The 112,715-nt window shown below is 45.9% G+C and overlaps 1 protein-coding gene across 1 annotated transcript; it reads right to left on the bottom strand.

Moving 5' to 3' along the window:
* Positions 1-18,576: 18,576 nt before the first annotated feature.
* Positions 18,577-111,827, bottom strand: LOC308611654 (forkhead-associated domain-containing protein 1-like). Its single transcript, XM_081260357.1, has 10 exons — positions 111,404-111,827; positions 91,933-92,139; positions 75,540-75,810; positions 66,248-66,357; positions 62,924-63,160; positions 35,483-35,635; positions 34,465-34,629; positions 20,041-20,058; positions 19,396-19,616; positions 18,577-18,858 (listed from the first exon to the last, which is right to left on the bottom strand). Exons 1-10 carry the CDS (start codon positions 111,494-111,496, stop codon positions 18,660-18,662), a joined length of 1,674 nt encoding a protein of 557 aa, XP_081116483.1. The 5' UTR covers positions 111,497-111,827; the 3' UTR covers positions 18,577-18,659.
* Between the last annotated feature and the right edge of the window lie 888 nt (positions 111,828-112,715).

The following is a 112,715-nucleotide window of genomic DNA, read 5'->3' as shown; positions in this document are numbered from 1 at the left end:
CAGAATCAAATACTCAGTGTTACTAACCCACCACTTACTAGCTCTGTGACTCTGAGTGAGTTACTTATTCTCTCTCTATGCCAATGTTTCCTCAACTGTAAAATGGGGCTAATGATACTCTGTATCCCAAAGAGTTTTGTGAGGATTAAATGTGAAGCATCTAGAATGGTGATTGCTAATCTAAACACCCATTTGTCCTACTGTGATTGTGACTGTTATTAATCTTGGGCTTCTGAACTTTGACTCAAGAAACTCCAACTTCTACAGAGCTTCTTAAAGTGTGGAAGAGTCAGTCATCAAGGAAATGGGCATTAGAAGATACTTTCTTTTTAAGTCACCGCATTCCTTCATATATTTATTTTGAAAAAAAAATGATTTCCAAAGACAAAATATCAAGATTATAGCTTGACTGTACGGTCAAGACTCTGTACGTATCTTTTGCTGGCATTTTATTATGAAAACGTCAAACACACAGAAAAGTTGAAAGAAGTGGATGGTGAACTTCTATAGAACCACCACCCAGATTCTACAATCAACATTTTGCTATATTTGCTTTATCACATATCTACCCATCTATACATTTTATATTTTAATGCATTTCAAAGTAAATCCTATACATGTTTTTAAATTTTATTTATTTATTTTTGGCTGTGTTGGGTCTTCGTTTCTGTGTGAGGGCTTTCTCTAGTTGTGGCAAGCGGGGGCCACTCTTCATCACGGTGCACGGGCCTCTCACTATCGCGGCCTCTCATGTTGTGGAGCACAGGCTCCAGATGCGCAGGCTCAGTAGTTGTGGCTCACGGGCCTAGTTGCTCCGCGGCACATGGGATCTTCCCAGACCAGGGCTCGAACCCATGTCCCCTGTATTAGAAGGCAGATTCTCAACCACTGCGTCACCAGGGAAGCCCTATACATGTTTTTTATTTTTATTTATTTATTATTTTTATTTTTATTTTTTTTTGCGGTACGCGGGCCTCTCACTGTTGTGGCCTCTCCCGTTGCGGAGCACAGGCTCCGGATGCACAGGCTCAGAGGCCATGGCTCACGGGCCCAGCCGCTCCGCGGCATGTGGGATCCTCCCAGACCGGGGCACGAACCTGTGTCCCCTGCATCGGCAGGCAGACTCTCAACCACTGTGCCACCAGGGAAGCCCATATATACATGTGTTTTAAAACATAAAAATTTCAGTGACTTCAGCTGGTTCCAAGATGTTGATGATAATTCACATGATATTTGAATTCTGATCCATCTCAGTGCCATGTCAAAGATAGTCTCTTTTCTTTTTTTTCCTTTTTTTTTTTTTTGGCTCTGTTGGGTCTTCGTTGCTGCATGTGGGCTTTCTCTAGTTGCGGCGAGAGGAGGCTACTCTTCCTCACAGTGCGCAGGCTTCTCATTGTGGTGGCTTCTCCTGTTGTGGAGCATGGGCTCTAGGTGTGCAGGCTTCAGTAGTTGGAGCACGTGGGCTCAGTAGTTGCGGCACACGGGCCCTAGTTGTGGCTCGCGGGCTCCAGAGTGCAGGCTCAGTAGTTGTGGTGCACTGGCTTAGTTGCTCCGAGGCATGTGGGATCTTCCTGGACCAGGGCTCGAACCCGTGTCCCCTGCATTGGCAGGCGGATTCTTAACCGCTGAGCCACCAGGAAGTCCCCAAAGTCTCTTTTCAACTGAAAGGTCACTGAAGTGTGAAGTTGTTAGACTGTGGATAAAAACAAAAATCATCTAGGTCTGACCGTAGAGGGTCTCCGGTCTGGCTCTGCTTTCCATCAACATCTCCATCATCATTCCATCACTGAATCCCTACTAAGTGCCAGGCACTGGGCTATCCTTTTACACACATGGCCTCTTTTCATCCTCAGAACCACCTTGCGAGGCAGGTGTCAGTATTGTCCCGCTTTACAAATGAGGAAACTGAGACTCAGAGAAGTTAAGGTCACACAATAGTAAGTGTGTGACAACTCTGAGCCTTTGCATGTAACCAGTGTACAAACCTCCATTGCTGCTGGTGGGGCAGAGTAGGGGTGGGGGAATTGCACTGTCTGCTGACACTTGGGACATGTAGTAAAAGAAAGTCCTTGAAACCAGCATTCTATCCTCTGAAAGGAAGACAAGACCCTACCTGGGGGTAAGAGAACTAAAAATAAGCAGGATAGTTTATATTTGTAAACTTTGAGGCCTGTGGATGTCCCACAAATATTGATGCTTTCAGATAATGAGAAATACATTTGATTAAGTTCGCTGTCATGTATACAGGGGAAAAGACATTTCCTCTTCCCAAAGAACCATGCTCTGCTGCCTTCAGTTATTAATCTTCAATTGCAGAGGACCATGTTAGCACGCAACACATTCAAGTCTAATTAAGCTAAAATGGAAACTTCCAAGAAATGTCTCTTCTGCAGGAAAACCACAGGAAACGCCACTAATCTAAAACTTAAACTTGGATCATGTGCATATTTGTTTTTTAGCTCTCACCCCAGACGTCCCCAAGGCTGGGGTCTTCTCTCTGCTCAGACATCCCCCCTCGGGGCAACCACCTGACTGACCACTCTGGCTAAAGGCACCCTCAGTCATGTTATTCCCCTGCTAGTTTTCCCCTGCTGTGTTTCCTTCCTTGTACTTATCATTCTCTGACATGTTCTTGTTCCTTTCTTTAGTTATGCTTGCTGTTGGTTTCTCTTTCACTAAGATATATGTTCCTGGAAAACCAGGACTGTGTTCAGTTTGTTCAGAAGCGATTCTTCATGGGTATTTTGTGTTTGTACCCATCTTCAGAGCAAAGGCATTGAAAGATTTTGTCCTGCACTCACTTTCCGAGGATGCTTGTATGGCAAACAGCCTGGGAGGATAGAGGTAATGTTTCTAATAAAGATAACGGCTCCTTCTGGGGCAAAAGTTGGGCAGGTTTGCTAGCAGCCCCTTTCAAAGATTGCAGTTTCCTGAGTTTGGAGTTCCTTACCTGGGACACAGACCCACTGTGCGCACAGCATCCACACTGGCTGCTCTGCACCACCCCGAGGGACTTTCAGGGCAACAGGAACCAATGTGCATATGCAGCTCTGCTGCCTGTTATGTCAGCTGTGCTGTGAGTAATCAAGTTCTTTGTTTCTGGCCCAGGAGTCTCTTGTCTTCTGCCAGGAACTATAAGCTGGGCAGGCTAACTTACTAACTTTCAAACAGGGTCAAATGTCAGACCCTTTGCAGTTCCTGCCAGTTCTGTGCATTACCCCTTCTCCAGGGCAGGGGGCGGTGGGGGGGCAGAACCTGACACATAGTAGGTGCTTGGGAAACACTTGCTGAGTGAATGAAAATACAAAGGACACCTCAAAGCAAGTCAGTACAGCCAGCTGGCTAGGAAGCTTTGATAGTAACTACCTTTCATTTTTCCTGTCAGTATCTAGCTTAGATGACTCCTTGGAAAACCTAAATTCTATCTCTTTAGCTTTTGGATTGGACAATATTTCTCCACCTTCATTTTGCCCTGTGCATCACTTCCTTGCGTGAAAACACTGTCAAAGTAATTTGAATGTGTGGAGCTCTGTGAATTCGTTCTTACTCAGTGCCATGGAGCACCAGCCACAGGAAAGAGCAAAAGGGCTTCAGTCATCTGCGTTCCCCCGACCACTTTGGATGGCTCAGAATTGGGCTATAGGAGCAAACTTTCTTTTGAGGTTTACAGTGGCCTCAAAGTTCCTTAAAGAAGGGGAGTTCAGGTAAGGGGCGGGTGTGTGTGTGTGTGTGTCTCTGACCATTGGGTGGGTGTTGTCCATAAATCAGGGGAAACAGGGGTTCCTCTCTTAATCCCAGCTATACCCACAGGACATCCAAGAGCTGGTGCCCAGGAGAGGCTTAAAGCTCCCGTGCCGCCTCCCTTGGGGGGCGAGGTAGGGGCTGCACTTAGGAAGGAATGGCTGGTGTTGGGGCACCTTTTCTGGGGTGCTCCTGGCGACCCGAGCCTGGATCAGAGAGTTCGGACTCGGCTGGCGCCGGGTCCCCTGCCTACCCCAACGCCCTTGACCTCGCAGGGCTGGCCTCCTCCGGCCCAGGTTTCCGCCCGCCGCCTCCTCGCGCGCCGCTCTCACCTGGCCAGAGGAAGAAGCCCACGCCTCGTCCTCCGCCGAGAGCCCTGACCTCCGCTCTGCTGCCCTCCCGCGGAGTCTCCAGGCGACAGCCCGCAGCCCGCGCGCCCGCCCGGCCTTTTTACAAACGTCGCCACGGCAACGCCATTCTGACGGCCGAGCTGGGGAGGGGCGTGGCGTGCGCGGCGCCCAAGGATGAGGGGGAGGTGCGCTGGGAGCACCCGGCCAATTACAGCCCGCTGCAGCGCTGCGAGCCCTCCCCGACCTGCCCGCTAGAGGATGGAGAAACAGGCTCAGTGTTCACAGAAGTAGCTCCAAGTCTTACAGCGGGGAAGGAGCAGACTCAAGAATCCTTCCTACTGACCTTAGCTCTAGGTTCGGTGCGTTGAGGAGGGGGTGGTCAGGCGTGGGAGGGTAATGGAGCTGAACCACGAGAAGCTTGGAGGTTAGTACCCCCCGTCCCACCCGAAACTCTAGTTCTCTCTGTTGTGGAGGAGAAAACAGAGTAAGCTGGGGGGGACCATCACTTCTGGGGGTGGGGGTGGAGATGGGAGATGGATGGGGTGGAAGGAACACTTCTGAAAGAATGGAAGATTCTCCCACGTGCTAGGAAAAGGGTATTTACAAGCCCACAGCCTTACTGTTCCTGTCCTTCCCTGTCAAAACTCGTGTTTATTCATTCATGTGTTCTTTACTTCTACAAACATCACCTGAGTCCCTACAAGGTCAGACGGTGGCCCCAGTGTTGACCTGGATCAGATCCTTAAGAAACCCCCCCGCACTCCCCATGGGCACGGGGCTGGGGGGATGGAGCGTGTGGAGAAGACATGCAAATGCCAACTATCTCCCCTCACCCCATGTCACCTTTTTCAAATCAGCCCCTTCTGTCTGGGAGCAGAACAGCCCCGCTGACTACCTACAGAATGCCTCATTTCCCTGGCAGGCAATGACGGACAAGGTGCCCCAAGACAAACTCAAAATATTCATCTGAGAAAGATGAAAGATGGAAGACTCCACTCTAGCCAATTAGAAGATGATATAAGAGAGAAAAATCATGGAAATAGATATGGGATGGAATATATGGTAAAGATGCTCCCACATGCTTAGAGGCTCTTAGAAATGCACATTCCCTGGCACAGACCTCAGAGATTCTGATTAGGCAACTCTGGAGCATGGTCCAGGAATGAATTTGTTGCATTCTTTCAAATTCCTTGTGCATTTGTTAAAAGCTTGGCAAAACCTCAGGACTTTTTCAACCCTGCAGTTGAATCGCAGAGCCCTCCCAGCACTTGTCCCTAGAAATCTCTTCCAGGCCCTCAGTCAGCCTGGAAGGTTGTGCCTGGGTTAGTTCCCTTCGACCAGAAAGACCTTAGGAATGTATGAGGAGTGACCACAGAGGCCGGGGCCCTGAGTGGTAACTTCAGAGGAACAGAGAGGGTCAGGCTCAACTCTCCAGGCACATTTCTGCCTCAGGGCCTTTGCAGTTACTGTTTCTTCTCCCTACCAGGCACTTCCCCCAGGGATCTCCTTCAGCTCCTTCAGATTTTTACTCAAATATCACCCTATTTAAAAGGGTCTTGGAATTCCCTGGCGGTCCAGTGTTTAGGAATCAGTGCTTTCACTGCCCGGCTCGATCCCTGGTCGATCCTGCAAGCCCCATGATGCCACCCAAAAAAACAAAATAAAACAAAAAACACCCCCCCAAAAACATGAATAACAAAACAAACACCTCACTCTATTGCTCTTCCCTTCATCTTACCACTCCTCTAACATGCTATTTATTTAGTTTCCTTCTCTTATTTGTTGTCAGTCTCCCCACTCCCAACTCCCCCCTGCCCCCAACTTAAGCTCCATGAGGGCAGGGATTTTTTTCTCTTTTGTTCACTGCTGTATGACCAGTACCTAGAACAGTGCCTGAATGAACGAATAAGTGAATGAACAGGGGCAGCCCTTGCCACCCGCCCACAGCCTTGCCTCCTACTCTTGAGCTGCTGAGCTGAACTGTCCTTACCCCAGGACCTAGGCTTCTGTAGCCTTGGCCCTCGCCAGCCCCACCCCTATCTCCATGCTTGTCTTCAATGTCATCAACATGAGCACAGAACGCAACCCTGCTCATTGCCAGCCAGACCCTACGGAGCCCATGCAGGCCAGCCTGGAGTCAGAGCCGCCCTTGGCCCCCTGATAGGCTTGGGAGAGCATATGTTGCCATTAGTCCATCTCTGGATGAGGAAATACTAAACGGAGAACAAAGCTGACATTCAGGCTCACTGGAGCAGAAATTGCCAAATCTTGATTGGATCCTGCCGCTCCCCACAGGATGCCACAGTCATCTCAAAGGGTGTGTGAAAGTCTTAAAACCCAGTTCCATGTCATCCACTTAAATTTCAAAAACAGAAACTAAAATACCCCAATAACTCATGGCTTTATCATAGCATGTCCTGGGCTGAGTGAGAGTTGTACTTTGCGATGATGGGGTGTTCAAAATACTGCACCTGGGGAATTCCCTGGCGGTCCACTGGTTCGGACTTGGTGCTTTCACTGCCATGGCCCGGGTTCAATCCCTGGTGGGGAAATTAAGATCCCGCAAGCCACAAGGCATGGCCAAAAAAAAAAAGAGATTTCTAGTTTATATGGGCTCCTTGGTGATGCCTGTAATCAATCAATCTTCTTGAGCTCTGGGTGGCTACCAAGGCTGTACTGTATCTCCATCAACATCAGGATGCTGGTGTCTGAAAGGCCTGGGTCCAGGTCCCAGCTTTGTCATTCCCAGCTGTCCTCCTAATACTGGAGCGAGTGATGTTAACTCCGGGCTTGCCACCCGCAGGGCTCTGTCCCAGTCCTTCCTGTGGATCATCTCATTTAATCCTCACCATAACCTGGGGCAGTAGGTGTGTGTGAAACACCTGGACCTCGGAGCTCTGCAGAGAAGCGCCCAAAAGTGTCGTGACGGGTGTTATTTCTATCACGTCACTCCCACTGGAACAGGAAAATAGGGCTCAAGAGCCATGGAGGTGTGTGACCAAGGTGACACAGCCAGAACAGGATTTGAATCTAGATGACTGTGATGGGAAGGTATTTTCCCCGGGGACCACAGGTGACAGATGTCACAGCCACGAGACACCCATGCTCACCACCTGCTTTCCCTCAGCCCTGAACAATCTGGGCTTCCGGCTGTCCTGAGGTTTGGGCAGTGCCTGCAGCAAGAGGGGGAGGGAGCTGAGGCCAGGAGGGGGTAGCTGGGGCTTGCCAGGGACCTCTCCTGCCACCCACTGGGCTTCTTTCCTGCAGGACCTCTGCCCCATAAAATCTCATTGGGCCGCAGTTACCTTCCCTGGGCTGTCCTTGACCGGGAGAGCCCATCCACTGTGCCCCCTCCCCAGATCTGCTTGTTGTCCCCTGCATTCCAACAGGAAATGAATGCTGGCCTCCCGCCTGGAAGAGGTAGGGAGCTTGCCCAGCCTTTAAGGGGTAAGAGAGAGCCAGGGAAAGAGCTGGAACAGAAGAAAGGGGGAGTAAAAGAGAGAGAGAGCGCTCGAAGATCAGGAAGTAGCTAAGCTGTTGAGTAGGTGTCAGATGGGAGAGCAAAGGGCCACTGGAGGCTCCACAGTCCATTACTAACCTGACGCTATGGGCTAAGGAAATGCAGGTTTTTATACACACACACACACACACACACACACACAGGTTCACAAAAATAAATTCAAACCACAAAATCACAGCTGGTCACTGAGGCCTTCTGCGGCCGTGCTCACCCCTTTCCCCTGTCAGAAAATGAGAAGTCACCCAGGTGTTTTCTCAGATACAGACAAGGCTGGTTGGGACATTCATCTCTTGCAAATCATAGATCTGCCAGGGGGCCTCCCTGGTGGCGCAGTGGTTGGGAGTCTGCCTGCCAATGCAGGGAACGTGGGTTCGAGCCCTTGTCTGGGAGGATCCCACATGCCGCGGAGCAACTACGCCCGTGAGCCACAACTACTGAGCCTGCGCGTCTGGAGCTTGTGCTCTGCAACAAGAGAGGCCGCGATAGTGAGAGGCCTGTGCACCGCGATGAAGAATGACCCCCACTTGCCACACCTGGAGAAAGCCCTCGCACAGAAACGAAGACCCAACACAGCCAAAAATTAATTAATTAATTAATTTAAAAAATTAAAACAAAACCAAAAAACCACTGTCTCTAAAAAAAACAAACAAAAAAACAGAAAAAAAGCTTTGCCAGGGAGGTCAGTCTGTATGTTCTGTTTGAAAGCTGCAGATGAAGGCTGCTGATCCCACCTCTGATCGGCCTGGTTTCATTTGTTTGTTTGTTTTATTCTGTCTGTACCTCACTTCTCTCACCTGTAAAATGGAGGTAATAGCAACATTGACTGTAAAGACCACATGGGTTAATATGTGTGAAGTAGTAAACTGTGCCCGGTACCACAGACTCCTTCTGTGAATGTCCGCGTTGCTGTCTGTCTGTTTGCTTGTTTTTGTTGTTTTCTTGATGATGTGGGAGGACAGCACCATCTCAACCCGATCACAGCCATCCTGGGGAGAGCTTTGATTTGCATCGTCTCAGTCCCAACCCAGACAAAGTTGACCTCTGAACACTCGCATATCATCTTGCTTGTTGCCCAGGGACATTTCTGGGTGTGGGTGTCAGAGGCAGGCTGAGCTCCCCTGATTGCTGCTAGAGGGATTCTGAGAATCCAGCTGGTCTCTGTGGCGTGGCACGTGCAAGAGAACTCCATATATTCAACTTGCAGGCATCCAGGCAAATCAACCTCCACTACTTTTTTTGGGGGGATTAACAATGAACCACTATGAATGAGGTTAACCAAACTAGCTAATATTTACTGAGGCTTGTTAGGTACCAGCCGCTATGCCATGCACTGTTTTATTTAATTCTTGGCCCAACCCATTTCACAGAAGCGGGCTCAGAAAAGTCAAGTAACTTGCCCAGTTACAAATCTTGTAAGTGATAGGTCCAAGATTCGAACCCTAGCTGTTGGACTCCAGCATATTTTCTTTTTTGTAAAGTTTTGTTTTCAAAACATAATATACATCTCGAAAAGAGCACAACTGATAAGCGTACACTTGACGAATTTTCACAAAGTGTATGCACCCACCCTAACCAGAACCCAGAACAAGAAGCAGAACATCACCACCCACCCCCTCCCCTCCGAGAAGACTCCCTGTGCTCATTCTTGTTACCCCCTCCCGCTTGTCTGACTTCCAATCATAGATTAATTCTGCTTGGTTTTGAGCTTCATGGAAATGGAATCTTACAGATTCCATTTGCTGCCTGGTTTCTTTCACTCAAGTATGTGAGGTTCGACCACGTTGTCTGATGTAGCTGTGGTTCATTCATTCTCACTGCTACATTGCATTACACTCTGTTATCTATTCCTGCAGAACAAATTATGGCAAACTTAACGGATCCAAAAAACACACACTTATGTCACAATTTCTGTGGGTCACGAATCTGGGCTCTGCTTAGCTGGGTTCTCTGCTCAGGGTCTCTCCCAGGCTGCAATGAGGGAGGTGGCCAGGGCTGGGGTCTCATCTGAGGCTCAGCTGGGGAAGGATCCTCTTTCCAGTTCATGTGGTGGTTGGCAGGATACAGTTCCCTGAGGGTTGTTAGTTAGTCTGAGGACCTCACCGCCTTGCTGGCTGTTAGCCAGAGATCCTGCACTGTTTCTTGCCATGTGGGCCTCTCCATAAGGTGGCTTGCTTCATCAAAGCCAGTGAGAGTCCATAGAGAGGGTCTCCAGGCAAGATGGAAGTTACAATCTTCTGTAACATAATCACAGAAATGACATGCCCATCACCTTTGCAGCATCTACTGATTAGAAATAAGGTACAGTCCTGCCTACTCTCAAGGGGAGGGGACACAGAGGTGTGAACACCAGGGATAATTGGGGGCCGTTGTGTATGCCTTTTGGTCTGCACATGTGCACATATCTCTTGGGTATATATCTAGGAGTAGAATTTCTGGGTCACACATACGTCCGGCTTTATGAGATTCTGCCAAACATTTTTCCAAAGTGCAGGTACCCTCTACACTCCCTCAGCAGGCTATGAGCTTCCCAGTTAGAGCACATGCTTTCAATACACTCCTCCCCTCTCTCTTTACAGAAGGGGTGTTTGAGCTGGGGCTCTTTGGGACGACAGGTCCTAATTCTGGCCCCATGTCAGAATCACTGAATTCCCGGGCCGCTTCGCCAGACATTCTGATCATTTGAGGGCTCAAATACAAACTGGAAGGTCCACTCCATGAGGCGAGGATCCCTGTATCCTTGGTGTCTGGAGCAGTACCCGGCAGCAGTACCTGGCAGGTACCAGGTAGCTGGCACTCAATAAATGTTTTTTTGATTAAGTGAATGAGTTTAGGAAATATTGTTCAAGAGATGGGCCCCAGGGAGGGTATAAGCTGCTTAAACGGGAAGGAAACTTTGTTGTGTCTGAGGCTGTGTGCATTTTTCTGGGAAGAGGGCTCAGAGCCTCAACCAGGTATGTCCCCAACAAAGGTTAAAGGCCGCTATGATTGGCTACTGTCCGACTTAGGTATTTTATCACATGAAGAAAGAACTGGTCCCAGGGTTGGAGGCATGGGAATTGTGGACAAAGGTCCCATGGTCCTTAGAAGTAAAAAGCGAGACAGTGCTTGCCTGGGGTGGCTCATAAACTGACACCTTGCTTGTTTTGACCTTTGACCCATGGTAGTTCTTTTGGTACATCTAGCCACTGCCTGGCCTCCTGGGACCCTCCCTGTGTCTGTCTGTTGAACAGAAAATTCCAGAAGGCCTCGGTGCCCTGAGTTTCCGTCAGGGGCAAGCCAACATGAGCGTTAGCTTTTGAAAAACCCCTTTCAATGAATAGAAAGCCTCCCAGTTTATCTGGTTTGAGATGACCTCATCCTTTGTCACCTTCTCTCTTGTTTTCTGGAGGTTGCTCAGCGTCTTCCTGTTGTCTGCATTCTTTTCTCATGTGAACAGTGCACCTATTTTGGGCATTTTGTTGTTGTTGTTTTGGGTCATTCCTGTCACACATTTTTTATATTCCTTTCCAGTCAGATCAACCTCATGCCTCTCTAGACATTTCTTCTCAGGTTTCCTCTGAATCATTTCGTTTGGTCTAAATATGTCCAGTGTTTCCTCCTTCCTCACTGCACTCCACATAGACCCTCTCTTTTCTGCGGAACAACTGTTCTTTTCTTTCGAATCCCTGACCCAAATCCTCATCTTTCACCATGTTTTCTGACTTCTAAGAACTGATTGTTTTTTGAAAATTAAGCCTCAAATATCATCCCTTCTAATCTGCGTCTGAATTTGGATCACGGTCAAGAAGCAGGGGAGACAGGAACGTGGCTGCGTAATTAGGATCCTCAGCAGAAGGGCTGAGTGTTCATCGGGGGGATCAGAGGGGCCTGGGGATGGAGCAAGAGGTATCTTCTTCTGCCTCGGGTAGGGCTTAGGGTGGGGTTGTCAGGAAAGCGCTAAGAAAAAAGGAACCATTTGACTTGAGTTTTAAGGGAACAGTAGGATTTCCGGAGGCAGAGCAGGGAGAGAAGAGGATTGTCCAAGGAAGGAGCAGTGGGAATGGAGGCTAGAAGATGAGTCATCAGAGAAGTTAGGGAAAAGAGTACAGAAGGAGAGGGGTGGCCAGGTGCTGAGACCGCAGACTGAAGGTCCATGGTCAGCCCTCAGATATGTTTGTCTGGTTTTCCCAGTGTGTTAAGACTTTTAATTAGTTGCTGAAGGGAGAGGCCTCTTTCTGTGGAGTGACAGAGAAACCTATTCAAATTGTCTTCAGCATGAATGCAAATTCACTGGTTACCAAAAATGAAAAGTCTAGAGGGAACCTCTGGGTTCAGGCTCAGATGATTTCATGAGGCCTTGGCCTCTCTCCAGCTCTCAGGGATTCTTTGAACCATGTGGATCCAACCTTAGACAGAATCTCTCTATAATGGTCACAAAAAGGCGGCCGAAGCTCCAGCCCTTACATCTTCTCAGCTTTGAATTCCATAGGGAAGGATAAGAGTCTTTTTCCTAAGCTTCCCTCGATGGCCTCACTGTTTCTCATTTTCTCTGGGTGGGTCACAAGCCCATTCCTGAGCCAATTATTGTGGCCCAGGAGACTGCTCTGATTGGCTGAGCTTGAGCCACATGCCCAGCCCTGCAGCCAGAGGTGGAATCAACACCATCTCTGAGAAACTGGACTGAGACTAGGAGAAAGGTGTTGTCCCCAAAGGGGGATCATAACCCCATAATATTTTAGAAGAGAGGTCAATTGCTATTAGGTGACAAAAACCAGATGTCTACCACAGTAGCCAACATGTACAGCTCATTGACATCTGGATTTATGCCTTTTTTTGGGAAAATGGGAATATCTGGCAATACCTGGACTCTCTTCTTGTATATAGATCAACAATCTGCTGGGGCTGAGAAGAGGCTCCCTCTTTAGATACAGCCTATGTTCTGCCTGCCCAATGCACTGCTCATATTTCCTCTCTGGCTCCTGGAAGCACTTGAATTTTTATTGCCAGCATAATTTGATTCTGTAAAGAAATCTGTTTTTCCCACCAGAATGGAAGAGCCAAATGTACAGGGGTCAAATAGCTCTCCTGTGCTCCCACAAACTCCTGAGGACAAATGCCTGGCCATTTTTGATAGTCTCATTCCTTGCTCATTTTAAAAGCCTTCTTTAAAAAAAATATTGAATACATAGTGATTTTAGAATCTGTTATCTGATAATTCCAACATCTGAAGTCTTTGGGTGGGAGTGGCAGAGGGGTGGTGTCTCAATGTCTTGTTTGTTGTGTCTGCTTACTCTGGCTCATACTGACTTATTGCTTGGATGTTTAGTAATTTGACTGTGATCTCATTCTTGATTGAACTTAATCTGTGGGAATCCTGAGGGGTCTGATTCCTGGCTGCTTTGCTCTCGGAAGTCTTTTTTGTTTGTTTCAGCTGGATGCCAGGGATGCTAATAACCTCTGAACACTGACATTTATTTCCTCAACTTGGGAGTTTTCCCACTGAATACATGGAGTATAAACTTGAGCCCCAGACCCACGTGGTTACAAACCTTCAGGGTGATCATCATCATCATCAGTATTGTGGCCATTATTAGTTTTCCCCTCCAGAGCCACATTGAAAACTACAGGTTTTCATAGGCTCCCCTTTCTGAAAGTCCAGAAAAAAAAAGTTTTTAAGCCCTCCTCTTGCCAGGGTGTGGAGCATCTTTGAGGGTGCCAGCTTAATACAGGCATCTTAGACTTGGTGAGCTCATTTTTCAAGGCCCAAGGCTTAATCTCCCTTTTCCTGCACTTACTAAAGGCAAATGGCTTCCTCATTTGCTTATGCTTTGGCTGTAGCTCACTCTGTTTGTGTGTGTGTCTGTATGTTCCTTTGAGATTGCCTACATAAAAATTGTTTTTTATTCTGGGATTTTGGAAACACACACAAAACTAGAAAAGCCTGCGATTAACTCCATGTATTCATCATCCAGCTTCAACATTTTCCCAGTGTTCTCTCATTCTTTTTTCTTCCTTTTTGAGTTTTTTTCTAGGTTAATTTAAAGCAAGTTGTGTCATTTCACCCATAAAGACATCCTAACTGAAAGGACTTTTTGTTCCTTTACATTATCCCCGCCTTGACATGATCACAGCTAAAAATACTTATAATCATTCCTGAATATCATCTAATATTCAGTCCATGCTCACATTTCCTTGATTCTCTCAGAGATATCTTTTTTACTGTTGGTTTGTTAGAATCAGGATCCAGACAATGTCCACACATTACACTTGGTTGTTATGTCTCTGAAATGTCTTTAATTCTGTAACAGCAACACCCGCCCCTGACCTTTTTTTATCCCCCAGCCACTGATTTGTTGGAGAAACTGGGTCTTTTGTCCTGGAGAACATTCACATCCTGGATTTGGCTGATCACTTCTTCTTGGTTTCAGTTAACTTGTTCCTCTTTTCCCCATGTTTCCTGTAAACAAATAGTTAGATCTAGAGGTCTGAGGAGATCAAAGTCTTTTTGTTGTCCAGACGCCTTCATAGGCGGTACTGTGTGATCCATCCTGCATCACACAGTGAGCACATAATGTCTGGTCATCCTGTTTTTAACGATATTGAGATTGAATGGTAGGTCCAGTGCTAACAGACTGAGCCATCCATTACAAAGTTCCCAACGGCTTTTTTTCCCCCAATAATTCACATTTTTAATTTTTAATTATGGTAAAATATACATAACATTTACCATCTTAACCATTTAAAAATATACAGTTCGGGCTTCCCTGGTGGCGCAGTGTTTGAGAGTCCGCCTGCCGATGCAGGGGATGCGGGTTCGTGCCCCGGTCCAGGAAGATGCCACATGCCGCGGAGCAGCTTGGCCCGTGAGCCATGGCCGCTGAGCCTGCGCGTCCGGAGCATGTGCTCCGCAACGGGAGAGGCCACAACAGTGAGAGGCCTGCGTACCGCAAAAACAAACAAACAAACAAACAAAACACACAAGTGGCACGGAAGAAGCCAGAATCTTAAGAATACCTGGGCCCAAGGAAATCTTGGAAGATAGTGAGTTAAAGAGAATAGTGAGGATAATGACGATGGTAGGAGAGCATGTATGCTTTGTGGTCCTATGTACTAAGGGTTTTGTATACAAGCTCCCATTGGGAAGGCTACGAGCTAGGTGCCATTTTTATTCTCATCTTAAAGAAGAGGGATCTGAGCTAATTAAGCAGAGGGAAGGTTAGGGGCTTTTCCTGGCTGAGACCACAAGACAAAGCGGTGGTCACGCCCCATAGCCAGGACTTGATTGGCTGGAGATTTGATTGGCAGGAGAGCTGAGCGGCTTCTCCTGCCAGAAGCAGCTGGTGCCCTTTAGCCTTTCTTACACTTCAAGCCCTAAGAAAGGGCTTGCGTGCTTCCCAAGTGGCAACTTCTGTGCACTTAAAAATTCCCTCTCGAAAATCCCAGCCTTAGCCCATTCACAAAAGGTATCTGGGTCCTTTCTTGGCCGTGGCCTAGTCGTATTCACCAAAGAGAAGAGCACGTCCCATAAGAGCTGGCGGCTTTGGGAGGACCGGGGAAGGCGTCAGCTGGCAGGAAGCTCCCTGAAAGAAATAGAGGAATCCCCACCCATCCATGAGCTGCCTATTCTTCACCCTTAGAAACGGGGCTTGTGATGTGCCAGGCACTGCAGGCATTTTGCCATTTAACCCTCCCGCTGCCCCACGCAGTAGGCCCCTTGCTAACAGTTTTGGTTGCTTTTGTTGAGGAACCTGGGATACAGAGGTCAAGCCACTTACTCAGGGTCATTCGGGGCAGTGGTGGGGCTTGACCCCTATTTGTTTGACTCCAAATCTGGCCTCTGAACTCTGAGAGACACTGCCGGCTTCTCGAGTGATGTGGGAAGTGGATTCGAGTGAGCACGGCCTGGGCAGCGGTTCCCGTCCCTCTGCCACATGGACAGAGCCACAGGCCCAGTTCGCTGTGAAGGCCCAGCATCTTATACCAAGTCTCATTTTCACAGCCAGAGATATTAGTGTGGAAATAGGACTTTTGATTCTTGAAAGGTCTGCTTGGTGAAGAGATGGTCAAACATTAAAACTACAAACTCCATTTTTTTGGGGGGGGCAATTCTGAAGCTTAAGATGTGTAATTTCATCTCAGTGCTTCAACCGTGCCACCTCTGTGAACGGGTGAAGAGTTTCAAAGTTTTATACAGGAGGCTAAAAAACTAAGGCTCCTTGTGAAAATACTAAGTGTAAAACTTAGGAAAGAGGAATTCTACTTTCTGTTCTTTTCTGCTTAAAGACAACGAAGATATACTACCTGGAAGGAACGGATGCCAAGACAGATGTATACAAGTGCCCTTTAGGATCCAGCAAAACTTTCAAATGGATTATTGTTTTCTTCCCGACAAACAGGGATTTCTGACAACATATTAACAACAAGCCTGAAATGCAAACCTGAGTCTTGGAGTGAAACCCCCAGGAGCAATGGTGCGAGGTATCCAAGGGGGCCACCCTAGTAAGGGAGACACAGAAGGAGGGGGTGTGGAAAAGTGAACATGGGTGGGGGAGGACAGCAGGTGGGGAGGGAATCCTGTTTCTGCCACTTAGTAGCCAGGGAAGGGTACCCTCTGTCAAGTCAGCTTTCCCCTCTCTCTAAGGGGCTGACACTTGCCAGCATCCCTTGCGGGTTGATGGGAGAGATGAAGCATGTGCGGTGTGGAGCAGGTGCCTGTCCCTTGGTAAGTCTTTCCCCCAGTTGTGAATTCCACGAATTTGAAAGCTACTAGTTGTAGCTCTTCTGGGGACCCTGACACAGGTTCAGCTTGGCCATTTCAGACCCTTCTCAGCTGAGGGATGTCCAGCGCCAAACAGGCTGGCATGTCCCTTGCGTTGTGTGTGAATGAGGCAGCCCAGGAATAATGCATGTGAAACCTCATTATGTAAATCCTCAGGTTTTCAGTACATGACAATGGCTTTTTTGGGGGCCCTTCTCTGTCCCATTCTGTGGTCTGGTGTCTCTGCTTTGGGACCTAGTCTGCCAAGCCCTGGGGGCGAGGGTGGGCACCCTGGGGAGGGGTGAGCTCTCCAGAGGGCACATCAAAGGGAAAGTCACAACTCTGTCACTGGCCCAGCTCTCCCTGGCATTGCTTGGTGTGAAAGGAAACTATCCTCTGCCTGAGGCAACCCCATGTCACACACAGATTAAGGCCTGTGATGTTTAATTCAGAGCAGTGAGCACTGGAAACACCACATCCAGGCTCCCTCAGAGCAGGACAGCCACTTTTCATTTCTGGGGCTCTAAGCCAGAGAGCCTGCTGTCTGGAAACCTATTGCCTGGAAGGTTTGCAGGATGGAGGGCAGGCTTCTGCAAGGAACTATCTGACCATCACCTCCTGGGTGAGGAGAAGGGCACCCTTCTATGACCTTGGCCTCCTTAGAGCTCATGCAGGCAACAAACACACAAATACAAATACACACACATGCCAACACACAGCTCATACTCACATGTACACACATACACACAAGCATGCATATACAAATACACAACCACAAGTCAGAAAGACTGGAGTACTATTCTGGCTACTCAGTAGAGCAAACCCAAATCTTTATTCTCAGAGAGCTTATTCCTCGGTGAATCCCTGGCACCTGGCAGAGCAATGAAAATCAGAATCGCCGCCTTTAAAAACACTCGGGCTGTTCACTCAACTGATTGTGGTCATCATTGCAGGAGGCAGGGAAGTCAGATCATGATGCTGGACACCCTTAAGCTCAGTACAGTGCTGTGTGTCAATTATGTCTCAATAAAACTGGTAGAAGAAATAGTTATCTGGATAGAAAGAACAAAATAAAATACACGAATTATCAAAAGTTAAAAAAATACAGACGAGCTAGACTATGAGTCTCAGAAAGCACTGTTCACAACAGCCAGGACATGGAAGCAGCCTAAATGTCGATGGAGGAGTGGATAAAGAAGATGTGGTACAAATATACAGTGGAATACTACTCAGCCGTAAAAAAGAATGAAGTAATGCCATTTGCAGCAACATGGATGGACCTAGAGACTATCATACTATGTGAAGTAAGTCAGACAAAGACAAGTATCATATGATATCACTTATATGTGGAATCTAAAAAAAATGATACAAATGTGCTTATTTATAAAACAGAAACAGACTCAAAGACTTTGAAAACAAACTTATGGTTACCAAAGTGGAAATGTGGTGGGGAGGGATAAATTAAGAGTTTGGGATTAACATATACACACTATTATATATAAAATATATAATCAACAAGGGCCTACTGTATAGCACAGGGAACTCTACTCAATATTCTGTAATAACTTATATGGGAAAAGAATCTGAAAAAGAATAGATATATGTGTATGTATAACTGAATCACTTTGCTGTACTCCTGAAACTAACACAACACTGTAAATCAACTATACTCCAATATAAAATAAAAATTAACTTAAAAAAAAAGAAAGTTTAAAAAAATAGAGGCAAGCTAGACTATGAGTCTCAGAGAGGCTAAGCTGACACATATATATAGATCTAAAAAAAAAAATGTTCTGATGAACCTAGGGGCATGCCAGGAATAAAGACACAGATGTAGAGAATGGACTTGAGGACATGGGGAGGGGGAAGGGTAAGCTGGGACGAAGTGAGAGAGTGGCATGGACATATATACACTACCAAAGGTAAAACAGATAGCTAGTGGGAAGCAGCCGCATGGCACAGGGAGATCAGCTCCGTGCTTTGCGACCATCTAGAGGGGTGGGAATAGGAGGGTGGGAGGGAGACACAAGAGGGAGGGATGTCAGGATATACGTATGCATATAGCTGATTCACTTTGTTATACAGCAGAAACGAACACCACACTGTAAAGCAATTATACTACAATAAAGATGTTAAAAAAAAAGCTGCCTGAAGCCACACAGTAAATGGCAGAACAAGAGTCTAAACCTAAGTCTGCCTAACGCTAAAGCTATTCTGCCACCTTCCTTTGCAATGAGCGAATGCATTCTGTGCTGCCTGGATCCCACTGGGACCTCAGTTGGCTGTTTCTAAAGGGAGCTGAGGGGCAGCCTCAGAGGCTCTGCTCCGAGCAGGGACCTCTCACCTTCTGCTGCCTGATCGCCCTGGTGACCCTCTTCTCCTGGTGCAGCTGCTCTTCCATGTGCGCCAGGGCCTCCTTCAGCAGCGCCTTTTCTTCGGCCTCTTTGGAGATGTCGTCCTTCAGCTTTGCCACCTGTGACTGGTACATCTGAACCGACACTTTGCTCTGCCTGAGCACACGGGAGAGACAAAGTCTCTTTTCTCCTCAGCTTTCTCACTCACCACCAATGCTCCTGACCTGGGAGATCCTCAGAACACTTCCATATATGCCTGGCTTCGCGGTTTCCTTACAAGTGGGGGGAAGGCTGAAGATGTGGGGACTAGAGGGCAGAATAAATAGCCCATTGGCTGTGGACGTGCAGCATGAAGGGGGCACAGGTTATGCTACCAGCCCCTCCCAATTTCCCAGAGAGGGTGGGGGAACGGATACCACTGAAAATAGGATGGAATTACGAAAAGCACACACATGGTGAAACATCCGACACATTTATAAAAGGTGCACCTTATTCCTTAACAGTAGGGTACTTTAACTGCTGCTTTCTTGCCCAGAGACTTGGGTCCATCAGGCCCTGAGTCACCATCCCGCCTGCCCCCCTCCACACCCAGGCCTCTGTCCTCTTGTCCTGGTCCCTACGGGTCTGCAGCTGCACCGAGGTTTAGCCTGGAGAATGGAGGCCTGGGCCTTTGGCCGGAGACATGGGCCACACATGAGCTGTTCAATGTCCTTCTCGTATCGTCGCAAAAGCTCTTCTTTTCTCTGCAGCTGGTTCTTGAGTAGGGTGATCTTATCAAACACCAGGTAGAGGTCTCTTTGTCGAAGCTGGTAGACTCTCTCCCTCTCTTTTGGGGAGAGGTGTTTCATGGACACGTTACCTGACATACCTTTGATGTTCATCAAAGTCCCGAGGGTTTTGCTCATGTCCATGTACTACGAGAAAGCATTTCGCAGGTAAGAGGCCTGGCCCAAGACCGCTGGAGGCCACTTTGAGGAGGCAAACGTCTAATTCTGTTTCATTCATTTTCTGCAGTTGCAGAGAAGAAACAGATGCTTTGCAAATGAGTGCATTTGGGGCTTTTAGTACGACTTTCATTTTCCCCCGCATCCATTTACACTATGCCTTTTTGAGAATTGGGGGGAAGTGGGGAGGGGGAATGACAACAGACATAAACATTCATTCTTACTACCCAGTCTTCCAAGGAATTGGGCTCTGCAATTTCTAGCCCATGCTGGGATAGGAGATGGGTCTCGTGGAGCTACTGTAACAACTAAACATGTATGTGGAGTTGATGTTTAAACTATCTGCAGGGCACGCACGTTTGGACAGGAGGGGACTGATGCTGGGTATACCTACCAGCTTTTCACTAAGATCTAAAGCGTCAGCCACATCCATTTTCCTTAACTTCTCAGAGACAATGATGGACCCTGGGCTGGAAAGGCCATTTTGAGGCTGAAATAAAAAAAAGAAGAAAAACTCTCTTGGCATTCCGTTATGATTTTCTACATCCAGAAGAATAACCCAAAGAATAATGGAAGAACTGGAACCATACCAAAGAATAATTTGAGAGAGTTAATTTTTTTAACATCTTTATTGGAGTATAATTGCTTTACAATGGTGTGTTAATGTCTGCTGTATCAAAAAGTGAATCAGCTATACATATCCATATATCCCCATATCCCCTGCCTCTTGCATCTCCCTCCCACCCTCCCTATCCCACCCCTCTAGGTAGACACACAGCACCAACCTGCTCTCCCTGTGCGATGCAGCTGCTTCCCACTAGCTATCTATTTTACCTTTGGTAGCGTGTGTGTGTATATATGTCCATGCCAAGAGAGTTGGTTTTAAATCCATTCTGACTCTGTGAACTGCTTTCTTTATGACTGTGTTCCTACCCCTTCAGAGCACAACTGCCTTTGAAATGATGCATCACTTGTGCCATTCTTTGGCCACCGTCTCGTCTGTCTTCCCTTTAGGCCAGTGGTTCTCAACCGTGGCTGACTCTGGCCACCCTACCCCCTCCAGGACATTTAGCAATGCCTGGACACATTTGTGGGTGTCATAATTGCTGCTGGCGTCTAGTGGGTAGAGGACAAGGATGCTGCTAAACACCCCACGATGCATAGGGCAGTCTCCCAAACAAAGAGTTACCTGGCTCAAAAAATCAGTACCGCTGATGTTGAGAAGACAAGCTCCAGAAAAATGGGGACCATTCGGCTTTTGCTCACTATCTCCCTCCTTGTGCCCAGCATGGCACCTGGCAATGAGTGGTGCATAGTGGGCATGTTTGTTGAATGAACGAATGAAGGTTAAGTGGAAAATAGCCTCCCTCCTTTTTATTAAAGGAATCTCATTTCTGTGCAGCAGAAACCATACCCTCACAAAATTTGGCCCAACCTTCTCCTAGCTCTGGAACCTGGTGGGTGGGCATCCCTTCAGACCCTTTCCAGAGACAATGCAGATAGTGTTTGCAGCTGCATCTCCCTAAGACCCCAACCAGCCAGCTGGCTGCTGGAAGCCCAAATGACTGCATGGAATGGCCACCAGTCTGAATAGGTTACCCGATCTGAACGACTACAAATAACCATAATAAGCCTCCTTAAAAAATAAATTGGCTTTTAATGCTTGCCATGAGCCTCTCTTAGCCCTAGCATTTGTTGGTACTACCCTGAAAACCTCTGAGATTAAAAACAAAACAACTAAAAAACTATAATGGCCCCCAAAGTGACTGTGATAGATAAGAGTGGACATATTTGTCTATGTATCTATGGAGATGAGAATAAAAGAGGGTATCTGAAGATGACAATAAACCGGGCAGATCTGCTGCAAAAAGAACCTGAGATGCTGTTCAGTGTCTTCAGCTACCCTGAGCTGCATCCTCTGTACCTCTCCAGACGCCCCCTCTTTTCCTGAGGGGAGGGTCACTAAGGAAGAGCCTGGGCTACAGGATCCAAGCACACAGTCCCCACCCGGTCTCTGCAGGCTCGCAGACAGACCACCAGGGACACACCCCTGGTGTGTCTTCAATCATTATTCTGTGACCTTGGGTGAGGTACTTGACCTCCTGAAGCCTTAATTTTTCTTATCTGTTAAATGGGGACAATAATAGTAACTATGACACAAGGCTGCTACGATGGTTAAATGACATAAGGCATGGAGCCCGCTGAGCTCAACGCCTGGCACACAGTAAGCAGTTCACAGATGTCAGCTATTCTTTCTCCTCCTCTTTCATTTAATTACTCCAACCTTGGAGGATTGAGAGTTAGGAGGTTTCCTGCTCTGTGGTGTCAGTGGTGGGATGAGGGCTTGTTGCCAAGGAGAAGGTCTTGGAAGCAGGACCATCAGGACGTGAGATACAGCTGAGCTCCCCACCTGGAGATGGTCCCTCTACTCCCAACCTCAGAGAAGGAAGGTTCGATTTTATCAGGAAGACCAACAAGTTTCTGAAGACTCACATCTCTAGACGTGTGAGCAAATGTCTAGAAAAATTGTAGGAGAAAATGCTGGTACAGAGAGGATGGCTTTATTATGTTTTCCAAAAGCTGGTTTAGACTAGCTGCCGCAGCAAGCCACGCTGGCCTGAGCTGTCCATTGTCATGTGTCAGTCAAACACCCGATCAAACATCCATTTAGGATACAGGGCACTTTCAACCTAACAATCAAAGTACTTCTGAAAATCCTGGAAAACACAAACTATGCTCCCTAAGAAAGGAAGGTTTTCTTGGATAATACTCTTTAAATACTGTTTGACAATAATAACTATCATCTATTAAAGTGCTCGCTATGAGCTAGGCACTGGGATAAGCACTTTACATAATGATCTCCTTTAATTTTTCCATCATCATTTTACAGCTGGGAAATTGAAGTCCCAGAAAGGTTAGGAGCCTGCCCAAGGTCACAGAGCTTGCAGAGCTGGGATTAGGACACAGGTCTCTGATTCTAGAACTTGTGTCTTCTTAATCATCATGGCTCCCTTCTGCTGCCCTTTATGTGTTCATGTTTTTCAGTTTATAGCAAAAAGCAAATGTTAGGCAAGCTCATGACATACTGTTGTACATTAGCTTGTTGGATATTTTCTGCAGAATACAACATGTGATGTGAAAAGGAGGGCCCAGAGATTGACCTGGCCAGCATCAGTGCAATGCTATATCATGCTGTACATGATGGGAAGCCGCCTTTCTATTCAAACATTGGATCGCTGGTACGGCCAGGCACCGATCAGTCCATACAGGTGCCAGTCCATCAGGGAGGACCTGGCCTCGAACCAATGATGTATACAGTGGTGCCAGGGCACACGGCTCGTGTCTGTCCTCATGCCCACCCTCCCCACGTGTCAGTCAATGCAGAGACAAAGTTTCTTTGGTTACCGTTCCGATCTCTACTTTTGAAAAAGTTGGCAAGTCAGGTTTTACATCCAATATTTTCCGAACATTTTTTTCCATCCCGAGGGTCTTTAAGTCTAGAAATGATCCATCCATGTGGTCCTTGTGATCTATAAAAGAAATAATTTACACTCAAAAGAAAGGCTCAGGAAGAAGTTACTGCATGTAAAAGTCACAGCTGCTATTTACTGGACCCTTACCACAGGCCAGTACTAATTAGCTCACCATCCTCCCTTGGCAGGTGAGGCATCGAGGCCCAGAGAGGTGAAATGACTTGTCCAAGGCCACACAGCTCATATGAGGCTGCAGCCTCCCAGGGCGGGGGCACTGAGGGGGAAACTTCGGCCACAGGTGTGAGGATGGACTTGAACCCAGGCTTCTGTGTCCTAGCCCAGGGCTCCACCCAGCAGCAAGCTTGGTTTCTTGAAAGCCCTATTCCCTCTAAACAGGGTATTTATCCTGGGAAGTTCCCCAAGGTTGGTCCTTGCACACCATCCGTCTATGAAAGAGTCCCAGGGGAGGCGCCATCATTCACCTGGTGTGATCACTGCTTGGCTGAGGCCCCACTGGGCGTGGGCACGCGTGGGTGTGCAGAGTTGGAGGGGATGGCGTGTCTGAATGGAAGAGGTGGTTGGGTGAATGATGCCTCCCCCCCAAAGATGTCTGGGTCCTAATCCTTAGAGCCTATGAACATTACCTGACAGGGCAGAAGGACCTTTGCAGATGTGATGAAGGTAAGGATCTTGAGATGCGGGCTTATCCTGGATTAGCTGGGGGGACCCAACATAGGCGCATGGGTTCTTACAAGAAGCAGACACAGGGAGTCTGACTACAGACAGACAGAGACGGTGTTGTGACAGAAGCAGAGAGTTGAAGGTGCTCCTCTGCCGTGAGCCAAGGAAAGCGGGGAATTTTTATTTCCTCGCCTTTTCCAGTCTAGAGACTAGAAAAGGCAAGGAAACGGATTCTTTCCTAGAGCCTCCAGAAGGAACCAGCCCCTTGCCTTTACCTTAGCGAAACTGATTTTGGACCTTTGGCCTCCAGAACTGTAAAAGAATAAATATGAGTTGTGTTAAGCCCCTAAGTTTGTGGTAATTTGTTAGAACAGCCATAGGAAACTAATATGGGGGGTGAAGGCAGGAGGTAGGATGAGAGGTGGGGAAATGCAGTGCATGTTCTGGAAGAGCTTAATTGGGTTAGAGCAGATGATGGGGGAGGGGAGGAGTAGAGGGAAGAGTTGGGATGGAAAGCTGAGCTCAGTTTGTGGCCAGCCTAGAACCGTAGCCTAAAGAGTATAAACTTGATTTAAACATCACTGAAATGTCACGAGTGTGACCTGTATGCCCGGCCTTCTGCCAAGCAATCAACGCATCACCCCACTGTACTGTCCCGCCATCGCCTCCTTTTACACACGAGGCGGTCGGGCTCTGAGACCTGTGGCTGCTGGACGCCACACAGCTGGCAAATGGCTGAGCCAGGGCTTGGGATCACAGTGGTGTGACTCCAGGGTCTGTGTCACTGCTATTTCAGCTTCTGATGGAGCAGTGAGCTGGCTTAATGAAGGGTGATTTTTTTTTTCAGAAAAATAACCGGGATGTATTAGAGACGAAGGAGCCAGCAGCATTTCTCAACTGCAGCATCTCGACGTGTTGGGCTGGACAGTCCTCGTTGTGGGAGCCGTCCTGGGCACCGTAGGACGTTTAGCAGCATCCCTGGCCTCCACCTACTGGCTGCCAGGAGCATCACCCACCCAAGCTGTGATTATGAAAGATGAGAGGGTTTCAAGAAAGCAAACCAAGAGGGTTGGGTAGGCCAGGGAGAACATGGCGGGGGGAGCAAGCTGGGGCTTCAGTGCAGGGGGGCCATGTCAGTTGCCAAAGAGGCAAAGACAATGTGGGAAGTTGGTGGTGAGCACACAGGGTATAATGCATTTCAAGGTCTTAGTGGGACAGGAGTACAAGCAGCAGAAAAGGAGCTAAAGAAGCAGTGGTCCCAGTGAAGATGCACCAGCTTGAAGCGCATGTTTGATGACGAAGGAGAAAGATGGAGTGGGAGGCTTTAGACGCTGAAGAAGGAGGTTGTGATTCAGGAGCTTGTGCACAAGGTGGTCTGGGAGGGAGAGAGAAGGGGAGACTCAGGGAGGGAAGAGCTGCATTTGGAAAGAGAACGTAGTGAGGGAAGATGGAGGGAAAGGAGGAAAGGTGGGTGCGGAGAGAGACAGGAGGGGAGCTGAACCGGCTCGTGCCTGGGCCCTTGACCTGTGACAATGCCACTTGCTGAGAATTTCCAGCTTGGAAGAGTGAGAATAATAGTATTATAATAATAGCTATTAAGTATTAACCACTTGCCGTGTGCCAGGCACCATGCCAGAAGTTTAACACGTGATATTTTCTGATCATTACAAACAGCCCAGCAAGGAAATGTGTTTGCATTTATAGGTGAGACACAGACGCCCAGCAAGGTTAAGCTATGGAGCTGGTAAGCAGTAGGATCAGAATTCAGACCTAGGTCTGTCATTCTCTTTTCAGAGAGACTAGAGGCTGGAGAGTGAAGGGCTGGGCTGGCTGATGTGAAGGGTGCGTGAGGAGAGGGGCGCTGGGCGGATCCCGAGATGGCAGAGATGGGTGATGCAGACTTGGGCTGTTGGAAAGAGGGATTTTCTTCTCTGGGAGAAGAAGCAATTCTTGATTATAGTTCTGGTTACAAAAGTTACACATGCCTGTTACACAAATCCAAACAGGGCAGAAACCCATAAAGTGGAAAGTGTCCCCCCGCTGTATCTTCAGTGGCCGGCACACAGTAGGGCTGCAATAAATAGTTGTTGAACGACTGAGGGAAAGTCAAGGCTCACGCAGTCTCATCATGCTGGGATAATACTCTCAACACTTTTATGTCTTTTCCTCCAGATTTCTCCTGTGGTTGGATATTGGCATTTGAAAAAAAAAAAAGAAAAAAAAGGGGAGAACACTGTGCATATTGTATTACAACTTTCTTTTTTTTCACATAAAAATACTGCGTATCTTGGATATCTGAGAAAGAGCGATTTTCTATGTATGCAGGGAATCCTTTTATTTGCAACAAAGTCTTGCAGAAATAGATACAATCAACTGAGCTTGCAAAGATCAATGTAAAAAGTCCTTTCTTTCCCTTATCAAAAGAAGCTGAGAAACCAGGCAGGAGGAGAGGGGAGCTGACTTTTAAGGTCCTCCTTAGATGTTTCCTGTCTTCCAGTGGGACCACACAGTAATCCTTCACCAATCAGATTTTTTTTTTTAGCTCGCAGCTTTTTTATTTTTTAATTGAGATATAGTCAATGTAAAATATTGTATGTTTCAGGTGTACAACATAGTGATTCACAATTTTTAGAGGTTATATTCCATTTATAGTTATTATAAAATATTGGCTATGGGCTTCCCTGGTGGCGCAGTGGTTGAGAGTCTGCCTGCTAATGCAGGGGACACGGGTTCGGCCCCTGGTCTGGGAGGATCCCAAATGCCGCGGAGCGACTAGGACCGTGAGTCGCAACTACTGAGCCTGCGCGTGTGGAGCCTGTGTTCCGCAACGAGAGAGGCCGCGACAGTGAGAGGCCAGCGCACCACAATGAGGAGTGGTCCCCGCTTGCCACAACTAGAGAAAGCCCTCGCACAGAAACGAAAACCCAAGACAGCCAAAAAAATAAATAAATAAACAAATGTGGGGTTTAAAAAAAAAAGAAAAAAAATTAGGAAAAAGTGAAATTAAAAAAAATATATTGGCTATATTCCCTGTGCTGTAAAATATATCATTGTAGCTTATTTATTTTATACATAGTAGTTTGTACCTCTTTTTTTGAAATTGGAGTATAGCTGCTTTACGATGTTGTGTTAGTTTCAACTGTACAGCAACGTGAATCAGCTCTATGTATTCATATATCCCCTCTTTTTGGAATTTCCTTCCCATTCTGGTCACAAAAGGATGGAACGCTTCATGAATTTCCGTGTCATCCTTGCACAGGGGCCATGTTAATCTTCTCTGTATTGTTCCAATTTTAGTATATGTGCTGCTGAAGTAAGCACGGTAGTTTGTTCCTCTTATTTCCCTACCTCTTACTTGTCCCTCCCCCTTTCCCGCTCCCCACTGGTAACCACTAGTTTGTTTTCTATATCTGTGAGTCTATTTCTTTTTTTCTTATATTCACTAGTTTTATTTTTTAGATTCCACATAAAAGTCATATCATACAGTATTTGTCTTTCTCTGTCTGACTTATTTCACTAAGCATAGTACCCTCCAAGTCCATCCATGTTGCTGCAAATGGCAAAATTGCATTCTTTTTTATGGCTGTGTAGTATTCCACTGCAGATATAGGTATAGATATAGATATAGATATAGATATAGATATAGATATATCACATCTATTTTTGGGGGGTGGCCACACCATGCAGCTTGTGGGATCTTAGTTCCCCAACCAGGGACTGAACCTGGGCCGTAGCAGTGAAAGCGTCAACTCCTATCCACTGGACCGCCAGGGAATTCCCTACTGCATCTTCTTTATCCACTCATCTGTTGATGGGCACTTAGGTTGCTTTCATGTCTTGGCTATCGTATATAATGCTGCTATGAACATTGGGGTGCATGTGTCTTTTTGAATTAGTGGTTTTCATTTTAGGGGAATAAATACCCAGGAGTGGAATTGCTGGATCATGTGGTAGTTCAATTTTTAGTGTTTTGAGAAACCTTCAAACTGTTTTCCGTAGTGGCCACACCAATTTACATTTCCACCAACAGTGTACAAGGGTTCCCTTTTCTCCATATCCTCGCCAACAGTTGTTATTTGTGTTCTTTTTGGTGACGGCCATTCTGACAGGTGTTAGGTGATATCTTAACCAATCAGATCTTTAGTAGTGACCCCAATCTCCTGGGCTGCTCATGACATGATCCAACAATAGTTACTCAACCTGGATTTCCCTGAGGGATTTATTCCAGGATTTTACAGACCTAGCTCGTTACGTGCGTTTTATCCCTTAGGACAATATTTTAAAAGGCAGGTAGTATGGTGGTTCAGAGCAGGGGCTTTGAGGTCACAGGGACCTGGATGGAGTCCCAGCTTTACCACTCGGCAGCTAGGAAATGCAGCCCATTGTCAAGAGCTGAGGAAGAAGGCCTGGGAAGAGAACTGAGTGCTCACGGCTAAGAAAATCTGACTAGCTGTCAAATAGAGATGCGGCAGGGGTCACAGGTAAAGGCACCTCGGCGTGAGTAAAGCAATCTGCCCTGCCTGTGCGCATACCCATCTGCTTGCCATCCACATTTAGTTCACATTCAATCAACAAGTATTCAAGGCTGATGCGGATGGCAGCTACCATTTACTAAGGCTTATGTGTGACCCCATGATTTGGGTACCAAGTCGTTTAATCCTCACAACTACCTGGTGAGATCTTAACCCCATTTTATAACCAAGTAAACAGAGGCACACAGAAGTCGAGACTTGCTCACACAATGAGTAAGCGCACACTTGAGAGTCACACCTTAGCAGCTGGTCTCCAAAGCCTGAACTCAGAATTATTTGCTGTAATGCAAATGGGGCTTTGCTGGGGCGAGGCCCGCGGTGCGCATCAGACACCCTTCACTCCAGGGAATGAAACTCTCAGGTTTGTCTCTGTTCAAGTTAACGACAGAACCTGTCCTCTAGGAACTGGGCATGTACCTGGTACCCCTCTGGATCTTCGGAGGGCATGTGGGGTCACAGAAAAAGCACAAGTGCTAGGGTCACAACGACCTCAGTTTGAGTCCTGACCCTACCATGTACCCGCTGTGTGACTTTGAGCAAGTTCCTTAATGTTATTGATACTCAGTTTCCTTACTTGCAAAATAAAGACGACAATAGTACCTGGCTCATTGGGCTGTTGGAAGATGAAAGTACACAGTACATGTAAAACAACTAACACAGTGACAAGTACCGAGGAGGAATTAAACAAACCATGGTTCCTACCCTCCTCTTAGGAACTGTGAACACACAAGGCTCTTAGGACTGCTTGTGTATGGTGATGAGTGACTGGGGGATCCCCTGCTGGCCTCAGTAATGGGAAGTACCTTGAATCACTTATCATGGTGGTCTAACACATAAAAAGTTTTTGAGCCAGCTTCTTTTTTTTTTTTTTTTTTTTTTTTTTTTTTAGCGGTACGTGGGCCTCTCACTGTTGTGGCCTCTCCTGTTGTGGAGCACAGGCTCCGGACGCGCAGGCTCAGCAGCCATGGCTCACGGGCCCAGCCGCTCCGCGGCATGTGGGATCTTCCCAGACCGGGGCACGAACCCGTGTCCCCTGCATCAGCAGGCGGACTCTCAACCACTGCGCCACCAGGGAAGCCCCTGATGGCTTAATTTTGCAACCCATGTTTCTTTACGGTAATGTAAGACTAGATTTAGAGACAGAGGCTTCAGTGACTCCTAAAGCCTGGGGAGGGGACAGTGCACACATTGCTTGGCCCCGCTATTACTAGGATAGAGATCATGACCTTTCCTTGTTTTAGTTCTGATTTTGAAGAACAGCTAGAACTGTGGGCCACATCTCTCTTGGTTTCACGCAGACTCAGACTCTGCCATGATTACAACAACAGTAATACAGTGGGTGGGGAGGGTCTGGGTTGCCGGGAGAAATGCAACGCCCCTCTTCTCTATGCTCTCTGTGAGGGGCAGGCACTTACAGAAAAGTTAATCTTGATTTTGCCTCTCTTTTTTTTCTTAAACCCCACATTTGTTTATTCATTTATTTTTTTGGCTGTCTTGGGTCTTCGTTTCTGTGAGAGGGCTTCATCTAGTTGCAGCAAGCAGGGGCCACTCTTCATCGCGGTGCGCGGGCCTCTCACTATCGCAGCGTCTCTTGTTGTGGAGCACAGGCTCCAGACGCGCAGGCTCAGTAGTTGTGGCTCACGGGCCTAGCTGCTCCGCGGCATGTGGGATCCTCCCAGACCAGGGCTCGAACCCGTGTCCCCTGCATTAGCAGGCAGACTCCCAACCACTGTGCCACCAGGGAAGCCTTGCCTTTCTTTTTAAACACATTTAAAAGAAATTCGCACCACCTTCTGGATTACCTTAGACATATCCTGGCTGGGGTTGTTTAATCACCGGAGTTGAAAATCACTCCTCTATTCTCATTCATTATTGCAAGAATGTCAAGTTTGTGCAGCCTCCCTGGAGAGCGCTTTGGCAAGAAGGATCAACGATAAATGTTGGAGTTTCCCAGGTGTGGCCCTGGGCTCTCCCTTCTCATTCAATACTTTCTTCCTAGTGATACCATTCACACGTATGGCTTTAATCACCATCCATCCATCCACCCGTCCATACATCCCATCTGACTAAGCACCCGCTATGTGGCACATGTTCTTCTGGGTTCCGGGGCCACATCACTGATATGGTTGGATATCCAGGGTGACAGCTGCGTCCTTGGCACCTCACTTTGGATGTCTACAGGCACCTCACACTCATCTTCCCTCTCAAACCCGGTCCTCCTGTGGCATTCCTTACTCTGGATTTTAGTGAAGGAACCACATCTGTACTTTTAACACAAGCCAGAAACCTGGAGATCTGTAGCCCCCTTTCTCTCCATCACTTCCCTTCTAGCCATATCTAACTCCATCACTGAGGCCTGTTGATTCATCTCTTAAATGCCCCTGGAATCTTCTCTCTTGCTCCGTCCCCTCCATTGCCACAGTGAGGGCCACCATCGTGTCTTGTGACAGCCTCCTAACTGCTCTCCCGGGGTTCTGTGCTGGCCACCTTCCTGTACATTTTCCACTCGTGGCCAAGATGACTGTCTCCAAATGCAAGCCTGTTCCATCAGTTTCTTCCTTAAAACCTTTCGTGGGCTTCTCTCTGCTCTCAGGTTAAAGCAGAGCTTCTTACCAGGGCTCTGCAAGCCCCCGGCCACACCATGATACAGCCCCTGTGGACCTCCTTCACCAGTCCCTGCCCTCCGCCTCCATTTCTTTAAGCCCCTTGAGTTCTCCATGCTTCCTTCGATCCCACCACGCTGCTCCCTCCACCCAGAATGCCCTCCCCTCCCCTCTTTGGCAAATAACTCCTATGCACCCTGCAGTTGCCCTGCCGTCCCTGACCAGGTCAGAGCCCTGCACTTCTTCAAAGCAACTGTCATGATTAAAGTTTTACATGTGAGTGATTTTTCAGTTAAGGCCCCACCCTATTCCTCCCTGAGACCCTAAGATCTACAAGCGCAGGGAGAGTGCCTGTTAGTTCCCCAATATTTTATAATGAAAGATTTCAAATGTACAGCGAACAGGGAGGAATTTTACAGCCAACATCCATATACCCCATAACCTGGATTCTACCTGTTTCTGACCCCATTATATTTCCATCCTGCACTGTGCCTGGTATCTAGGAGGCCTGCGATAAATCTTTGTTGAATGAAAGTGGTTCATATCCTTCCACATCTAGGATGATAAAGATAAGATGAACACGTATGTGTGAATAATATTTATGTCAGCCTCATCTATTAAGTGTGAAAAACTGGAAGCAACTTAAATGCCCATGATAGAGGACTGGCTAAATAAATTACGGTACATCCTTCAGAATGGGGTTCCTTGCCATCAGTGACAGCGATGATGTAGATCTGTGTGTATTGACATTGAAGGATGCTCCAGATGTACTGTTAGGAATGAAACTAAAGGAAATTGGGTATAATATGACATTATTCTTTTGTAAAGTTAAAAAATCAATACACGTGGATAGGTAGCGCCTATTTTATGCCAGGTACTATTCTAAGTACTTTACATATATCAATGCATTTTAATCCTCACAAAAATCCTACGGGGTGAGTATTCCCTATTATCCCCATTTTACAGGTAAAGAAACAGGCACAGAGAGGGGAAGTAACTTGCCTAGAATCACACAGCTCTTTCCATGGGAAAATGCCCTGGAAGTTCCACACAAAATATGATAGTAGTGACGATACCAAACGCTAGTGAGGATGTGAAGCAACAGGAACTCTCATTCATTGTTGGCGGGAACGCAAAACAGCCACTTTGGAAAAGAGTTTTGTGGTTTTCTTAAAAACTAAACGTACTCTACGGACTTCCCTGGTGGCGTAGTGGTTAAGAATCCGCCTGCCAATGCAAGGGACACAGGTTCAAGCCCTGGTCTGGGAAGATCCCGCATGCCGCAGAGCAACTAAGCCTGTGTGCCACAACTACTGAGCCTGTGCTCTAGAGCCTGTGAGCCACAACTACTGAGCCCGCGTGCCACAACTACTGAAGCCTGCACACCTAGAGACCATGCAACGCAACAAGAGAAGCCACTGCAATGAGAAGCCCGTGCACCACAAGGAAGAGTAGCCCCCGCTTGCGGCAACTAGAGAAAGCCCGTGCGCAGCAATGAAGACCAAACGCACCCAAAAATAAATAAAATAAAATAAATTAAAATTTAAAAAAACACCTAAATGTACTCTAAGCACACGATTCAGCAACCGCGCCCTTGGTATTTACTCAAAGGAGTTGAAAACATGTCCACACAAAACTCTGCACGTGGACGTTTATGGCAGCTTTATTCATAACTGCCAAAACTTGGAAGCCACCAGGATGTCCTTCAGTAGGTGAATGGATAATGGAATATTATTGTGCACTTAAAAAGAAAAAAAGAGCTATCAAGCCATGAAAAGACTTGGAGGAAACGAAAATGCATATTACTAAATAAAAGAAACTAATCTGAAAAGTTGTATGATTCCAACTACATGATATCCTGGAAAAGGCAAAAACTATGGCGACGGTAAAAAGATCTGTGGTTGCCAGGGGCTGCGTGGGGGCTGGGAGGGAGCACAGAGGATTTTCAGGGCAGTGAAACTATTCTTTTTTTTGGGGGGGGGATAGGTTCTTTTATTTGAAATAAAAATGTCCAGTTTTGAAAAGAAAAGAAGGTTTCTAAAAAACATAAGTCCTCAAACCACAGGTTTCCACAGGTTGACGAGTTGAATTCCTGAACACTGCAGAGGGATTACTGGAGATGTTGATTACTTAAGGCGCTAATAGGAAGGCACTGAAGAACAGCAGGGCCAGGCTTCAATCAGACAAATGTGTGCTGCCCTGGAGGAATTGCATAGGCTGGCTTTGAAGTTGGCTTCTCCTTTGCTTCTTTTTATTTTGTTAAACTTGTAGCTTTACTTTCCTCAATTTCTAGAATATCAGTTTCTAGATATTTGGGTTTATGGGTTATCATCATTTTGCTTTATTACCACGTCCCTGATCTGTAACTTCACCCACCCCACTTCCCCTCTATGGACTCCACAGGTGGCTTTTAATGAATTCTCTGTCCTTTCTGTTACTATGTAGTTACAGAGTGACCTGAGAAGTGAAACTCATAAATCGAGTTGACCTAATACCAGGGCTTTGTGCACAGAATCCACCAATCTGCTCAGAGATGGCCTGATCTGAACCACATCCCCCACCATGCTCCCTGGCTTCTGCTTAGGGCAGTAGATTTGGGATCAAAGGCACCTTCAGGACTGGACCATCTTCCCGGTGGAGCATCGTGATTTATAGGGCCTCTGGGTCCTCCCCGGGGTGGGCCTCATTATTGGTGGACCTGCTGGTCTCAGGACTTAATGCAGCTCAGGTTGTTGATGTCTCATCGGAGAAAGAATTCAATGAGAGACAAAGTGATAGGTAAGACGTGGACTTATTTAGAGAGAAACACACTCCACAGACAGAGCGTGGGCCATCTCAGAAGGCGAGAAAGGCCAGGGCAGTGAAACGATTCTGTATGATATTATAATGGTGGATACATGTCATCACACATTTGTCCAAGCCCAAACCCATAGGATGTACAACACCAAGAGTGACCCCTACACAGCACTGTAAATCAACTACACTCCAATAAAATTAAAATGAAAAAGAGTGAACCCTAATATAAACCATGGACTTTGGGTGATTAGGATGTGTCAATGTAGGTTCATCAGTCCTGACAACTGTACCTCTCTGGTGCTGATGCTGATACATGGGGGAGGCTGTGTATGAGTGGGGACAGGGGGTACCTGGGAAATCTCTGTATCATCCTCTCAATTTTGCCATGAACATAAAACTGCTCTGAAAAACGTCTCTGCTCTCTCTATGTATATATAGGGTTACTTCTGAGAGAGAAGATTGAGCATAATTTCGATTTTTCCTGTTGACTCTGTCACGTCTCCTTTTTCTCCAGTAATCACGTCGCACTTGTGTACTTGTTTCCAGGAACACTGCTTCTCAAGTGGTGAAGCAAAGTGAAGTCTGGAGAAGGGAACACTTGGCCACATACCTAAGAAGCCTCCCTCAACAGATGTCCCATCGTGATCAGATTCAACGCAATAGTTCAGTCATGTAACTATGTGAGAAAAGAGTTTCAATCACCTTTGTCGGAGCTGCAGAACTGGATCCCCACCTCGTGGAGGAGATGCTCCGTTTCCTCCAGCCAGGACAGTGACAGGCGCAAGATGTCCAGCGCCACCTTCTGGAGCCCTGAGACAGGTGGGCTGACCTGCAGGTGCTGCAGGAGGTCGACCTCCTTCTTCAGGTCATTGCTACAGCAAGACATTGTCATGCATGCCTGGAAAGAGATGAGGTCGTGAGGAGCCCGGGCACCATCGCCAGAAATACCACCTGACGCTTGTGACCCGCACAGAGCAGTGTTCTTGACGGGCCCGTGAAGCAGGCAGAGCCGTATGTTGGCCGCCCTGTGACGGCCCAGTTCTACTTCCCTTTTTGGAGGGGCGGAAGGAAGGAGGCAGCTTTTATTTCACGTGCACTCTAATTGGGACTCTGGATGGTCAAAGAGACCCTTTGTTTAGGTATAGGCAATTCCAAAGCCAAATTGCCAAGGACGATTTGGCTGAAAGGGGAAGCAAATTTGGTTACAGAATTCCTGCTGAGATCAACACACAAGCTGGTCATAAAGTGCGGTTTCCTGATTTGAAAGAGTGCTGACAAGCCAACATTTGCCCAGACTCCCCAGATAGCAGCTGCATATTTCCAGAGAAAGCAGAAGCAGCTGCCTGATGTGATAAGCTGGATCCCTGCGTGGGGGCCATGAAGTGGGGGCTCTGCCGGACCCTCTGGTCCAATAAGGGTAAGAGCAGCCTTCCACTGCTGGGACAGAAAAGAAAACTGCAAATAAAGAGCAGAATGTTTCTTTGATTTCTCTGGAAATAACACGGGGCTGTTTTTTTTTCCCCCGGGGTCTGGGGCCTCCCAAAGGCAGTACTTGGAGTGTGTCGGGCAGCTTCTCCTTGGCCACACCAAGTTCACCTGGGAGGCATTTCTGGAGGTCCTTTGTTTTCTGATCTCAAACAGATTTCTCCAACAAGAGAAAAGGTGGACTAAAAGCAGAGCTGGACAATTTCCTGAACAAGGAGCACAAAAATGAGACACAGGGGACATTTGAGGAATGGAGAAGGGGGCACCTGGCAACTGTCTAAGGATGTCTTCAGCTTCTTGATGTTCTGGGTGATTTCCTCCTCTTTGCAGCTGCTGAGCTGGGTCTCCTTCTGCAGGGTCTGCTTTTTCTGCCAAACGTTGATATTGTCCTCTGTGACCCTGCTGCTCTTCTCTAGTAACTGGTGAGAAAAAGAAAAAGAAAAGATTTAAAATGCAGGGTGGGGCTTCCCTGGTGGCGCGGTGGTTGGGAGTCTGCCTGCCGATGCAGGGGATGCGGGTTCAAGCCCTGGTCAGGGAAGATCCCACATGCCGCGGAGCAACTGGGCCTGTGAGCCACAACTACTGAGCCTGCGCGTCTGGAGCCTGTGCTCCGCAACAAGAGAGGCCGCGATAGTGAGAGGCCCGCGCACCGCGATGAAGGGTGGCCCCTGCTCGCCGCAACTGGAGAAAGCCCTCGCACAGAAACGAAGACCCAACCCAGCAAAAATAAATAAATTAATTAATTAAAATGCAGGGTGGCTCTGGGGGGAGAAGACCTGGAGGGCTTCAGCTTAAGCTCGGAGGAGGGAGGTCCTGGCGTGTTTTGGGGATGGCTCTGGAGGGTGGATATTGGCTCTGTCACCGGGGCATGTTTCCCTGGATCAGAGATGGTTTTTTAAGAGCCAAAGGCCTGTCATGTGGCCACGAGTGTGTTCTAGATTCTTCTGCATTCTGGGAGGGATTCATCACGCTGAGCCTGATGCTGTGGGCTCCTAAAAAGGAGGTCGTCCGAGAGAAGCCCGTGGTGTGATCTTGTGACCCGCGCGCTGACACCCAGGATTGGAGAGGATAAACGGAAGGATAATAAGGCATCGTTACAGCCAGAGGCCCACCCTCACTGCCATCTGCCACTTCAGGAGGAACGAGCGAGCGAGGACGCACCGTCCATGCTGAGGCCGCCCCTTTCCTCGCGGGTCTAACGGAGGTTCACCGTGTGGGTCTGCCGACCAGACACAGTCCTGGGTGGTTTAATTTGATTTTCACAGAAACACTACAAGGGAGTTTAACTGGCTTTTACTTTAAAAGCCAGGAATTCCCAGAAAATCAAAACAAATCTTTATGGAGTAGCAACAGTGTGAAAATTATGTGCCACCAACAAAAAACAGGAACATATGCTCCCAGTGTCTGGAGCCCCGGGTCCCTGAAGGAGAAAGTGGGGAAGAGAGACGAGCCTGCTGATTGGAGACAGGTTTGTCCTGGAACGGTTTCACGCGTCCGCAAGTGGCCTTGAGGACCTGACCTCTGAAAAGCTCCAGCTGCAGCACAAAGAAAGGGAAGGGGATGAGGTGAGTGGCGCAGCTGCAGCTTCAAGGCTAGGGGAGGCACCTCCATCGCTGGGTCTGGGAGAAATCGGTAAGAAGGCTCTGCACGCCTTTAGTGGTCATTATGGGTAATTAACACCTTCACCTCTCACCGGAAGGGGCAGTGCCCACACAAGAGAGGGGGACAGCAGGTTTTAATGACTTTTCAGGTGTGCCCGCTTAACCTAGCCGACGCACACGGTCAGCACACACACGTCTCGGGCTCTCGGAAGAGCCACTTGCTGCCAATTACCCAGTGGGAAGTCCAGGGCCAGGAGCGCTCTTCCGTAATTGCTACGTTGGCACCAGGCTGTGAGATAAACATTGAGGCTGCCAGCCCGGGTAACTTGTGTCATCAGCAAGGGCTCCTGGGGAGAGAAGGTGGAGCTGCCTGCTGCCGTTTTGTGCCTTAGACCTTGTGTCCTGAAGACGACGTCTCCTGTATTCCTCTCCAGGTCCCCGGAGCCTGGTGCAGTGCCTGGCACACAGCAGGCACTCAATAAACGTTCATCGAATGCTTAGAACAGAAACACCTGTCAAGTCAGATGTTCAAAGTCCTCTCCTTCAGTTCAGCCAGTTTTTATTGAGTGCCTCCCTGATGCTGGTGTCTTCATATTATGGATGATGAAACAATGCAGTTAAATTAAATCAGGGCTTCTAGAATGACGAGTTCAAGATGCCCCAGGCTCATGAGACTTGAACGGCAAAGAAGCCCACGTTTCTCTGGAAATTTACCAACGTGATGGCCCTTGGCCTGGGTTTTTGGCTCACTGGCAAAATGTGGTCATGAAAGGCTCTAAAACAGAGCCCTGAAGGACCACAAGGGCCACACAATCAATGAGAACGTGAACAGGTCCTAAGACACAGGAGTCTGCTGCACACCAGGGAGCTCTGGGAAGCCAAGTAGAGGAATTGTGACTCTCCTAAGGACACCTCTGCAGTCATCCTGCCAGAAGCCAGCCGGGTGATTGGAGGGACTCTGGGTCGTCTGCTGGTTTCATGGCCAAGGGAGGGTCCTAGCTCGCCCGAGGAAGAGGTTATGTAGAGAGGGCCCTGTGGGCAATGGCCCGCGTTATCACCAGAGGCGCCCTACAGGACTGCTTGGTGGGGGGTGGGGGTGGGGAGGGACAGGTCCTGCTGGACGATGGGCTGAGTCCTGTGGTCACTGGCCTGGGGAAGGGCAGGACTTTAGGCCGGGAGTGGGCTGTGGAGACAATGGGGTGAAGCAGGAAGGCCCAGGCAGCGCAGAGAAGCCTCGTTCGTCCTTTCTCTCTCGAGTCTAGACCTGGAGGAATCTCAGTGTCTTTGAGGGTCTTCCTGGATGACCCCTGACCAGAGCCATGACCAGGCGCTCGGCAAGTGGCGCAGATCATGCCCTCAAGGCGGGTGTGCGCCGTGAGTGCAGAGTGCCAGCAAGGTGAGGGGTAGCCCAGGTGCACGGAGGGAAGCCCAGGCTGGTGGGCTCTCTGCCTTGCTAAGGGGTCGGCACCCTGCAGGAGAAAGGACACCGGGGGTGATGGTGTGGAAGTTGGTTGAAGAGGCTTTCAAACCTGCCTGAGGGTCAGCATCGTCATTTAACTTGTGGTTGCCTCTGAAGTTCAGTGCGTGGGACAAATTCCGGTCACACTGATGGTTCAGGCTTGGATGCTACCAAACGCAAGGGCTTTGGGAGCTGAGCTGGGTGGGACGGAGGGCTCCTTTAAGGATCGTGGTTCTTAACATTTTTTGGTGGTTTACAGATCCTTCTGAGCATCCAATGAGTGACGAGGTTGACTCACTCTCCCAGAAAAAGAAAAGCACAAACACATACACGCAAAACGTTCTTGGTCCCCCTGGAGCCGTGGCTGCCAGGAGAGGATGCCTTGTGGAGGGGGTCCAAGATGGGCTGCCCTCGGTGGGCTGTGTTCTGGAGGGCCAGTGCCCCATCTTGGGTTCTCGTTTGCTCTCCCTTAGCCTTTGGTGAAGGCTCGTTTGCATGTTCTGGCCCTCATGTCTGTGCCACGTGTCAGAGGAAGGGCCACTGGGCCATCTTGGGTCAGAGTCCTGGGAAATGGCCCACTCCCCACCCTGCCCACCTCCACCTGGCATAAGCTGTGGTATTCTGGGCTTTACTTTATTAAGAAAAGTGACAGGACTTCCCTGGCGCTCCAGTGGTTAAGACTCCACGCAGCCACTGCAGGGGGCACGGGTTCCATGCCTGGTCGCGGAACTAAAATCCTGCAAGCCACGCGGTTCGGCCAAACAAAACAAACAAACAAACAAACAAACAAACAAACAAACAGAAATGTGGCATTTCCCTGGGGACACTGACTGTAGCATCTGTTTGGGGTCCCAGAGGAAGAAAGATCGCTGTAAATGTCAGGACAAAAAATGTGAAGGAGAAAGTGCTAGAAACACCACCGGGGTCAAGAGCTCAAACCCTTCCCAAGAGGGAACCGCACAGCTGGTTCACTGGCGTGGGCCATGAGCTGGGACTGGCTGCTTGGTCAGGGTCTCAGGCAACAGCAAACACTGGAGTGGGCAGCTTCCCAGAAGGAAAAGCCTCTTTAGTGAAATCCACGGGGACGCGGAAGCCGCACAAAGCCCTGCCCCTGAGATAAGCGGGTGAACTAAGCCAGGCCGTCTTCCTCCTCATTCATCCCTGCCGGCCGCTTGGGTGCGGGATTCCGTGGAGAGCACGGGCCCGTGAAGGGGCTCTGCAGCACACCTACCTGACCTACTGCCCTTTCCAAATTGGCTTTAATGAGGTTTTCTCTGTTCCTCATTTCTTGCAGCTGAAGCAATTTCCTTCTGGAATCCTGCCGAAGCTTCTCTTCCACCTGAAAGGATGATGAAAGCGTGGGCTTGCTGCTAATGTGATCATCATGCCCTCTGGGGAAACTCTTCTGGGGGGGCTGCTAATGGCAGTGGGGGAGTCCCTGAGGGGTAGGGACAGCTGCAGCCCAGCAGCAGGGGTCACAGGCATGCACAGGGTGGAGGCGAACTCACAGGGAGTTGCCCCCTATGGGAAAGGGCCGAGCTCTGCACCCGGGGCTCAACTATGTTCTACCGCACACTCCCATCCCAGCTTGGTCCCAAACAAGCCGTACGACACTCGGAAAGTTATTTCACTGCTCCGTGACTCAGTGTCCTCATCTGTCAAATGGGGATGATGATACTAGTATCACTGCATAGAGTTATTGTGGGGATTCAATGTTTGGAATAGTGCTTAAGGGCTCTGTGAGTGTGTTAAGTACTGTTGTAACCTAGGAAAGGTGGACAGGAATGTCCGCCATACAGTCTCGTTCTAATAACTCGTGATGGGTACTTGGAAATGTTATGATTGGGTTTATTATCATAACTGTTTGTCGTTACCACTTTGAGCACACTCACTGGTGGTAACCTCTCTGGAGGCTTGCTAAAGCAATGTCTATTAAGAACTGCAGCCTGCCAAGGAAGGTATTTAAAGTGGAGAAGCTTGCCTAGTTTTCCCCCCTTGCTTGGGTAACAGTCAACGCACGGTAAGCTTGGGCGTGCTCCACGCTACCCTTGGCTGGCCAGTGTAGGCCTCGCAGCTGCTCAATTCTTGGATGCACCTGCTGAGCCCTGGGCCCTGGCACTAACAGGAAATGAGGCAAACTCTCATAAATAAATGGAAAGTTTTTGTGCTGAAACAAATTCACAGGCTGTGTTTTCAGGGATCTGAAGAGGGGGATCACAGGGATGTAATAAAAGACCCAGAAAAGCCCTTAAGAGCTTTCTTCTGAGTAGTGTGGTCCAGTGGAAGAGCCTCTACCCAGCTCCGTTACCTTGGAAAAGTCATCTAAGCTCTCTGGGCCTTAGTTTTCTCCCAGGTCTAAACATGCTCTGACTTCTATGTCAGCAGCCTTTTTCATGTGCTGCAAAAGCCAAGTCCAGCCTTGGACTCTGCCCTTATCTGTGTTCTGCATGAACAGCCCCCGTTTCCGTCCCCAAGCCTCAGAGTCACCTTCAGCGTCCGCCCTGCTCCCTCCCTCACACTCGGTGGTCTCACGCCTGTCCTCCAGTCCCTCGAACATGCAAGCTGGACTGTGACAACTGGCCTCCTCGCCTCGAGTTTAGATTCTTCCAGTGCAATCTTAACGGTACTCTGAGAGTTACCCAGCTGTAAGGCAGCTCTGTCCAACAGAACTTTCTGCAATGGTACAGGTACTCTGAGCGAGGCTGTGTTGTCTAATACGGCAGCCACCAGCCACATCTGGGGATCGAGCACTCGAAATGGGGCTGGTGTGACGGAGGAACTGAACTAAAAATTTTAGTTAATTTTCATTAATTTCAGTATAAACAGTAGCATGTGGCTGTTTGCTACGCCAGCGTCACTGAAGTCAGACGAACCTGGAGTCAGACAAAACCGACTGTGCCATTGGGCTAGTTACTTTACTAGTAACTAGTAGCCTTGACTTTCTCATCTGTAAAATGGAGAGGATGATTTCTAGATCACAGCGCTGTTGTGAAGATGAAGAGATGAAATGTTCAAGGGAACGCCTAGTACGTGAGAAATTGTAACGATCATTTTCACCCTGATTACTGTCCACAAATGTCATTGCATCAGTCACTTGTTCAGAAGCCTTAGGAGCTCCCCACTGCCTGTGTGGTACAGAGCCCAAGCGCCTGAACTAAGGCAAAACACCAAGCTAGGGATTCAAGAAGCCCCTACGAACTCTGAACGAGGTAAATAAAACTGAATCCACCCCTAGATAAACCATAATAAAACTGCTGGAAATCAAGGGAAAAGACAATCTTAAAAGCAACTGGAGAAAAAGACAGATTATGCAAAGGTACAACAGTTAGGCTTACAGATGACTTCTAAATAGAAATAATAGGAGCCACAAGACAATAGTGACATATCTAAAGCTGTATCTAATGTGCTGAAAGAAAAGAATTGCCATTGTAGAATTCAATACGCAGTCAAATGTGTTTTAAGAATGGACGTTAAATATACATCTCCAGACAGACAAACAGGCACATTTGAGAATTTGTCATCAGCAGAGCCACCATGAGGGAAAACATTAAAGGGTATTCTTCAGACACAAGAAAAATGAACCCAGGTGGGTGATCAGAGATGCAGAAAAGACAAGCAACAGTAAGGGTAATGTGTGGATATAATACTGACTATAGCAAAACACTACTAATGTCTTGTGGGGTATTAACTATCAAGAGGAGTTTAGAAAATGACAGCAATGGCTTATAAATCTGGAGGGGGTAAGTGAAGTTAAGGTGTTTGAAACTCATTGCACTGTCAAGGAGAAGGGCATAATTATCAACTACTATTGCCTCTTGGTAAGTTAAGAATGCAGGGCTTCCCTGGTGGCGCAGTGGTTGAGAGTCCGCCTGCCGATGCAGGGGACATGGGTTCGTGTTCCGGTCCGGGAGGATCCCACATGCCGCGGAACGGCTGGGCCCGTTGGCCATGGCCACTGAGCCTGTGCGTCCGGAGCCTGTGCTCCACAACGGGAGAGGCCACAACAGTGAGAGGCCCACGTACCGCAAAAAAAAAAAAAAAAAAAAAAAGAATGCATATTGTAGTCTTCAGGATGACTACTAAGAGAATAGTAGAAGAGTGAAAAACTTAATTAATGTGTGATTTTGGTGAGTCAAGGATGAATGCTATTGTCTTACTATTACTAAAAGAATAGTAAAAAAGTGAAATATTTCCAAGCTAATAGAGGGCGAAAGTGGAATAAGAGAAAACCATCCACTCAGAAGGAGGCAAGAAAGGAGAGAAAAAGGAACATAGCACAGATGGTACAACTGGTATTGAGCAAGAAGGTAGATTTAAACCCCAGTACACGAGTAATTACATAATATAAATGGACTAAAAGTCAAAGATTGTCAAACTGGATTTTGTAAAAATGATACGCTATTTGAAGGCATATGTCTAAACCTTAAGACAAAAATTGACAGAGAACATATGAAAAAGATATGGTATGAAAACTCTAACCAACAGAAAGCCAGTGAGGAAGCTAAATGACAAAGGAGACGTTAAGGGAGAAACACTAGTAGAGATGAAAAGGGACATTTCATGATGATATAAAGTTTTGCTATACAGGAAGTATTAGGATTCTAAATTTATATGCACCTAGTAACACAGCCTCAAAATATATAAAGCAAACATCGTTCATATTAAAAGAAGAAACACACAAATGACAAACATGTTGAGATTTTTAAAAACATTCTCAATGATGGAACAAAAAGACAAAAAAAATCAATATGAGAATTTAAGTTGGAACATCATCATTGGCAACCTTGGTTTAATGGATCAATTCTTTCTTAGATAATTTCACAATTAAGATTTGAAGGCAGTCTAGGGTAGTGGTTACACATAGGAGCTTTGGAGTCAGGCAGACCTGGATTCAAGTTCTGCCACAACTACTTTATGCAAGTGAACTTGGATAACTTCCTTCACCTCTGTGAGCCTCAGTTTTCCCGACTGTAAAGTGGGGTGAATACCAGTATAGACCGCATGGGGTCATTGTGAGGATGAACAGAGATGATGCAGGTGGAGTGCTTGCCCCAGAGTGGTTTCCAGGCCGACCCGTCCCTGCCATACCTTGCTCTTTTCCTGCAGCGTCATAGAGATCAGGCTCTGCTCGGTACTGCTCCTTTTCAGCTCCACCCTGAGCTTCCTCATTTCTTTTTCCATGTCATGGATTTGCTGAAAGAGTTCCAACAACAGGGAAGTCAACTTCACAACTCATTTCATCCGGTTCATTAAGGCAGAAACCTAGTCTGGGATTCGCTTCATTCCTTCCCTTGGGGGACAATTCCACATCTTTGAGGCAAAGTGGACTTTCTTTCAACGGATGCAATGAAAGGGCTGGGTGAGGGAAAATTTGAGTTTCTTTTGAAGATCAGCATGGATCCTGGATTAAACAGTATAAGATACCTATCCACTCATTAGAATCTCTTTCCTTGGGGCACATTTTTGAGTTCAATCTAAATAAGGGCTGTTTGGAAGACACAATGGGCACAGTTTGGAAGCAAAGAACAATGACATTTTTCTTTTTTCTCATTTGAGGCAGAGAAGTGTGCTCCTGACAGAGAGAAGAATACACGTCTCCTCCCCCCGTCCCAGGCACCGTCCTTCCCAACGGATGGAAAACGTATGCCTGATGATGTGCACGAGGGTTCGGGCCGGTACAGGGGGTGAACATTTACATTAAGTGGTCATCTTTTCATTGTATTCATTTTTATGTTCACCTTCCATACAAGGCCAGTGATACATTTGCTTTTTATTTTGTTTTTATGAATTGTTTTAAAATTGAATGTATTTAAGCAAAAATACTTCAAGAAGAGTTGTGTTAATAACAGTGTTCAGGGCCGTGATAAAACTTGTGACAATGGATCATGAAAGTCTGGGCATCACAAGTCCAGGGGTAGGGACCACGGTGAATTTCTAGCAGCATACGGTGGCCACCTCTCGTCCCTTTCCCCAGGGGAATCCTGATGAGGGGCCTTGAGCCAACTGCCCAGAAAATCTGGGGAGCGTGTGTTTTCCATGGTCTTTTCACCCATCTCTTTGAGGCTAGCAAATCAAAGAATTAGGAGACTACATTAACAGACAAACACCCAGAAAGCCCCAGAGCTTGTGCTAGCTAATGGGCCAAGGAACCCCTCCAAAACACTCAAGGTCACAATCCAGGCTTTCAGTGGACACCTAGGGGTCAGGAGGTTCAACGCACGGTTTTGCAGAGTTTTAACTCTTTCTCTTGGGCTTCCCACTTTTCCTTCTGGGCATCTTCCTTCTGTAACTCTTCTTTCAGCACTGAGCACTGTGGAGAAAAAGGACAAGGCCACGGGGGCTTGGCTGGGGGTCCCAAGTACCTGTGTTCACGCCCAGGAGTGTTTCCTGCTGTATAACCCAATCACACCTCTGAATTCTGAGAGGTAAGACCATTTGTGTGATGGGAGCACGGGATCCTGCAGTCGTTCCCAGTTCACCCCTCTCATGAGTTCTGAGGAATAGAGCATCCAAATTCCTCTTCAAAGTTAGCAAACTTCACTGCAGGGGAAATCCAGCTTTGCAGAGTCTGGGTACTTAGGGTGCAGGAATTGGGATGTTTTCACGCTGTGACCGGTGAGGGTGGAGGGGCCCGAGCCAGTGAGCTCGGGTCCATCTTACGGCTTTTGTGCAGGTTGAGTCTCAAAGACACAACTGCCCCGACTGGTGTGGAGGGGTAAACGGAGCTGTCTTGCCTGAAGGCGGCTCGGCAACAGGCATTAAGGGCATAAGAATGGATGTGCCTTCTTTTGACCCAGCAATTCCCACTTTAGGAATGTACCTTAAGGACAATGACTGGAGAAATAAGTAAATCTGTAGTTTCAAGGATGCTCTTCACAGAATTGTCCGTAACAGTGGAAGAAAAAAAAAAAAAGAGGAAACAACCCAAGTGTTGTTTAGAACAGCAGACCACTTTATAACACTGGGTACATCCAGGAGAAAGTATGTAGCTTTTAAGACGAATGATAAGAGCGTTGATTTATTAGCATGGGAAAATAGTAAGTATTTAAAATTTTTAAAAATGTGCATAGTATAAATTCACTATAAAATGATTGATTGATTGATTTCTAGGCAATATATAGAAATAAGACTGGAAGAACATACATGAAAATATTAACACTGATTTCTCAAGGTTGCATTTCCTCTCCTCTCTTTTTATTTTTTCTTCTCAATGTCATCTACTTATTTTTCTAAAATTAACACACATGATGTATGTCATTAAAAAAAAAGGCATATCAAATGTTCACAAGAGCAGAACCCTTGGTGGTGACGAGCCATTCTTCTATTGGCCAGCACAGTCTAGAGGAAAAGGGACCTCATTCCGAGGTCAACGAGGAAGGGGAAACGGGGACATAAATCATCCAAATGCATTTCAGGAGGTAGACGAGCCAAGCAGGTGCTGTCTTTGCAGATTCCTTCTACTTAGCACCACCTCTGCATCCCCTTCCCGTCCCCAACACACACACACACACACACACACACACACACACACACACACACACACCCCACATTAAACAGCTATAGCACATGCCTGGGAAGACACTCTGCTTGGGAGAAACGAATGCAGAGGGCTTGGCCAGGCAGCCAACCCAGGGCAGAGGCAGAAGAGCACAACGAAAACCAGCCTCCCACTTCTCAGAAAACGATTTTGTCATCCCCATTTCACAGATGGGGAAATGGAGGCCAAATAAGTTACAGTGAAAGAAAGCTCTGGGATTGGACCCTGGTCTGTCTGATCCCAAAGCTCGTGCAGTGCCTTTCACCAGCTACAAACTGGGTATGGTACTACGTACCAGGTGTTACTTATTGTGCCTTTTCCTTGGAACCTCAAGATCTGTGCTCACCCCACCCCCATGCAGACCTAGCTATCGGGTAGCCTCTGGGAATCTCTGAGTTGCCACCTGAGATGAAAGCTTTGAGGTTTTATCTTGATTCACAGAAACAGGCACATCATACAAATACTGAGAAATCTTATCCTATAGAGGCAGGATTCTAAAGTTAGCATTGAAGGCAAGAGTTGCAAATAGTCAGTTACATGTAAAAAACTCTTTGCTTGCCTACCACGTTCGTCTTCCATAGAGACATTCTACACACTAAAGTCTAAGGAAGAAATGAGAGTCTGCGTGTTTGCATCTGGATCTTCAGATATTCTGCTTTGAAGACAATTATGAGAACCAGTGGTGCTGGGACCATGATGCAGCCGTGTGGTCATCCTTGCTCACAGAGAGATCGTATTCTGTTTAATGTTAAACTTTGTACTGGCAGTATATGCTCATAGGTGTGTTTGTTGCTGGGATTAAACAAACTCATTTATAATAGGGGTTAGAAAATGTTTGCTGGATTTGAAAATATATATTGCTTATTCTGAGCCACATACACACTGTCCTTTGAAAGGCTTCAGAGAAGTTGGCCACCTGCCCAGCAGCTACCCTCCCTGTGTCCTTGGGCACTGGCCTCATCTCACCACCGTGTGTCATGTGACTCCACTGTGTCTGCTTTTCGCAGCTACAATTTGCTGATGACCCGACACTCACTCTGGAGCTGAGGGCTTCGAGCTGGTGATCCTTTTCTTTGTTCTCACTTTTCAGTTGATTCACCTCCTGTTGTAGTTGTTGAACTTGACCATCCTTTACTAACACGTCTCTTTGCAAAGATGACACCATCTCTGTAAAAGAACCAAACCAAACCAAAACAAAAGACTCATGGAGGTCAAAGAGGCAGGAAGGATTATTGGCAACACCATGGCTGTCAGCCAACGTTTGGACAAGACCTTCCAAGTCTGGCCCACCACCGGTGCCCTCCTAGAACTGGGGAGGCTTTTTCCAAGGGTCCCAGAGCAGGAATGGGAATGAGAGCAAAGTCCACGGAACAGGGTTTGAGGCTTCAGTGAGAATGAGGGGCAGTCAGCACCAGCGAGAGGAGAAGCCTTTGGGGGCCCCTTGTGGGCACAGGCCAGGCAAACCTGGGAGGAGAGGCCACACCATGGGCCTTGGGAACAAAGGCCCAGCACAGGGAAGGTCCAGGAATTCTTCTCCAGAGGCCAGGAGACGGGCGTGTGGCAGAGGGCACTGCTGGACACTATTGATGGGGTGGTTGGTTTCACAGTCCTCTGAGTTTGGACCCCTCTCTACCACTTATTAGCTTGGTGGTCTTGGACAAGTTATTTCACCTCCCACTGTCTGTCCCACACAGAGTTATTGTAAGGGTCAAATGATGCGGTATGTCCCAAGAACTCAAAGTGGCTAAATTATGTTTGTTACAGGGTGCCTATTATTTTTCTCGGCAGCCAGCTTTCAAAATGGCCCCAATGATCCCTACCACCTAGAATTCATGCCCTGTGTAGCCCCTCCCACCCTGAATAGGGCTGCCATGGGTAACCAATATGATACTGTGGAAATGATGGAATGTTTCCTCCTAGGCTGGGTCATAAAATACACTGTGGCCTCCTCTTTGCTCTCTCTCGAATCACTCACTCCGGGGGAAGCCAACTGCTGTGTCATGAGGACACTCAAGCAGCCCTAGAGAGAAGCATGTGTGCTGAGGGACTAAGGCCTCCAGCCAATAGCCACATGAGCAGCCATTCTGAAGGGGGATCCTCCGGCTCCCCCCGAGGCTTTAGATGACATGACTGATGCCCCAGCCGACATCTTGACTGCAACTCATGAGAACTAAGTCACCCCCCGCTCAAATTCCTGAACTACAGAAACTGGGGCAGATAATAAATATTGGTTGGGGTTTTATCCATTACATTTTGGGGTAACTTGTTATGCAGCAATAGATAACTACTCCATTACTGTAGCACCATTTTTTTAAACATCTTTATTGGAGTATAATTGCTTTACAATGGTGTGTTAGTTTCTGCTTTATAACCAAGTGAATCAGTTATGCATATACATATATCCCCATATCTCTTCCCTCTTGCATTGTAGTATCATTTTGAATAAAAGTGGGAAGAAGGGTGCATAAATGCAGTGGTATTGGGTTATCTCCTACAGTTGTTTTCTTGAAAGAACATCAGGCCTAGTTTTAGTGGTAGGTATCAATCAAGAATGTCTATGAAATAAAGCACAAAATGCTCCAGAATTTCATTTTAAAAATGAGCTTTGCCTCCAGGACACAGTTCAGTTACTTGGAAATCCCTCTGGGGCTTGCCACACTTTGAGTGGGTCCAGCCCATCTCAAGCGTTATCCCAACCCAGGTCTGTCCGACTCCCTGATCGGAGAAGGTGGGATCTGAGACAGGCTTGATGCTTGGATGAGGTTTCACTGGCCGACATACGGGAGGAAGGTGAGGACCAGCGAGTTCATCCTTCCATTCCTGGTGCCCAGAACAGCACCTAGCCTGGGGGAGGTGCTCAGAAAATATCTGAGGACATCCCAAGTGAGGGAGGAGCATAAGCAGAGACCTGGGGGTAGCAGGGGGTGGGGCTGGGTGTGATTAAGTTGCAGAGTGAGGCAGAAGAAAAGCACAGATTCATACAGAGATGGGGATTCACGTGCGACTCAATGCTATGCCTGCCTTCTACAGCTGTGGGCATGTTTCCTGCTACGCGCTGGCTGCTTTCAGAGTGATGTGCCCCTCCGAGGCTCACTGCCTCCTCCCTGTCACCTGCTTCTCTCCCTGCCCTCGTCTGTGAGTGGTCCCTCCTCTTCAGGTCTCTAGACATGTCAGTTTCTGCTTAAAAAACTCCACTGGATTCCCAACACCCTTGGAATAAAAACCCAGACCCCCCGACCCTGCCCAGCCTCACAATCCCCTGTTCACTCCACGCAGCCTCGCTTGCCCTTGGCTTGTCCTTGCCCACCTGAAACAGGTCCTCTCTAAAAGAAGGACATAGCCGTGGAGGATGCAGCATAAACTGGTTAGAATCGGCTAGGTCCAAGGGGGTGTATGATTCGACTTCCAGGGGAACTGGAGCCTCATTACAGGCTTATTGTAATACATGAGCAAAATGACACACGCACCAGCACCAGGACTGTTCCGAGGCTGACCATAAAGGTCAAAAAGTGGGTGGTGGGGCTTCCCTGGTGGCGCGGTGGTTGAGAGTCTGCCTGCCGATCCAGGGGACATGGTTTCGTGCCCTGGTCCGGGAAGATCCCACATGCTGCGGAACAGCTGGGCCTGTGAGCAATGGCCGCTGAGCCTGCGTGTCCAGAGCCTGTGCTCCGCAACGGGAGAGGCCACAACAGCGAGAGGCCCGCGTCCAGAAAAAGAAAAAAAAAAAAGGGGGTGGTGGCCCAATTCCTGGAAATCCCCGCCCCTTCCCCAAAATATTAGAGTTGTCACAATCCTCCCACTCATTAGCCTATAAAACTACCCAGCCCATAAAAACTAACTGCCCCATATTTGGGGGCCTCTAGCCTTCTGAGATGGCCCACACTCTGTCTGTGGAGTGTGTTTCTCTCTAAAGAAATCCACTTCTTACTTTGTCTCTCACTGAATTCTTTCTGCATGAGACATAAAGAACCTGAGCTTTATTAAGTCCCGAGACCAGATGCGTGATCTCGATTAAAAGATAGTGGGTTCTGACTGGGTTCGAGTCCCAGCCCACGGGTTCAAGTCCCACCTGAGTTCCATGGTTGCACACCCACTAAGCTGGTCCCCCTTGGCCTCCCCCCTTGAAGCGCTGGCCACCACGACACACAGTTTATTTTCTCCACAGCACCACTGCTCTCTGAAGTGGGCTTGTTTATTCATCCGTTTACTTTTATTGTCTGTCACCCCCTCCCGAATCTGTGAGTACAGGAATCTGACTGTCTTGCTTGGCTCTCCCTCCCTGGAGCCTGGAACGGGGCCTGACACCTAGTAGGAGCTCAAGAAACATGTGGAAGCAATGAAGGAATCCAGGGAATCAAAGCTCAGTCACAGCTGTGCGTTGGCTGCCCCTCTCCCAACCCAAGCCCTTTATCAGGGAACCACCTCTGATCAAATTAGAAAATGGTTTCCCTTGGGCCCAAGTGCACTCGGCTGAAATGGGTGAGACCATGGGTGCCTTAAAGGAGTGACCCCATTTTGTCCACGCTCTAGTTTGCACTCAGGCTGCTTTGTGGAACCACCCAAGCCACAAGGCGACCTGTGTTCTCCTTGGTGGGGCCAGTGCTCAGGAGACCTTGTAGCCAAGAGATACCATTCTCTCAAATATTTACCTGGCCCTGCCCTCGGAACTGGGCGGCAAGAAACCTCCACTGAGGGAGAACTCTAATGCACCGACAGGGGTGATCCCTGAGGCTGCACCCAGGTCAAGGGCACAGGTGTGCTGGTTGACTGGTGATGTCTGCAGGGGGAGGGCAGAAGCTCTGGGGCCTGAAGGCAGAAGCGCCTCACCTGACGTGATGGCGGCGTCCCTCCTTAAGTTCTCAACCTCGTGCTTCAGGGAGGTGATTTCTAATTTTCTCTCAGACAGGGTCTGGCACAGCACCTGGTTGTAGCCTTGCTGTAGGGCACTGATCTGTGGAAGGAGGCAACACACAGTCAGAGGGGGCCAGCCAGGCCTGCAGGACACGCCGGTACTTCTCCAACGTTGGGCAAAGAGTCGGGTTGACATTGGATTGGGGTGTTGGGGAAACCAAGGTTTTCAGTTGTAACTAGTGGAAGGGGCAGGAGGGGCCTGTTCCTTCAGTGACCACCATGTCATCGGTCCTCGAGACACGAACCTTATCTTTGTGGCCACTCAGGGGCTCCGGTGCTGCTGTCTTCCTATGACCTGTGGGTTTTCAGCCATAAATAGACCAGCTGTTGGTTCCAGATCATCCAGCACTGACTGGATGCACAGCAAAGTTCAAGAGCCAGGAGCAGGTTATGAAATGAATTCCCTCTAATGAGAATAGAGGGTAGTTTATACCTCACAGAACACTCCAGAGTTTACAGAGCCCGTTCACACATGCTACACTGATACTCGTCACAGCGTTGCTGAAGGCTGACGTTCCCATTAATGTGCCCATTTTGCAAGGGAGCCAGGTTGAGACTCAGAGAGGCGAGGCCCCCTGCTCGGGATCATGTGGCTGGTCAGACGTGGTGTCTGATTCAAACCCAGTCTTTAGTTGCCTGGTTCCTCCTTCCCAGGTGGCTCTAGGAATGAGCGTGAGAAGTTGGAGGCTGTAAAGCATGGCATGGACTCGGGAGCCGGACTGTGGCCTTCAAGTCCTGCCTCTGCCAGTTAACGGGCTTTGTGAACACAAGGAGGACACCATATTCTGTTTCCTTTTGTTCAGTCTGTACGCGGGGTGATGGTAGTCCCAACCTGATAGGATTGTGAGAAGTATTTTAATAAGTTAACATGTGTACAAGTGCTCAGATCATGCCTGGCACACGGCACAGGGGGATGAGCTGTGACGGTCCTCTCCTCTGACTACCCACGGGGTGTTTTTTTTGTTTTGTTTCGGGGTTTTTTTGTGTTTTTTTTTTTTTGCGGTACGCGGGCCTCTCACAGTTGTGGCCTCTCCCATTGTGGAGCACAGGCTCCGGTCGCGCAGGCTCAGCGGCCATGGCTCACGGGCAGAGCCGCTCCGCGGCATGTGGGATCTTTCCGGACCGGGGCATGAACCTGTGTCCCCTGCATCGGCATGCGGACTCTCAACCACTGCGCCACCAGGGAAGCCCTCACAGGGTGTTTTAGCTTCAGCTTCCCTCGTCCGTCTCTGGGGAAGGTAGTTGGTAATCTTTATGTGTGCATTTGTAAGCCTTGCCAGGCTCACTTAAACGCCAGTGTGGTTGTTATTAAGAGGAAATACAGGGGCTTCCCTGGTGGTGCAGTGGTTGAGAGTCCGCCTTCCGATGTAGGTGACGCGGGTTCGTGCCCCAGTCCGGGAAGATCCCACATGCCGCGGAGCGGCTGTGTCTGTGGGCCATGGCCGCTGAGCCTGTGCGTCTGGAGCCTGTGCTCTGCACTGGGAGAGGCCACAACAGTGAGAGGCATGTGTACCACAAAAAAAAAAAGAAAAAAAAGAGGAAATACAGGAATCGTGGGTGGGAGGACCACAGGTCGGCTCTATCTATGGCTGCTGTGAGCACCCTCTAAGTCCATGGCTCAGAGCCCCCTCAAGGGCGGGCCCCCCTCCAGGGGTCTAGGTCTACATGTGGGGTGTGGAAGGCTCTCCATCAAAGGCAACGTTGGTAAGGGCCCGAAAGTAGCTGCCAGGCCTCGGCCTCCACAGAGCAGGTACCCGAGAGGCCAGGAAAGAGAGCTGGGCCTGGAACCCCCTCCCTCTCGGTCTGATGTGGCCAGACTGCTTGTTCTGAGTGGCCAGGACTTCCCCACCTCAAGGTGCACTGTGGGCCTTTGCCCTGTGATTTTTCAGATGTCAGGCCTCAGTACTAACACAGGGACACGTTTATTGGGGCATAAATGCCACACAATCCGTAGACAGGACAAGAGCTAGCTTGTTTTGTTTTAGTTTTTTTTTTTTTTTTTTTGCTGTACGCGGGCCTCTCACTGTTGTGGCCTCTCCCGTTGCAGAGCACAGGCTCCGGACGTGCAGGCTCAGTGGTCATGGCCCACGGGCCCAGCCGCTCCATGGCATGGGGGATCTTCCTGGACTGGGGCACGAACCTGCGTCCCCTGCATTGGCAGGTGGACTCTCAACCACTGCTCCACAGGGAAGCCCCACTAGCTTGTTTTGATAGATCAAAATGGAAGTGACAAGGAGAAGGGTGCAATTTCTTTTCTTTTCTTTAAAATAAATTTATTTATTTTATTTATTTATTTTTGGCTGTGTTGGGTCTTTGTTGCGGTGCACAGGTTTATTGCAGCGCCTTATCTTGTTGCAGAGCATGGGCTCTAGGCGCACGGACTTCAGTAGTTGTGGCACGAGGGCTCAATAGTTGTGGCACACGGGCTTAGATGTTCCGCGGCATGTGGGATCTTCCCAGACCAGGGCTCGAGCCCGTGTCCCCTGCACTGGCAGGCGGATTCCTAACCACTGTGCCACCAGGGAAGTTATGGGTGCAATTTCATTGTTCTCCTAAGGTAAGTTTGCCAGATTTAGGGGAGGAAAAATGGATGTTCACTTAAATTAGGATTTCAGATAATGAATAATATTTCAGTGCAAATGTGTCCCATGCAATATTTGGGACACACACTAAAACGAAATTCTAAAATTCAAATTTAACTGGGTGTCCTTACTTTATCTGGCAACCCCACCCGAAGAGAGTTCCTAAACTTCAGTCATTCATATACCACTTTCACCATTTTTCCCATGTCTCTTGGCTAGTCCCACTATAATTTCTTAGCATTTTTCGTAGAAGCAGCTCCCTTTTTAAACTTAAAAACGTGCATTAAATTAAATATAACTGTTATAAGAGTAAATAGAGACTCACTATCTTAAATAAAAATAATCCCTCCAAAAGAAGAAATACAGGAATTTCCCTGTTTACCATCAGACCAGGTTGCAGGCATCACACTAAAAAAAAAAAAAAAAAAAAAAAGATTGGGGGGAGGTGGTGGGCATGCCCAGGTAATGGAGTTCGGGCGTGCTGATATGGCCACCAGATGGCGATCACAGCCTTTGGTCTTGGTTTGTGTCCTTGGAAATCTTGTCATTATTACTCTGGTAGAATTAACAGAAGTGTCAAGGTCTCACAAGTTTTCTGACTTGTTTCATGCACCATCATGGTTCAGAGTCTAGGACATTTGGGGCAGTTACACTTACCTTTTCCCTGGGGCACCTGAGACATTATTGGGGGGGGTTTATGATAGAAGTTGCAGGGACACAGGCCACTCTGACCCCCACTCTCCCCAAGGCTATACTTTTGCATGTTTGTGCTTTGGAAACTTTGAGTGAAACAATTCTTTCACATCTTACTTTTCTCTGTTGGGGGGAACTACAACTTTTCCATAAAAGGTCCTTGGAACACTGAAAGTGTTTGTAAGCTCTTCTCAGCTTAATGCTTTTATTTGCATGATACCAGAGATAGAACACACAGAGACAAACTTCCAGAAGGGAAAACATACGTTCCCCTCTAAGACTCCAGTGGTTTTGACAGATTTAAAATATTTCAATCTGAGTGTCAGAGTTTTAGGATTTCGGATTGCTGGAAAACTCCAACGAGTCTTCAAACCTCTTTGATACTTTTACTATCAAAGTAAATATCCATATTGTTTGTAATGGCATAAATTCCAAGATGTTTAATGTCTGTTAAGCTGTGTAACAAAATGGGCACTGAATCATAAGAAAGTTAAGAGTGCTAGGAGGAGTGATTGTTTCAGGATGATAATTTGGCTTCTAATTACCACAGGCGTATAAGAGCACATGGAGGTAAGAATTTTCTAGTGATATTGTAGCAGATCGAAGATCTGCGAGAGCAAATCATTATGCACACACCTTCGGGGACCAGGGAAAACACATAAAGTAATCAGAACCATAAATCAACCTGCCATGTGGCTTACACTTCTGGTGGAATGCTCTGCAGGCAGTAGAATACTTAAGAAACTAAAATGTCAGTGGATGAAACTCGATTTGAGTTCAAACCGATGGAGCCTCTGGTTCATATATGCTTTGCTATAAAATATTCTTCTTCAGTTATAAGTGAAGCTCCAGGGGTAGGGGTGGCAACAGCACGATGCATCAGTGTAATTATTTCTAGATAATATCTTTGTAAAAAAACATTTTTCCCCCAGATATCGGCAGCCACTTTAAATAATACTCAAATTGGGACCGGCTGATATTCAAAGATACGTGGAAATTATATAATATTCTATGTCAAATATATTTCAATTATTTAAAAAAAGGTATGTGGGGAATTCCCTGGCAGTCCAGTGGTTAGGACTCTGTACTTCCACTGCTGGAGGCCTGGGTTTGATCTCTGGTCAGGGAACTAAGATCCTGCAAGCCGCGTGGTATGGCCAAAAAAACAAAAAGGTATGTGGGAATAATTCAGCCTCATCCATGTACCTGAAAAAGACATGTCATTTTCTCAGGAAAGCTCTGAAATGGGAGAATAACTGAAAGGAATATTTCAGCAAAATTGGGTTCAGTTCAAGAAAAAGGTGCTCATTAATGTGTCAGCTACATGTCAAGGTAGCTGTTTGCACTAATAATCCCTACAGGACCTGTTACTTTCATTGCTTTTCAAAACCAGGTTTGAAGGAGAGTCATTAGTTCCTTTAAATATTAGAGCATGTATTTGTTGACTTGTTTATTTTGTCTCCCTCAGTAGAGCATAACAGGGGGAAGGATCATGTCTGTCTTGTTCTCTGCTGAATTCTCAGAGCCTGGAAGAGGGCATGGCACGGAATAGGCCCCCCAAAATATTTATTTGGATTAATGGACGGATGGATGGATGGATGAATAAAGAACAAACAAACAGCCACAGTCCTAACAGAGTTCTAGAAGGTTACTGGGCCCAACCTTTGCCTTCATGGAGCCTACAGTTTCCTGCTAGAATCTCCTAGGTTCACCATACACAATCTGTGCCCTTTCTAGAGCACCATTTCTAGGACTGAAACTGTGTACCTAGAATCGGTTACAGAGGGAAAGACAGTAAACAGAGCACAAGAGAACAAAGGCCCCCAAGCACTGACTACGGTTTTTTTTTTTTTCTATCTCTTTTTTTTAAATGTTTATTTATTTATTTATATTTTTCTTATTAGTCACCCATTTTATACACATCAGTGTATACATGTAAATCCCAATCTCTCAATTCATCATACCACCACCCCCACCCCGCCGCTTTCCCCCCTTGGTGTCCATACGTTTGTTCTCTACATGTGTGTCTCCATTTCTGCTCTGCAAACTGGTTCATCTTTACCATTTTTCTAGGTTCCACATATATGCGTTAATATAGGATATTTGTTCTTCTCTTTCTGACTTACTTCACTCTGTATGGCAGTCTCTAGATGCATCCACGTCTCTACAAATGACCCAATTTTGTTCCTTTTCATGGCTGAGTAATATTCCATTGTATATATGTACCACTTCCTCTTTAACCATTCGTCTGTCGATGGGCATTTAGGTTGCTTCCATGATCTGGCTATTGTAAATAGTACTGCAATGAACATTGGGGTGCATGTGGCTTTTTGAATTATGGTTTTCTCTGGGTATATGCCCAGTAGTGGGATTGCTGGGTCCTATGGTAATTCTATTTTTAGTTTTTTAAGGAACCTCCATACTGTTCTCCATAGTGGCTGTATCAATTTATATTCCCACCAACAGTGCAAGAGGGTCCCCTTTTCTCCACACCTTCTCCAGCATTTGTTGTTTGTAGATTTTCTGATGATGCCCATTCTAACTGGTGTGAGGTGATACCTCATTGTAGTTTTGATTTGCATTTCTCTAATAATTAATGATGTTGAGCAGCTTTTCATGTGCTTCTTAGCTAGCGGTATATCTTCTTTGGAGAAATGTCTATTTAGGTTTTCTGCCCATTTTTGGATTGGGTTGTTTGTTTTTTAATATTGAGCTGCATGAGCTCTTTATATATTTTGGAAATTAAACATTTGTCAGTTGTTTCTTTGCAAATATTTTCCCCCATTCTGAGGGTTGTCTTTTCATCTTGTTTATGGTTTCCTTTGCTGTGCAAAAGCTTTGAAGTTTCATTAGGTCCCATTTGTTTATTTTTGTATTTATTTCCATTACTCTAGGAAGTGGATCAAAAAATACCTTGCTGTGATTTATGTCAAAGAGTGTTCTTCCTATGTTTTCCTCTAAGAATTTTAGAGTGTCTGGTCTTACATTTAGGTCTCTAATCCATTTTGAGATTATTTTTGTGTATGGCGTTAGGGAGTGTTCTAATTTCATTCTTTTACATGTAGCTGTCAAGTTTTCCCAGCACCACTTATTGAAGAGACTGTCTTTTCTCCATGGTATATCTTTGCCTCCTTTGTCATAGGTAAGTTGAGCATAGGTGCGTGGGTTTATCTCTGGGCTTTCTCTCCTGTTCCATTGACCTATATTTCTGTTTTTGTGCCAGTACCATATTGTCTTGATTACTGTGGCTTTGTAGTATAGGCTGAAGTTAGGGAGTCTGATTCCTCCAGCTCCATTTTTTTCCCTCAAGACTGCTTTGGCTATTCGGGGTCTTTTGTGTCTCCACACAAATTTTAAGCTTTTCGGTTCTAGTTCTCTAAAAAATGCCATTGGTAATTTGATAGGGATTGCATTGAATCTGTAGATTGCTTTGGGTAGTAGAGTCATTTTCACAATATTGATTCTTCCAATCCAAGAACATGGTATATCTCTTCATCTGTTGCTATCATCTTTAATTTCTTTCATCAGTGTCTTACAGTTTTCTGCATACAGGTCTTTGTCTCCCTAGGTAGGTTTATTCCTAGGTATTTTATTATTTTGTTGCAGTGGTACATGGGAGTGTTTCCTTAATTTCTCTTTCAGATTTTTCATCATTAGTGTATAGGAATGCAAGAGATTTCTGTGCATTCATTTTGTGTCCTGCAACTTTACCAAGTTCATTGATTAGCTCTAGTAGTTTTCTCGTGGCATCTTTAGGATTCTCTCTGTAGAGTATCCTGTCATCTGCAAACAGTGACAGTTTTACTTCTTCTTTTTCAATTTGGATTCCTTTTATTGCTTTTTCTTCACTGATTGCTGTGGCTAGGACTTCCAAAACTATGTTGAAGAATAGTAGTGAGAGTGGACATCCTTGTCTTGTTCCTGATCTTAGAGGAAATGTTTTCAGTTTTTCACCATTGAGAATGATGTTTGCTGTGGCTTTGTCATATATGGCCTTTACTATGGTGAAGTAGGTTCCCTCTATGCCCACTTTCTGGAGAGTTTTTATCATAAATCAGAGTTGAATTTTGTCAAAAGCTTTTTCTGCATCCATTGAGATGATCATATGGTTTTTCTTTTTCAATTTGTTAATATGATGTATCACATTGATTGATTTGCATACATTGAAGAATCCTTGCCTCCCTGGGGTAAATCCCACTTGGTCATGGTGTATGATCCTTTTCATGTGTTGCTGGATTCTGTTTGCTAGTATTTTGTCGAGGATTTTTGCATCTATATTCATCAGTGATATTGGTCTGTAATTTTCTGTTTTTGTAGTGTCTTTGTCTGGTTTTGGTATCAGGGTGATGGTGGCCTCAGAGAATGAGTTTGGGAGTGTTCCTTCCTCTGCAATTTTTTGGAAGAGTTTGAGAAGGATGGGTGTTAGCTCGTCTCTAAATGTTTGATAGAATTCACCTGTGAAGCCTTCTGGTCCTGGACTTCTGTTTGTTGGAAGATTTTTAATCATAGTTTCAACTTCATTAGTTGTGATTGGTCTGTTCATATTTTCTATTTCTTTCTGCTTCAGTCTTGAAAGGTTATAACTTTCTAAGAATTTGTTCATGTCTTCCAGGTTGTCCATTTTATTGGCATAGTGTTGTTTGTAGTTGTCTCTTAGGATGCTTTGTATTTCTGCGTTGTCTGTTGTAACTTCTTTTTCCTTTCTAATTTTATTGATTTGAGTCCTCTCCCTCTTTTTCTTGATGAGTCTGGATAATGGTTTATCAATTTTGTTTAACTTCTCAAAGAACCAGCTTTTAGTTTTATTGATCTTTGCTATTGTTTTCTTTGTTTCTATTTCATTTATTTCTACTCTGGTCTTTATGATTTCTTTCCTTCTGCTAACTTTGGGTTTTGTTTGTTCTTCTTTCCCTAGTTCCTTTAGGTGTAACGTTAGATTGTTTATTTGAGATTTTTCTTGTTTCTTGAGGTGGGCTTGTATAGCTATAAACTTCCCTCTTAGAACTATGGGATGCTTTTGCTGCATCCCATAGGTTTTGGATCGTTGTGTTTTCATTGTCATTTGTCTCTAGGTATTTTTTGATTTCCTCCTTGATTTCTTCAGTGATCTCTTGGTTATTTAGTAACGTACTGTTTAGCCTCCATATGTTTGTGTTTTTTACAGGTTTTTCCCTGTAATTCATTTCTAATCTCATAGCATTGTGGTCAGAAAAGATGCTTGATATGATTTTAATTTTCTTAAATTTACTGAGGCTTGATTTGTGACCCAAGATGTGATCTATCCTGGAAAATGTTCCGTGCGCACTTGAGAAGAAAGTGCAATCTGCTGTTTTTGGATGGAATGTCCTATAAATATCAATTAAATCTATCTGGTCTATTGTGTCATTTAAAGCTTGTGTTTCCTTATTAATTTTCTCTTTGGATGATCTCTCCACTGGTGTAAGTGAGGTGTTCAAGTCCCCCACTATTATTGTGTTACTGTTGATTTCCTCTTTTAGAGCTGTTAGCGATTGCCTTATGTATTGAGGTGCTCCTATGCTGGGTGCATATATATTTATAATTGTTATATCTTCTTCTTGGATTGATCCCTTGATCATTACGTAGTGTCCTTCCTTGTCTCTTGTAACATTCTTTATTTTAAAGTGTATTTTACCTGATATGAGTATTGCTACTCCAGCTTTCCTTTGATTTCCATTTGCATGGAATATCTTTTTCCATCCCCTCACTTTCAGTCTGTATGTGTCCCTAGGTCTGAAGTGGGTCTCCTGTAGACAGCATATAGATGGGTCTTGTTTTTGTATCCATTCAGCAACCCTGTGTCTTTTGGTTGGAGCACTTAATCCATTCGCGTTTAAGGTAATTATCGATATGTGTGTTCCTATGACCATTTGCTTAATTGTTTTCGGTTTGTTTTTGTAGGTCCTTTTCTTCTCTTGTGTTTCCCACTTAGAGAAGTTCCTTTAACATTTGTTGTAGAGCTGCTTTGGTGGTGCTGAATTCTCTTTGCTTTTGCTTGTCTGTCAAGCTTTTGATTTCTCCATTGAATCTCAATGAGAACCTTGCTGGGTAGAGTAATCTTGGTTGTAGGTTCTTCCCTTTCATCACTTTAAGTATATCATGCCACTCCCTTCTGGCTTGTAGAGTTTCTGCTGAGAAATCAGCTGTTAACCTTCTGGGAGTTCCCTTGTATGTTATTTGTCATTTTTCCCTTGCTGCTGTCAATAATTTTTCTTTAATTTTTGCCAAGTTGATTACTATGTGTCTCGGTGTGTTTCTCCTTGGGTTTCTCCTGTATGGGACTCTCTCTGCTTCCTGGACTTGGGTGGCTATTTCCTTTCTGATATTAGGGAAGTTTTTGACTATAATCTCTTCAATATCTTCTCGGGTCCTTTCTCTCTCTCTTCTCCTTCTGGGACCCGTATAATGTGAACGTTGTTGTGTTTAATGTTGTCCCAGAGGTCTCTTAAGCTGTCTTCATTTCTTTTCATTCTTTTTTCTTTATTCTGTTCCGCAGCAGTGAATTCCACCATTCTGTCTTCCAGGTCACTTATCCGTTCTTTTGCCTCAGTTATTCTATTGATTCCTTCTAGTGTGTGGTTTTTTTTTTGTTGTTGTTATTGTATTGTCCATCTCTGTTTGTTTGTTCTTGAATTCTTCTAGATCTCTGTTAAACGTTTCTTGCATCTTCTCGATCTTTGCCTCCATTCTTTTTCTGAGGTCCAGGATCATCTTCACTATCATTATTCTGAATTCTTTTTCTGGAAGGTTGCCTATCTCCATTACATTTAGTTGTTTTTCTGGGGTTTTATCTTGTTCCTTCATCTGCTACATAGACCTCTGCCTTTTCATCTTGTCTGTCTTTCTGTGAATACGGTTTTTGTTCCACAGGCTGCACGCTTGTAGTTCTTCTTGCTGCTGCTGTCTGCCCTCTGGTGGATGAGGCTATCTAAGAGGCTTGTGGAAGTTTCCTGATGGGAGGGACTGGTGGTGGGTAGAGCTGGCTGTGGCATTGGTAGGCAGAGCTCAGTAAAACTTTAATCTGCTTGTCTGCTGATGGGTGGGTCTGGGTTCCCTCCCTGTTAGTTGTTTGGCCTGAAGTGACCCAACACTGGAGCCTACCCAGGCTCTTTGGTGGAGCTAATGGCAGACTCTGGGAGGGCTCATGCCAAGGAATACTTCCCAGAACTTCTGCTGCCAGTGCCCTTGTCCCTTGGTGAGCCACAGCTGTCCCCTGCCTCTGCAGGACACCCACCAACACTAGCAGGTAGATCTGGTTCAGTCTCCTATGGGGTCACTGCTCCTTCCCCTGGGTCCCAATGCACACACTACTTTGTGTGTGCCCTCCAAGAGTGGAATCTCTCTTTCCCCCAGTCCTGCCAAAGTCCTGCAATCAAATCCCACTAGCCTTCAAAGTCTGAGTCTCTAGGAATTCCTCCTCCCATTGCTAGACCCCCAGGTTGGGAAGCCCGACGTGGGGCTCAGAACCTTCACTCCAGTGGGTGGACTTCTGTGGTATAAGTGTTCTCCAGTTTGTGAGTCACCCACCCAGCAGTGATGGGATTTGATTTTATTGGGATTGTGCCCCTCCTACTGTCTCATTGCGCCTTCTCCTTTGTCTTTGCATGTGGGGTATCTTTTTTGGTGAGTTCCAGTGTCTTCCTGTCGAAGATTGTTCAGCAGTTAGTTGTGATTCCAGTGTTCTCGAAAGAGGGAGTGACAGCATGTCCTTCTACTCCGTCATGTTGAACCAAATCTGACTACGGTTTTAAGCAGAATTATGCACTGAGGCCAAAATTCATCAATGACCAATTGCTTTTTTATCAACTTTGTTGAGATATAATTTATGTACAAGATCAGTGGCCAATTTTAAAGTAGTTCTTTAAAACTTAAAAAAAATTTTTTTTTTCTTTTGGATTTAGTTTCAGGAGGAAGGAAGTTGACTGGTAAATCCAGACATTCTGGGTGGAGATTTTTTGGTGAAATTCCCTATAAATGAACAAGCAGCTGCCTTCAGGGTGTGATAAAGGCCTCAGTGTTTGGAACACTGTGGGGTTCCTTCTCCCCATCTCCAGCTCTTTCTGGCTGGGTCCGGGTGGGTGTGAGAAGTGGTCACTGAAGCGACAGGAGTTGGGTGGAAATGCAAAGCGGGTGTGAAAGCATGAGGTGTACAAGGTGGCAGAGCTGAGCCCAAGTCACATCACTGCCTCTCACTTGCTGTGCAAGCTGTAACAAGCTCCTGGGCATCTCTGAGCGTGCCTCAGTCTCCTCATCTGTAGAATGGCATGTGTCAGAAGACTGAGGTTTAAATAGCTAATAAGGGGACTTCCCTCATGGTGCAGTGGTTAAGAATCCCCCTGCCAATGCACGGGACAGGAGTTCGAGCCCTGGTCCAGGAAGATCCCACATGCCGTGGAGAAACTATGCCCGTGGGCCACAACTACTGAGCCTGCACTCTAGAGTCCGCGAGCCACAGCTACTGAAGCCCTCATGCTGCAACTACTGAAGCCCACGTGCCTAGAGCCCATGGTCTGCAGCAAGAGAAGCCAATGCAATGAGAAGCCCATGCACCACAGTGAAGAGTAGACCCTGCTCACTGCAACTAGAGAAAGCCCGTGCACAGCAACGAAGACCCAATGCAGCCATAAATAAATAAATTAAATAAATAAAATAAATAAATAAATAAGCTAATGCACCAAAAGCACCTGCACCGGGGCCTGAACATGGTAGGCACTTAATGAAATCTAATATTGTTCTTACAAGGCTAGAAATTTGCCAACCCTGCACTCCCTGGAACTGTGCTCCTCACCATGCTGTGCTCACTGCCCATTTCTAACTACCCGGGTGGCTCCCCCCAGGCTCTACCTGAGAGCTGTCACCCTGTGTTGTGACCGCAAGGCCCCGACCCACTTGTCTCTGAGCCCTACCTGGTTTTTCAAGCTCTGGATCTCTCTCTGTTGGGCATCGTCCTCTTCATGCAGAACCTGAAACTTGGGCGGGATCACCCTCTCCTTCTGCCTGGAGGTGGCTGTTTTCAACAGCTTCTGGCTCAGGTTGGCCACTTGGTTCTGCAGGCTTGCTATCACGGTGTCTTTGTATTTAGATTCAAGTTCAAAATCGGAGAGACAGCTGACTTCTTTTCCCAGCAGCAGAATTATTTCATCCTGGGTGGAGGCCAGATGGGAAATTTACTAGGTGTGGGTCTGGGTGTAAGGCTGAGCCCATTTAAAGAAAGACAGGAAAAATATGGTATCATTCTTTGGGAAGGTGAGGGCAGGCAGGGAGGGAAAAAGCAGACTTTCAAGGCTATCTCTGTCACTTGGAAAATCTCATAGAGACAAGAATTGGGTTAAAATGAGGTAACTGTATATAGACTCCTGTAATGGATGTCTATACCTCACAGGTACGGAAACTTTCCTTTCCCCGAGAATTAGACTTTCATATTAAGAACAACCATCCCACTTGGGAACTTTTGTTGCTAGAAAGTTTACTTAGAGTGTTTTCATTTATAATATTCAGCCTAGCACACTGGGGACCTAAAAAGGTAGTTAGGAAAACAACATTCTGTTTGACCACATTCTGCCTATAATGAGGGTTATTTGTTTTAACTTAAAACATTCTGAACTATTTGTTTTCCCTTTCCTCTCTTCTAATATTTCCTGCCTCTTTTGGCTATTCATGTATGAATTTTTTCCAGGTAACTCAATCTGGAAAGTAAATGAGACAGGAATACTGATTTATTTGCATGGGCTCATGTAAACTTTTGGCTGGAAAAACAAAATTGCTGGTAGACTGTACCCACAGGTATAATTCACCCTGTCCTCCATCTCTCCAGTGAAAAAGCTCTGCAGCCAAAGAATTGGTTAGGTTTTCCAAAAAAGGAAAAAAAAATTCCCCCAAACTTCTCACCAGACGTTATCAATAAAATGTCAGAAAAACTGAAGAAGAAGAAGAAGAAGAAGAAGAAATTCCCCAGAGGCCTTTTCCAAAGCAGTCACGGGAGGAGGTAAACGGGCAATTTCTGGGCCAGCTCATTCCCAGGAGAGCCGTGCAGTCAGCCTCACGACCTGCTAGCTCCGTGACCTGGGGAAGGACAGGGTCTCGCTCATGAGAAAGCCTGTCTGACATTGCCAGCTGCTGCCAGGGGCCTTCCTTTGGGTCCTTGTGAAAGTTGGTGGCAAAACTTCAAGAGAGAGCATCAGACATATTCCCTACTCCTGGGCAGTTTCCCCTGTTTCACCCTGTTATGATCAGCCAGGTGCTTATTCATTTTTCATGCAACAAACATTCAACGGGCAGCAACTAAGTGCCAGGCCCCGTGCCAGTGCTGGAATATAAGAAGTTTGCAGAGGGCAGTGGACAGCTGTGGGTTCTGCTTTCCTGCTGAGGGTCCCCTTGCCCTTCTTGGAGGGAGTGTTCCTCCTTCCATTTGGTCTGGGTAGGACTGTCAGTCATGTGCCCTGCTCCTTCCTGTCCCACCTCCCCATGTGCATGTGGCCCAAGCTGGTCAATCAGAGATTTCACACATCGATTACAGAGGGAGAGGATCTTGCCTTCTTTTGGATCATGTAGGCTTGTTTGCCTGAGTTTGTCTTTTCTAACACACAAAGCCAGCCTTATGAAGAAAGCCAGACACTGAGGGAAACAGAGGGGAGAAGTTGGTAGTGGGGAGGTGTTCTGATGACATTATTCAAGCTCCTGGATCTAGCCATACCTGAAGCTAGTGGCCCTTTAAATTTTCCAATAAGATGAGCTAATCAATGCTCCCCCTCAAGCTAATTTGTTTATTGTCACTTGAAGGAGTCCTGGCAAGTCAGGGTATAAACGACTTATAAAGAGAAAGAATTATTTCTATTATAAATAGAAAAAATGATAAATGGCTTATAAAAATTTTCTATAAATAGAAAAAATTATAGTGGTTGCACTATATTTCTAAGTTAAAATTGAGGCAGGTTGAGAAATGGCTACAAATACTTTGCAGTTTTGCCATCTAGTCTATTTCCCCACCCTCTAGTCTGGGCTGGCCCCGTGACTAGCTTTAACCAACGGAATGGAGTGGAAGTGATGCTGCATGACCTCCAGGGAAGTTCTTACAGGCTGTGCAGCTTCTGCTCTGGCCCCCTGGGAACCCCGAGACCACCGTGCTGTGATGAAAAGCCACATGCACAAAGGGGCGCACCAGTCCAGGCGTCCTGGCTGAGGCCCTAGATGTGGGAAGGAGGCCAATGGAGACCGACCACCAGCCTGGCCAAGCCAGCGGCTTACTGAGGCCGCATGAGTGAGGCCAGGGGACACGAGCAAAGGAACCTTCCAGGTCAACCCATAGATTCTGGGGAATAATGAATTGCTGTTTGAAGCCGCTAAGTTTTGGGATGGCTTGTTACACAGCGATAAATACAGAATCTGAGCGTGGCTTCTCGCCTTTCTGCAACATTTTTCAGAGTCTGGTCCCAGGATGCCTGGGATGGAACCCCCTGCCTCCTGAAGGTTTGGATTTCCGTGTCTGACAAGAACCCCAGGTAGGTCTGCTCCTCACAAACTCTGAGAATTGCTGCAGGAGCAGGCCCTGGCCCTGAAGGAAAGCGAGATATTATAGACTGCTTCTTTTAGAGTAACTTTCGAGTTGTGTCTAAGTGGGGAGAAATTGACCTGGGCCCTTCCCAGGATGGCTTGAATCCACCTGTTCTGCTCGCATCCCTGCTTTAAACCTCTCTGATTCTTTAACGAGTCTCTCGGCCCACGACTCCCTGACTTCAGGGCTCACGTCCTCCTGCAAGGAACGTGTTTTTGCATCACTGTTCCATCACTGAAGGTTGACCAAGTGATTACTGTGTGGGAGTTAGAAGTACCCGCTGAGAAGCTAACCAGACCTCGGTTTGAATCCTAACACTGCTCCTTGCACTGGGCAGCCTTGAACACATTACTGAACCTCTCTGAGATTCAGTTTCCTCATCTGCAAAGTGAGGGTGATGCAATCTTTTTTGAAGATGGTGAAGATTAACGAGCTAATAAATGTCAAGTGCACAGGACATGGCCCAGCACACAGTAGGTGCTCAGTACCTTGTAGTTGTAGATGTTATTTGGGATAAAATGAGCAGTGGCCAAACCTGGCTGAATGTCTTGGGAGGAAGAGGTGGTTTCTTGGAAGTAGGAAAAAGGGACAGTCCTTGAGACACAGAGAACAAGAGGCAGTGGCAATCTCCATGGTCCCTCTTGCTGCTGTAGCTCTGTGCTTCCCCAAGACCCCTCACCTTATCGTGCTGGGACAGGTCCTGGTCCACAAAAATTTCTCTGTAGGGCCCTGTCCCAGGACTTTCCTCGGCCACTGATTGTTCCGACAGTTCCGCGGCGTTGGTCCACACTAACACACAAAGTCAACAGAGAAGGCAGAGGAGACAGTGAGTTTCCCCAAAGTCTTAAAGAATATTTTCAGATTAACCTTCACATTCATGAGACTTATGCACTTGAAAGCATTACAGGAGGACTGGAAAGGGTAAGAGCTGCCTCATTTCTCTTCCCCAGCGTTAACTGCACTGATGCACTGTGGTGTGTCTCTTTCCAGACTTTTTTCTATGCTGCATAAGAGCTGAGGACCTTGGGCAAGTCATTTGCTCTCTCTAAGCCTTCGTTTCCACATACATAATTCAGGATCCCTGATAGTGTCTGTTATAAAGGGCTATCTGGAGATTAAATAGAATAATGATATAGAGCAGGGGTTGGCAAACTATGGCCCTGTGGCCAAATCTGGCCTTCTGCCTATTTTTGTAAATAAAGTTTTATTGCAACATAGCCACAGTGATCATTTATATATTATTTATGGCTGCTTTCCAGCTACAAAGGCAGAGCTGAGTAGTTGCAGCAGAGACCATGTGACCCACAAGTACTAAAGTATTTACTATCTGGCTCTTTACAGGAAAAGTTTGCTGACCCCTCAAGTAGAGCATTTAGCACTAAACATTAGCTATATTTTTTTTATTGCAGCCATATCTTTTCAAAAAACAAAAATGCATTTACATGATAGAGATTCTTATCCAGCTTACTTTTCAGCTAACAATATCAAAAACATCTTCCCATGTCAGTATTTGTAGCTCTACTTGGTTCTTTTCCAGGGTAGCATTGTGGTCCATTGTACAAGTGTGCCAAACGTGTTTAACTAGGATCCACTTGATGGCCATTTAAGCTTTCCTATATTTTTTCTTATTTACCCCAGTATTACAAGGCCTTTTTATATGACTTTCAGGGAGTATGGCATTGTGTTTGGGGGTCCCACTCTGTATCACATCAGACATCTCGCAATTCACTCACATCAACACTGAATACATTTCTTTTTATTGGTGTAGAAACGTTTGTGAAGATTTCTATAATTCTACGTGTGAGATCACTTGGGCCCAAGCAGCGTATTTTAAATTTCCAAGTGACTATGGTTTCTGGACAGTCACTGCACATTCTTATCTTCCTGTGAAGTGAGAAGCTGAACAAATTGTTTTCAGTGGTGATGGAACTTTCATGAGTCTTAACATTAATGATGGATGAAGCACTCACTGTCATGTTTGTGGACATTCATCATCTATTCATTTTGCTTCTGCCTTTTTTATTTATGCATTTTAGAATCAAAGATTCCTGCCCCCCAGCCAGGTCTCAAACCTCTTTGTGGACCCCAGAACCTCTAGTGGACATAGCTGATGGCCTGTGGTGCCCAGAGAATGCACAGCCTTGCGTGTTGAATGAGCAGCCCTGGCCACAGTGTTCCCTGGGGCGCGAGGAACAGAAGGGCCTGGAACTTCAGCAGCTGCCCATTTTCTCTCCCTCCACCTCCCCAACTAGGTCCATGATTAGAAAACTTTTATTTGAAGCTCACTGCCCCCATCTGACTCTCTTGGATCCTGAGCAGCTAAGTCCTAAATGACTACAGCAGCAGTGCCTGATAGAGAAATAATGGGAGCTACAGAATGCAATTTTCAATTTTCTAGTAGTCACGTTAAAAAGGTAAAAAGAAGAGAGGATTTTTTTAATGATCAATTTTATTTAACCCAATACATTAAAAAGCATAATTTCAACACATAATCTACAAAAAATATGGAGATATTTTATATTCTTTTCCTTCGAAGCATGAAGCCTTTGAAATCTGGGGTTTATTTTACACTGATTGCGCATCTCAATTTGGAAACTGAGTTTTCAGGAGGAAGATTTCATCTGTTTTCATATTCCTCAAGAAATCGGCTCCCACTGGACGAAGGTACTGCCTGGCCTGTGTCCCCAGGGAGGGCCTCAGGGTCTGACCCTAACTGGGCCCCTGTCCAGTCTCAGCTTAGAGTTCTGGCGTCTGATGCCATCTCTAGGGGTGACTCCGGCTGCCTCTGCGACCCTGTCGTGGCTGTCTTGAGGGACGCTTCCCTGCAAGATGATGGCCGGAGGGGGGACTTCATCAAACTTACAGAACAGGCTGATCGATGGGGTCCCTTTACTGGGGAAGGTGTGTTTACTCAAAGTCTTTGTGGGGCTAGAATTTGCTCTGAGACTTGCTTTCCTTACACCCAGGCAGGGAGGTGCGTTACCCCAGGCAGTTACCCCTCACCTGCCCCAAACTTCTTTACCGGCTACTGTTATTTATCAAAAAGAACCTAAGGGCCATGTATGACCAAACCGGCTTAACTCTAGATGCTGGATCCTTCGGAGGTCCCAGTGGGGAGAAGCCCCAGGGAGAGTCGGGAGGGCTGGGGCGGTGGGACGGCGGATATGGGGACGCAGGCACTTTAAGAATTTTCGGGCATGAGCTGTTGGCCAAAAGGCAGGGGAGTTACTTTAATATTTTAACAACCCCCAGCTGTCCTGGTGCGCTCCAATAATCACCAGTCTGCAGCAGGGGCAGTATGTGTGCACCTTAACTGTGTCTTTAAGACATTGTAAGTTGTAAATAAAAGTTAAATAACAATCATGGTTAGGTAATAACTTAATTTTTAAATTTTAATATTTAAAATTTAAATATTAAAATTTTAAAATATATAAATTATTAAGATTGTAAAATTTAAAATTTAACTATTAAAATATTAAATATTTTAATATTTACTGAATGTTCGCTATGCACCAGGCGCTGTGCTCAGCACTTACAGGCAGGATACGATTTCGTCTTCATAACAACCCAGTGAGATAGGCATTATTATTCCCATCTCCATTTTATACGTGAGAGATATGAGGCACAGAGACGTCAAGTCACCTGCTCAAGGACACACAGCTGGTAAGTGGTAGAGTCAAGGGATGAACCTAAGTTTGTTGGATTCGGAGCCTATGCTTTTAACCACTATGTAGTCAATGTATTGAAGTGGGAAGATATTTATGACATATTATTGAATTTTAAAAATCAGGTAGGGAATTCCTTGGCAGTCCAGTGATTAGGATTCTGTGCTTCCACTGCAGGGGGCACAGGTTCCATCCCTGGCTGGGGAACAAAGATCCTGCAAGCTGAGCGGCACGGCCAAAAAAAGAAAAAAAAAGGTTACCTATGTTAGGTTCATATGATCCCATTATTGGGAAAAAAATTATATATATATATGAATCAAGATGCTATTTTAATAAGTCACTCCACATATTTTCTTTTCTCAGTAATTCTTCCCCACCTCCCATGAGCTCTTGCCATTAAGATTTGGCCTTGGAGCTGACGTTTTATTGCCTTGTGGTAAAGGAAGGATGAGTATTAACTAGAACAGGGTGATTTTTCCCCCAGGCAAAATGATGTTTTGATTTTTGACAATGTCTGGAGACATTTTTGAGTACCACAGTTAGGGCGGTTGGTGGTGGTGGTGTTGCTACTGGTATCTCTGGTGGGTAGGAGTCAGGGATGCTGCTAAACATTCGACAGTGGACAGGACAGATCCTTCAACAAGGAGTTATGCGACCCACCTGTCACTGTGCCAAGATTGAGAAACCCTGACCTGATCTGCAGTAAATAAATCCTTGGCTTTGGGTTTTCAAATAGAATTTTTCAAGTCTAAAGCAAGGTGACAGTCTAACAGTAAACCAATTTAATTGGAAGAGCCCAGCTTTGCTAAGAGAGGAAAGAGCTTTCTCGGAACCCTTAAAAAGAGGTGTTTTCTGTCAAGAGACAGCATGGAGGACTGGAGCACAGAGTTTTCTCTAAAGCGTGGAGTAGAGAGGCCCAGACACAAAGGAACTCCCCATGACACGGGAAGATGAAAGTCCTTTTCTGAGGATGGCGAGAGTGTCAGGGGAACGAGGGCAAACATTTGGAAACATGAGACCTGGCTGAGAGGCTGAGGAGATAGAGCCCAGGTAGATGTGAGGGACTCTAAGCCATACGACTCATCCTTCATTTCTCCAGGGGGAATCCAAGGCCTTCAGAGAAGCCTCAAGTTCAGCATGGCACGGGAGAAACCGGTGATTACAGTGGAAAAATTTAAATGGCGGAGTGAAAAAAAGAAAAGAAACAGCCCATGTGCCATGTGTCCAAAGGACACATTAAAAAAAAAAACCCAAAACCCTGTATATATGTTCATAAGACAGAACATGATGCATACAACAAAATGAATGAATCTCAGAGATACTATGCTGAGTGAAAAAAGCCTTCCACAAAGGAACATGTACTACATGGTTCTGTGTACTTGAGATTCTAGAACAGGAATATCTAATCCATGGCGGGAAAAGAATTCAGAAGAGTGGGTGCCTCTGGGGCCTGGGGCTGGGAATTGACTGGGCAGGGACATGAGGGAACTTTCTGGGGTGATGGTAATGTTCTATATCTTGATAGGAATTTGGGTTACATAGTTGTGCACGATTGGCACAACTCAGTGAGCACATTCAAGGTCTACACCTTTCAGGGTGTGGTAGCCAGTCTCCAAGATGGCCCCACTGATTCTTGTCTCCTGGTATTCAGACCCTTGCATCATCCTCTCCAATATTGGATGGACTTTATATTAGTTAGCTGGGGCTGCCATAACAAAACACCACAGGAGGTCTTAACAAAAGAAATTCATTTTCTCACAGTTCTGGAGGCTGGAAGTCCAAGATCAAGGTGTGGGCAGGGTTAGGCCTCTCTCCTTGGCTTGCAGACGGCCACCTTCCTGCTGTGTCCTCACATGCCCTTTTCTCTGTGCACGTGCATCCCTGGCGTCTCTCTCTCTCTTCTTACAAGGACACCAGCCCTTGGATTAGGGCCCACCCAATCATCTCATTTTAACTTACTCATCTATTTCAATACACTATCTCCAAATAGGGTCACATTCTGCGATATTGGGATTGAGGCCTCAGCATATGCATTTTGGGGGAATGCAATTCAGTCCGTAACAAAGCTTCTCTATGTAACCAAGGATATTGCAGAAATGACACAGTTTGATTCCTGAGGTTAGATCCTAAAAGACATTGCAGCTTCTGCCTCACTCGCTAGGACTACTTGTCTGGAGGAGCTGGCAGCTTGAGGATGCTCAAGCAACGTATGGAGAGGTGCACTTAGTGAAGAACTGAGGCCTCTTACCAAAAGCCATGTGAGTGAACCATCCTAGAGGTGGGTCCTCCAGCCCCAGACAAGCCCCCAGAGGACCACAGCCCAGCCACCACCATGACTGCCACCTCATGGACAAGCCTGAGCAAGAATCCCCCAGCGAAGCCATTCCCAACTTCCTGACTCAGAGAAACTAGGAGATAACAAATGTTTACTGTTGTTTTAGGCCATTACATCCTGCAGTAATTTGTTATGCAACAATAAGTAGCAAATACAGGTTTGGGCACCAGGAGTGGTGCAAAATTTAACAAAAACCCTACAATGTGGAGTGGTTTGGGAAGGAACAGTGGCCAGAAGCGGGAGGACTTTGGCCAAGAGTCCTTGAGAAAGCGTGAATAGTCTTAGTAGAAGCCCGATGGCCTTTGAGGAGGCAGTGAGGGAAGGGTTCCAGGAAAGTGAGGAAAATGTTACTGGGGTTAAGGGATCCTTGTTAGGTGGTGGCAGAAGGTTTCCTAACACGTTGCCTGTGGTCATGAGGAAGGTAGAAAATGTTTGTGATGAGGCTGAGTGGTCAAGCTAAAGAGAGTCCCAGACAGAGTCTTGGAAGGTGCTGCCTGGTTACTTCTTGCTACTTATAGTGAAATGTGAGGGGGAGAGACAGTTAAAGGAAGGGCTGTTAAATCAGGGCAATGTTCTGGGCTTGAAAATTCCCTGCCTCTCCAGGTGGCAAATGAAATGTAAGAAACAGGTTCTGGGCAAGGATCAAATCAAGGGCACTCTCAAGAAAACACAGTCCAGAGAAGAAGCTGAGGGTGTGGTTGTAAAATCCTTTGTTAAGAATACAGATCCAGGGCAGTGTCCAAGAGAACCCTTCGGTCAAAGAACTGGGCTTCTAAGAAGCTTCTGTCCTTTGTCAGTCTTTGCAGAAGCCCATGGTGGAAGGGCTTGTGACAAAAAAGTCTGTGGGCGTGGTTTTTGCCTGATAGGATGAACCCCAATAAGAAGCACTGCCAACTCACACTGACAGAGACCCACAAAAGTCAAAGAAGCGTCTGGACCCCCAAGCTTCTACAGGCAGGAAGCAGGCTATAAAACTATGCAGCCACATCCATGGGACACCTTTCATAGGAAAGGGAGGACGACTCCGAAGGCGGAACTCACGGACCAGGGGCAGAGCCAAGAGCCCTGGAAAGTCATTTCTGGGCAAGAGTTGGACTGAAGCCCAGTCAAGGAACTGCCGATATTTTCCCAGCTGGACTTCAGAACTGCTTTGGGCCAGGGACTCCTGTGTGCTTCCTGTTTTTCTTCTTTTGGAACAAGAGGAGTGTATGTAGCAGTGATGCTATGTCTGTCCCACCAATATGTGCTGGGTGTGTGAGGGACAGACCCTTTGTTCAGAGGTCTTCAGATTTCTGGAAGTAGTACTTGATGAGCTGAACGTAACGTACTACACCCATGAGCTCCATCTGTACCTGGACTTGATTTAGACGAGATTCTGGAATTTGAGCCGATGCTGTTACTGGGGTGAGATTTTGGGGGGCCTCGGGAGAGAGGAGGAGGAGTGTGAATCATTGAGGACCCGAGGGCAGGCTGTGGTAGCCGGCCTCCAAAATGACTGCTGATAATCCCCGCCTCCTGGTCTTCAGGCCCGTGTGTAGTCTTCTCCCACACTGGAGGGTGACGCCCTGGGTAACCAACAGGATATTGCAACAATGACAGAGCATGACTTCTGAGGCTTAGTCACAAGAGATGTTGCCATTTCCATCTTGTCCTCCAGGATCACTTGCTCAGGAGGAGCAGCTGCCGTGTCATGAGAACGCTCGAGCCACTCTCTGGGGAGGCCCATGTGGTGACGAACCGGGGCCTCCTGCTGACACCCATGTGAGCAGCCGTGTTCGAAGTGGATCCTCTGGCCCAGGTCAAGCCTTCAGATGACTGCAGCCTTACGAGGGACCCTGAGCCACAGCCGTCCTGCTAAGCTGCTGCCAAATTCCTGACCCCACAGAAACCGTATAGATGATAACACATGTTTGATTTTGCTTTAGGCTACTACGTTTGGGGAGAATTCGTTATGCATTCATGATAACTAATACACATTCTGTGTTCATTTTACATGAAGGAGACAAAAAATGTTGAGTTCTAGTTAATGGTATATGTGCTAAAACATTTAGGGGGAGGACTAGAGATGTGTGCTATTTATTTTGAAATGCATCCAAAAAATAAGATGGATTAATGCAGGACAAGAAGGATGGGTAGACAGAAATGTAATAAAGAGTACAGCAAAGTGTTAGTGGTAGAATTAGGAGGAGAGCTGTCTCTGTAAAATTCTTTTTGCTTTGCTGTATGTTTGAAAGTTTTCACATTAAAATGCTGGGGGGGGGCTTCCCTGGTGGCGCAGTGTTTGAGAGTCTGCCTGCCAATGCAGGGGACACAGGTTCGAACCCTGGTCTGGGAAGATCCCACATGCCACGGAGCAGCTGGACCCGTGAGCCACAACTACTGAGCCTGCGCGGCTGGAACTTGTGCTCCGCAACAAGAGAGGCCGCGATGGTTAGAGGCCCGCGCACCGCGATGAAGAGTGGCCCCTGCTCGCCGCAGCTGGAGAAAGCCCTCGCACAGAAGTGAAGACCCAACACAGCCATAAATAAAGAAATAAATAAGATTAAATTAAAAAAAAATGCTGGGGGGAAATGGCTGAGTAATTTCTTAACTTGGGTGGTTGGTACATGAGCGTTCCTTAGATGATGATGATGATGATGTAAACTGCAGAGATACCTTTCATTTGCTCCTTAGTCTGTTTATTTCAGAATAATAACTATTATTTGAATGGCTGAGGGAAGTGACTAGGTGAGTGGTCCTGAGTGAGACCAGGGAAGGGTGTGGAGGCATCGAGAGACCTGGGGACTCAGAGGGGTCTGGGGCTGGGACACAGAAAACAGAGAATGGGACCTTCACACCAGTGGCCACAGAAGAAACCTGGGAATCATGCCAGGGACTAAGTCGACCCAGCTACTCTGCCAGTAAGCCTGGCAAGGCCAAGAGGATGGTGACAGACAGGAAGTCTCCTCCCCAAGTGCCATGAGGCCTTCTGGGGGGGAGGGGGGAGAAGGAAACCCTGATGGCTGTGTGTCCCCAAAGTGACCAGGCTGTGAGTGACAGTCACTGAGATAACCAGCCTTAAATTTGACTGAAAAGCGTTATTTTAGATTAGATTGAATACATAACCTCCGGAGAAATAATTTTCTCCATAAGCCTCAGTCTCCTCTTACCTGTAAAATGGTAATAAAATATTTAAAAACCTCCTAAGGCAAGAGGGATTTCAGTTACCAATATGTCTGTACATCTGAGTTGAAGTATATAAATTTAGATTCTGATACAAATTCATATATATTCATATATATGTACACACACACACACACACACACACACACACACACACACACACTCACCACAGAGGTACTGACGTGTGCAGATGGGCAGAGCACAGTCTTGGAGGAGTTTGTACCAAAAAGTCAACAGGGAGAATTCTGGTGATAAGGGTGACAGCTTATCTTTTACTGTTTTCTAACTTTCTGCTTATCCCAATTTTTTCACATTTGATTATGTTCTACTTCAGAACCAGAGAACATAAGCAAAAGCCAGAGGAAGACAAATATCATACCATATTGCTTATATGTGGAATCTAAAAAAAGGTACAAATGAACTTATCTACAAAACAGAGATAGAGTTACAGATGTAGAAAATAAACTTATGGTTACCGGGAATAAGAGGGGGGAGGGATAAATTGGAAGAGAGGGATTGACATACACAATACTATACATAAAGGAGATAACTAAGAAGGACCTACTGGATAGCACAGGGAACTCTCCTCAATACTCTGTAATGGTCTATATGGGAAAAGAATCTAAAAAAGAGTGGATACATGTATATGTTGAACAGATTCAGTGTGCTGCATACCTGAAACTAACACAACACTGTAAATCAACTGCACCTCAATAAAAATTAAAAAAAAAAGGGGAAAGCAGAAACTGAGACCCATCCTCCTAGCAAAAGCCCCTCCCCAAAGCCGCCAAGGAAGCGCCCATGAGTACCTTGCCTGATGATGGGAACGCTGTGGGCGGCTCTCTCCACCACGAAGGAGAACATCTTCTCGCTGGCACTCACGGGCCGCCTGTGGGAGGCTGGTGGGACCATGGGGGGCTCGGGGGACCCCTGCGACCAGCTCCTCTGCAATGGCGCTGGCCAGATGCCCGGGTAGAAGGGGGTCTGTGGTGGTGAGGGTGACTGGTTCAGTTCCTGGGTGGCCCAAGGTGGCTGTGGCCTTGGCCAAGGTGCTGGGCCCCTCACCCATGGGAAGGAGACCTGCAGGGGCAGACAAGAGGGTCAGGGGAGGTTACGAGCAGCTGGCGTGGTCTTCACCTTTCTGTCCCGGCGACATAATTGCTGCCCTAGATTTCGGCGTATAAGTCACTTCTCCCAAGAATCCCTCCCACACTCTCCCCAAATTTGGGATGGCGGTCCCCACCATGGGTCACCTTGCACACTATCACACCACCATTTATTGGGTGCAGCCTTCGTGCCAGGCACCCAGTCAAGAGATTCACATGCATTACCTCATTTAATACCCCTGATGCTCTGTGATGAGCCCGAGGCTGAGCAAGACCTAGTGACTTTCCCAGGACCACAGATTTGGCAGTGAGCGTCTGAGCTGGTACAACGCCACCTCTGAGCTCTGAGAGGCTGACAGCTTTTTGTCTACCTTGCTCAGCACCGTATCCTCAGCTCCTAGAATAAACCCTTGGCACATACACAGTAGGTCCTTAAATATTGGTTGAAAGAATGAATGAACATATCTCCGAGATTCAAGCCCAGCTCTCCAGGACACACATATCCACACTGTGTGTCTCCCTGGCACTCCCATTCCACCTGTTCCCCGAAGCCGAGAGCTCTGGGGTGGCAGGCACCCCAATTGGCTCGAAACCCAGCTGGCTCATTAGCCTGTGATCCTCAACATCTGCCACATCTGATTCTTGGCAGACGCTCCATAAATATCTATCGAGGGAACTTTTTTCATCTGACCCGGCGGAAGATGTCTGTATCTACTTTCATTAGAGAGCACATCAAGATCCATCTACACCGGGAGAAGCAAATGCTGAGAGGTGCTGACACCTGGCTTTGTCTTGGTTAATGCTGTTGTGGCCGTCCCTCCCTGTGCCTAGTAGTTAAACCGTGACATTGTGAATGCTACCATTTACTGTAATTACTCACCGATTTCTCACGATAGCCCTGAAGGGGAGGAGCTCTCCTTATTCCTAGCTTACAAATGAGGCTTGGAGAGGTTAAGGACTTCACCAAGCTCAGGTGGTGGTGGAGAGGGTGGTGGGACTGGGGTTCTGGAAAGCTCTTTCCCTCTCTGTCTCTCTCTCCCTTCTCTGCCCCAACCCCACCCCCAGTCACTTGGCAGAAAAAAACACACTTTTCAAGGAAGAAGCTAAGTTCAAAGGTTTGCCGCCTGTGGCGGTCACGTTTCTCTTTCTGCAGACTGCAGACACATAATGAGAAACAGGACAGAATGCTTCCGAAATAGGAGCACTGGCAGACAGAACTTCCTATAGCTCCAGCTGGATTGTATTCAAGAGGAAGGTTCTCCACTCACTCAGGTTCCCAAACCAGTCTTTTAGCTACAGTCTTTCCCAGCCAAGTCAAGAATCCGGTGAATTCCCCTGAAGACTTTTTTGGAGTCAGGGAGAACACTGTTCGGGAAAATCAAACTCCAATTGCCTGGCGACACCTGGCCCAGCATTTATGATGACACTGGCCCTGTTGAAACCTGTTTCAGGAACGGACTTGGCAGTGTTCCAGAACTCTGTTACCTTATGTGAAGATTCGAATTTCTCTCCACTGTGGGCACCTCGGTCTCCACCTAAGCTTTCTTCCTTTCTCTCCTTTCAGAAGCTGAGGTGTCCTGCTCCTGCCTTGCACTCACTTCTCCATCCATCCGATCCCTTCCCGTCCTCTCCTCTGGGGCTGTCTTGCCTCAATCATTCCTACAACCTTTCCTCATCGATTTAATAAAGATTTATCGAATGAAAGGGCTGAAGGTGGGAAGGGGGAAATTTGAATATGTTTTACCCCCGCCTGATAGAAAACAAATCGAGAGACCACGGGTAGTGTGGAGGAATTCCCTTTTGTGCTGGGATGCTCAGGTAGATGTGCCTCACTGCTCACTAACTGCCAGGGTGCTGAAGGGAGTGCTCATAGCTCATGCCTCAAGTGATCCACTGCCGTAGTGGACAGGCCGCAACCCACCTGGCTCTTCTGGAAATTCCAGGAATCTCCCTCCTAATCTGTCGGCACATTGCTGTGGGTGGGGCTAAGCACTCAACCAATCACAGTCCCTGGACATACTGATTGGTTCAGTGGTGGGGCAAGTGATCCAATCAGAGCCAAGGAGACCCAAGAAGACTTGGCTGGACACCAGGATCTGGAGTGACCTGGTGGGACTTCAGAATGCAGCCAGCATGAGGGAGTGGAGCACAGACATGGAGAGAGGGAAGCTGTTTATTTATTTTTCAAATTGTGGTAAATAACCTGCAACATAAAATTTATCATCTTAGCCATTTTAAAGTATATAGTTCAGTGGTGTTATGTATAGTCACATTTCTGTGAGATGGACCTCCAGAACTTTTTCGTCTTGCAAAATGTAAACTCTATTAACCATTAGACAACAACTCCCCATTCCCTCCGCCACCCAGCCTGTGGTGACCAACATTCTGTCTCTATGAATTGGACTACTGTAAGTACCAAGTACCTCAAATAAGTGAAATCACATGGTACCTGTCTTTTTGTGACTGGCGTATTTCACTTAGCATAATGCCCTCAAGGTTCATCCATGTTGTAACATGTCAGAATTTCCTTCTTTTATTTTATTATTTTTTTGTGTGTGTGGTAGGCGGGCCTCTCACTGCTGTGGCCTCTCTCGTTGTGGAGCACAGGCTCCGGACGCACAGGCTCAGCGGCCATGGCTTACGGGCCCAGCCGCTCTGCGGCATGTGGGATCCTCCCGGACTGGGGCATGAACCCGTGTCCCCTGCATCGGCAGGCGGACTCTCAACCACTGCGCCACCAGGGAAGCCCTTCCTTCATTTTTAAGGCTAAATAATATTCCACCATACAGTTTAGCGTGTATTTTGTTTATCCATTAAGCGTCATGGGCACTTGTGTGGTTTCTACCTCTTGGCTATTATAACTATGCTGCTGTGAACATGGTGGGGAAAATAAGGAAGCTGGTTTTGAGCCCTGGCTGGGGTGCTACCCTGAAGTGCTCCATCCCTGAGGCTTGCTAGAGCTGGTTTCTGTTGCTTGCAGCACACAGAGCCCGAACGATAGGGCCCCTAGTGGGAAGGAGCGAAAGATGTATAAACGCAGCAGAGACTCCAAGCTCTTCGGGTATAAAAATTTAAAAATAAAGGTTTTTTTTTTTTTTTCTCTGAAGCGTGTTGGTTGAGGGTAGCTTTAGTTGGAAGGTTAAAGTTGGTTTTCTCTAGTTTCCCGGCTTGCTTTATCAAAGGGAAGGTCAAGGTTTTCTCAGAAATTGCTGCTGGTAACTACAACGAAACAGGCAGGGAGAAAAGCAAACATAAGAAGAAGACTCACATTAAAAGCCAGCTCTGGGCTGTACAGGAAGCATGGGGTCAAGGTCAGTTATCAACAAGTCTGTTTTTATTATTTATTTATTTTAGATTTAATTCTATTTATTTTTGTCTGTGTTGGGTTTTCGTTGCTACGTGCAGGCTTTCTTTAGTTGCGGCGAGCGGGGGGCTACTCTTGTTGTGGTGCGCAGGCTTCTCCTTGTGGTGGCTTCTCTTGTTTCGGAGTGTGGGCTCTAGGTGCATGGGCTGCAGTAGCTGGGGCACATGGGCCCAGCAGTTGTGGCACGTGGGCTCTAGAGCGCAGGCTCAGTAGTTGGGGTGCATGGGCTTAGTTCCTCCACGACATGTGGGATCTTCCCAGACTAGGGCTCGAACCTGTGTCCCCTGAACTGGCAGGTGGATTCTTATCCACTGTGTCACCAGGGAAGTCTTCAAGTCTGTTTTTAGAAACTTTAGTTTAAAAGTACACGCTAATGCCTTTTCTCTTTCTTTGTGTCTGTTCTCTGACCATATGGTATGTTGCCATGGTTGGGTTTTTTGTTTTGTTTTTGAGGTAGCATATGTGATACTCCTGATTTCTTTTCCATACTACCTTTAAAATAGCAGGTTGCGGCTTCCCTGGTGGTGCAGTGGTTGAGAGTCCGCCTGCCGATGTAGGGAACACGGGTTGGTGCCCCAGTCCGGGAAGATCCCACATGCTGCAGAGCGGCTAGGCCCGTGACACATGGCCGCTGAGCCTGCGCGTCTGGAGCCTGTGCTACACAACGGGAGAGGCCACAACAGTGAGAGGCCCGTGTACCGAAAAAAAAAAAAAAGCAGGTTGTCAACCACCTGGATTAACCATGACCACATCCACGGCTGAATTTATATTAGCTTTAATAAACACAGGTCAATGATTTACTCAAGAAATCACTATCCAATTTTTTTTCAAATTATCTATTTGTTCTTTGTGTTATTTCTCCAATATCTGCTTCTAACCCTGAAAAGAGTGTAAGCTGAATGGGACACCCTAAAAAAAATTCGAAGTAGTTTGCACATCGAGTGCCTACAGTACACATGAATTCTGCCAGGAAGCCCTGGAGCCTGCAGAGAAGGTGAAAACTTAGACCTTGCCCTTGGAGAGCTTGTTATGCGCTCTGCCATTTGTAAGTAATTGTCGACAATACAACGACTATGAGCCACTGTGTAGAGAAGCCACAGATGTGCCACAGACTGTTCTGGGCACTTAATGCATGTGGTCTCATCTGATCTCCAGAATAATCTTGCAGGAGGCATTTTACCCCTCATTGTGTGGATTAAGAAACTGAAGCTCAGAGAGGTTAAATGACTTGCCCAAGGTCTCACAGCCAGGAAGTGGTGACACTATTTGACTCCAATACCTGTGCTCTTAGGACTTCTAGGTTACTCGAAGTCATGATTTATTACCTGCTTTCCATACTCACAAACGGATCTTAGACGATTGGTTAGTGAATGATAGGATGTTTTCCAAGTTAAAAAAAGGAAATGAACATTAGATGGTGTGAAAAAACACAAGACATCGCATGGGCTACTTAGAAATGGGATTTTCTAGGAACACTGACAACTGTCTTATGGAAGTGTTATTCATCTGGTACATGCCACGCCCTGGAAGCAGCTCAGAGGACCCCAGCCTCCATCCGGGAAGACCTGTGGTATGTTCACTGCTGTACCAGAGGAGTGCTGGGGCCAGCTGGTACCCGCCCACAAGAACTGATTGTTAAATGTCCAGGAATTTTGCCAACTGGTTGATAAACACAGCCATTAATAAGAATTAACTTACATAAGTTTACAATTAAATTATATTAGAAACAAAGGTGATACAAACTTAAAACTCACCCCTTCCTAATTATTTTACTCTATTTTATTGTTACCTATGCTCTTGAGGTTATTTCACTCTACTATATGCTTCTGTTGGAAATGTTACATAGTAATGTGTTACCACACCTCTCTTTCCTTCTCTGTATTCAGGGATGTGTCATTGGGAGCTTGAAATTGACCGTGGAGGGCGTATTACACCATAGAAATCAGGAAATGTTATAAATGAGGGCTTGGTTTTTAAAAAGTTTTATAAATAGGTTTAATAATGGTGGTTCATGTAGAGCTTGATTTTGTTTGTTTGTTTTGTTGATTGCCTAGACTTAAGACGGTAATGGAGAAAATGTTAACAATGCAGATTATACAAAAGCATGTTGTGTTTTAGCCGTTATGTTATGAATAGAGCAAAAAATTGGGGAAACGTTCTTCCAGTATTTAAAAATTATTATCTGATGCAGCAACAAAGTCACTCATGTCACTGATGAACATGTGAAGTTCTAACGTCTTTCTTTTTTCACTTGTATTATTCATAAATCCAAAATATACAAAAATACCCACCAGTGCTCAGGTTGGGAACTCTCTCATTCGTCAACTGCAATGAGAAATTGGCTATGGATACAAGAGATCACCTAAAGTCAATGAAAGCATTCTGTGAGACTTAGCTGGCTATATAGAATTTACAAGAAAGAGTACTGTATATTTTGTTACATGGAAAGACTGTGCTACACATTCTTTATATCAGTAAACCTTATGCTATGCATCCATGTACTTTACTTTTCCCAGAGAGCTGGTCATTAAATATTTACCAGCCAATCGCTGGCTGTGCTGGCACCCAGCAGAGTGCCTGCTACTCATGGTAGGTGTTCGCTGACTGAGCTGAACAGTTGGCAAATGGAGTGTAAATAAAAAGCACTTTGATTCTGGGGCTGGGATGGGGAAAACACATGCTAAGCCTGGCGCATCTTGTAACAGCAGAGAGTAAGGAAGTGCCCAAAACGAAAAGGTGGGGAGATGCTCAAGGACACAGCAAGCAATCTGAAAGAGCTCCCAGTGGCCAAGGCTGGAAGAATTTGAGCGATGAACAAGTTAATGAGTATTGGATTATAATTCAAAGTGTAAAATCAGTATACATGGATCCATACTGACATAGATACATTAGTGAGTAAATACATAAAGGAGGGAGAAGAGACCGGCTTCCTTACAGAAGAATTTAACATACATAGATGTGGAGCTTAATTCCCACAGTATGGAAGGGCCTGGGGGGTAGGGGTGATGTTGGCGAGCAGGCACACTGACCGCAGCATGGAGGAGCCATGGACCTGGAAAGACAGAATGGAGACTAGAAAACATGGCCAGTAGAACTCCGAAGCCAGGAGAGGGGGCTACATGGTGCCAGGACAAATGGCCTTTATCTCAACAGCTCCCGGGATGTCACCGTAACTCAGAGACGGATAATAATTCTATGTCCCCAAGAAAAGGGTAAATCATGTACGGGGTTTCAGTGTGAGAAATCAGGGTTATACATTTAGAACACAGAACCGCCAAGTTATAAATCATTTTTAGGTTTTGGAACTTAAAAGAATTAAGTCCCTTTGAGCTGTTCAGAAAAGCCATTCGTACTTAAAAGAATTAAGTCCCTTTGAGCTGTTCAGAAAAGCCATCCGTTTGGGGTTTTCCCAGCTGTGTTAAAGGAGATCTGGCCCATCTAATTTTCCCATTTTCTTGTAAATCTTCAATCTTACGGTTTTTCCTTTCCTTTCAAGTTCTAATCAGCTTCCTGGTCAGTCCATAAAATGGGAAATAGAATCTAATGAGAAAACAGCCGGATTTTTGCAAATAGCTTTTGCTACCCCTAGACTTGGCCTGCTTCAATTGGGTCTTGCCAGATAGAGAGACGGAATGAATGAATGAATGAATGAATGATCATCAACTAAGTTCAGAGAAGGAGCAACGTGGTTCTGATTTGGTAACAAAGGGTGTGGTCTGCCAGAGGAAGCAGGACGCAGCCCGGTTCCTGGCCGGGTACGGGTTCTGTCTCAGCAGGATGCTAAGGGTTCAGCCCGCGCTCCCGTCTCCACCTCCCCCGATGTCATCTGCATCGCCTGTAGACATCTGGTGACAACCCAGCCTCAGGGGTCCTTTTGTGTGAGTTTCTGCTGCAGAGGCCGAGCCTGAGGCTGTCTGCTGCCCCGTGCCCTCCACTTCACTGGTCTCGGGAAATCGCCTTTGATGTAAAACACCTAGCCTCAGGAGTTCTCATCACATAAGTAAGTCCCCACGGGACCTGTAAGAGCACAGGGTAGAGGAAATCCTACAAGGTCAGGTAGGAGATGACAAAGCTTGACCAGAAAGAGGCTTTGTTCTGAAGGGCACCATACTCTCTCGTCATTCACTCAGGTGCCGGCTTCTCAACTCCCGGTACAGTAAAGCCACATCCTCCTCAACGACGGGCCCTATTCAGAGGTCCCAGGAATGTGGAAACACCACCCTTCTTGGGGATGGACAACTAAGGCCCCGACTCTGAGCTTCTCATCACACCTGTTCACCACAGGAGAGAAATGAGCAACTCTGCTTCCTTGGAGACTGGCCTGGGACTTTTCCAATGGAAAAGTGGATTATTCATCATTTTCCTCCCCCCAGATCCCTGGTGGCAAATCCCGTTAGGAAGGCTCCACTTAGGCAATAGGAATGCTTCCTAATGTCATGGACATCTTCTTTGTTTTTGCCTCCCCCGCATCCATTTCTTCCATCTTCTGGATGGGCACCTTAATTTTTTTGCAGGGAAGACACCCTTTCCCTGACAATCCTGAGTCCATAGAACTCTGACCCTTCCACCCCAGGGGTGAGACCATAACCCAGGCCTGGCCAATCAGAGCATTCCTGGCCCCTGGCCTCAGTGATTGGTTCAGGGGAAGCCACGTGATCCAAGCCACTATCAATGAAGATGCTGGCTCTTTCCCTGGAACTGCTACTTTGTAGGGTGCTGGGGCTGCTGCTGGCCACTTTCCTACAGGTGAGGCAAGAGTCTGTCTGAGATTGGGAAGCTAACAGGGAAGAAAGAGTCAGATTCCTGACCATGATTTGGGCGCCTGGATCCAGCTGGGCCTAAGCTGCAGCTTTTGGCCTTTTCAGTTCCATGAGCTTTTTTTTTTTTTTTTTTGCCTAGGCTAGTTTTAGTTGGTTTTCTGACACTTGCAAACAATCAAATTTCCTGGACAGTATGCTTATTGAGACTTTAGCATAAGCATCACTATGTACTCAGAGTGAAAGTTGTTTTAAAGGTTATGACATGCTCAAATAAAACCCACCAGACTGTCATCATGCACCAAATTTACCTTTCAACTTATAAAAGTAAAGCAGCATCTCCAGAGAAGAATGATTTAAGACCAAGGAACCAATCATAAGACAAGTAGTAAAACGCTGCTTAGAGAAACTTTGATAGATAAATAGTTCTCTAGCTACAGCAGGCTTCAGACTACAAACCCCAAATTTCTGCTTCAAAAGTGACTCAGGGAAGACATTCCATAGTTTCATTTATTTCGTTTTTTGGACTCGCTGTGCACTTGTGGGATCTTAGCTACCTGACCAGGAACTGAACCCAGGTCCTCAGCAGTGAGAGCACTGAGTCCTAACCACTGGACCACCAGGGAATTCCCAACAGTCCACAGTTTTAAAAGAAAACTTTCCAGTTGAAGAAACAGGTAAAATTTGTAATATGCATCTGTTGTATATATAATATGTTAATGTCTAGTATATTTATCAGATCCATGTCAATGTAATTATATTATTACTATATTTGCAAATGCATATATATGTGTATGTATACTTAGAACTACATATTTCCAGCTCTTTTTTAAAGAGGTATTGAAAAGACTGTTCAAAATTTATTTTTCCAGCTTGTCTGTTTCTTCTTATTCCTCAGTAAACTTAAGCAATTAACCAGCACATTTCCTGGCACACAGTAAGGCTCAATCTGAGTGAGTTCTTTCTCCCCAGCTCCCCCCTCTATTTTAAGTTCTTCTTTTAGAAACCAAGTCAAATGAAAGAGGCAGTACTGCATAGTGTTACAAGCAGAGGCTGGTGAACGTTTTCTGTAGAGCCAGACAGTAAGCATTTCCAGCCCTGTGTGCCATATGATCTGCCCAGCTTACTCTGCCGTTGTAGCCGACAACACAGGCACTACTGAAATGAATGGGATGGCTGTGTTCCCAGGAAACTTTACAGAAACAGGCAATGGCCCGCACTTGGCCCTGGGCCATAACGTGCCGACCTCGGGTTAAGACCTTGGGATCCGGCGTCACACAGACTCTGGTCCGGCTCCCGGCTCTGCTCCTCCTCTGTGACCCTGACGAGTGTGTCATTTCTGTGCCTTGTCTGTAAGACACAGGGATACTAACAGCCATTTCTTAGTCTGTGAGAAGTGCATGAGATAGTGCACGTGACATGCTGGGAACACTTCCTGGTCCATAATAAATGAGCATAAAACATTAGCCATCAGGTATGATCATCATTGTCAAAAAAGAAGAAGAAAGGGGGCAACTGAATTTGTCCAGGAACGGCAGCAATATCTCTGGTAAAGAGTTAGTGGGTGGACTTCCCTGTGGGCGCAGTGGTTAAGAATCCGCCTGCCAATGCAGGGGACAGGGATTCGAGCCCTGGTCCAGGAAGATCCCACATGCCGCGGAGCAACTAAGCCCATGGGCCACAACTGCTGAGCCTGTGCTCTAGAGCCCGCAAGCCACAACTACTGAGCCCGCGTGACACAACTACTGAAGCCCACGCACCTAGAGCCCATGCTCCACAACAAGAGAAGCGACCGCAATGAGAAACCCGCGCACTGCAACGAAGGGTAGCCCCCGCTCGCCGCAACTAGAGAAAGCCCACGCGCATCAATGAAGACCCAACGCAGCCAAAAATAAATAAATAAAATAAATAAAATAATGAAAGAAAAAACAGTTAGTGGAGCCAAGGACTTCCCTGGCCGTCCAGTGGTTAAGACTCCACGCTTCCAATGCAGGGGGTGCAGGTTTGATCCCCGGTTGAGGAACTAAGATCCTGCGTTAGTGCAGCCTAAAAATAAGTTAGTGGAGCCAAACAAGCAAGGAAGCCAGGTAACTGAAAATGCATTTTCTTCTATTATCAGTGGCTTTCGTTTTTACCCACATAATGAATCATCCCCTGTCAGCGTGTGAAATTACAGGTTGGACTGGGAATTGCAAGACCTTCCTTAACCGCTGGGCAGTGAAGGACCTGCCTGGGCTCTCACGGCCCCACGATGCTTCATGCTATTAGGAAAAGCCTCCAAAAGACTCAGGAGAGCTGGCTTTTAATCCTGGCTCTGGATCTATAGGACTGATGCCTAACCTTGGGGAAGTCGCTGAAACTCTCTGAGCCTCAGTTTATGCCATGATAGGGGTGGTCCCAGGGACCTCTATAAAAACAACTGAAGGGGGAAAGGGGACCTGGGATTAATGAGTAGCTCCTTGGCAGACATTGGAAATTGAAGCTCAGAAAGGTAAAGTCAGTTGCAGCTGGCATTTCAACTTGGGTCCATCCAACTCCAAAGCCCTTGCTTTCTGGATTGTGTTCTGCAGAGCTTCCCCATTAAAGCAGCAAGGAATATTGGCCGACAGAGGGCGCTCTTCTCACAAGACAGAACGTAAGGACATTGCAGGGACAGAAGACAGTATCCAGGAGCCACGTGGGAGAGCCTGGCTGGACTGGGAACAGGGCAGAGCAGGCTGCAGGGAAGGCCAGACACAGGCAGTCATGGGGATGGGGGCTGCCGCCAAGGAGCTGTCAACCCCCTCATGGAACAACTCGGCACGTCATTTGTGGCCCCTGGCTTCCTTTTTCATTCTGGCCATTTCCATCCGTTTTGCCGTATTTCAGAACAGAGAAACACATGATTGATACATACGGGTGACGTGGGTTTCCTTACTCAGCTGCCTTGTAAGAACGGCGCCACTGTGACTAGCACAGCTTGTTTCCACACCTCCTTTCCCAGAGCTCAGAAAGCACGAGTAAAGGCAACAAGCAACAAAACCCACAACACGGCGGCACACCTGACTCTGGGACTTCAATTTCCCACGCCTGGTGCCAAGACTCTATGGGATTAATCAACGGTTGCTTCAGGGCATTGCAGATGGCCCTGCGGGTTATGTCCTGCACAACTTCAGTGGGCGACATCCACATGGACTACGTTGTGAATGGTGACCCTGGAGTTGTGCAACATGGCAGCCCAAGGTTATACTTTGATGAGAGAGCTATAATTTACACAGTATGGTCCTGGGGGCTTCCCTGGTAGTGCAGTGGTTGAGAGTTCACCTGCCGATGCAGGGGACATGGGTTTGTGCCCCAGTCCCAGATGATCCCACATGCCGCGGAGCAGCTGGACTTGTGCGCCATGGCCGCTGAGCCTGCACGTGCAGAGCCTGTGCTCCACAACGGGAGAGGCCACAACAGTGAGAGGCCCGCGACCGCAAAAAAAAAAAAAAAAAAAAAAAAAAAAAAGGATGGTCCTGGGCACAACCTGGCTGCCAATGCACTTTGTCAAACAAGAGTTTTTCTTTATATTTTTCCATCTTGTATGTTATTCTAAGGGTAATTTATCTGCAAATGTATTTATCTGCTAGCGGGGGCAGGTCTTGGGAGGTTTCCCTGTCCATAAGGACACTTACAAAGGAGGCATCTTGGCTGCTCCATGCTGGTTTGCTTGACTCTAAAGCTGAGGGTTATCATGTGCTTATTAGGTGCCAGACGCTGGACTAAGCAATTTACGCACTTTGCCCACTTAATTCCACAGTCACTCAAGGTGGTAGGAACTATTGTTACAGGAGTGGGGACCGAGGCCCTGAGAGGTAGATGATTTGGGCACGTCCAGTATAAAAGCCGGTCAAGAGCAGGGCTGGGACGGCGCTGGAGTCAGCCTGACCTCAGGGCACGTGCTCTAACCACTGAGACATCTGCAAACACATCTGGATTCCTAACCACCCGCACCTCCCCCGCCTCCCCCAATAAAATGCCGTCACACCCTCCTCTACTGGTTAGGGTCACCACAAAACCTGAAATAAATGCTTTCATTTGGGAACTCTTTGTCGGGAGAAGAACAGTTCTCATCATACTGAATCTGTATGATATCAGGGCAGTCCTCCGTGGAAACTCCATCCAAGGAGGAAACACAGCGCCCTCACCAGGGACCCCAAAATCAATTGGAAACAAGAATAGGCCGGAAGCAAGAGGGCCACGAATTTTTTAGAAAAACTGGGCTTCAAAATATTTGATGAGAGGTGCTCTTCAATACCTCTCCCTTTTTCCCCTCTTCCTTTCTCTTCTTTTAAATAGCCAGCAGGTTGGGGTCATCAGGAAGTGGAATTTGTAGGAAGGTGTCAGTCAGTCCACAGGCCGCCCTCACACGGACGCTGCAAAGGACCCCTCCATGAATATGAGCATCATGGATGGAAGCTTCTCAAGCTGGGGACGCCTCGGCAGAGAGCACTTTTGAGAAGATGGGGCTGTGGAGAGTCCTGCAAAGTGCCCTGGGCACAAGCCAGGGGAACACTTGTGCAGCTGCCTGCAGTCAACCGAGGAATGAAACAAGGTGCAAGTGCGTGTAGGAATAAGAATTGAAAAAGTCCGTGTATATTCGAGTGACCGTGAGAGTATGCTTTCCTCGGTGTGAAAACCAGTCAAGGCTACTGCTCCAGCTAGCATCAGACTAAATGGTTTTCTCCCCTCCTTTTTCCGCAAGTGGGGATAGTGTTTAATTTGCACTGACTAGCTGTGTGGCCCTGGGGAAATTACTTAACCTCTCTGAGTTTCGGATTCCTTGTCTGTAAAATGGGGATCACGGGAGAACCCATCTCATAGGTTGCTGTGAGCGTGAAATAAGGGAGAGCAGGTGAATTGCTTAGCACAGTGCTGTTCAGGTCAGTGATTCCTCCTGCTGCTCTCCTGGTTTCTCTTCTTACAAAACATCTTCTTCCGTCTTATCTACTCAAGGTTAGAGGTCGTCATCACTGTTTCCCACAATTATATAAGAAGCACCTTGTAAAATAAAGTCCCCATTCCATAGTTGTACACCCGTGTTCATAACAAACTTACTCAAAATGGCCAAAAGGTGGAAGCAACCCAAGTGGCCATGGATGGATGAACAGATAAACAAAATGTGGTGAATCCATACAATGAAATATTCAACTGGAATGAACCATGAGGATATCATACTAAGTGAAGTAAGATGATCGCAAAAGGACAAACAATGTAAGATTCCATTTATATGAGGAACCTAGAATAGTCCAATTCACAGACACAGCATGGTGGGAGGGGTGGAAGGAAGCAGGGGGTTTGATTTGATGGGCTTAGAGTTTCAGTTTGGGAAGATGAACAAAGTTCTGAAGATGGATGGGGGTGATGGCTGCACAACAGTGTGAATAGATTTAATGCCACTGTGAACTGTACACTGAAACATGGTTAAGATGGTAAATTTTATGTGTATTTTACCATAATTTTGAAAATTAAAAGTTAAAAACAAACCCCAAAATGAAATACCTCCAAGGTTTCTCCGAGGTTTGGGGTGATAGAAATGGATGAAAGTGTTCTGAAAGCAGGTTGTGGTGATGGCTGCACAACTCCATCAATATATTCAAATTGATTGAATTGGACACTTAAAATGGGTGAAGTTTCTGTTATGTAAATTGTACTTCAGTGAAGCTGTTAAGAGCAAGCAAGCAAACAAACACATGCTGTGATCCGGAGGAAACTTTGGAGGATGAAGGAGCTGTTCACTCTCTTGATTGTGGCTATGGTTTCACAGGTGTACACATATGTCAAAGCCCATCCACTTACAGACTTTAAACATGTGCCGTTTATGGCATGTCAATTATATCTCAAGAAAGCTGTGTTTTAAAAAGGCAGAACAGTATTCCATATATAAACAAACTCCTTATAATATATTAAACAATATAATTAATTAAACAATGCCTCCTTTGGATGGAAATTTAGGTTTCAAATTTTATGCCCCTATCAATAATATTTCAATAAATATCTTTGTAGAAAAAAAAAGAAAAAAATGCAGATATTATTTGCTACTCCCCTATTCTTCTCCCCACAGGCAAGCCACAAAGTCAGAATTTCCCAGGGAGGGGGCCTGGGAACCTGTAATTTGACTGAACATTCCTGAAAATTTCTTAGAATCAGACATGTTGGGGCACATTGAATCAAACTTCATGAACTTGGATTTTCAGGCTTGGGAGTGTGAAATCCCCTTTTCTTTGATCCCTAAAAAATTCTGTAAGTGTTCCATACAAATGATTCTAAATTTCGGTTTCCCTCCTATTGGCGGTGCATCAGAATCATCAGGGAGCTTGTGAGAATGCATATTCCCAGGCCCTACTCCCAGGGAGGATGTGTATGGTTGCCAGATTTCGCATAAATAAATAATTGAATAAATCAATATATAATAAACAATAGGGTGTCCATTAAATCTGAATTTCAGATAAACACCAAATAATTTTTTTAGCATATGTGGTTCCTTGCAATAGTTGGGCCACACCTGTACATAAAAATTATTTGTTGCTTATCTGAAATTCAGATTTAACTGGGTGTCCTGTATTTCATCTGGGAATCCTAAGTATGAGTCCTCAGGCCTGGGGTGAAGCCCAGATCTGCACTGTTGGTCTGCTCCCCACGTGCTTCGGACGAGGGGGATCCTTAGAACCCATGTTGAGAACCCCTGATCAGGTCAACACCTTCTGGGTCAGGAGCCCCTCCTCAGGGCGGCCAGTGGATCCCAGTGCATCCCACAAGTGAGCACACTTTAATGTTGGTCCAAGGAGGAAAAGGGGGCTGAGAAGCAGCAGGAGAAAACTGCCCCAGGTTTTCAAAGCCAAACGTGGTGGATGCGGTGTCATGAGCCCTGCAGCCTGAGGCACGGTGCTGATCTTCTCTGAGTGAGTATTTAGGGCTGCCTAGGGGACCCACACCCAGGATTCTGTCTAGATTCTCTAAACTTTATTTATTTATACCCAGCCTCATCCCAGAAAGGACTTTAAGCCTCGGAGGTCTCAGTCCATGCAGGGTTCTTGGTGCTGGGGAGTGAGGTTAACACGCTGTCTCTCTGGGACACACACGACAGGTATTAATAGTGTGCTCACCATGAATGGGCATTATTCTGGGAGTTTTACAATTAGAACCATCTCATTTAGCCCTCGAGATAAGCCTGCAAGGTCATTGCTGTCGTTGGCCCCATTTTGTAGATGAGGAAACCGAGGTTCCGAGGGGTCCAATGGCTTGTGCAAGAGCGCACCGAGTAGGCCAGTGGCGGAGCTGGGGTTCTGACCCAGGACTGTGTTGCTAACCAGCCCCCATCCTGCCTCCCTACTGAACCAGATACTTCTTGTCACTGAGCTTTGCTGGGCAAATTTTGGGTTACGTTCCCCTTAACCTGGGGCCATACTTTAGGTCCTGATCCCGGGAACATTTCTGATTCGGTGTGATAACAGCTGGCAGGCCTTGAGCGTCTACTCCGGCCAGACACTTTGACATTTTATACATAGATACTCTCTCAACGCCCTGCACCGCTGGGAAGACCCAGACCCAAGCACGCAGAGAAGCCTGGCCGAGGTCGCAAAGCTAGGAAGTTGCAGAGCACTGATCTGCCTAAAAAGGAAGCATCCATCTCTGCATCTTCAAAAGCACACACCTGCTTTCCACCTCCCCTCGCCAAGCTTCACTTTTCAGGAAAATGCTCTCGCTCCGGGCTGGTCCCTAGACAACTCTTGCATGTAATTCCACGAAATGCCCAGAAGAGGGCGCGAGGACTCGCTCTCCCCGGGCACCCACGCGATGGGGCTGAACTTCGCAGAATCTCGAAAGCAAGAGTGACGCGCTCCAGACGAACTCCACCTGTGGCCGTACCCGAGCCGTAGGCTGCACGGAAGGTGACACAACACGGCACCTCTGCACCCCTCCCTCCCCCCCCCCCGCAGGGCCGTGGACTCACCGAGGCTGGGTTTTCGATGACCAGTTCGTAGGTCAGCCCTCTGGACCCAAACCTCAGGATGTCTCCGGGTAGGAGCTTCACAGCCACGTTCTGAATGTGGCACTCATTGACGAACGTGCCGTTGCAGGAATTGAAGTCATGGAGAACAAAGCTGCTTTCGGCCTCATTATATTCAATGAGTGCGTGATGGTTGTCGACGTCTGCAGACTGAAATGCAGAAGGGGGACAGTCAGAGCCAGGAATAACAGGAATAACAAGGAATAATAACTAGTGCCACTGACACTGGGGGCCCCAATGTGCTAACCACTTCATCTGGCTGGATAGTCACTGCAATCCTAATTTTAAGAGGAGGATGCTAAGGGTCAGAGAGGTTAAGTGACTTGCCTAAGGCCACACAGCTAGTGAGTGGAGGGTCACCAGACCCTGACAGCAGACCCAGAATAGATGCCCAGTTTTAGGGTAGGGCGTCAGGCAACACAGAGGCAAGAGGGAACTCGGGGGGAATTGGCCAGGAATTGGCCACTTGATAGTTCTCTGATCCCATGCAAGTATCCTTTTGGTTGTCCCGAGTGGCAAGACAGCAGAAATGGCCCAACACAAACCAGAAAGGTCAGTTGGCAAGTGACAACTGTCCATTTACTGCAAGTGTTAAAGTTCAGGGGAGGTTTTGTAATAATTGTTGTTTTCATTTGTTTGTTCTATTCATTTTTAAAATAACATGTTTTTTCTAATAATGCAGAAAATGAGAACTAGAGAAAAACACAAAGAAGACATTAAAATCACTTAGACTCCTGTGCCCCAGAGGCAGGCACCGAGAACACGATGGTTCACATCCTTCCAGTCTTTTCTCTATGCTTACAATCTTTTTAAAAAGTTTAAACACAATTGAGCTCACACCACAAAACATAGTTTTATAACTACCTTTTAAAAGCCTTGGTGTATAATGAAGGTTTATCCCATGTGATTAATTATTACTGTTGCTTCTTAAAAGCTACTCAGAATTTATCTAACCAAAGATGATCTATTTTTCAATAGGGGCCCTGGTGTGACCACATTTCCCCCAAAAGAGAGAGACCCCAGACAGTGAATTGTCAGTGGGGTCAGAAACCTCCTGTGTAACCACTTTAATAAGAAGAATGAGCAAAACTCGGCACCAAGGATGAAATATCACATCCCCCCTGGCCCCGGCGCCCTGGACTATGGGCTGCAGGGCACGTGTGAAGTCTTCTGTCTTCTCAGGACACTGCCTATGAGCCATCCACTCCAGCCTGAGACTTTGCAATTATTTTCTAAGTCACTCTTCTCAGAGTGCCTCATCCAACTTTCATAGAGAGTACTTGGAATTAGAAATCTATACTAACATCCCACAATATAATTATAACCAATAGCTTTTATTAATAATAGCTTATAGTATATGAATAGATAATATTATAACTGCATATATTAGTAGAATATATTAATGACACATTATGTGTAATTACACAAATGCCAGGAAATTTGCTAAGTGCTTTACTGCATTATCCCGTTTCATCTTCACAATAATTCAAAGGGATACTTCCTCATTTCAAAAAATTTAATTTTCTATTGAAGTCTAGTTGATTTACAATGTTGTGTTAGTTTCAGGTGTACAGCAAAGTAATTCAGTTATACATATATATAATATCTATTCTTTTTCAGATTCTTTTCCATCACAGGTTACTGCAAGATATTGAATATAGTTCCCTGTGCTGTACAGTAGGTCTGATAGATGAGGAAACTGAGGCATAGAACGATTAAGTGTGCCCACAGTCAGCCACTTTGACTTGCTTGGCTTGTTCCCAGGTTTGCCTGATTCAAATGACTGTGCCTTTACCCACTTTTCAAATTCCTACCAAACACTTTGGCACTTAAAATACTGAAACACAAGAAGAAAGCAGGAGTAGCTCTATTAATTTCAGGCAGAGCCAACTTCAGAGGAAGGAAAGTTGTCAGGGATAAAGAGAGGCGATACATAGTGATAAAGGGGTCGATTCTCCAAGCAGACATAACAGTCCTTCATTGTATGTACCCAACAATAGAGCATCAACGTATGGAAGGCAAAAACTGATAGAACTGCAAGGAGAAGCAGATGAATCCATCATGGTAGCTGGAGACCTCAACAGCCCTCTGTCAGTGACGGGCAGACCCACCAGGCAGAAAATTAGGAAGAATGAAGTTGAACTGAATAGCACTACCATCATCTGGATCTAACTGGCAACCACACAGCTTCATCCCACAGCAACAAAACACACATCCTTCTCAAGCTCCCATGGAACACTCACCAAGCAGACCACATTCCAGGCCACGAAATATACCTCAACAAATGTAAAAGAATAGAAATTATGCAAAGTACGTTTTCAGAACACAATGGAATTAGGCTAGAAACCAATACCAGAAAGACAGCTGGAAAATCCCCAAATATTTGGAGATTAAACAACACACCTCTAAATAACAGATGGGTCAAGGAGGAAGTCTCATGGGAAATAAAAATTTATCTTGAGCTAAATGAAAATGAAAATACAACCTATGAAAATTTGCAAGATGCAGTGAAAGCAGTGCTTGGAGGGAAGTTTATGGCATTGAAGGCATACATTTGAAAAGATCTAAGCTTCCACCTTATGAAACTAGAGAAAGAAGAGCAATATAAGCTTACCACAAGCAGAAGAAAAGAAGCAATGAATGAAATAAAAAGCAGGAAAACAATAGAGAAGAGTCAGCAAAATAAAGTGCTGTTTGGTCTTTTTTTCGTAAAGATCAATAAAATTGACAAACCTCTAGCAGGATAACCAAGAAAAAAAGAGAGAAGATACAAATTACTCAAATCAGAAATGAAAGCGATGGCATCACTACTGATCTCATGGACACTGAAGGGATAATAAAGGAATATTATGAATAATTCTATGCCCACAGATTTTATAACTTAATGAAGTGGACCATTTCCTTGAAAGACACAATCTACTGAAACTCACACAAGGAGAAATGAATACTCTGAAAAGACTCATATCTAGTAAAGAATTTGAATCAAAAATGAATAACCTTCCAAAATGGAAAGCACCAGGCCTGGATGGGTTCACTGGTCAATTCTATCAAACATTAAGGAAAGAATGATACCAGTTCTTAATAATCTCTTCCAGAAAATAGAAGAAGAGAGAACACTTCCCAGCTCATTCTGTGAGGCCAAACTTATTCTAGTAGCAAAACCAGATAAAGATATTACAAAACAGGAAAATTGCAGACCAATACCTCTCATGAATATAGATGCAAAATCCTCAACAAAATATTAGCAAATTGAATCCAGTGATGTATAAAAAGACTTCTACACCACAGACAAGTGGGATTTATTCCAGGTATGCAAGGCTGGTTCAACATTTGGAAATCAATTAATGTAATCCATCACATCAACAGCGCAGAGAAGAGAAATCGCATTATCATAACAGTAGATGCAAAAAGAGCATTTGACAAAATTAAACACCATCCATGATAAACTGACAAACCACCGAACCACCACAACAACTCTTGGCAAATTAGGGATGGAGGGGAACTTCCTCAACCTGATAAAGTACATCTATAAAAACCCTAAAGCTAACGTCATATTTAATGGTGAGAAACTAGAAACTTTCCAATTAAGATCAGGAATAAGGTGAAGATGTCCCCTTTCACCACTCATTTTCAACATTGTACTGTATGTCCTAGCTAATGCAACAAGGCAAGAAAAGAGAATAAAAGATAGATTGGGAAGGAAAAAGAAATCTTCTTTGGTGAGGTGTTTGTTCAGATCTTTTGCCCATTTTGCAGATGGCATGATTGTCTATGCAGAAAATCCCAAAGAACCGACAAAAAGCCCTCCTGGAACTAATGAGCAATTATAACCAGGTTGCAGGATACATGATTAATATACAAAAGTCAATTGCTTTCCTATATACCAACAATGAACTAGTGGAATATGAAATTAAAAACACAACACCATTTACATTAGCACCAAAAAAAAAAAATGAAGTACTTAGGAATAAATCTAACAAAATACTTAGCTATATGAAGAGGTATATGAAGAAAACTACAAAATGTTGATGAAAGAAATCAAAGTAATCTAAATAAATGAAGAGATATTTCATGTTTATTTGAAATTCCTTAATGATGTATGATGTTTAACATCTTTTCATATGCTTATTTGACATCTGTGGGTTTTCTTTGGTAAGGTGTCTGTTGAGCTCTTTTGCCCATTTTTAAGTTGGGTTGTTTGGTTTCTTATTGTTGACTTTTAAGACTTATTTATATTGTTTATTAATTTATTTTATTGAAATGTAGTCGATTTACAATGTTGTATTAATTTCTGCTGTACAGCAAAGTGATTCAGTTATACATATATATACATTCTTTTTAAAATATTCTTTTCCATTATGGTTTATCACAGGATATTGAATATAGTTCCCTGTGCTGTACAGTAGGACCTTGTTGTTTCTCCATCCTGGAGGTAACAGCTCACATCTGCTAACCTCAACCCCCCACTCCATCTCTCCCTCAACCCCCTCCCCCTTGGCAACCACAGTCTGTTCTCTATATCCATGAAGACTCATTTATTTTGGATACATGCTTACAGCATCTTTATTCATAACTGCCAAAAACTGGAAGCAACCAAGATGTCCTTTAAAAGGTAAATGGATAGACAAATTGTGGTACATCCATACAATGAAATACTAGTGATAAAAGTAAATGAGTTATCAAATAACAAAAAAGACATGGAGGAATCTTAAATGCATATTGCTTAGTGAAAGAACCTAGTCTGAAAAGGTTACATACCGTATGATTCCAACTGTATGAAATTCTGGAAAAAGTAAAACTATAAGGAGAGTAAAAGATCAGTGCTTGCCAGGGGCACAGGGGCTCTGGGGCTCAGGATGAAGACGAGGGGCACAGGGGATTTTACGGCAGTGAAAATATTTTTTTATGATACTGTAATGGTGGATACTTGTCACTATACATTTGTCAAAACGAAAGAACGTACAATGCAAAGAGTGAACCCTAATGTAAACTATGGACTTAGTTAATAATAGCATATCAATATTGGTTCATCAGTTGTAACGAATGTACCGCACTAATGCATGAGGTTAATAATAGGGGAAACTGTGTGTATTGGAGGGTTGGATATATGGGAACTCTCTGTATTCTCTGCTAAAATTCCTGTAAACCTAAAACTGTTCAAAAAAATAAAGTATTAAAAAAATGAAAACACATTAGGTCTTTGGAAAATGTCACCCACATCATCTTCATCACCATTGCCATTGATCTTTGTGTCCTTTGAACCTTTGATAACACAGGAATGAGAGAAATTCTGTCTGTGACATTTTGTTTGTCTCTTGCCAGGCTTCACTGCGTTCAGTTCCTCAAAAACTGTCAGGCCATTATTAAGACATCAAAGCAAGCAGGAAGTTTTCAATGACTCCACAAAGTTGGGTGAGCCTCTACCACATGTTAGGCCAGGAGACAGCTTCCTAGTTCGGCCCTATAATATCACTCGCTCCCTTTACTTGGAAAATTGCTAAGTGCTGCTCCTGGACAGACGCCCTGCTGCTAATACAGACTGAGTCTCTAAGCCCCAGCCTACTGAGCTGTCCCACTATGAGATGAACTGTTATTTATTCATTATTATTTTTGTCATTATCCTTATCCTCCTCTCACATATTTTGAGGGCTTCCTGTGAACTGGGCCCTGCTGAAGCATTTTGTGTGCATTTTTACCATTTAATCTGCATGACGGCCCTAAACAGGGAATCTATTGTTATCTCCACCTTAGAGATGAAGAAGCTGAGACTCAAAAGCTGAAGAGGACAGCATCACCTTGATCCCAAACCCAGACAAGGACACGACAGGACAACCACAGACCAATATCTCTTGTGAACACTGATACCACAGTCCTCAACCAAACAGGAGGAAACCGAATTCAACAGCACGTTAAAAGGATCATACACTATGACCAAGTGGCATTTATTCTTGGAATGCAGACTTGATGGTTCAACATATGAAAATTAATCCACGTAATACATCACATTAACAGAAAGAAGGAAAAAAATGATCATCTCGATGGATGTACAAAAAGCATTTGACAAAATGCAACACTCTTTCATGATAAAAGCACTCAACAAACAGGGAATAGAGAGAAATTACCTCAACATAATAAAGGTCAAATATGAAAGGCCCACAGGTAGCATCATACTCAAAGGTGAAAGACTGAAAGCTTTTCCTCTAATTTCAAGAATAAGATAAGGATACCTGCTTTTGCCACTTCTATTCAACAAAGTACTGGAAGTCCTAGCCAGAGCAATTAGGCAAGAAAAAGAAATAAAGACATCCAAATTCGAAAGGAAGGAGTAAAATTATCTCTGTTCACAGGCAACATGATCTTACATGTACAAAACCCTAAAGAGTCCATGAAAAACCACAACCCTCTTAGAACTAAAAAATACCATTCACTAGCAAAATTGTAGGACACAAAATCAACACACAAACATCAGTTGTGTTTCTATATGCTCACAATGAACAATCTGAAAAGGAAGTTAAGAAAATAATTTCATTTACAATAGCATGAAAATGAATAACATATTTTGGGATAAATTTAACCAAGGTGGTAAAAGATGTGTACACTGAAAACTACAAAGTGCTGCTGAAAGAAATTAAAGACACAAATAAATGGAAAGACACCCTGTATTCGTGGGTTGGAAGACTTAATATTGTGAAGATGTCATTACTACACAGCAGGATCTACAGATTCAAAATCCCAACAGCAGTTTTGGCAGAAATAGAAAAATCCATCCTAAAATTCATATGGAGTCTCAGTGGACCCCAAATAGCCAAAATACTCTTGAGAAAGAAAAGCAAAGTTGGAGGTCTCACACTTCCTGATTTCAAAACTTACTGCATACAAAGGTACAGTAATCAAAACAGTGTGATACTGACATAAGGTCAGGCACATAGGCCAATAGAATAGAATAGAGAGCACAGAAATAAAACTTTGCATATATGGTCCAATGATTTTTGACAAGGGTGCCAAGATTATTCAATGGGGAAAGAACAGTATTTTCAACAAATGATGCTGGGAAAGACTGCAAAAGATTTAAATTGAACTCTTACCTTACACCATGTATAAAAATTAACTCAAAGTGGATCAAAGACTTAAACAGAGTCTAAAACTATAAAACTTTTAGAGGAAAGCACAGGAGGAAAGCTTTATGACATTGGATTTGGCAATGCATTTTTGGATATGATACCAAAAGCATAGGCAGCAAAAGTAAAAATAGATAAATTCAACTATATCAAAAATTAAAACTTCAGTGAATCAAAGGACACAATAAACAGGGTGAAAGGCCATCTAGAGAATGGGAGAAAATAGTTGCAAAACACAAATCTGAAAAAGGGTTAATATGAAGAATATATAGAGAACTATAACTCAACAACAACAACAAAAAAGAACCCCCAAATAACCTGATCAAATATGGGCAAAGAACTGGAATAGACATTTCTCCAAAGAAGATATATAAATGTCCAACAAGCATATAAAAAGATGCTCAACATTACTAGTCATTAGGGAAATTCAAATCAAAACCACAGTGAGATACCACCTCATACCCATTAGGATGGCTACTATCAAAAACAAACAAACAGCAACAGAAAATAACAAGTGTTGGCAAGGATGTAGAGTAGGGGAACACTTATGTACCGCTGAGAATGTAAAATGGTGCAGCTGATATGGAAAACAGTAGAGCGGCTTCTCAAACAATTTAGAATAAAATTATCATATGATCCAGCAAGTCCACTTCTGGATATATACCCCAAAGAATTGAAAGCAGGAACTTAAAGAGTTATTTGTACACTCATGTTTACAGTAGCATTATTCACAATTGCCAAAAGGTGGAAGCCACCCAAGTGCCCACTGACTGATGATTGGATAAGCAAAATGTGGTCCATCCATACAGTGGAATATTATTCAGTGTAGGAGGAAGGAAATTCTGACACATGCTACAACATGGATGAACCGTGAGGACATGATGTGAAATAAGTGTCACAAAAAAGCAAATTTTGTATGATTCCACTATGTGAGGTACATAAAGTAGTCAAGCTCATAGAAACAAAATAGAACGGGGGTTGCCAGGAGCTGGGGAAGGGGAAACGGGGAATTGTTGTTTAATGGGTACAGTTTCAGTTTTGCAAGATGAAAAATTCTGAGGCTGGTTGCACAACAATGTGAATAACTTACAACTACTGATCTGTACACTTAAAAGTGGTTAAGACGGTAAACTTTATAGGTATTTTACCACGATTTAAAAAATGGCTAAGATGAAGGGACTCACTCAACATCAGGATGCTGGCCCAGGGCAATGTCAGGGTTTGAACCCAAGTCTAATTCCAAAACGTGTACCTTTGATTTGTACCCTGTGATTTTCAGAGTAGAGAGTGATTTAATAATGAGAGAGGAGACAGGCAGGACCTAATATACAAAACAAGTGCATTTTTTAAGGCTCCTGCATTGAAAATGTCTTTAAAAAGTATATAGTGAGTCCATAAAATATTGAGACGTTTAAACTTCTATTAACAATGACCATCTGCTCTGATGACCCCTGTGCTTTAAGGAAGCCTCCTCGGGAAGCTGACTTAGTTATGACATTGCCCTGAGGTTCACTGACATTGTCGCTGAGGTTCGACGTGTACCTGGAACCGTCCTTTGGAGCTAGGTTTCAACCTTGCATCACCTGGCACTGGGAAGCCCCATCTCAGACCATAACCTCCCACTCCCGGCCTTCCTTATCCTCTGTCTCATCCTCTCCTTGAGTCACGTAGCCTTTGCTCCCTGTTTGCTCCCTAGGGGTAATGCCCTATGCTCACCCAGCCTGGGCCCTGCTCAAGCTCACCAGCTCCTTCAAGTCCATCCCGGCACCCAAACCCTCCTGCCACCCTCACACTTCTGTCCTGAGGCTGGCCCAGTGCCCTTTGGGCCCCCCAGCCAGCAGGTCCCTGCTCTCAGGCTTTTCATTCTACTTTGACAACAGCCTCCTAGGTCTTCACCTCCTGCACCTGCCTGCATCCTCCGTCTGCTTCTCCCAACCCTCCTCCATCCCTTTACACGGCGCCCTCTGCCCAGCAGGCCCACCTGTGCGGCTACATCCATGGGCTGATGGGCTCCTTGTGTCTGGTTTCTGGTTGGGTTTGGCCAGTGGGGGGGGTTAGAGATCAGAGCAGGGAGGAGAGAGCTTGGGGTACTTACTCCCCTGGCTTCCATTCTCTGGGGCCACACAGCTTCCCTCAGAGGACTCTACCCAGCCCTCGGGGTCTCCGGGTCCCGGGAAATGCCCCTGCCCCTCACCCCTCAGCTCTGGGGGTGGGAACAGTCCTCACTCATACTAGCTCTGGGCCCTGCACTATCCTTTGTGGTTTCTCTGAGCCCTGCCCACTCCCTATGGAGTCCCTTCAGGAAACTCCCCTCCATCACTCCACACCCCTGTGAATGTGCCTTCAGCTCCCTGCCAGGACCTGGACTTCCCAGGCTTGGAGAAGCTCTTAGGTGGGACCTTCAAGGCTTCTCTTAGCTGCCAAGGGCCTCCGGGTGGTCCTGCCTTCATCCCACCCTGGTCTGGTCCCTCTCCTCAACCATCTCCTCTTCTGCATCCTCACCTTGACAGTGTAACTTCCGTCTAACCTGTGAACGTGCTCACCACCCCTCGGCCTGGAAACGCCGCCCCTTCCCCCTTCCTTTCCTTTATTGTCAAATGGCTTCAAGAGGTTCCTCTCCCGCTGGGTCCTCAACCCACTGCCATTGCCCTCGGGGGCCTCCTCGGGCTCTCGGCCTCCCTGTGACATGTGACACAGTTGTCAGAGAGAGGCACGTGGCCTGGTGGTTCAGGGGTTGGGGGAGCAGGGCAACGTGGTGGTTATTAGACTGGGCTCGAGTCCAGCTCTCCTACTTCCTAGCAGGGTGACCTTGGGCAAGTGATACCTCAGCTTCCTCATCTGTAAGGTTACAAAAGGACAGTCTTATAAGCTACTGGTGACGTATAAATGATATAATACATACTAAAGCACTTAGAAGAGAACATAGGGCAAATGGGAAATGTTCTCTATTATGAGCAAGAGGATGGGCTCTGGAGTTAGAAAGCCTTCAGTTCAAGTCCCACCTCTGCTACCTTCCAGCTGTGCAGCCTGGGGCATGGTTCTTTGCTTCTCTTTGATTGCTCCCTGAGCAGCAAAAATGAGTTTGATAAGCTGGGCTTCGTAGAATTGACAAAAGGTACTGCTTGGTGACATGTTCAAAGGAGTGGGATAACATTTTTGAAATTAACTTGTGTGTGTGTGTTTGTGTGTGTGTGTGTGTGTGTGTTTTATCTATTTCTTTTAACCTTTTGTTCCTAGGCTATCCCGTCCCCAGCCCCATCCCCCCACTGCCTCCAGAAAGGGATGTAGTGCAGAAATAGTAAAAAAAAAAAAATGGGGTTTTCAAAAGAATAAGGATATGAGGAAACGGCCAGGCGCTGGTGAGACGACGGGTCTGGGATTGGAAGGAAAGAAGAAGCTTCTCTGCTTCCCCGTCAGCTAGATCCTTCCTCCCCGGTCTCCCCGGGAGAGCCCTGTGGACCGGCAAGGCCTCAGGAGAGGCTGGTCCTGAAATCAGACTGCCCGAGCGTGGTGCCCAGTGCCCCAGCCTCCCTCTGTGACCTCAGGCAGGATACTCAGCCTATCTGTGCCTCAACGCCCTCATCTGTAAAGTGGGGCAAACAACATTAACCTCCTAAGGATGAAATGAGTTAATACACTCGAGAGTGCCCAGAACAGTACCTGGCACAAAGCAAGTTGTCTCTGTGATGAATACCCTCAGCCTGGCAGCAGCTCTCTGGCTCCCTCACCTCTCTGACTGCTTCCAGGTCTCCACGCCGGGCTCCTCTCCCCTCAGATGTCCGTTTCCTCTGCACTCTGTCCATGGGCTGGGGCCACTGTGCCACCCCCTCGATTCGCAGGTGTGTATTTCCAACCCCTGGTTCATCTCCAGGCCCCAAACTGCCTGGCTGCTTCTGGGATGTTGAGGTGCTCACTCAACCAGTCCTGCTTCCTGCCCTCTTGGTAACGGGATTATCACCTGCCAGCTCATCCAGCCATCTTTCTCCATGGCCTGTGGCATTGATCCTACTGATTCTTCCAGAAAGCTCTCAGACCAGTCCCAAAGCAACGGTCCAGTCAGGTGGTAGTATTAATGTGGTGGGCAGAATGGTCTCCCAAAGATGCCCATGCCCTGATCCCCAGAACCTGGGAATATGCTCCATGACGTGGCCAAAGGGACTGTGACGATGTCAAGGTTACTAATCAGTGCTCTTAAAAGAGGGAGACTAAGGACTTCCCTGGTGTTGCAGTGGTTAAGAATCCACCTGCCAATGCAAGAGACACGGGTTCGAGCCCTGGTCCGGGAAGATCCCACATGCCATGGAGCAACGAAGCCCGTGTGCCACAACTACCGAGCCTGCGCTCCAGACCCCACGAGCCACAACTACTGACCCCACGTGCCACAACTACTGAATCCGCGTGCCTAGAGCCCGTGCTCCACAACAAGAGAAGCCACTGCAATGAGAAGCCCGTGCACTGCAACAAAGAGTAACCCTTGCTCGCTGCAACTAGAGAAAGCCTGTGCTCAGCAACGAAGACCAAACCCAGCCAAAAACTTTTTAAAAATTTTTTAAAAAGTGGGAGACTATCCTGGGTTATCCAGGTGGGACTAATTGAACTCCACCAGTCCTTATAAGCAGAGAACTTACTCTGGCTGGATTGGAGAGATAAGTGGTGTTTCTTGCTGGGCCCCCACTTAACAGCCCCAATGCTCCTCTTCCTGGGAAAGCACCAGGTCAACGTTTCCTCTTTACCCAAATCCCCCCCTAGATGGCAACACCTCAGTCTGTTGCATGAATGAGGATCACAAGAACATTCATCTCACATTTCACTGACAACCCCCATTCTCCATTCCACAGGGTGGAATTTCCCTAGCTTACTCAATTATCTTGTTATCTCAGTTAACTGAGAATTTCCAATTTAGATATTAGATGTTCCCAAAGCTAAATTTACACTCAAAAAGTGAAGCTTCTGTTTTTAGAAGCTTGAGTCAGCTCAGTCTGAAACTCAGCCCCACCTCCCCCGTCTAGCTGTGTGATTTGGGCCAGTTCCTTAACCTTTCTGAGTCCCATGTCCATGTCATCAAATGAGGATAATAATGATAATAGTAGTTCTCACCCGCACAGGATTTGTTTTGTGGATATAATTCTATAAATATATATGCAGAACATACATAGATGATGTATAAAGCCATGTGAGATACAGTAAGTAGTCCATAAATGTATGCTGTAGCTGTTTGTATTATGTATGCTATTCAAAAGATTATGATCTTTCTTTCATCTCACATCCATCAGAATGGCTAGTATAAAAAAAAAAAGGGAAATCACAAGTGTTGGTGAGGATGCAGGGAAAGTGGAACCCTTGTGCCCTGTTGTGAGAATGTAACTTGGTGCAGCCACTATGGAAAACAGCATGGCAGTTCCTCAAACAATTAAAAATAAAATTATCATATGATCCAGCAAGTCTACTTTTGGGTATATATCCCAAAGAACTGAAAGCAGGGCCTTGAAGAGATATTTATACACCCATGTTCATAGCATTGTTTGCAACAGCCAAAAGGTGGAAACAACCCAAGTGTCCATCAGTAGATGAATGAATAAACAAAATGTGGTGAATCCACACAATGGAATATTATTCAGCCTTAAAAAAGGAAGGAAGTTCGGACACATGCTACAGCATGGATGAACATGGACATTATACTCAGTGAAAGGATATTATGCTCAGTGAAAGAAGCCAGTCATGAAAAGACAAATACTGTTATGATTCTACTTATATGAGATACCCAGAGTAGCCAAGGTCATAGAGACAGAAAGCAGAACGGTGGTTGCTGGGGCTGGGATGGGGGGACAAGGGGAGTTGTTGTTTCATGGGTGCAGTTTCAGTTCTGCAAGATTCAAAGAGTTCTGGAGATGGATGGGGGTGATGGCTGCACAACAGTGTGAATATATTTAATGCCACTGAACTGCACACTTAATAAAAGTGGTTAAGATGGTAAATTTTATGTTATGCATATCTTACCACAATAAAAAAAAAAAGAAAAATGAGATCACGATCTAGCCCTTTCCTCTGAACTTTTTCCTCTTGGAAGCCCTCCATTTGCTGGTGAGAAACTAGTCCCATCAATTGCTGTGGTGGGTACTGACCAATGAAATCAGCCGCCAGTTCCCAAACAGGGGACAAAACATTCCCTGAGGACTGGTGAGAGCTAACAGGTGAACCACCAGAGCAAGGAGCACTTGGGGAGAAGCCAGGGGTGAGGTGGGGGTGAGGGGGGAGGATGGGAGCACGACCCAGGCAGGAGGACAAGCGCGATGCAGATGGGGAGCCAGCAAGTGCACCCTCCCAGGCCTGTTTCATTCCGTGGATTTCCCCACAGAGAGTCCACCTGTCACCTTCTGTCTCAAAATGCAGGTGTTCGTTTAGAATAACAGAAATGTGAATTAAAATGACACAGGTACCATACTTCACCCCGTAGATCAGTGAAGATCCAATGGGGGGTCAGCACCCTAGGCTGGGGAGGGAGTGGGAGACGGGCGTCCACTGCTGGCAGGACACCACATCCGGAAACCTCTGGTGGGAAATTTGGCCATGCCCATCAGAGCTACAGCTGTGTGTGTCCTTTGACAGAGCAGACATACCTGCATGTCCGTGAAATTATGCAAATAATAGGAGAATCCCAGCAGCCTTGTTTAATAATAATAAACAAGACTATGGTGTAGGCTCTGGTTCTTTTCTGAGAGGCAGCCCAGAACTGGCAGGGGCCAGGAAAAGGGACGAGAGTCATCCGGCTAGATGGGATCTGGGGTGTGTGTATGAGATCAGTCTGGCTTCACGACCCTCAGATCCCACGCTAGAAGGGCTGACACAGGCTGGAGAGATGGCTCCACCCATGAGAAAGGAGATGGCTGGCAGGACACTGATCACCGAGGGTGAGGGGTGGACACCAGCATTTCATCCCCCTGTCATGTCTGTTCTTTCTTTTTCTCTTCCATCTCCACCCTCGTAGCTGCAGCCCTGCGCTGACTTGGGCTGTCCTAGACCTCAGTCTTCTAGGGATCCTGGGACTTCCCCAGGGTGGGACTGGGGGAGTCCCTGAGGAGGGATAGGGTCAGTCAGCCCTTCATTGTTTACCCTTCGCTTCTCTTTTCCTCAAAACAAAGTTTATTGAAAGAATACACACACACACACACACACACACACACAAGCAGGAGCTCTGCTGATCAAGAAGGGAGAGGGAGGGAGCACTGATGGTGGGGTTCTCAAAGTGTGGTCCTGGAGCCAACTCCAGGGGACTCCATTCCCCCCACCTGAACCTAGGGAGCATATAAATGTGAAGATTCCTGGGCCTTACCCCAAACCCACTGGGTCAGAATGCCTAGGAGTTCATGTTGAACAACCACTCTTAAACATACGGAAAATCCAACAACCACTGGCTTTGGTGTTTCTTCATTCTGGAAGAACTGAGTCCCTTTCTCAGCAGAGTTTAAATAACAGCCACATCCAACTCTAAAGATTACACTTTACAAGGCACATCAAATCATATAAATTATAACTTGCAAGGTTTAGCTGTGAAATGAGCAAGGCTGAGGCTTTTGAGCCATGTAAAATGGGAGAGGGGAGATTGTGAATAGAGCTCCTGATGGCTCGCCTGCACACAGCAGCTGGGATGTTCACTGGCAGGTCTCCCCCTTGTTTACAATCCTTCAAGCCTTCTTCCCACTGCTTTTCAGATAAAGATCAAAACCCTTATGGTGACATGAAGTAGGCCGACTTGTCCCTTAGCCCTCCTCCTTCCCACTCTGACTTCTGGACGCCCTGGTTTTCTCTCAGTCCCTTGGGTTCACAATATGCTCTTCCACCCCAGGGCCCCTGCACATGCCATTCCCTTCTCCTATTGTCTAGTTAAGTCCTCCTTGTCTTCCATATTCCTTTCCTTTACAGCCCCAATGTTGGAATGGAATTAGTCACACCTTTGTGGGATCATTTGACTTATTTCTCTCTCTCCTGGCAGCTTCCTGATGGCAGGGACCATGTCCAGTTCTGACATCACTGTACCCCTAGACTTGGCTCGGTGCTGAGGCTCTGGGTAAATACTGTGCAATGAATGAGTGATAGCAACAGTTATCACTGTTGACTATAAACAGTTCTCACTAGCCTGGCTATAAACAGGCTTCCTACTGCCTTAGGGAACCAAACTCCTTACAGGATATAGAAAAAAGTCTGGAGGGTAAAACCCTGCAAATATCAATATTGATTTTTCCCTGAGCCAAATGATTACAAGTGACTTTTATTTTCTTCCTTATATTTTCCTTTCTCCCAATTTTTAAAAACAAGAAGCATGTAACTACCTTCCATTATCGGAAAGAGTAAATGATGTCGAAATACTACGATACCAATAGTCAAAACAACATGTCAGCCTTGCTGATGAGTAGAAATCTTTAGAAGCATGACTGCCTATTCTTTAGGATTGATCCAGGCAAATAAAACAAACAATCCTTTTTATTTGCTAGATGTAACCTCTGGGTAATTGCAAGGATGATTTTTAGTAATATAAATCCCTGACATTTTTTTTTTTTTTTTTTTTTTTTGCAGTACACAGGCCTCTCACTGTTGTGGCCTCTTCCGTTGCGGAGCTCAGGCTCCGGACACGCTGGCTCAGCGGCCATGGCTCACGGGCCCAGCCGCTCCGCGGCATGTGGGATATTCCCAGACCGGGGCACGAACCCGTGTCCCTTGTATCGGCAGGCGGACTCTCAACCACTTCGCCACCAGGGAAGCCTAGTGACGTATTTCTTAAGCTAAGTCCGAGGAGCAGTAAGCAGTCAATTATTTATATACAATGAATGCAACTCAATTTCTGTCTAGTTAATAACTGTCCTCATTAGTTCCCTTTTCCAAATGGCTTATTAATGTCAGTGGATCCTCATCTCAACCCTGTGCACCTCTGAGGATTCTTCTCAGTCTCTGTTTTAGGAGACCATAATAATGATCATTGTGTCATTCACTGAGCACCACATGCCAGGCTCTTTATATGCATTTCTCACTTAATCCTCAGAATAACCCTGTGAGGTAAGAGGTTTACAGACAGGGAAAAGGAGCTCAGAGTGATTAAGTAATTTGGTTGAAGTCACTCAGCCACAAAGTAGCCTAATGAGATTCAAACCCAGCTCTGTCTATCTCCAAAGCCTGTGCTTTTAAAAATTACTACAGTTTTCTAATATCATAGTCAGGTTCAAAACAGAGATCTCTGTCTCTACTTTAGCCAGACAGGAAATAAAACGACCCCAAATCTATGCCTTGTTAGGATAAAGAAGAAACTACAGTTCTTCTTCTCCTGCTTTTTCCTCCCACTTTGCACACTGAACAGATGTTCTTTGTCCTTGAAGGGAGACCATATCATGGAGGAGAATCTCACGGGGAGGTTCATGGAGTTATCTTTAAATCTGTTGCGTTTACAATAAACATTCTCAGAAAACTAGGAATAAAGGGGGAAATTTCTCACTTGGTAAGAACATGTATAAATACCCTACAGCTAACCTCGTACTTAACGGTGAAAGACTGACTTTTTTCCCCTAAGGTCAGGAACAAGCGAATATAAGGATTTATACACTGCTCTTGTTCAGCAGAGTCCTGGAAGTCTTAACCAGGGAAATAAAGCAAGGAAAAGAAGATTCAAGGCATTCAGATCTCCTTTTCTGAAAGAAGAAATAAAATTGTTCTTATTTGCAGATGACATGATTGTTTATGTATAAAATCCCAAGAAATCTACAAAAGCCCTTATATAAGAAAGTGCAGTTAAGGTTCCAAGATACCAAGAAGCATACAAAAATCAACTGTATTTCTATATACTGTCAATGAACATGTGGACACCAAAATTAAAAATATAATACAATTTACAATCACTCAAAAAAAAAAGAGAGATATACTTAAGTGTAAATCTAACAAAACATGTTCAGGACTCGTATGCTGAAAACTACAAAACACTCATGAGAGACACTGAATAAATGGAGAAATATACCATGATCATGAATTGGAAGACAATGTAGGAGTATATCAATTATTCTCACATTGTTATATAGGATTAAACACAATTCCAATCAAAATTACAGCATGATATTTTGTATATACAGACAGGCTTACACTGAAATGTAAATGGAAAGGCAAAGGAACTAGAATAGGTTAAAAAATTGTTTTAAAGAAAAGTGGGAGGAATCACTCTACCTGATTTAAGACTTACATAGCGACAGTAATCAAGGCTATGTCATAATGGTAGATCCATTATGACAAATAGATCCATGAAACATAATAGGGAACTAAGAAGTAGCCCCCATAGAAAGTATGGCCAGATTATTTTTGACAAACTTGCAAAAGCAATTCAATGGAGAAAGGATAGTCTTCTCAACAAATGGTTCTGGAACAACTAAATATCCACATGCAAGAAAAATGAACTTTGACCTAAATCTCACATCATAAACGACAGTGAACCCAAAATGGTTCATAGATTTAAACATAAAACTATAAAACACTTAGAAGAAAACATAAGAGAAAATCCTCAGGGTCAGGGACGTTGTGGCATGTTCTTAGACATGACACTAAAAGCATGATCTATAAAAGAAAAAATAACTACCTGGACTTCATCAAGAGTTAAAGCTTTTGCTCTGTGAAATACTCTGCTAAGAGAATGAGAAGACAAGTTATGGATGGGAGAAAATATTTGCAAACCATCTATCTGACAAGGGACTCATATCTAAAATACATAAAGAATTCTCAAAACTCAATGGTAAAAAACTAAACAATTCCATTAGAGACACTTAAAAGATATGAAGAGATATTTCACTGAAGAGGATATGCAGAAGGCAAACACATACATGAAAAGACATTTAACATCACTATCGATTTGGGAAATGCAACTTAAGACTATGATGAGATACCACTACACACTTACTAAAACAGCTAAAATGAAAAACAGTGTTTATGCTAATTGCTGGTGAGGATGTGTCTCATACATTGCTGATGGAAATGAAAAATGGTACAGCCATGCTGGATAAGTCTGGCAGTTTCTTTACAAACCGAATATATATAAACACATATGTTAATCCATGCAATCATACTCCTGAGCATTTATCACAGAAAAATAAAAACTTATGTTCACACAAAAACCTGTATACAAATGTTTATAGTACATTTATTTGTAATAGCCCCAAATGGAAACAAAATGTCCTTCAAAAAGTGAATGTTTAAACATAGGTGATACGTCCATACCCTGGACTATTACTCAGCAATAAAAGAACAAGCTAATAACCTAAATGGACGTCAAGGGCATTACAATGACTAAAAAAAAAAAAAAAATCAATCGCAAAGGTCATAGATAAATGATGAAAATTATAGAGACGGAGAACAGATTAGTGGTTTTCGGAGTGTGGGGACGATGGTGGGAGGAGGAATTGTGACTATAAAAGGAGCATCACAAGGGACATCTCTGATGATGGAATACTCCTATATCCTGATGGTCACACCCAAATCCACACGTGGTAAAATGGCACAGGACTCCACACATGCTTCGTGCCATTCTCTCTACCATTTGTGCATCTATAATTATTTCAAAATAAAGTTTAAAAAACTCTGTTGAGTGAAGTCTGAGAGTGGTCTGCCTTTCACAGTCCTAAAGGGATTCCATTGCATTTCTCTTTCTGCTTTAATATTTTAATCCCTTTCAAAATTTTAAAAGGCTCAAAGCCACTGTTTTTATAATTCCTTACTTACAATTTCTTCCAACTTCCTTGGCTGTCAATGAGCTGGGACTGTGGACCAAGCCACAGCTAATTCAGAGAATGGAATGAAATGAAGTGAGAGAGCGCTGAGGCCACGCCCAGGGCTTACCCTGATTTACTACTTGGAGGTACGGGGGCGGGGGAGGGCTCTGAGGGGCCCATAGTCTCCAGAAGCTCTGGAAAGGGCGAGAGGCCATTGCTCAAGCTGGGCCCTTCAGGTGGCCGTGGCTGCCAGACGCGGAGCAGGTGAAGGTCAAGCATCAGCTCTATGCCCACCTTCCAAACCGCGCCATCAGGGTGGGACACTGCACACACAGTCAGCAAAGGACACAGGGCCCATCGCACTTTGCACTGTGCTCATTCTTACCACATGTGCCAGGGAGACCCAGCACATGCCGGGATTGGTTATTGGTGGCACACCGAGGAAGGCTGGGACTGTTAGCCAGAGGCTGTGCTTTACAGGAGACTGGAGTCCACAGAACAGTAAGGACTTTTGGTGGTGTGAGGTGTAGGGAGGGTCGGGGACTGGCTAGGAAGAGGTCTTACCTCTAAAACAAGGTCTGAATTTTCATGCCTTCCAATCGTAGTGCTTTTATTCAGGACAAAATAGCCTTCTGCACTCTTTAGATAGGCTTTCATATTCTCTGCTTTCCCTATAAAAGGTTTTCAGAAAACAATTTTGTTAGAAAAATACAGTCCTCTAATTATTCAATGTCATATTTAGAATGAATGGAATACACCATAATGTCCACAGGAGAAGTCAGCAGAGGTAGGAGTGGATAGCTGGATTTAACAATGATCACAATGATAATTCCACACATTTTTAAGACTGTCCTTTTAACAGTGATATCCGGCATAGATGAGCTTGCTTCTGATCACAAGAGGACATCCTTTGTGTAATTCAGAGCACAAACAAGCAATAGCAAAAAAAAAAAAAACAACAAACAAATCTGAATTCCACTGATAACCGCTCTCCACCTCCCATGAAGCTTAGTTTGGGGTTAGTTATCTGACAGAATCAAGTACTCAGTGTTACTAACCCACCACTTACTAGCTCTGTGACTCTGGGTGATTTACTTATTCTCTCTCTATGCCTCTGTTTCCTCATCTGTAAAATGGGGCTAATAATACTCTGTATCCCAAAGAGTTTTTTGAGGATTAAATGTGAAGCATCTAGAATGGTGATTGCTACACTAAATACCCATTTGTCCTACTGTGATTGTGACTGTTATTAATCTTGGGCTTCTGAACTTTGACTCAAGAAACCCCAACTTCTACAGAGCTTCTTAAAGTGTGGAAGAGTCAGTCATCAAGGAAATGGGCATTAGAAGATACTTTCTTTTTAAGTCACCGCATTCCTTCATATATTTAGGTTGAAAAAAAAATGATTTCCAAAGACAAAATATCAAGATTATAGCTTGGCTGTACGGTCAAGACTCTGTACGTATCTTTTCCTGGCATTTTATTAGGAAAATGTCAAACACACAGAAAAGTTGAAAGAAGTGGATGGTGAACTTCTATAGAACCACCACCCAGATTCTACAATCAACATTTTGCTCTATTTGCTTTTTCACATATCTACCCATCTATACATTTTATATTTTAATGCATTTCAAAGTAAATCCTATACATGGTTTTAAAATTTATTTATTAATTTTTGGCTGTGTTGGGTCTTCGTTTCTGCGCGAGGGCTTTCCCTAGTTGTGGCAAGCGGGGGCCACTCTTCATCGCGGTGCGTGGGCCTCTCACTATCGCGGCCTCTCTTGTTGTGGAGCACAGGCTCCAGATGCACAAGCTCAGTAGTTGTGGCTTGCGGGCCTAGTTGCTCCGCGGAACGTGGGATCTTCCCAGACCAGGG

This window comes from Mesoplodon bidens (assembly GCF_964165515.1).
Source record: "Mesoplodon bidens genome assembly, contig: HAP1_SCAFFOLD_118, whole genome shotgun sequence".
NCBI classification, from domain to species: domain Eukaryota; kingdom Metazoa; phylum Chordata; class Mammalia; order Artiodactyla; family Ziphiidae; genus Mesoplodon; species Mesoplodon bidens.
The sequence above is the reverse complement of the archived record's forward strand: the minus strand, read 5'-3'. Positions and strand labels throughout refer to the sequence as shown.

Coding starts and splice junctions, on each gene's coding strand:
- LOC308611654 (XM_081260357.1), bottom strand. CDS start 111,496: ATGAAAGCCTATCTAAAGAGTGCAGAAGGCTATTTTGTCCTGAATAAA. Junction 75,811..91,932: donor TCATCGAAAACCCAGCCTCG/GTGAGTCCACGG, acceptor CTGCCCCTGCAG/GTCTCCTTCCCATGGGTGAG. Junction 63,161..66,247: donor ACCTGTCCCAGCACGATAAG/GTGAGGGGTCTT, acceptor GCCTCCACCCAG/GATGAAATAATTCTGCTGCT.